Genomic DNA, 113,513 nt, shown 5'->3' on the forward strand with positions numbered 1-113,513 from the left:
AGGAGGAGAAGGTGAGGCTTGTGGCTGGGGTGGTCTCGGCATTGCTCCCATTCTGGCTGGGGGCCTGGCTGCTGTTGGACAGCTGGAAAGACTCCCCTACGAGCAAAGGAGCAAGTGGGTCAGGGTCCCAGGCAAAGAAGAGACGCTTGACTTCTCGCTACTAGGGAGATCCTTCCGAGGTCCAAACCCTGACCGTGACCTTGTACCCGGGTCATGGGCTCAACTCCCATTGTAACTGGATATACTGATCCAAGACTTTCAAGCCACAGCCACTCAAACCCTGATCTCACGTCTCTGTCCCTATCTGGTCCTCCACTCATTTCCCAGTGTCATTTGCACACAATCCCCCTCTGTCCCATCCAGCCTCCATCCTTCTCAGCCCTGCTTTCTGCCCCAGCGGCTGATCTCTCAGGACTACATCACCCAGGTTCCCCTGCGCTCTGGTTTTGACTGCATTCAGTCAACAGAGGCACCGAAGGAGACTGAAGGAATGGAGAAGAGAGAGGTCAGGGTATTGTCTCCTGCCTTGCTCGCTGCCCAGGCCACGTCTGCCCACGGGGCTGTTTTCATGGGCACAACTCCTCTTCCGTGGCTCTAGCTTTTTCAGGGCTTCGGTGACACCATTCCCTCTCTTCACCTGCTGCTTCTGGTGACAGCCAGTCCCTGGGTGCAACACCATCCCTTGCTGGGGTTCTCCTGCCGTCCCCTCCCCTCTGTAAAGTCTCTCTATTAAACCCTTTCTGAGCACCACCTGTTTTTTTCTGGGATCCTGGCTATTATACCCTCAAAATGATGCCCCTTCTTGTCACCTTCACAGAACTGTAGCTGGGAAAGGCAAGAAGGCAGTAGAGGAAAGGAGAACAAAAAGAGACTCTGAACCAGGGCTGAGGAGCAAAGGCACATGGTAAATTCCCTGGAAGACCATCCAAAGCCAAGACCACCATCTACTCTCCACCTCCTCCCATCGTGGGATCAGCTACTTCACTCGCACAGCATTTAAGGAAGCACTTCCATATCTATTATTTGCTCTAACCCTCCCTGCTACCCCATCAGGTAAACAGGTTAGGTAGTAGCCTCATTTGAATTGGGAGAACTGGGATCAAGGGGGTTTTGAAGCTTGCTCAAGGGGACACAGAAATCTACAACAGAGGTGGCCTTGCTCTGGGTGTCTTTAATTCATCCCAGGTTTCAGTGTGTGTTTCTCCAGACGCGTTTGGAAGGGAGCGGCTGAGTGTCCAACCACAGCTCTTCTGGGAAGTCATTAGTTGTGGTGACTCAGGATGTTCTCTTGTAAACTATCCCCCTGCCGTCCCCCCCGGGGACTGTTCTGGGAGATGAAGAGTCTTTGGGGAATCTTCTGTCGCATCCAGAGCTCAGCCATTGGCCTGGGGGCCCGCCAGAGGCTTGGGATCTAGAGGCTGGAGGGACACGGGGGGAGCACAGGCCAATGAGCTGGCACAGTGGGGGCCGCAGAGACCAGCAGGTGTATCGGGGCACTTGGGTGTTGGGCATAGGGCCTGCTGGTGGAGAGGGAGAAGCTGGAAGTCTGGGTGCACAGTGAGAGGAAGACATGATACTCTACTCTTTATGCCCTCCAAGGACATCTAGTAGTACCGAAACATCTTTATCTTAATATGCAAAATGTCAAACATATAGTGACCGTATATAAGAGTATATAGTTTAAGGAGTTCCCATTGTGGCACAGAGGAAACGAATCTGACTAGGAACCGTGCGGTTGCAGGTTCAATCCCTGGCCTCACTCAGTGGTTAAGGATCTGGCATTGCCATGAGCTGTGGTGTGGGTTGCAGACTCAGCTCGGATCTGGCGTTGCTGTGACTGTGGCATAGGCTGGCAGCTGCAGCTCTGCTTCAACCCCTAGCCTGGGAATCACCATATGCTTCAGGTGCAGCCCTAAAAAAAAAAAAAAAAAAAAAAAAAAAAAAAAAAGTATATAGTTTAACAAACCATAACAGGAGAGGGGAAAAAAAAAAAAAACCCTATGTATTTATTTATCATCCACCTTCAATAAATTTATATCCCAAGGCCAATCTTGTTTCATCCATAGCCGCACCTCTCTTTGGATTATTCTGAAGCATAACCACATCACTTCCTTTCATCCATAAATATTTCAGATTGTATCTCTAAAAAATAGGACTAACCCCCCCCAAAAAAAACCCAGTATTATTATCACACCTAACAAAGCCAACAGTTATGTCACAATTTCATCGATTACTCATCATTCAAAATCCATGACTGCTGCAGAATTTTTTTTTTTTTTTTTTTTTGCTATTTCTTTGGGCCGCTCCCGCGGCATATGGAGGTTTCCAGGCTAGGGGTCTAATCGTAGCTGTAGTCTCCGGCCTACGGCAGAGCCACAGCAATGCAGGATCCGAGCCGCATCTGTAACCTACACCACAGCTCACAGCAACACCGGATCGTTAACCCACTGAGCAAGGGCAGGGACCGAACCCACAACCTCATGGTTCCTAGTCGGATTCGTTAACCACTGCGCCACGACGGGAACTCCCTGCTGCAGAATTTTAAAACAATTTGAGTGAGGATCCAAACAAGACCTCTGCTTCTATTATGTATCATTATGTGGCAAATCACCCCCAAATTTAGTGACATGGCACCGAGGGTTAGTCATCTGGGTGATCCTTCTGCAGATCTCTCGGGATCACTCAAGCAGCTGGGCTCCTGATGGCTGGTAGGTCCAAGACGACCTCCCTCACATGCCTGGTGGTTGGTGCTGTGGTGTCTTAATTCTCCACGTGGCCTCTCTTCTCCCAAGAGGCTAGACTGGGCTTCTTCACTGCTGGGCAGTCTCAGGATTCCAAGACAACAGGGAAGAAGCTATAGGTTTCTTGAGATCTAGGCGCCAGAATGTGTAATCATCACTTCTGCCACATTCTGCTGGCCAAGGCAAGCCACAAAGTCGGCCCAGATTCAAACCAAAGGAGAAAGAGTTTCTACCTCTTGATAGAAGGAGTGGCAACATTACATTGCAAAAGGCAGGTGAAATAGGGAACCATGATTCAAGAAGTTCCACTACTATAAAATCTATCACCGTCTCTGCATTGTATTTGGTTGATATGGCTCTTAAGTCTCTCTTAGTTTCCAGGTTTTCTCTGTTTCTTTTCCTTCCTTCCTTCCTTCTTCTCTCCCTCCCTCCCTTCTATCATTCCTTCCTTTCAGCTGTGCCCACAGGATACAGAAGTTCCCAGGCCAGGGATCAAACCTGTGCCACAGTGACCTGAGCCACAGCACTGACAACACTGGATCCTTAACCCGCTGAGTCACCAGAGAACTCCTCTGTTTCTATTTGCCCCCTGCAATTTATTTGTCATAAAAATGTCTGAGTCATTTATCTGTAGAATTTCTCACAGATTGGATTTTGCCCATTGCACCCTCTCCGCGTCATTTTACAGGTTTTATTCTCTGTCCCCTCTATTTCCTGTAAATGATAATTAGAGGCTTGATCTGATTAAATCTGGTGGTCTCTTTTTTCTTGCCAAGCTTGATCCATGGACCTAGGTAACATCAGCCTGATCCCTTCACTGTCAAGTTCCCCATCAGTTTTTCACCAGTGTTTTCAGCAGGAAACACTAACGATTATGGCCTAGACCTCTCACAGCATCTTAAGTACAAGCCAGACTCTTCACTGCATGGTCTGATTCTTGTTGCCATCACTCTGGCCTCACCCCAGGCTGCTCTCCCCTTTGCCCATTGTGCACTGGCTACTTCAAGATGCATCTATGGAGAAAAAAAAAATCTCTATAAGTGGACCAGCGCTGTTCAGACACATATTGTTCAAGGGCCAACTATAATTAAGTCATGAGGGCAAGCTCTCATGAATGGACATGATACCTTGATGAAAGAGACCCCAGAGAGTTCCCTGTCCCTTCCATCAAGGGAGGACACAGGCAAAGATGACTGTATAAACCAGGAAGCAGGTTCTCACCAGACACTGGATCTGCACTTGATCTGGGACCTCCAACCTCTAGAACTGTAAGAAGCAAATTTCTGTTGTCTTTAACCCACCCAGTCTATGGCTTAAAAAACCATATTTTAAAATGTTTTTTAAAAACTTAAAAGCCTATTTTGTTATAGCAGCCCCAGCAGACTGAGACCTCTCCTCATCTGTGTGGGAACTTCTTGCTCTCATCCTTAACATGGAAACACACAGTTCCTGCCTATGACCTTGGGTAGGTCATGTCATCTCTGTGAAAACCCGAGTCCTTACTGGTAAAATGGAGATAGGCACACACTTACTGAAAAGGGGTTGTGGTGGAGAGTCAGGGAGACGATGTGTGAAGAGAACCCGGCTCAGTGAGGGCATATGGCATGCAATGTGTGGTTAGCTTAGCAGCAGCCATACCATGTTAAACTGACAATGGATATGAGGATCATGTTTTTATAATACTCTTGGTGTGGACTCCTCCCTGGAAAGCCTGAAAGATGCCTGAGAGAGAAAACAACACTAAAGTGAAGGTTCTGAGCACAGAATCTGCCTAGGTACTTCCTCGATTTCATAGCTTTCCCACTAATAACTCCACTGTTATCATATCTGCTTGTTTGTCCCAGTACCACATAGGAGCTCAGCCGCAGACCTGGGTTCACTATTCAGGACCTACTTCCCAAGAACCACTGGGAACTCACTGAAGAACACAGCACAACAAGGTACAGATGGCCAAGGAACGCACAGGTCAGAAATTTCATCTGTAATTAAAGAAATGCAATTTTAAAAGAACACCGAGATAAGCTTTTCATCAATCAGATTGGCAGAGGACTTCCCAGCATGGTTTGGCAGTTAACGAACCTGACTAGCATCCATGAGGACACAGGTTTGATCCCCAGCCTCACTCAGTGGGTTAAGGATCCAGCGTTGCCATGAGCTGTGGTGTAGGTCGCAGATGCGGTTCGGATCCAGTATTGCTGTGCCTGTGGTGTAGGCCCGCAGCTACAGCTCAGATTTGATGCCTAGCCTGGGACCCTCCATGTGCCATGGCAACGGCCCTAAAAAGACACACACACACACACACAAAATCAGGTTGGCAGAGAGGAAAAGCACTCAGTGACACCAGAGGGTGGCCGTGCACTGTGGGGGTTGGAGAGATACACAGCAGCTCAGTCTTCACCATGGGGGCACATCCATCCAGTGACCTGACACAAGACCCACACCCTGAGCCAGCCTTTCCACCTCTAGGGACTCACCTAAGGAACAGAATAAATTCTAGTGGTGTCGGGGAACATACTGACCAAGGGTTGTAATGGTCACAAAATAATAACTGCATTATAAATGCATATAAATTATAAAATAAATGCATTATAAATTCAGCATCAAAGCAGGTGTGTGTGCGCGCACATACTTGTGTATGAACAGATGACAAAAAACAAAAGTCAGTGTGAATACACAAGGGGTGTTTTAAGTGACTTTTAGTTTCCTTTTCACTTGCATTTCAAACTTTCTAATCAGAAGGAAGCTCAAATAAATATGATTAAAATACTGTATAAGTGGTTCTCAACTCTGACAGTGCCTCTGGCAGCACCACTGGGAGCGTGGAAGAGCAGAATCCAGCTGGACTTCCAAGAGCTTCGGTGTCCCATATTGGAGGGGGACCAACTAGCTTGCTCCTCCCGCCTCTTCTCTCCAGTGGCCTCCTTCCCCTGCATTGGCCACTTCCACACAGGTCACCCAGCTCCAGCAGTATGGACAGACATCCTCCTGGCCTATGGCCTCCCTCAGTCACGGAGCCCCCAGGTGGGGCAGGCAGCCACGGAGGCTGCCAGGGGCTCTGAGGAAACCACTAGCCTGGGGTTGGGCAGGGAGTGGGGTGGAGAATGCTGCCCTCTGCTGACTTAACTGCACCGCACAGCATGCCACACTGCTGAAGCCGAGGCCCAGTGGGGAAGGTCTGATGGGGACCACTGCCCGGCTGACCCTGGCAACTGTGCAGGAGAGCGGGCACCCTACAGTGTCTGTCTGCAGGCCCTCAGAGATCCTCTGGGCCATATTTTTGGTCCAGCCACCCAAGAACACCTTCTTCTGCCCTCCAGTCAGTAAGCTGGCTAGTCAGTGACCCTTGCTCATTGAGACCTGGTGACACAGCTTCTGGGCCAATGCTTAGAACTCAGTGACAGCTCTTCCTGTTGTTGTCTTACTGTAACTTGTCCCCACCTCTCCCACTTCTGCTCCCTGGAGCCACACAGAACAAGAATGGGCCCCTGTCCCCAAGGTCATTTCTTTCACCTCACCTTTTTCCCACCTTGAACATTTCGGAGCCTCTTCAGCAAATGGGGTTCTAGGCCCATCTCACCATCAATATTTTGATCCCCCCAGAAACTTTCTTCCAGATTGCAAGCCGTGTCGCCCCTATTTGAAATGTAGGAAATGGATTTTTTCTTTTTAGGGTACACTTGCAGCATAGTTCCCAGGCCAGGAGTTGAATTGGAGCTACAGCTGCCGCCTGTGCCATAGTCACAGCAACGTGGGATCGATCTGAGCTGCATCTGTGACCTACACAGCAGCCCAAGGCAACACCGAATCCTTAACCCACTGAGTGAGGTCAGAGATCAAAACCACATCCTCATGGATACTAGGTTAGGTTCTTAACCTGCTGAGCCACAGTGGGAACTCTGCAATTGATTCTTTGGACCTAGATTCAGGACTCTGCATTTTACTTACATTTCATTTTCTTGGCTTCCATCAAGCATTCTAGAATGGTGAGATACCCGTAAATCCTGAATCTGTTGTCATGTAGGTGTTGTGGCTCTTATCTACAGATTTGATGAGCATGCCTTTTATTTTCCCTCTAAATTATTTAATGTCATATCAAGGATGGAGTCTGAGGGGGCTCTAAGCAGCATCCAAGCCTTAATGAAAGCTCCTTGTCAGTCCTCCCCCATTGCACAGCTCTCTGTCAGTTCACAGAGCTCTCATGAGAGACAGAGTCCTGTTGAAATCTCACAATTCATCCCTCTGCCTCTTAGAAACCTAGTCTGAAAGCGGAAATGTGGTAGGTTAAGCCTGATTTGTTCCTAGCCAGCACTAATACTGGCTCCTAAAGCCAACAATATTTTTCTTTTTGAACAATACGTTTCTTTTTGAAAAAAATTCTTTTCATAAAAAAATATGCTCACTATAAAACAGTTTTGAGAATAAGAGAGTTTAAAAAAAATCCCTGAAATTTCACATCCAGAGATGAACCCCATGGCCAACGAACGCATTTGTGATGCTCCCAGCCACATCCCAAAGATTCCGCCTGGTTGGACAGTTTCCTGCCCTTCCAGTGCCCCATCAAGCCTGCGCCAGGGCTCGCTCTCTGTTTTGCTTTCTTTGAAGCCACAAACAGGTACAACCCAGATGTAGGGAAGTGGAGCAACCCTCAACCAGTGGAGAGGAGCAAAGAGCAGTCAGCTCCCCGTCTCATGTGGGGAGATGCATTCTGTGCTTTTCTCAGAAGGCATCCAGAGAGATAGAACAAGCCCCAATGGTTCTGGTTCTTGCCTTTTTTTCCCCTTTCCCTTCTCACTCTCCTAACCTCTGTTTCCTGCCATCAGCTCCATGCCTTAGGGTGTGCTTTTAGAAGCAGGAGCCCTCAAACAGAGATGCTAGTGACCACCTCTGTGCATATACTTTACATGTATATATCCAATAATAAGCCTATGTAATTTCAAATAAAGGAATCATACTACATGTGTTCTAAAACCTATGCCTGTGACATACGAAAGTTCCCGGGCCAGGGTTCGAACCCATGCAACAGTAGCGACCCGAGCCACTACAGTGGCAATGCCAGATCCTTAACCCACTAAACCACAAGGGAAGTCCCCAAACCTACTTAAAAAAAAATTACTCACAGGAGTTCCCTTCATGGCTCAGCAGTAACAAACCTGACTAGTATCCATGAGGATGTAGGTTTGACCCCCGGCCTCACTTAGTGGGTTAAGGTTCTGGTTTTGCCGTGAGCTGTGGTGTAGGTCACAGATGAGGCCTGGATCCCGAGTTGCTGTGGCAGTGGCTTGAAGCTGTAGCTCTGATTTGCCCCCTAGCCTGGGAATCTCCATATGCCCTAAAAAGCAAAAAAAAAAAAAAAAAAAAAAAAAAAAATTCACGGTAGGCAGTAAACCTATTTTCCTGTCATTATGTAAAATCCTAAACACAGTTCCTAATGTCTGTAATAGTATGCTGTTGCAGGTGTTCTCATCATTTATGGACATCTAGATGATTTCCAAGTTTGCACTATGATGAAAATGCTGCGCACATATCTTTGCAAGTACAGGATGGCCTCTTCCGAAAAAATTCTGAGATGTGTGACTGCTTTACTGTCTCCTCAGAGTTCACTATGCGTTTGAATTTTAACAGAAATCAATATTAATTTTAGCAGTATAGAGGGTTTTTTTTTGTTTGTTTTTTAGTCTACTTTTCCTTCCTTTCTGAAAATCAGGACATTTTCCCATCTTCAGTTTTCTGGCACTTCCTTCATTCTCTGTAATTTCCTCTAAGGCAATGATTACATCTGCAAAGGTCTCCAGGTCCCTGGGATGCCATTTGTCTGCATTTGGATTGTTTGTGGCTTGTCCCTTATCCAGTCACCTTTCTTAGGCTTCACTTTCCTCCTTATGCTCTTCATGCCACCATTTGAGGTAAAATTGCCTATGCCCGGCTCTGCCTGCCCTTCCTGTGCTTTCAGATTACATGCAACACACACCCAAGCCCCAAGCAGATTCCTTTTTGCTATCCTTACTTACACTTTGAAAGCTTTTGCTCCTCTTTGCCAATTTTCCTCGGCTTCTGTTCACTTTGGGCTTCAGTGCTTTGCTAACACTGTTCTTGCAAATCCCGCCAATCTTCTAGATTCATCTTGGACTCTGCATCCCTCGTTGCATCTCTAGTTGCATCTTGTGTGGGTACATTTTTTAACGCCTAGATCACTGGAAAGCTATAAATGCAGTTGCACACGATGTTCTGTAAAACTTCTTTTTTGCCAGCTGTGTCTGCAATTACTTACTTGGAATTCCTGGGTTTTATTACCTCCTGCAGCAGCTTTCTTTTACGGGCATGATTTTGTTCAACACATCTTGTCTGTCTTATTTTACCCTCACAGCTACTCTCTGAAGCCAGCTGAAAGTAAGTTTCCCCATTCAAGAGATGGGTAACCAGTGGCACAGAGAGGTTTAGGCAAAACCCTAAAGATGCCCAGCAAGTGGGTAGACCAGCCCTCAGTCCTCCAGTTTCGTATCCTACATATGGTTTCTCTTGCCTACACTGGCTTGGGGGGTGGGGCACAGGGTCTGGACCCCCACCTGGTAAGGTTGGGGCAAGCAGCCTCATGCCTGGGTCCTCTATGGGGGAAAATTCTGCGTGGAGGAGATCTTGTCTAGAATTCCATCTCCCCTCTACTCCCAGCCCTTCCAGCAGGCAAAGTCGGTGACAATTCCTCTAAAGCTAATAGGCAAGCTGTCTTCACCTGGTTTCAAAGGATGCCCTGCCCAGGCAGGAAGGACCACACTGTGCACACAGGGACAGAGGCTTCCAGGTCTTTCCCTGCTCTTTCCTGTCTCTCACACATATTTGCATGCACACACACATGCACACACTACAGAGCCCTCTTAGGTCTTTCTCTCTTCCTCTCTCATTGTGTGTCTGTCACACACACACACACACACATTGTTGGGCCCTGGACAGCCCTCGGTGATCAGACACAGCCCCTTTCCTCGCCGTTTGCTCACTGCTCCTCAGTCAGTACCCACCCACCCCCAGCCGCAGGGTCACTCACCCTCCATGCTGCCCACTCCAGAACAGTCTCCGACAGAAAGAGGCAGCAGGCCCCTCCAAGCTGGCAGGGAACTGGGGTTCTCTGGCTCTAGGTTGCTGGTACACGTCCCTGCCTCTGGGCTTGGTGGTTCGAGTCCCGGGCCTGACGGAAGCGCACAGGCGTCTTGCGCTCGCGGGCCCCAGCCTTGCGCGAGGTATCGCTCCCCTCACTGCCCGGAGGTGGCCAGGCGGCAGCAAGAGCTGAAGCAGCGCTGCTCCGAAGCAGCACTTCTGCCCGCCCGGCTCTGCCGCTCGCTGCCTGCCCCCCGCCCTCCCCGGCCAGAGGGAGGGGGCCGGCGCGGTGCCGTCGCCATGGTACCCGGTGCACCTGTGTCGCCCCGCAGCGCCCCCTGCACGCTGCGCCCGGCTGGACAAGGGCGCCCCCCGCCGCCTGTTTGATTTGGCTACCTCAGCGGGGACCGACCTGCATGTTTACGCTTGGGCAAGTGTCTTACCTGCATCTGATCCTCAGTTCCTGCTTTTGTGAAATGGCTTTGAGGGAAGTAAATGAGATGATGTCAAAGTTTCTACCCAGTACCTTGGAGATGCCCAACAAATGGTCCCTTGAGCAGCATTGGAGGCCACCTCCCTCCCACTTCACCCTGGCCAGGCACCTCCACCCTAGACTTTTTGTCATATGAATGAGGCTCCCAGGTTCCTGGCAGAGGGAAGAGAGTGAATGGCCCATTCCTCCCATTATGGGGGATTAGGGTTTATTCTGGGAAGGCTCTGAGGAAATGGTACCCATCAGGCTTCCTCCTAGTCTCCCTTCTCCCTCTAGCCGCTCCTCTGCCCAGTGTGGCGGACAGAGACTCAGAACTGGAAGGGCCTTAGAGGCTGCTGAGTGTAACCCTGACCTGGGCAGGTGTCCTGATCCTAATGCTCAGCAGTGGGTACTTCTGACTTCAGATCATTCTCTTCTCTGCAGGACAGCCCTTCAGAGAGCTGGGGGGGTCGGGTGAGGGGGGTGCCCTCTCAAATCTGCCCATCTATAGGCAAAACACTGGGCTCTTTGGGCCATATGCTTCCTGTGATATGCTTCAGTTTCACCTCTAAAATGGGGATAATCCTACCCCCTAGAGTTTGTGAAGATGAAAGGAGTTCCTCTAAGTAAAGCTCTTGGCACGGTGCTTGGCACACAGTAAGAGCTCGATAAAAGTTATCATGTCATTACTCCTGAGTCCACCTTCCTGTGGAATTGCTCACAGTTCCTGAAGTTTTCCTGATAGTCAGGACCCAGAACTGTGACAAGTCACATCAAGCCCCCTTGACCAACACAGAGTTCAGGACACAGCTGTAAAATCTGCATAGTCCAGCAGTGCCTTTCATTGCATGTGTGACTTTGGAAAGGCTAGCCTCTTTGGGCCTCAGTTTCCCTTCATCCACAAAATAGTGATAATATTACTACCATATAGTAAAGCACAACAGTTCCTTGTGCGTAGCAGGTGCTCAGTAAATATGAGCTATATTTATGTGGGCACTAGACTATGAATAGTTCAGTCTCATCTCTTTTTGTTGTTCCTTTTCCCTCTCCCCCTTTCTTCTTTCTTTAGCAGCCACCTTTTAATCATTCTTGTGCATTTGCCTTAAGCTTGTAGTCAATGCCCCCCACCTGACATCTTTTTTATTTGAACGGTTCTGGACCACAGAGCCTCTTTTCCTTCCTTCTCCCTCCTCATTTTTTTTTTTTTTTTTTTTGGCTTTTCTAGGGCCACTCCTGTGGCATATGGAGGTTCCCAGGCTAGGGGTCTACTCAGAGCTGTAGCCACAGGCCTTTGCCAGAGCCACAGCAACGTGGGATCCAAGCCACCTCTGTGACCTACACCACAGCTCACGGCAACACTGGATCCTTAACCCACTGAGCAAGGCCAGGGATCGAGCCAGCAACCTCATGGTTCCTAGTCAGATTCATTAACCACTGCGCCACGATGGGAACTCCCTCCCTTCTCTTCTACAGACTTCTTTCTTTCACCATTGGAACTCTGTGCCATGCCCAAGTATGTGTGGCCCTATGCAAAACAAACTCAGCGGTCCAGACTCTGAGGGTCAGGCGGGGTAATGCCGTGGAGAGAAGGAATTGGGTGTGATTTCTGTCTCCACCATTTATTATCTGGTAGCTTCAGGTGAGTCGCTTAAGCCTTTTAACCTCACTTTCACCATCTGTAAAATGGAACTTCTCATCTTCTCAAGACTGTTGTGAGGATGAAAAGTCAAGCGCCACCAACACAGTGTCCTTTCTTATTCCCAAAGTTATGGGTGGAAGCTAAACGGGGAGATTGGGTAAAGGTCTTCCATGCAGATGTAAAAAGTGTCTCCTCTCACCTCCCTACGTACTCCAAAGGGGCTCCCAGGAAACCTGGCTGCCACTGCTCTGTTTCGGATCACGTTCAGGTCAGGTTCATCTGACCTTCCGTCTAGGGTCTTTCCCAGCCCTGGACCCTCCATCAAGCAAAGCACCTTTGTTCCTATTTTACAGGTGAAGCCACTATACCTTACCTAATATTATACAGCTGGGCAGTGGGCGATAGAAGGAGAACGTTCCTCCAGACTCCGAGAGCATTGGCTCTGCTCCCCACCTGCATCCCAGCCCACCCCCAAGATGCTCAGTCCTCTGGAAGCATCTGAGAAACTGGGGGTGAAGTCATCCAGGGCACAGAAGCAAACCCTGTTCATTTGGAGGAGCCCCAGCACTTCCTTGCCCTGCAGGGCTTCCCTCTCTGTCCATTCTGGCCAAGCCCTGGGCCCTGCCCCTCCCTCATCCTTGGGAAGCTGCTCCCCATCCCCCTCCACCCTCAGCTGCTGTGGCAGGGCTCCTGTGCCATCCTAGGAATCTTTTCACAGGAAGCCCCACTTTCCTTGAAACCGATTTCCACCTGAAAACTGGGTGCCAGTTGGGGCAGAGGGCAGTGGGATGGAGAAGGTCCTTGAAGGGAGAAGAGCCTCCTGTGCCGACTGGAATCCCTGTGGACACCTGCTTGGAGAATGGTCTGAAGGGAGGGGAGCGGCGGTAGAGAGTGATCTTAAATCAAGCTTTGAGGGTGGGGGTGGGCACTGAGGGAGGTCAAAGGGACAACAGCATGACTGAAGGACGGCCTTTCCCCTTAGAGAAAGCAATACAGTCCCCGCCACCCAAGGGAGGGATGCTTTAATGGGCTGTGGTGAATTTGGAGGAACTGAGGCATAGCCGAGAAACCTGGCTGAGGTCCAGGCTGGCAGGGTGCCACGTCTTAGGCTGTGATGCTGTGTCTGGGAGTCAGGAGCCTCCAGTTCTAGGGCAACTTCTTTTTTTTTTTTTTTTTTTTTTGTCTTTTGCTATTTCTTGGGCCGCTCCCGCGGCATATGGAGGTTCCCAGGCTAGGGGTCCAATCGGAGCCGCAGCCACTGGCCTACGCCAGAGCCACAGCAACGAGGGATCCAAGCTGCGTCTGCAACCTACACCACAGCTCATGGCAACGCCGGATTGTTAACCCACTGAGCAAGGGCAGGGACTGAACCCGCAACCTCATGGTTCCTAGTCGGATTCGTTAACCACTGCGCCACGACGGGAACTCCTCTAGGGCAACTTCTGCTTCCTGCGTAACCTTGAATGAGTTGGGCATCAACCTCTCTGGGCATCAATGTGAAAAGGGAGGTGGGATTAGAAGCAAGTCATTTGGTGATCACTAACCTGGTCTCGTATTTGCATTTTGAGCTGCCAGTGGACACAAACCTGGAAGTTTCCCCTCTTCCCAAATCAGCTGTCTTCCGTCCCCTGCTGGCTGCTCCTCCTGCTGTGTTGTCCTCCTAGGAAAAAACCCCCATCTGCACAGTCTGAGCATAAACCAAGTGGCAGGTGAGGAGCCTACAAGGGCCAGGCAGGTGAAGCCAATGCACAGATGAGCGTGGCAAGGTATGGCCACTTGGGTACTTCTGCCTGGCTTCTGCCACCAGCTCCAGGAGATCACTGCCGTCAGAATGCAGGCTTGGGGCGGTCAGCTTTTCTGATTTTTCAGAAGCCAAAAACCCAGATCTTTTTGATGAAAAGGTGAGTGGGCAACTCACTCAAAATTAAACATTGTGCAGGCTAAACAAAATACATCTATGAGCTGAATTCAGCTCAGAGCCCTTCTGCAACTTCTTAAATCTCTACAGGCCTGTGGTTCTCAACCTTGGCTCCACGTGAGAATCAGACAAGGAACTTAAAAAAAAAAAAAATCACCAGTGCTGGGACCCTAGTGCAGACCAACTGAATTAGAGTTTCTGGCAACTAGGGCCTAGGCATCAGTACTTTTTCAAAACTTTCCAGTGGAGACCCACTGCTAGCCTTCCTTGGCTTTTCCCCTTCCACCAGGGTCCTGGCCTCACAGAGCTCACCAGCAACTATGAGGAGATTGAATGAATGAATGATCTGAATTCTCCCCATGCCTATGGTCCACCTCCCATACTATCCCTAATGATCTTTTCAAATAATAAATCTAATTTCAACCCTCTTTATTTTTTTTGCTTTTTTTTAGGATCACACCCGCGGCATATGGAGATTCCCGGGCTAGGGGTTGAATCAGAGCTATAGCCACTGGCCTATGCCACAGCCACAGCAATTCAGGATCCAAGCCGCATCTGTGACCTACACCACAGCTCACAGCAACACCAGATCCTTAACCCACTGAGAGAGGCCAGGGATTGAACCCAAAAGCTCATGTTTGCTAGTCGGATTCATTTCCACTGCGCCACAACGGGAACTCCCTAACTGTGACCCTCTGCTTACACTCCCCTGAGGCTTCCAGGTACCACCTAGATAAAACCTAAACTCCTCCATGTGCCATACAAGTCCCTTATGACCTATAGCCTCGAATCCTGCTGTGTCTCCTTTAAGCATCCCCTCTTTTCTCACCTAGCATCTGAGATTCCTTTTTAAGTGCTCCATGCCCTTTTCTGTGCTCTCCCCACTGCCTGGCTATCTCTTGCTGTCCCAATTCTTTTTTTTTTTTTTTTTTTTTTTTTTTTTTTTTTTTGCTGTTTCTTGGGCCGCTCCCCCGGCATATGGAGGTTCCCAGGCTAGGGGTCTAATCGGAGCTGTAGCCGCCGGCCTACGCCACAGCCACAGTGACGCGGGATCCGAGCCACGTCTGCAACCTATACCACAGCTCACGGCAAAGCCAGATCGTTAACCCACTGAGCAAGGGCAGGGACCGAACCTGCAACCTCATGGTTCCTAGTCGGATTTGTTAACCACTGTGCCATGACGGGAACTCCCGCTATCCCAATTCTCATCCCACCTCATCTGCCCATCAGCCTGTCTCTTGTCCCATCCTCTCTGCTCCCACATCTCTAGGCCAGTCTTTAGACCCATATTTCCCTGTTAGTACCACCCAGGGAGATTTTAAGCCCCACCCGCCATACTTAGGCCATGCCTGATACCGATTAAATCACCAGCTTGGTAGTTTTTAAAGATCCCCAGATGATTCTCATGTGCAGCAAAGTTTGAGAACTGCTGTCTTGACACTAAGGTACCATTTCTCTTCTCACACCTGTTTCCCTAACTAGCCTATAACCACTCCCTCCTGCCCCCTGCCACCCAAAGAGCAGGGACCTCACTGACTGCAGCATGCCCCGTTCTACATCCTGCTGTGTGGATGGAAAGCATGAGGCCTTGACTTCTCTCAGGCACTCTCTCTCCTCTGATCAGAGTTGAGATGTGTTCTAGGATGTGTGAGGGAGTTGGTAGGTGTCCAGGAGGAGGGTTGGCATGAAGCCACGGAGCGCCCTGTGGAATACCTCCCAGGTGGTGGGAAAGTCAAGCATCTCCAGTGGGAGACCGGGTCGGTCTCTCTCTTCTTGGCTGGAAGTGCATTCAGACCTTTGGGGAGAGGAAGTCCACTGGCGTTGCCACCTATTTGAAAAGGCTCAGATTCCACAGGGAAGGGAAAGGGGGTCTCAGCCTGGTATCTGAGAAGCAGCTTCCCCATGGCTCCTGGGATGTAGGCTGCTGGCACCCTACCAGCATTTTCAGCATCTGTTTTATGGCAGCGGAGGGACTGTCCTTGTGAAGAGTGAGGGCAGGGCAGCTACAGAGAGGCTGAGGTCTGGGCCAGAGTGGGGTCCCTTCCTGGGAGCCAGAAGGTGCCCCCCCACCCATTAGCCAGCTCAGAGGAGCACTTCCTTCAGACTGCTTTAAAATGCTCCTTAGTGAGCTCTGCCGAAGGAAGAGTTATCTGCATTTATAAATGACAAGTCAGACTTCTAATGGCTGACACATTCCCACAGCTCCGCCAGGGCCAATCAGCCAAAGAAGAAAGACCGGGAGAGCTAAGAAGACCAGCTCAGGACGCAGAAAGGGCCCCAGAAAGAACCCAGGGCTGGAGCCAGGAAGCCTGGACATTCTTCTGGGCCCTGCATATCACTTGCCCCCCTGGAACACCCTCCAGATCTCAGTGTTCCCGTCTATAAAATGGGAGCAGTTTAGGAGTAACTGCCGTGTCCCTGGAGTGCTAGGTGGTCTTTCCTGGCCTATGGCATCTCTCCCAGGGCTCTGGCCAGGCATCCTGGGGCAGCTGCCAATGCTCCCCCTTCCAGGAACTGCTCCCCACACCAGGCACATTTCACATAAAGAAAGGGCAGCTCCAAAGTAAGGCCCTAGGGTCCAGCATTGTATTTTGGGGAGACAGAACCAAAACCCTCTATGTGTGGTGATGGATGTTAACTAGATTTATTGAGATGGTCATTTTGCAGTATAAACCCACATCAAATCATTATATTTACACCTGAAGCTAATATATGTCAGCTATATTCTCAAACAAACCAAACAACCCTCTAGCCCCACAGTTTACTGTTACCATTAATATGCTTTGTATTCCACCATCTTCAACATAACAGTTCTATTCCAGGAATCTCTTGTCCAGCAAGTAAACACCGTAAATTATCATTCATTCTAGGAGACTCCTAAAAGAACCATTTAAAGGAACATCAAATTGCCCAACTCTTCAGTAAATTGCATCAAAAGAGAGCTAACACCTAAGACTCTCTGAACCCCTTGCCTCAAAGTGTCTTTTTTTTTTTTTTTTTTTTTTTGTCTTTTTAGGGCTGCACCTGCAGCATATGGAGGTTCCCAGGCTAGGGGTAGCTGCTGCCCTACACCACAGCCACAGCCACGCAGGATCTGAGCTGCATCTGTGACTTACACCATAGCTCACGGCAACGCCGGATCCTTAACCCACTGAACGAGGCCAGGGATCGAACCTGCGTCTTCATGGATGTTGGATTTGTTTCCACTGAGTCATGATGGGAATTCCAAAACAACGTCTCCTTGTTTTGTCTCCTGATCCTAAACTCCTTACGCATCCTAATCAAGGTTTTCTCCCCCACACTGAAGGCCCCACCTGAAGCCAGACTCTGAAACCTCACTGCTGACTTTGCCCCTGCCCCCAGTGCAGGTAGAAGGAGTTGGAGAGATGTCCCTTACCTTGAGAAGAGTTGGCTCAGCTTTATCTGACAAACAGGTTGATCTGGGATGTCTTTGGTGAGCCAGCATTCAGCAAAAAGAGACGGAGTCAGGTGGGAGTCCTCCGTTTGACGTTTGGGTAGGGGGTGGGCAGCAGCCTGACTTTTCAGGCTAGCCCCCAGGAGGCAGTTATAGCAGAGCCCCCAGAATCAGAGAGATAATGACTATGCGAGTTCTGGAAAGGCCCTTAGGGATGTCCCTTATAGACAGCAAAGGGGGTCCAGAAAGGGCAAAGAGGTTTGTCCAATTCACAGAGCTAGCCGTGGTTGTTAGATGGATTGAGTTAATATCTCTAATGTGCTTAGACTCTGCCTGGTATGCACTAAGCTCTATACAGGATTGTTAAATAAAAATGATGGAGAGTCTGGCCTAAAATTCAAGGCAAACTCTTGTTGACCTCCCAGTCTTGTTTTTTCTCTTGTCTTTTTTAGCACCCGTGGCATATGGAAGTTCTCAGCAAGGGGTTGAAAATTGGAGCTGCAGCTGCCAGCCTACACCACAGCCACAGCCACAGCCACGGCAGGATCTGAGATACGTCTGCGACCTACACCACAGCTCAAGGCAGTGCCAGATCCACAACCCACTAAGGGAGGCCAGGGATCGAAGCCACATCCTTATGGATACTAGTTGGGTTGGTTACATCTCAGCCACAACGGGAACTCTGACTCCCAGCTTTAGAAAACCAAAACTGACTTAAACCTTCAACCCAGGAGCCATATCTAACCTGCATCCAAACACCTGGAGGGCTTGTTAAAAGGCGCTGGGCCCCCACCCTCAGAAGCGTCTGATTCTGCAGATGGGGGTGGAGGGTGAGATTTGCATATCTAACCAGCTCCCTGGCTGCTGCTATTGGTCCAGAGACCACCTCCAAGAGAATCTTGGTCAATGAGAAATGAATTGCTAAGGGTGTAATTTCCTGTATCAGTCAGGGAGAAATGGGGGACCGCAGGCCCCTTCATCCTTCCTCACAGATTCCAGGTCTCCCCCAGGCTGATGTTTAGTGCTCTGTGGCAACACAGCTTTAGCAGGCATCAGTTCTGCATGGCTGTGCCTGTGTCCACTTTGACTACTCCAAGTAACACCCCAGCCTAGCTGCTTTATCTCACTCTTTCAACAAGAGGGGCGGCCCCTGCTCTCCACTGGGGGATGGGATCGACACTGGGGCCGCACAAGATGTGGGCATGAATCAAACTCCAAGGATGCAGATGAAACCAACGCGTTCTTTATTGCAGACTGAAGCTAAGGGCTCACTTACACAGTGGGCTTTGATTGGGAGTTTTTCTGACTGCCCAAGCTTTCCCAGCAGGCAAAGGCAAACTCTCCAAGCAGAGCAGGAAGCAGCTTCCAGAAGCGACCCCTTCAGAGGGCCTGTGGTGAGGACCCGGGGAAGCAGCTGCTTGGCATGCAGAGGTTACCCAGAAAGGCAGGGTTCCAGAAGGCAAATCCAGCCCTCACCTCCTGGTGGCTGTCCCTTCACCGGGAGTGCCACGCAGACTCTGAAAAGATCTAAGAGGTCCAGGGTCTCTGGGGACTGGTTTTAGGAGGGGGAGATGAGCACAGACTCGGACCCCTGACGGTGCAGGGAGGAGCTGAGACCCTTCACCCTCCACTCCAAGGGCACCCCCCAGGGTCACCCTAGGCCCCTGCTTCTCACACAGTAAAGTGCTTGTAGGAATCACCTGGAATCTTTTGAAATGCAGGCTCTGATTCTGCAGATCTGGGGTGGGCCTGGGATTCTGCATTTCTAATGAGCTCCCATGGATCACACTTGAGTCGCAGGGCTCTGGCCATACAATGACTTTGTGCAGATCAGAAAAGTGCCCCAACCCCCACTTTTTGACAAAGAGAAAACCCACTTCAGGACCCAGGCTGGGTGGGGCCAGGCCAGCCTGCACTGGCCTGCAGGCCCACTTGTCCCCAGCATCCATGGCTCATCTCAGAAGCCCTAGAAAATCCCGTTTCAACCTCCCACCCTGAAAACCTTTGTTCCCAGAGCTTCACCAGCCAGGCCTTGGGAGATGAGCAGAGTGAACACCGAGTACTCAGCAATGAGCCGACAGTGGCCCAACCTGTCAGCTTCTTGCTAAGAGACAGAAGGCCTGGGCAGGAGCAGGCCCCAGCTGGGGCCGGGGAATGGGGCTGGAAGCGTTCTGAGAAAGGGTCAGTGCTCTGAGTGGTGGTCTGAGCTCGGAACAGTCTAACCTTAGGAGTAGAAGAGTGGCCACTGGTCTGTGGATGTAGGGCTTGCGTAGCCTGCTTGCTTCCAGTCCTGGGGCCGTGGGTGTCTCCCACAGACCAGGCCAGGTGGGCTTGGGCTGAGTCTGTTTGCTCCACAGATGAGAAGGTGGGAGGTAGATACCAGGGATCAAGGAGTTGGGAGTTTTCCAAACCACAGATGCTGTCAGGAAGCAAGAGCCCCAGGCCACCTCCTGGTAGAGGGACCAGTTGTCCTTGTTTGCCGGGTACTGTCCCGTTGTTAGCACTGAAAGCCCCACGTCCTAGCAAACCCCTCAGTCCAGGTGAACAGATGGTTGGTCATACAATTGCCTGGCCGCACCCTAGACTCCAGGTCAAGGGCCCTGAGATGACTAGGTCATCAGGGCTTTGGGTGGTGGCCTGGGAGCTGGCTGGCCACAAATCCAATGGTCCAAAGTGCCTTCTGCCCCCACAGAGACCAATAACAAGGCAGGCAGACTGCTGCTGGAGGGAAACTGTGTCGATGGTGCCACAGGGGCAAATGGCTTTCTTTCTCTCTGGGCTGCTCCTGCAGCAGAAGCTGATGCCAGGACACCTGGTCCCTCCTGGGGAGGGACGGAGCCTTCAGGACTTCCTACCCCTCCAATTCCCTTCATTCTTTCTTTTTTGGCCACACCTGAGGCATATGAAAGTTCCCAGGCCAGGGGTCAAATCTGAGCTGCAGCCACAGCAATGCCTGATCCTCAACCCACTGTGCCACAGCAGGAACTCCTTTTTGTTTTTTTTTTCTTCTTCCTACTAATTTCTTCATCATGAGGAAAGACAGAGCCAACTTGGTTTGCTCCCCACTTGCTGGCCTGATGGTCCTTGGGCTCCTATACAAATGTTTGCAGCCCCATTGCAGCGCTGGGCCACACACTCTCCTCAGCTTTCCCACGACTCCTGGTTCAGGTTCCTGCCAATCCAGAGGCCCACAGGGCTGAGGATGGAGCACTGGGGAGGGCTCATCCGGGTCGGATCATAGGAAGCAATAAATAGATGGAGGTTGTCTTCTGTCCTTCTCAGGACAGCGACTGGCTCTCTGCACTAGAAACAAGGCCTCCAACCCACAAGGGCCCAGAAGATGCTCAGCGATGCTCATCCATGGGCTCAGGAGATATCGGTGATTTGAAGGTAAGTTGGAGGCATGAGTTCCCCCCAAAGCCTCCACGAAGCCCAAAGGAGGCAAACAACAACAACAACAACAACAACAAAACCCACCACTGCCCCTTTCTTCAAATTAATTACAAGGCTCAGAGATGGTGAGGATTTGCCCAGATTCACCCTGAGTCTGGGCTCCAGCCCATTCTTCGCCGCCTGCCTCCGAGCATTCCAGGGCCCACTACTGCTCTATGCTATCTATCCTGGACGCCGCACCCCTCCCGCCACTCTGTTCAGCCCACCTGCCCCCAGCCCCCCAGGCTTGGCCTCCCACAGGCCAGGCCTCCCTGCCCTCAGGGTGCCAGGCCAGGTGGCCTCTGTCCCTTGCTGGGCGGGCATGAGGAGGGAGGCCTAGGGTGGGGGGGCCCGCGCGCCCTCCGGGGACATAAGCATGTCGAACTTGATGAGCGGCGGGGCGATGACGCGCACCTCGGCGTTCAGCGGGTTGAAGCGCAGGTTGATGCTGCGCAAGGCGGGCATGGCGGCCAGCTTCTCCACGGGCACGTCTGTCGGGGGGAGAGAGGGACAGTTAGGGGCTGAGGCACAACAGAGAAGGACTATGATGAATCACCTGCTGCACACGCGCTCAGGGCCCCTTACCTGGCCCCACATACAAGAAAGAATCCTAAAAAATAAACACAAGATTACTGCTTATCTCAGCAATGCCAGTCCTGAGTGGAACTCAAAAATCACAAACAGGAACTCAAATACTTGTGCACAAGTTTTCATGGCAGCACTATTCACAATAGCTGATGTCCATCAAGGATGAATGGGTAAACAAAAAGTGGTCTGGCCAGACCATGGAATATTATTCAGCCATGAAAAGGAAAGAGGCACTGACACAAACTACAACAGTCATCAACCTAGAAAACATTACGACGAATGAAACAAGTTGGACACAACAGGTCACAGTGTATGGTTCTATTTATATGAAGAGAAATGGGTTCAAATCCCAGCTCTGCCATTCTCTAGCTTTGTGCCCTTGGGCAAATTAAACTTTCTGTGACTCGGTTTCTTCAGTGCAGTTGTATGGATCAGAGGAATTAATACAAAGTACTCAGAATAGGGAGTTCCCGTCGTGGCGCAGCAGAAATTAATCCAAACAGGAACCATGAAGTTGTGGGTTCGTTGCTGTGGCTGTGGCGTAGGCCAGCGGCTACAGCTCTTATGAGACCCCTCATGGATTGGGGAGGAGTGAGTGCAGCTGGAGCCTCTGCCTGGACAGGGTCTGCATCCAGGGCAGCCCAGCCCTGGACCTGTATGTTGTAGCATTGGCTTCTGTTTATCAGTTGCCTTCTGTGTGTCCAGCCGCTATTCTGAGTACCTGGGGTTTTTTGTTTTTTGGGTTTTTTTGTTTTTGTTTTTGTCTTTTTAGGGCTGCACCTACAGCATATGGAGGTTCTCAGGCTAGGGGTCTAATCAGAGCTACAGCTGCCGGCTTAAAGAACATTTATTCCTCAAGGTTCTGGAGACTGGAAGTCTGAGATCAGGGTGCCAACATGGTTGGGTTCTTTTTTTTTTTTTTTTTTTTTTGAGACCTGGTGACACAGCTTCTGGGCCAATGCTCAGAACTCAGTGACAGCTCTTCCTGTTGTTGTCTTACTGTAACTTGTCCCCACCTCTCCCAGTTCTGCTCCCTGGAGCCCAGAGAACAATGGGCCCCTGTCCCCAAGGTCATTTCTTTCACCTCACCTTTTTCCCACCCTGAACATTTCGGAGCCTCTTCAGCAAATGGGGTTCTAGGCCCATCTCACCACCAATATTTTGATCGCCCCAGAAACTTTCTTCCAGATTGCAAGCCGTATCGCCCCTATTTGAAATGTAGGAAATGGATTTTTTCTTTTTAGGGTACACTTGCAGCATAGTTCCCAGGCCAGGAGTTGAATTGGAGCTACAGCTGCCGCCTGTGCCATAGTCACAGCAACGTGGGATCGATCTGAGCTGCATCTGTGACCTACACAGCAGCCCAAGGCAACACCGAATCCTTAACCCACTGAGCGAGGCCAGAGATCAAAACTACATCCTCATGGATACTAGGTTAGGTTCTTAACCTGCTGAGCCACAGTGGGAACTCTGCAATTGATTCTTTGGACCTAGATTCAGGACTCTGCATTTCACTTAATTTCATTTTCTTGGCTTCCATCAAGCATTCTAGAATGGTGAGATACCCGTAAATCTTGAATCTGTTGTCATGTGGGTGTTACGGCTCTTATCCACAGATTTGATGAGCATGCCTTTTATTTTCCCTCTAAATTATTTAATGTCACCACACCACAGCTTGTGGCAATGCCGATCCTTAACCCACTGAGTGAGGCCAAAGATCAAACCACATACTTATGGACACTATGTTGGGTTCTTTTTTTTTTTTTTGTCTTTTTGTCTTTTTAGGGCTGCACTCGAGGCATATGGAGGTTCCCAGGCTAGGGGCCTAATTGGAGCTGTAGCTGCCAGTCTACGCCACAGCCACAGCAACGCCAGATCTGAGCTGCGTCTGGGACCTACACCACAGCTCATGACAATGCCGGATCCTTAACCCCCTGATCGAGGCCAGGGATCGAACCCAAAACCTCATGGTTCCTAGTTGGATTCATTTCTGCTGCGCCATGACAGGAACTCTTATGTTGGGTTCTTAACCCACTGAGCCACAGTGAACCCCTTGGGACATTTCCACCCCCCCACCCAGGACATTTTGAGTATGATTTTTTTGTTATCAATATAGACTCCAGTATATCTAGTGGTCTATAATTCATCCTTGTATTTCATTATTTTGGTGCTCAAATTGTCCCTGACTTGGCCATTGGGAACCCCCTGGATCTGCTTGAAGTCTTTGGACATGCCCACACTTCTTAGATACATTCCTTACTTTCTTGTAAGGCTCAGCTCTGCAATCAGCCATCAGGAAGCCCTGGTTCCTTTAGTCGGGAAGGGCATCGGGGCCCAAGACCAATGGTGCTTGGGACTAAACTATGTTCTACCATCTCCCCATGAGGCTCGATGTCTATCTAATCCATCTGCTTTGGACTGTTGCCTAGAAAAACATGCCAGGCCCCCACCACACCTTACCTCTCTACTCTGCCGGAAGTGGACACCAGGAGGCCTCCATCTGTCCTTAAGGGCCAGTGTGAGAATGTCTTTGGATGTATGCCCGGGAGCAAGGTTGACTGACTTCATCTAATCACTCTCTAGAATTCCTGTTGAGCCTACCAGGAGCTCTAGTCACATCCCAGGGCTTTCAAAAGAGGCCAACTGGACCTGCCTGCCCCTACCCAGGTTGATGGACATCAAGCCCCTGATCTTCAGCGAGGGTCTTGCAGCTCCGCTTCCTTCCCAAGCCTTGGAGCTCTGTGGGGCGGGGGAGAACAGGGGGGAACGCCAGGCAGTGCCGAGAGAGGGCAAGGAGAGCCCACACTGGGTCTGCTCTGCTCCCTTTGGAAAGCACCCCCACTGCTGCATCCCCTGGAGACAGATACTCTCCTCCCCTCTGGGCTTGACAAATGGGCTACAGCCACCTCCTAGCTTTTCTGGGAAGAAGGGAGGAAAGGCCATCAACTCAGGATAGTTCTGCACATGTGTTTGTCACTCAAGTTTATAAAGCACTTTGATCTGTGATGCTCCCATAGCCATGGGGGGAGACCCTATGGGTTCTCCTCTGCCCTCTTTACCTAGGCTCAGAAGAGACTGGGGCTTGGCTATGAAGCAGCAGAGCTGGGCCCTGGTTTTGCTGCCTGTGGTTCACAGCAAGCGCCACAATGTCCATGTCCAGCTGGGTGGGGTGAGCATGTGAGGGAGAAAACAACCCAAAGGCCTGAGACCCGATTCAAGTGACTCAGCACCCATGGGAATTCCCAGGAGCTGCTCCTCCCAGATACTGTTCCTTCCAGGGGCTACTCCTCCCAGGGCTGCTCCTCCCAGAGGCTGTCAGCCCAAGATGACCCCAGCAAGGAGGGAGGTTGCAGGGATTTGGGCCTTTGGGATCTGTGTCTTAGATCAAATTTTGTTGCTGTTGGTAGTTTTTTTCTTTTCCTTCTTTTCTTTTTTTCTTCTTTTCCTTTTTTCTTTTTACAGTCGCACCCGTAGCATATGAACATTCCCAGGCTAGGGATCGAATCAGAGCTGCCACTCCTGGCCTAACACATAGCCACAGCAACGCCAGATCCGAGCCATGTCTGCCACCTACACCACAGCTCCTGGCAACACCGGATCCTTAACCCACTGAGTGAGGCCAGGGATTGAACCTGCAACCGCCTGGACACTATATCGGGCTCTTAACCCTCAGAGCCACAACGGGAACTCTGATGGTAGGTTTTTGTTTAACTAATGTGTGAAGCTCTTTACCTTGAGTTTTTAAATCCTCACAATAGTCCTATGAATTGAGAAGTGTAATCATGCCCATTTTATAGATGAGGAAAACAAAGTGCAGAGAGGTGAGGCAACCCACTCAAGGTCACAAAGCCAGGAAGTACTAGAGCCAGGGTAAGAAGCCAGGCAGTTTGGCTTGAGTCCCTGCTCTCCAGCCTAGTACACCCTTACCCTCGACCCCATCATCTGCGAGACCCCTCTAAGGATGCCTTTAGTATTGGGAGATGGAAAACAGTCTCCCTGAAGAACTCCTGGGACCAGCAGGGGTGTCTGGCTTCCCCTGATGGGGATGCTCATAGCCCTCTGGGCCACCCAGCCAGGAACAGCCCCTTCCACAGCCCAGAGACTCCACCTCCAAGAGAAGCCAGGGGCCCAGGGCAGGAGTCACAGAATCTCTAAGATCCCCGCAGCAGGCATTTCCTTGCTGACCTGCCGTGACAGAAAGGGCTTCCTGGAGAGGTTCTCAGATTGGTTCCAGAATCTTCCATGCCTTGTTGTTCCCCTCTGGGTCACAGACCCAGAACACTTCATGAGAAGTGCATGAGAACACTTCTGAAACTTGTAGCCCAGCACCTTTTTCTGACAAATGCCCCCGATTACTTCATGTGACATTGTCAGAGAGGGGGAGGGGGGTTAAGATGCTGAACAGAGTCTTTAGAATCAAAAAGATGAGACTGACTTTTCCAGTGTTTGTGTTGAATTAGGCTGGATCTCTGAACCTTGGCCTTTTCAGCTGTCAAATGAGGTCCCCCGGCCCTGTGAACAGGTAGCAACCCCCACCCCAGGAGTACATGCTCATCACCTTGGGGTGACCTGGCTCTGAACTCCCTGGGGGCTGGCTCTGTTAGATCAGAGGTCTAGTCCTGGAGGCAGGGGAGACTATTAACCTCCTGAAGGCAGAGTCTTGCCTTTGTCCTTGAATCCCCAGGGCCACACACCACACCTGGCACATATACAGAAGAGATACCAAAAGATGTTCTGGGCAGCTGGCAGAGAGTTACTAGGGTGGGTGGTGGCTTGGGTCCCAAGTAACTAGACTGGCTATAGGGCAGCAAGCAGGGCTCCCTCTGGCAGGCAGGAGCCTACCTGATAGATGAGAGGACAGGAGCAGTAAAGGAGGCGGTAGGGAGGGACCCAGAGTCCAAGGCAAATGTGGAGGCTCAGGAAGGGAAAGAAGCAGAGATAAGGCATTTCCAGAATGCAAGGTTACACTACTCCTGCAAGGGGAAGAAAAGCAAGACCAACTCATACCAGTTCCCAACCATCATCTGTATCCTCTGGAGCTCAAGAGGATGCTAATGTCACATTACACAGCTACTCCTCTCTGTGCCTTACTGGGTGGGGCGGCTGCTGGAGTGGGGGCTGAAGGAAGGGGCTGCCTGTGGCCATCTCTTGACTCTCTTTATGCAAACAGGGCCCCCATTTCCTCTACTAATAAGGGCTGGGAAGAAATGGGCTAATGACTTAGCACATTAACTTTGTTTTTGTTTTTGTTTTTTTTTGTCTTTTTGCCATTTCTTGGGCCGTTCCCAAGGCATATGGAGGTTCCCAGGCTAGGGGTCGAATTGGAGCTGTAGCTGCCAGCCTACACCAGAGCCACAGCAACGTGGGATCCAAGCCGCGTCTGCAACCTACACCACAGCTCACGGCAATGCCAGATCGTTAACCCACTGAGCAAGGGCAGGGATCGAACCCGCAATCTCATGGTTCCTAGTCGGATTCGTTAACCACTGCGCCACGACGGGAACTCCCACATTAACTTTGTAATGGCTACAGTCAACAGCACAGCCAGCAGCTGGGCAGACAGCACAGACAGTATGCCCTGTGTCCCTGATGGCCCAGATAAGAAACTCGTGAGTTCCCATTGTGGCTCAGTAGAAATGAACCTGACCAGTACCCATGAGGTTCGACCCCTGGCTCCGCTCAATGTGTTAAGGCTCCGGCATTGCCGTGAGCTGTGGCATAGGTCGATGATGCAGCTAAGATCTGGCATTGCTGTGGCTGTGGCATAGGCCAGCAGCTGTAGCTCTGATTTGACCCCTAGCCTGGGAACCTCCATATGCCGCAGATGGAGCCCTAGAAAAATAAATTAATTAATTTAAAAAAAAAAAGAAAGAAAATCCTCTTGCTTTGGGCTCTTAAGAAGTCAGGTGACTTCACAGCATATTATAACCTCCATGTGACACAGGAGGAAATCACGGCCCAGAGAGATTAACACGTTCTTAAAATGGGCCCAACAAAAGAGGCTGCTTCTGGGAACTGATATTTGAGGCCCTGTGTTAGATGGGTCTTCACAGGGACCCATTTTGCAGATAAGGAAACTGAGACTCAGATTCTCTGTGTTGAGAAAGATTCTCTAACTCTCTTCTGACTCCCCTGAACTTTTCAACTTTTGTGCTTCTGTGTTCATCTCTTGTCCAATTTTAGCAAGAATTCTAAGTTGGTTTAGCCAGAATCCTCCATCCCTGATACCTCCTCCATCCCCCGTGATGTCTGATCACTACCTTCAAGCAAGAACACCTGTGAGGTCGGTGTAGCCAGAATCCCCTCTCAGCCCTGATGATTCCTCTGTTCAATTTTCCATCCACTGCCCCCTGCCCCCCAGCGCTTCTTGGCTATAACCTCCCACTTGTCCATGCTGTATTTGGAATTGAGCCCTGTTCTACACTGAGGTCTCTTTTCTCCTATTGCAATAGTCCTGGATAAAATCTGTTTTTTTTCTGCTTTAAGTACTGTTCAGCTCTGGTTTTTCTTTGACAGGGCTCAGGATCCAATAGTTATCAATAATGATCCAATTATTATTTGACAGAGCCAATAAGTGGTGAAGGCAGGCCAGTTCCTGGTCCCAAAGCCCATGTGCTTCACTCCACAACACAGAGGGCCAAGACCAAGGCCAGAGCTGGTCACCCTCCACTGACCTCTCACTAAGAGCTGGACCAGAAACTGAGAGCTTCATAACATCAGCTGACAATACAGCCCCACTTCACAGATGGAGGCTAAGGCTCAGAGCTGCTAAGTGACCCCATCTTCCCACCTGCCACTGGAGACCACTGGTTCTGCCTCAGTTTCTCTAGAGAGGGCTGAACCAGGAGTCACTAAGGATTTCTCCCTCTTTGGACTCCATGACTCCTCCATCCCTCAGCCAGGAAGGCCTGTGGGCTACAGAGTGGCCGGTGTTCACGTGATGCCCTTGCTGAGGTTTGCTTTGAGCGGCACAATGACCAGTTACAGCCCAGCCTTGGAGCAAATGCCCCTGACTCCAGACCTAGAGAGAACAGTGCTGCCTGATTTCTCAGCCTGTCATCTCCAAGTACCACCCACTGAGCTGGCCTCTTCTGGGTCTCTGGTGTTCTCCAAACTGCTCTGCTGAAGGACAGTGATAGTGGGGATTAAGTGTACCTCTTGCCCCTGATTTAACTGCTAAAGTCGTTTGAGTAGCATACAGTAAGGAGCCATGGGGCCACTAGACTGTGTCCAAGCTGGCAGAGTTAACAAACCGGAGCAGCCGAGCTAGCAAGAAACAAGCCCAAGAGCCAACTGGCAGTTTCTGCGTAGAGCTTAAAGAAGAACATTTATGCTCAGAGCATCCTGACAAGAGAGGAGGATGTGAAATGACCTGCATTTGTGGATCAGGAGACTGAGGCTTGGAGAGGCTACAGAAGCCTCCCAGGGCCACATGGCTCTTCGCTATCACAGAAGCCAAGTCCCTGGACCTTGGTACACCTGGAGAGGAAGAGGAGCCCCTGCTCTGCCCTCTCCTGTGGGCCATGCCCTCATCCCCATTCACCAATGTCCTGCTGATCCTTATATTCCAGCTCAAAAGCCTCCTCTGTCATTCTCTCTGGTCTCCGTGCAAACTCCCATAACACTTGAAAAGAGACTATCACACGTTACACTCGGGGACTACGTTTGTTCACCCTGTAAGTGCAGTACCTGGCACAGTGCCCATGGGGTTCAAGAGCTATTTGTTGGATGAATGAAAGAACAAATGAATCAATGTTTTACCTCCTAAACTAGATCCTAAGTTCCTTTGGGCTCAGGACCGCCCTGGGCTGGGCACACAGTGGACACATCATCAGCACCACCTGATGAAGCAACTCTGACCTCAGTACATTCAAGAGTCGGGGCCCTTCCCTGAGCCTGACCCATTCTGGGTTCTTCCACCAGTTAGGGCGAGGCCTCTGTGGGCCAAGGTTGTGATGGATTACTGGCCCTTTAGCACCAATAATCCAACTTAGAAAATGGGAAAATATGGATGAGCAAAAATAAAATCATCCATGTTCCACCACCTAGAACCAATTACTCTATGAGGTATAGGGCTTTACCAACTTTTTTACATGCGTGTGTGTGTGTGTGTGTGTGTGTGTGTGTGTGTGTGTGTGTGTGTATGGGCATACACAACTATGTTTCAAAAATGGCCTCCTAGATAGTAAGCCATGACATACTTTTCTTGATTAACCATTATAAACTTTTTTTTTCTTTTTAGGGCCGCACTTGTGACATATGGAAGTTCCCAGGCTAGGGGTCCCATTGGAGCTACAGCCGCCAGCCTATGCCACAGCCACAGCAACGTGGGATCTGAGCTACGTCTGCGACCTACACCACAGCTCATGGCAATGCCAGAGCCTTAACTCACTGAGCGAGGCCAGAGATCAAACTGGCATCTTCATGGATCCTAGTCAGATTCGTTTCTGCTGCGCCACAATGGGAATGCCTATAAACATATTTTCAGGTTACAGGTCGGTGACATTATTATAGCCACCGTGGTCGTCCGTGGAATGGAGAAACCACACTCTGGCTCATGTTCTGCTGTTAGACATTCAGGTTGTTTCCAACTGACACTATTCCAGGCAATGGAATCCAACCTCCTCTCCATTGCACACACAGCCCTCCCAGACTCCTGCCTGTGTGTGTGGAAGCTTAAAATAATCAATTAGCGCAGAATCAGAGGGGGAGTATTTAGAGAAAATACTCCCCCTCTGATTCTCCGAGGTCGGCTTGACCTCTCTTCACTAATCATTGGCACTATTGACTGGCAAACTTGTTTGGTGCCAATGGGACCAGCTAGAGGCAAGATGATAAAAACGATAGTTCAGAGCACTATTCCTCATACATGTGGCAGCCACCGTCTAAAAGGGTGCTGGGAGGAGGAGGGGCCTGGGTCCAGGGAAGTGGTAAGGAGTTCTGAGTGAGCTTCCCAGCACAGAGGTAACCCAGCACAGACCAGTGACTTCTGATTCCCACGTTGGGTGGGGCTGGGCCCCATGATAGCTAAGGTCCCTTCTTGACCTGGGATCAGAGGCTCCCCAGTGTGGTGGCCCAGGGCCCAAGTTCCCCGGTTTCCCTGGCAGCTTAGGAACAGATCATGGCACCCTGATAGTGATCAGGCTTGAGCACACCGGAGAGTTTACACATGACTGGCTGCCTCACTGCTGATGCAAACCATCTCCTTCCAGCCAGAATGCCTGATTTTTTAGGATTTTTCAGCTTCTCTGCCTCAATCCCCGAGGGATCCCAGCTGGTGAATGTGGAGCCTGACACCTCCTTACAAGGGTGCCTGGGGCACTGGCTAAAGATGCAGAGGCAGCGCCCCAGCCTTGGCACCTCCAGCCTGTGGGAAGCACCTGCGAGCCTGCCTTAGTCTCTCCAGGTGGCCGTGGGCACGTTCATGCTCACGAATCCTGACTGGCCCGGCAGCCAGGGCTGTGTCCATACCTCAGCCTTGAAGCAGCTCTTGGTGCCTGGAGACCTCAATAGCTAAGATCAAGGATGCTGAGCTGAGTTCAGCTCAGCTCTTCGGCCCGCTCAAAACACCACAAGACACAAGCAGGCAAACTCTGGTAACCTGGAGGGACAGGGGGTTGTGCCTGTAACAAGGAGGCTCCCGGGCCACACTGGGTCTGTCCCTTTGGAAAGCTTGGAGGGGACATGGTGGGGACAGACCGAGCCTCACTCATCCCACAGAGCCCTGGGCCGGGAGATGAGGTGCAAGAAGAAAGGAGAAGTAGCCCCTGCGCTCAGAAAACACAGAGAACACTGTGTGCCCTTGACAGTCCTGCAGGCTGTCCCTCAGCCCTCGGGGAAGGCGGGGTGGCTCGGGGGTTCTCTGTTCTCTGCTGAGGGAGAGTCCATTTGGGAGAGGTGATGGGAAAGAGACCCAGGCCTTGACCTTGGATCCGCGACCTGGAGTCGTGCAACCTCAGGCAGGCCCCTTAAATCTTTCTGAATTTCAACCTCCTAGCAGTCCTCTGCCTCACCGGGCCACAGGGGCTGCGGGGTCAGGGGACAAAGGGGGTGCAAAGCTTCTGCTGTGATTCCCATTTCCACACTGCAAGCTGGCCAGCAAGGTGGGCTCAAGGGCTTCAAGTGTGGCCACCTGCCAGAGCCGCCACCCCCCCGTCCACCCCGCACCCAGATCGGATGTGCAGTCAGAGCCGGGACGGCTGCTCTAGAGACAGCCAAGTAAGGAACTCAGATTGTCTGGCCCAAGCCTAGTGTTTATCTTCCCGGTCAGATTTCCATCTTTGCTCCTTGTGCCCATCCCCCCTCCACACCAAAGTCCCTACTTTACCTCCACCTCCCCTTGCACTTGGCCACTGGAGGGCCACACCCCCCCAACCCCCGCCCCTCTGCTCCGAGCCTCTTTCAGATCCTCCAGCTGCTTCAGTTCGATGCCCTGAGCAGAGCCTCAGGAAAGAAGGGCAAGTTTGCTGTGACCTCCCATTAAATGCCTGCCGGTCCCTCCTTTGTCACTGGAGGTGCGTGTATCAAACGCTCGCACAGAGGACTAGAGCTGTCTCATCTGCTGTGTGTACACCAGGAGTCTGGACGTGAAGGCCTCCTGGGTGAGGGCGGATGTGTGAATAGCTCCTTTGTAAATCCTCTCCATGCTTGGAAAATAAGATTGCTGCTAACAATTTTACAACTCTTTCTGCTCAGGCTTAAGATCACTGTCAGAAAAATAAGATCTCCTTTACTGTACTTCCTATACACGAAGAAAACCTCCCAAGATAACCACCAGGTGAGAATGAGTTAGGCAGGGCCTCACCAGGAAAACCAGCTTCTAGGAACCAAAATGAGTTGAAGGTGGTGGGGGGGACATGGGGGGGTGAGGTCTGGACACCAACAAAGGAGTGGTGTGCTGGCTCATGTTTAATTTTTTTTTTTTTTGTCTTTTATCCTTTTCAGGCCACACCCGCAGCATATGGAGGTTCCCAGGCTAGGGGTCGAATTGGAGCTGTAGACACCCGCCTACACCAGAGCCACAGCAATGTGGGATCCGAGCCATATCTGCAACCTACACCACAGCTCATGGCAACGCCGGAAACTCAACCCACTGAGCAAGGCCAGGGATGGAACCCATAACCTCATGGTTCCTAGCTGGATTCGTTTCCGCTGCGCCACAAGGGGAACTCCCTGGCTCATGTTTAACAGTCCACCTCCTGGAAGGGAAATCCCTGATTTGGGGCATTTGCTGATTTTGCATGGTGTACATATTCCTACCAGGGCCAGTTTCAAGCTACCAAGGTGAGGTCATTGAACTTGAGTGAGCACCTCCAGTACTGATCAGCCAAGTCGAGTAGCCCACCCAGGCAGGACCACAGGCTCCCCAAGCAAAAGGTGCTGGAGCTCAGGCCAACTCCGGTCCACTTACTCCACAATATTTTGGAATAAACTTGAACTTTGGGAACTGGCCCATTGTTTTGCTGTCTATATATGCTCAGTTGCCTTTGTCTCATTAATAAAGTTACTTCTTCTTTTTTTTTTTTTTTTTTTTTTTTTTGCTTTTTAGGGCCACACATGTGGCATATGGAGGTTCCCAGGCTAGGTGTAAAATCAGAGCTACAGCTGTCAGCCTAAGCCACCGTGTCTGCCACAGCTCACCTCAACGCCAGATCCTTAACCCACTGAGCACAGCCAGGGATCGAACCTGCAACCTTATAGTTCCTAGTTAGATTCATTTCTGCTGTGCCATGATAGGAACACCTAAAGTTACTTCTGAAAATGCCAGGTGAGTGGACCGTATTACAGAGAAAGCAGTGGGGGTTGTGGGGGGAGGTTGTGGGCACTGGGGCAACTCAGGGTCCAGGGCACATTAGGGTCAGTGGCAAAGAGGAGCCCCAAGGGAAAGAAGCATGTCCCCAGAGCTCACCTCTGCCATCCTCCCAGACAACCATCAGCTTCCATGGCCAGGCCAACTGCTCTTCTCATCCTGAGGTAGTCACCATCCAAGCCCCCCAGCCACCTTCCCACACACCAGACACTGAGAGGAAGAGGAAAGGGGGAAGTTATAGCTTCTTTAAAGGATGTGCTTATGGATGGAAGGTTCTGATTTAGCTCAGTGAGTCTCTCTTGCCTGCACATTGGTATCATCTGCAGAGTTTTAAAAATGCATCAAGCCCCACACCCACCTTCAGAGAGTCTGACTTAATTGGCATGGGTATGGCCTGGACACAGGGTTTTTTAAATCTCCCAGATGATGTGAATGTACAGCTAGTTTGAGCACCACCAGTCTTCCCAGTGAGGCTTAATGAGAGAAGCTGGTGAAAATACTCACACAGCACTTCCATCCTAGGACACAGCCCCCCCGCTCCCCCATGTGAGGCAAGAGCTGTGAGGAACGAGGCTGATTGCCTCTGCCCGTGGCTTAGGGAATTCTGCCTCCTTACTTTACACTGTTCTCTTTACCCCAAGAGAGTTTCCCTCCAACTAAAGCTACATGCTTCAGTCATAGCTTTCCTGTGGTTTTCAATCCCCCTCCAGCTATATGCAAAAACTGACTCTCGTTGTGCAAAGCACCGCCCTCAATTATAGGGGTTCTGGAGCAAGACCGTCTGTGTGGGAACCCTGGCTTTTCCAGACAGCATGACCTTGGTCCAGTTATTTAACTTCCCTCTGCCTCAGTTGTCTTACCTGGGGAGAATAATAATACCGGCCTCATAAGGTTGTCATAAGCATTAAATAAGAGCACAATTGAAAATGCTTAGTGAAGAGCCAGATGTGAAGCAAATGGTCAGTAAGTATCAGCTAGTGTAGCTGACCATCCCATGAGCCCCACCCACAAGAACAGGGAGTGGCGTTCCCGTTGTGGCTCAGGGGTAACAAACCTGACTAGTGTCCATGAGGATACGGGTTCGATCCCCGGCCTCACTCAGTGGGTTAAGGATCTGGCGTTGCCATGAGCTGTGGTATAGGTCACAAACACGGCTAGGATCCCACGTTGCTGTGGCTGTGGTGTAGGCAGGCAGCTGCAGCTCCAATTCGATCCCTAGTCTGGAACTTCCATACGCCACAGATGCGGCCCTAAAAAACAAAAATAAACAACTGGTGAGGGAACATTTCCAAGATGCCTAAATCCTTGTTGGTGCCTCTGAGAGCCTCTTACTCCCTTCTAAGGCTGAACTTTGAGCGTCGGAGCATCAGGGCTGCTCTCCAGCCACTCTGGACAGGGACAGGGACAGAGAGTCCCTTAACTGACTTGTCTGAAGGAGCTAGAAGTGTTTTGTCTTGTTTTAAGCAAATGCCAAAGAACTTGTCTTGCTGGTCACCTGTATGCTACCACCCAAGTGCCAAGAGCATCCTGGATAACCGGAAGTTCTGGGTAATCAAGGTTTTACCATGCAGCAGTTGGCAAAAAGAATGCCATTCGGACAGAGACCAAATGTGTGAAAAGTTCTACCCAGAGACCTAGCTTGCTAGTTTCCTCCAGGCAGACATACATGGGCAGGAGATGCAACGGGAGCTTCCCTCCTCTTCGTGTCTCTGGTCCACGTCTAATTTGTACTAATTGCTGTTGAAGCCTGTTTGTTTTCTCCAGGGCCTCTCCCTCGAGTGGCTCCACAGCCAGCAAGCGCTCCTCCACTGTGTCTAGTGATGGCTTTATGATTGATGCCTGCAGAGACTGCTCACTGCCCGTGGGCACAGGTCAGCACTCTGCTGATGCTGGACAAGGGCATAGCGGGCAGTGGGCCTGAGTCTGCTGTGCCACACAGAGAGCTGCCACCTTGGAGGGTGAATCCTTTTCCCCCTGGGCCCTGAGTGTCACAGTGCCTGGGGACTCAGTGCCCAGGGGGCAGGATGAGGCTCAGACTGTTGCCAGATGGTTATGGTGGGGAGTGGGAAATTCGAACCTAAGGCCCAGGGAGGAGAAGCTCCATTTCCCCCCCAACGGGCTTGGAGCCCCGATCCAGGAGCAGAAGAAAAGTGTCAGGGGTTTGATCTTGTCTTCCTGGACCTGCCTAGTCAGATCCTTGTCAGGCTTGAAGGCTGCACATTGCAACCACCCCCTCTTCTCAGCTCTTAAGTGCCTGTCTCAATCCCACAAGTGGGGCTTGGAATGATAAATCAGGCCACTCCAGGCTGTGTGTATGTGGTGGGGGAGGGGAGGGGCGTTCCAAGGTGCCTGGGAGGATATGCCACCAATTCTGCTGGGGGCTGACCACTCAGAATCACTCCAGAAGGATGACTTTGGCAAACATTTCCTGGTCAGTTGAGCCCTGCCCTGGATGCTGTGGCCCCTGGTTAGCTTCTGTCTGACCCTTAAGCAGTGTCCCCTGCCACCGCTGTCCTGGTTCCGGGATAAATGCAGGCTGGAGGGTAAGGAGTAGGGGAAAGTCTGAGAGGGCTGCACACGGTTAGGATTCCGGGTGGGCTGAATGGCTGGAGGACCAGCAGATGGAAGTGAGCACAGTGAACCTGACTGTGACCCCAAAGGGTGGAGCTGTCCTCCCCTGTCTGCAGAGCGGAGGAGATGGAAGCTCGCAGGGGTGAGGTAAGACTCGTGCTAGTGATGCAAGTGGGGCTTCAAAGCCATACCTTTTCTGTTTTTTGTTTTGTTTTGTTTTGTTTTTCACCTTTTGTTTCTTTTTAGGGCCATACCCGCAGCATATGGAGGTTCCCAGGCTAGGGTTCGAATCGGAGCTGTAGCCGCCGGCCTACACCACAGCCACAGTAACGCCAGATCCGAGTTGCATCTTCGACCTACACCACAGCTCATGGCAACACAGGATCCTTAACCCACTGAGTGAGGCCAGGGATCGAACCCGCAACCTCATGGTTCCTAGTTGGATTCGTTTCCGCTGCGCCACGATGGGAACTCCCCCATGCCTTCTCTGTTACAAAACTCTGAGGAGCTGAGGGAAGGGAAGGAGAACGGCAACCATGTCAAGGTTGAGTGGGGTCCAAGTCAGAGGCTCTTTACCTGGGGCAGACCACAGACCATCAGGAGGGGGGTGGCAGGCAGAAGAGGAGTCTGCTCTGACTTTTCATTTGTTATCACCATGGGGTCCCTTTCTGTGCCAGCCAGAGCAAGGACAGCCAGGCAGGCTAGGGATACACTGAGAAGCCTTTCCTGCCCAAGCTTCAAGAGGCCTCTTGGTCCCAGGGGACGTTCAGGGGCAGCTGGTGCTGACAGATCAAAGCAGCCCCCCTGACAAGCTGAGAAGACCTAAAGCCCCCCACTGTGCCAACACCTGTTGATCAGGAGGCAGGCCCTTGTCCAGAGGCATTTGTTTTGGCCAAGATGCCCTACTTCCTGCTTCCCCATCCTATTGAGCACTGGTGGGTCTCCAGAGGGGGCAGCAAGCCTGATTCCCAAAGCCCTTGCGAGGCTTTGGCACAGTCTCCCGTAAGATGAGATCTTCCTGTGAGTGGGCCTCTTCTATAAGACCTGGCATCTTCCACTGACCAGGACCAGGTGCTTGGCTAAGTCCCTCACATGATGCCAAATGGAAAATGATGGAGCTCAAAAGATGCAACCAGCCAGATTTCCTGAGTCACCCTTCTAGTCCTGGGCTATGACAGCAGCTTGGTGGTGCAGGAGGAAACATGTACCAATTGCCAATCCACATTCAGATCAGACCAGCCCCACCCTCAACAGAGCTTGGCAGCCTCATGGGGAAGGGCCAGGGGGGCACAGGGCCAGCTTCTCTGCTTTGATCTATCTTAGTGGCAGGCAGGGTATAGGAAGTGTGCTTGCCAATCACCCCCTTGCAAATACCAGCTAAAAGGCCTTGCAGTGGGACCCCTTGCAGGAAGCACTGCTTTCTCTGCAACCACAGGGCTCATGCCAGGGCTGAGTGAGGCCAGCATGGGAAACTGGCCAATGGCTTACAGGTGCTACCAGACATGCGACACTTGCACCTGCTTCCCAGGTACCACCCCACCCTCCTTTTCCATCACACGAGGACCTGGCAGGCTCTGGAACACCAAAGGCACATGGGCTCTGGAGCGCCAAAGTCCTGCGTTCAAATCCTGACTCCACCATGCCCCTAGGCAGACTGCTTAATTTGTCTGAGCCTCTCTCTTCTTGGCTATCAAGTGGAGATAATGCCCCCTATCCAGAAGAGAGATCTGAGCCGATTCAATGAGATAATTACAGAGGAGCTGTGCCAGGCAGCCAGAGCTATTAGGTTTTGAAAAGTCTGTGCAATTTTATCTTTTCAGATCAAATAAAGCATTATTTCCACTTCTGCTTTTCTAGGGCTCCCTCTGTTTAAAAACTATTTCCTGGGCTCCAGCGAAAGAACCAGTGAGACTCTTCCCGTCCAACCGCGGCACGGAGGGGCTGTTCTGGGGAACTTTGGTTCCAGTCTCGCTCTCTCCTGCTCCTCGGGGAAGCTCTCCCCTGTGCAGCCTCACCACTCCCTGTGCACCACTCACTCCGCACACGGTGCTCAGTGCTTGTGGCTCATCCATCAACCACAGGAAAGTTCTGAGAGCAACCAGAGCCTGCAGAACCTCTCACTAAGGGGTAGCTTGGTGGAGCCCCGAAGTGAAATGAAGCCACGTTCCCTCTGCCCCCCATGACACTGATCAATGTCTTCTGTGAAACAGAGTGGGGCTAGAACAGTGATGTCAATGTCAGGGAAGGCCGATCCTGAGGTCCTAGTGGGCATTTATGCCCCAGGGTAGGGAGGACATCCAGGAGGATCTCTTCTATTAATGGAGACCAGAGAGAAGCTGCGGCTCCCTGGATGGATTTGCCCCTCCCCCGACTGCCCAGAGAAGGGAGAAGCTGCTGTAACAGACGGCCTGGGCCCCCAGTGATGCTCTGGACCATGGCAGGGGTGCAGGTGCCCTTCTTTGGCCAGCTGTGCTCCCTCCGAGTCCCCAAGGTGCCCCCCCACCCCATCCTAATATCACAGGGGACAAGGGTCCTGTATTTTGTGGAAATCTTATGTTTGAGAACTGGTGCTAAGGACCAGAAAAGCTATGATGAAAGACTGGGGACTGGATCGGGGGAATGTGTGTGAAATGTGAAAGGAGGAACCAGTTATAACAGATGACTCAGGAAGTCGGGTGGGCAGGACGAGGCCCTGATTGGATGGATGGGGGGAAAGGAGAGGAAGGTAGCGACATCAATTACAGAGAGTCTCAATCAACACACCGGAGTCTCAATCAACACACCGGGCCCCAATTAGGGCACTTGTCGGAAATGCAGATTCCTGGGCCCCATCCCCAGGAATTCTGATTTGGTAGGTCTGAGAGAAGACCCAGGCACCTTGCTTTTTAATAAGCACCCAGGGGGATCCAAATGTGGGATGGGTGGGGTGTACTCTGAGGAATTCCGCGAGGTTTAAGGAGCAGCTGTGCTGGCGAGGATGCTGGGGCCATAAGCACAGTCAGCTGCCCAGAGACGGCCCCAGGAAAAGGCCCTGCAGTGCATAGACATCATTTGGGGACCTTGCTTAGGTGCAGATTCTGAGTCAAGAGGTTGGAGGTGGAGCCTGGGATTCTGAATTTCTAACCAGCTCCCAGGTGTTGCCCACCCTGCTGCTGGTCTACAGATGACAACTTGAGAAGCCAGAGCTTTGACAGAGGCTCTCAAACTTCAGCATGTACCTGCCTCACAGGGGAGCTTATTAAAACAAACTGCTAACCCCCCCCTCCCAGTTTCTGATTGAGGAGGTCTGGGGAGGGGCCTAAGAATATGTGTTTCTAGCAAGTTCCCAGGTGATGCTGCTGGTCCTGGGACCCCACTTTGAGAAATACTGCCTTGACAGTAAGAAGTGAAACTGTATGAGGGCAGAATTAAGTAAAGGCAGCCCAAAGGAGCCCCATATAATAGAGATACAGATCTCCACCGCTATCTAAAAGTAGAGCATGCCGATGAAAGATTTTGTAAGCAGAAATGAAGTGAAGAAGCAATTCCCTGAGGACATAGGCTGCTAAGGGACACAGTAAAATACATGGAGATAAAGCACAGATGCTCACAGACACAGATCAAAGCTCTGGAGCTTGATGCTGAGATGCCGAGTGTGGTGCTGGGGGAGGAGCTTGGTGGTGCCACTCTCTCAGCTCAGGGTACGAACTTCTGCTACCAACCCTCACTGCAAAACAGATGCTGAATGCTGTTTGCACTTTTCCCATTTTTTTTTTTTTTCCCCATAAAGGTGAAAATCCTCTTTGGAATTCCTTGATTAGTGAAAACAGGTACCAATGCAGGTCTTTCATAAAAGTGACGCAAAGCAAACTTTTGAAAAGCAGGGGATACCTGTACCTTTTCTTTTAAAAGTGCTCTTGCTCTACTTGTTAAATTCTTTTAAAAAGATAAAATGTTAGAAAAGGAGGTACAGTGGGTTAAGGATCCAGTGTTGTCACAACTGCAGTATAGGTCGCAGCTGTGGCTCAGATTTAATCCCTGGCCCAGGAACCATGCCATGGGTGCCACCACAAAAAAAATAAATAAATAAATAATAAAAATTTAAAAATTTAAAAAATAAAAGTGCTATTGCTCTGTTAAATTCTTCTTTTTTTTTTTTTTTTGCTTTTTAGGGCCACACCCACAGCATATGGAGGTTCCCAGGCTAGGGGTCCAATCAGAGCTATATCTGCAGGCCTATGCCACAGCCACAGCAACATTAGACCCAAGTAACGTCTGCAACCTACACCACGGCTCATGGCAACGCCGGATCCTTAACCCACTGAGTAAGCCCAGGGATCGAACCCAAAACCTCTTTGGTCTTAGTCAGATTATTCCCTCTGCACCACCATGGGAACTCCTATTTGTTAAACTCTTAACAAAGTGTTTCCCTGTGATCTCTTTTTCTCTCTGGAACAGTGAGTGCATGGGGTGGTAAAAACAAACAAACAAACAAACGAACACCAGTGGGAGTTCCCATCGTGGCTCTGCGGAAACGTATCTGACTAGCATCCATGAGGACGAAGGTTCGATCCCTGGCCTCGCTCAGTGGGTTAGGATCCATCATTGCCATGGCTCTTGCGTAGGCCAGTCGCCACAGCTCTGTTTGGACCCTTAGCCTGGGAAATTCCACATGCCGCAAGCGTGGCCCTGAAAAAACAAAAACAAAAACAAAAACAAAATTACAGTGAATTGAGGGGTATGGAAAGTTAAATTCTAGCTTAACCAAAACAATATCCTGCCTAGCAAAATGAGGTCTCCTAAATACTTGATTTGCCCTTCAGCCCCACATATTCCAGGAACGTGCTGAATTGCTCTGCAGCATCAAGTACCTGTAAGTGCTTAGGACTGAACACTGCTCCTGCACCCACCTGCAAGTCCTATGCGACCGCTGTGGGGTAAAGAACTGACTCCCTGATGTTCACAGGATGGGTGGCCCATCTTCTCCCCATGCCATCACTTCCAGTCAGACAAAATGCTTCTGCCTCCTCTGAAACCTTCCCAGGGCTCTCTGGGGAGCCCGCTCTCACAAGGACACATGGGTGGCCACCCTCTGCCTGGGAGCCTCCCCCTGCAGACCATGTCTTTTTTTGGGGGGGCAGGGGGAGCGGCGCGCCCGTGGCATATGGAGGTTCCCAGGCTAGGGGTCAAATCAGAGCTGTAGCCACCAGCCTACACCACAGCCACAGCAATGTCAGATCTTTAACCCACTGAGCGAGGCTAGGGAGCGAACCCACATCCTCATGGATACTAGTCGGGTTTGTGAACTGCTGAGCCATGACAGGAACTCCGAGCATGTCTTATCTAGGAGTTAACTCTCTGCTCCCACCCAGACCTCCCCTACAGCCTGTAAGCAGCTTGAGGTCAGACCTGTATCTCATTCATTTCTGTAGCCCCTATCTCTGCAGAGACTATCTCTCCCCAAGCCGTCTTGTTTATACATACTGAGAAGCTTCCATGTACCTCTTTCTGATTTAGAAAATATAGGGACCATCCCACATCCCAGAAACTTGTAATTCACTGTTGTCTAAATAAATACTCCATGTTACACACCCTTTGCTCCTTCTCGGGAGTGCCTGGAAAACAACCATGTCCTGGCAGGCTTGTTCCCAAGCCTCCCAACTGGAGGGGGCCACTGGCTGTGTGGGTGTCAGGGGGCCAGCTGGGGGAGGGAAGAGGCCTGTACCTGCACCACTTCCTGTGCATCTGCACCAGTTCACACCTGCAGACTCGGGGGAGTGGCCACAAGCAGAGAAAATGGTAAGACATGAGGCAGGACTGGGGACTTCAGGACTGAGGGCTTAGGGGGATGAGTGCAGATAAAGAGCGGGATGGGTAGAGAAAAAGAGTCGGGTGGCATTGAACCTGTCATCTGCCTGGGTCCCCACTCGTGTGAGCGGATAGCTCATCCCCTCAGCCGAGGTCTCAGTGCCCAACCTCACACCATGAGCTCCATCACACGCTGGTCTCAACCTGCCAATGTGATTTTGTGACCCATTAGTGGGTCACAGCCGGCAACGCAAAGCAATCTGCCCTCTTGTGTGTCAAGTCATTTCAGAGGGTCTTTGGAACTCCTGCTCTGCACAGTGCCCACTAGACACAGACACCATGCCTGGGCTGTGGGGGCAGGGAGCAGGGTGACTCTGGAGAGGAGGGGACACAGAGACCTCACCACACACCCAGACTAGAGGACTGTCTGTACAAGGTGGCAGTAATGAGGCCACCACATTCTACCCAGATCTGTGACCAGAGGACATTTCACTATGGTGAGTACCAAGGACTGGCACCCTCCCCCTGCCAATGACTAGACCGGAAAGCAGGCAGCAGTGTCCCCGTCCCTCCCAGCCAACAGACCCGCTGAGGTCCCGTGCCCTCTCCTTGGACTGCAGCCCTCACCTGCTTCCCCACATCTTGGCTCAGAGAGTGCTGGCAGACCGGGCAGCGGCATTATTCACAAACAAGGTGATGCTGCTGCCCTGGCAGCTTCCAGGCCTTCCAGGCTGGAGGCAGCTTTGGAGGTGTTCCCTTTGGAGGCGCTCCCTTTGGAGGTGTCTGCGGCTGCACCGGGGGCCTGTTGCAGAGCTGCTTGTGTTCTACTTACTGAAGGAGAGCTTAAAGGCAGCTAGTGCATCTCCAATTTATTTCTCTAAAAAACATTTTTAAAAATCTCCAATACCCTCTTAGGGCTCCATAGGGGAAAAATAAGCCATTCGGAAATTCTGAGCTCCTACTGCAATCATCCCAAGGAGATCCTGCAGGAGATCAGCTACAAGCGGTAACCAGTGCAGAGCTATTTCCATAGCAAAAGACTGTGCAGCCCTTACCTTCCTCGCGAGGACTGCAGCCCTCCTCCCCGCCACTGGGCTGTGAAGGCTGTGGCCTGGCCTTCCGCTGGTCAGGGAGTTAGAAAGCCATCCCTATAACTAGGATGGATCGGGGAACAGGAAGTGAGGAATCTCCTGCAAGGGAACCATAGCTGCCTCCATGTGCCGCTTCTCTCCACCTGGTGAGGGGAGCGCACCCATGGCCTCCCGCAATGGAGCAGACCCTGAGGTCAGCCAAGCACCTCTGGGAGCCTCTGAGTGAACTGGGTCAGCCCCCAGCATCTCCATGTCCCCCAGGCTGGGCAGCATGGGGCTGCATCACAGCCTGAACTGGCTGAGAAGCACAGCCCAGTGGCTGATGTCTCTTTTACCTGGCCAGGTGTGCCAGAGACACTTGACCATGAAGGCTGGGCAGAGTTTTAGTGCCTCAGTTTCTACATCTCTCAAATGGGATGATCACCCTGTTGCCTTGGGCCTGCATGCGAGCTTTCTTGGTAAACCGTAAATGCTTCCATGTGTAGCATTTTACTGTCACTCTTCGGAAAGGCAGAGATATGCACATGAGAGAATAAGTCAAAACAGCCAATCTTTGCTCTAGGAGCTGTTGCTTTCTCTCTCTCCCTTCCTTTCTCTCTCTCTCTTTCTTTCTGTCTCTTCCTTTCTTTTTTTCTTTTTTAGGGTGCACCTGCAGCATATGGAAGTTCCCAGGCTAGGGGGTTGAATCAGAGCTGTAGCTGCCAGCCTATGCCACAGCCACAGCAATGCTGGATCTGAGCCGCATCTGTGGCCTATGCTGCAGCTCACAGCCATGCCAAATCCTTAACCCACTAAGCAAAGCCAGGTATTGAACCCACATCCTCACAGACACTACATCAGGTTTTTAACCTGCTGAACCATGGCAGGAACTCCGAGGAGAGTCACTTCTTGTACTTGCAGCCAGCATAGGCTCGCCCTGTTCTCCTGCTTGGGGAAAAGCCACCTTATAGGATGGGGGATTGAGGAGGGCAGGGAGAACTTCTGTTTGAAAGCTGAGAAGCAGCTGAAGCCCACAGAGGGGATGGGAGTCTTCCAAAGGTAGGAAGCAGGGAAGCCAATGGCCAATACCTGTCCTGACCTGCCGGCCTATAACTACACACCCAGCTCTGGTCTTGGCATCAGCCTGAAGTAGCCCCTCTGGATCAGCCACTGTCCTATCTGGACAAGCAGTGGAAGGAAGTGGAGGCATCAGGAGTGGCCTCCAAGAACAGTAGGCAGGGGAGGAAGGGCCCAGCGAGGAGGGCCTGGCTGAGAATGAAGGGCTCAGGATGAGACCCCCAGAGGGCAGGACATCACAGAAGGAAGAGCCTTGCAGTGCAAAGGCACTTCTGGACGTGCTTCTTCCACTTAAAGACACTACAGGGGCGCAAGTACCAAGGGGACCAACCCAGGGACCAGCCACTCAGGGATCCTGGTCTCAGGAGGGTAAAACTAAACCAGAGCCCAAGGCCAGGCAAGGGAATCCCATTCCTAGCACAGGGGTGAGCTTTAGCCTCATGCATTCTCGTCCTGGCACTTCTGCGGTCTCACTGTGCAACTTGAAGCTCTCTGAGCCTCAGTTTACTCATCTGTAAAAGGATGGACCTCAAAGCTCAGAGGTTAGCTGGTCCCACCTCCCACTCAGCCAGCAGCATTCTTGAGACTTGGGATGCTCATCAGTGCACAAGGCAGGCCGCTCTCCATCAAACAGCTCCAAAACACTAGAGACCTCTTGCTTTTAATCAAATGGCATAATGGCTGTGAGAGTGCTTACAGAAATAAAAGCATCACTGAAGGGGGTTATTACTAACCATCAACATTAGAGGCAACATGAGAGAGGGTGAAATGGGGCTGGAGATGGGTTCCCCAAGCGCACCAGCGCAGCTGTGAGAGGGAACCGAGGAGGGGCGTGGAGGAACCCTGCGGGAACCAGGCTCTCTGGAGACAATAGACAGCAGCTGGAGAGGCTGCTCGGGTCCTGATGAGACTGAGAGCTACGTAACTGCTACAAAAGGAAGAAAGGGACCCAGCTCACTGGTGTCTCCTGTTTGCAGAAGGCACATCTCCAACCCAGAGCAGGAGACCCCCTGGGTCCCTAGGGGGAGTATATTTGTCCTGGAAGGCAGAACACATCTGCCCAGTGGCTCCTACTTCACAGTGGCAAAGAGCTCCCTATGAAGCCAGGGACTTGGGCTGGAGTCCACGTATAGAGGTCCTAGCGGAGGGTCTTGGGGGCAGCCAAGGCTGGCAGATGGAGAGGTGAGAGGGAGAGCTGGTAGTCCAAGGTGGCCCAGCTGGTACAGGGCTTGCTGAGGGGAAAGCCAAGACCTTCTACCTGCCAAGTGGAAGCCAGGGACCCGCTTGGCCCCTGGCAGGTGGCACAGCTCCAAATGGTTACCTTTCCAAGCTCAGTGCCCTGTATTCAGGAATCTCACACCAGAAAGCCCAACCCTGCCCTCTTGTCTTTGGGGCCCAACTCAGAGCCCCATGCCTTCGTGCGCTGTGATCCCCACTCAGGAAGGGGAGCTCAGAGGGAGGATCTGCAGACAGAGGGCGGTGAGGGGCCAGGCAGCCTGGGTGCACTCACCTACAATCTCGTTCTCCTCTAGATTGATGGTCTCCAGCGCAGGCAGGGTGGTGAGCTGCTCGGGGAAGTCGTGGAAGTGATTCCGGGACAGGTCAATGGCCTTGAGGTGCTGAAGGGTGCTGACCTCGTTGGGCAGACGGTGCAGGAAGTTCCCTTCCAGGTGGAGTTCTGCGGGGGGCGGTAGGGTAGAGGGAGAAAGAGAGAGGAGGCGTGAAAGAGAAGCAGCCCAGAGACCACAGTGACCACTAGCCGCCTGGACCCAGAAGGCAGAAAGGAAACCCAGGCGAAATGGAAGTCCCCAGAGGGGCTAATTCCACATTAAGGCAAAAGGAGGGGTAACCCCCAGCATGGCTACCCATCACTCCAGCTGGACCCCTACTTCTGGCTTTGGGATGGAAGGCTCTCTCAACAGATCTGCTGGCTCAACCCCGGGCCTGGAGGGGGCAGGTCAGGATGGGCAGTGCCTGGACTCCCACACGCCACAGCCCATATGAGGGATGCCACTTTCCCCCGCCCTCCTGCTTCGTGAGCCGCTGCAGGCAGCCAAGTTCCTTCTGCCTAACATGAATTTGCACGCCGGCCCAGCCACCACGGGCCAGATGAGCCCGGGTCCCCACTCCTAGAGTGGCTACTGAAAAGGCTGACCAACAGCTTGAGTGGAGGGCTGTGTAAAGAGTAAGCTGGGCTGGTGGGAGTCACTCTGTGGGGAACCTGACCAAGGCAGCACTGGGCGTGGCAGGGACTGAAGCTGAAATGCTGCGATCTATAGAGAGATGTGGGGGGTGCCCCTGGGGCCCCGTGCCAGGAGAAGGGATAGGGACAGACAGCAAGAGTCAACAGGCTCCCTAAGTGCAAACTATTGGGTGTAAGACAGGCTCAAGGATGTGTGGTACAACATGGGGATATAGCCAATATTTTGTAACAACTATAAATGATAAGCAACCTTTAAAAATTGTATAAAAATTAAGGAGTTCCTGTTATGGCTCAGTGGTAACGAGCACGACTAGTATCCGTGAAGATTTGGGTTCAATCCCTGGCCTCGCTCAGTGGGTTAAGGATCCAGTACTGCTGTGGGCTGTCATGTAGGTTGCAGAAGCAGCTCAGATCTGGTGTGGCTGTGGCTGTGACCGTGGCTGGTAGGGGCAGCTTTGATTCCATCCCTAGCCTGGGAACCTCCATTGGCCACAAGTGCAGCCCTAAAAAGAAAAAAAAAAAAGTATAAAATTAAAAATCAATGCAAGGTTCCATCAGCAGAACCAGCACTCATCCTCTACAACCAAGTTCTTAGATAGCCACACCTCCAACCAAACAATGGCCCTGTCCAGATCCCGGGGATCAGGTCAGGCGGTGTTGGAAGGGATGCTGGAGAATATCTACTCCAGTGTCCCCAGCAAGCCTCTGCCAGATGGTGTTTCCACAAACTGAGCACACTACCACCTAGGTCTCTGCACTCACGGCTCCCTCTTTCTAGAATGATCTTTGCCAATACATTTGCAAGACTCCTGCATCACTTTATTTGCGTCTCTACTCAGACGCCGGCCTATCTGAAGTAGGATCCTCTCCCCTCGGTTTCTGTCCCCTTCCCCCGTGGTACTTGCCTTTGTAGCATCCATCATTACCTAACACAACCACGTGCGTGTAGGTGGCCTGCCTCCCGCCCTGTGAACGGATGCTGTAGTAGAAAAGTGCCCACACTGGTGCTCCCATTGTGTCACAGTAAGTTAAGAACTCAGCATAGTGTCTGTGAGGATGTGTATTCAATCTCTGGCTTCGCTCAGTGGGTTGAGGATCTGACATTGCCATGAGCTGAAGCATAGGTAGCAGATGTGGCCTGGATCTGGCTTTGCGGTGGCTGTGGTGTAGGCCTCAGCTGCAGCTCTGATTTGACCCCTAGCCTGGGAACTTGCATATGCTGCAGGTGTGGCCTAAAAAGGAAAAAAATGAAAGAAAGAAAGAAAGAGGAAAAAAGAAAGGAAGGAAGGAAGGGAGAAAGGAAAAAAGAAAGAAAGGAAGGAAGGAAGAAAGAAAGAGGGAGGGAGGAAGGAAGAAAGGAAGGAAGGAAGAAAGAAAGGAAAGAGTGAGTTCCCGTCATGGCTCAGCGGTTAACGAATCTAACATCCACGAGGACACAGGTTTGATCCCTGGCCTTGCTCAGTGGGTTAAGGATCCGGCATTGCCGTGAGCTGGGGTGTAGGTTGGCAGCTATAGATCCAATTTGACTCCTAGCCTGGGAACCTCCACATGCCACAGGTGTGGCCCTAAAAAAAAAAAAGGAAAGAAGAAAGAAAAGTGCCCACATCTGTGCCCAGTACACATCGAGTACTCGGTCTGTGTTTGATGAGTACACAAATGAATAAATGACCAAATATAAGTATCACCCTCTCCAATTCTGCCAAATTTCTCTTCCAACTATACCTTTGTTTTTCCTGAAATTGATTTGTTCTTTTTTACTTATACAAAAATGGGAAAAGTTGTTATTGCTTGCATACAAATAGCCTTATTCAATTCTCACTGGACGCTGTTGCCAGAAGAGTCTGGGCCCCAGGCAGACTTACACCCACGGAGGGGTGAGGGTGAGGGGCGCACTGCAGGCAGGGGGGACCTGGCACAGGGCGGGCAGCCACCTCATCCAGTCTCTTAGCAGCCGCTTCTTGGGTAAGAATGATGTCCAATTTTCCCAGGTGTTCGGTTCCTGTTTGGTATGTTTCTCTAAGCTCTCTTTTCTAGGAATGTGCCTGCCTGCCATGCTGTGTGTGGCCTGGCTACCACGTCACCTTCAAATGCCCCGTTTGAAGCCACTTTACCAGTGGGGCCTGTAACGGGCCACTTCAGGAGGTAGCCAGGCCTCCACGGGGCAGCAGCTGGTCACGGAGGGCATGCTGGAGGGCACAGCTGCTTGCCAAGCTCAGGGGCAGGTGTCACTTTGTGTTACAGACAGGGAGGTGGCCACTGTGCTTAGCTGTCCCAGCTGTCCCCAGGTTTGTTTGCATGTCCATGGTCAGGAATCTGACCACTCTGGGAAGGCTTCCTCACAGCTGCACCCTCCCTCCCAGGAACCTGCCGCATTCCCCTGGGTCATATAGATGAGGGTTGGCAGAGTAGGGGGCTTACGGTGAGAGGCTGTATGCTATGGGCACTACAGAGTCAAAGCTCAAGGGCCTGGGGTCTCCAGGTCTCTGATTTCAGACTTTGCCATTTCCAGGCTGTGTGACCTTGGGCAAATTTTTATCTTTGCTTCTGTTTCTTCATTCATAAGATGAGGACAGTACTAGACCTTCTATAAGACTGTTGCGAATTTATTTATTTATTTATTTATTTATTTATGGCCGTACCTGAGGCATAGGCAAGTTCCTGGGCCAAGGCCACCGCTGCGACCTATGCCACAGCTATAGCAACACCGGATCCTTTAACCCACTGCATGGGGCCAGGGATCAAACTCGCACCTCTGCAGGAACCCAAGTTGCTGCAGTCAGAGTCATTTATTTATTTATTTATTTACTTACTTACTTATTATTTATTTATTTAGTCTTTTCAGGGCTGCACCTGTAGCATATGGAAGTTCTCAGGCTAGAGGTCAAATCAGAGCTGTAACTGCTGGCCTATGCCACAGCCACAGAAATGCCAGATCCGAGCCATGTCTGCGACTTACACTGCAGCTTGCAGCAACACTGGATCCTTTAACCCATGGAGTGAGGCCAGGGATCAAATGCACATCCCCACAGATACTAGTCAGATTCTTAACTCACAGTGCCACAGCGGGAACTCCAGGACTACTGGGAGTTTGAGTGAATTAATACACAAAGAAAAGTTTTCAACACTGTTAAGCACATAGTCAATACGATGCAAGTAGGTGAGATGGACAGAAGGATGGATGGACTACAGGCAGGCAGGTAACATGTGGCAAATCACACAGGGCAGCTAGTGGATCCAGCAACCCAGTTAGTACTGAGTCACCTAGCAGACCTGTATTTCTTTTTCTTTTATTTATTTATTTATTTTTTTTGGTCTTTTTCCCATTTCTTGGGCCACTCCTGCGGCATACGGAGGTTCCCAGGCTAGGGGTTGAATCGGAGCTGTAGCCACTGGCCTACACCAGAGCCACAGCAACACAGGATCCGAGCCATGTCTGCGACCTACACCACAGCTCACGGCAACACTGGATCCTTAACCCCCTGAGCAAGGGCAGGAATCGAACCTGCAACCTCATGGTTCCTAGTTGGATTTGTTAGCCACTGAACCACGACGGGAACTCCCAGACCTGTATTTCTAATTACCCAAACCTGGGCTTAGCAGAGAAGAAAAATGTTCGTTCCTGAAGTTCTGGTGAACACAAGACCATGCTTGGCTGCTTCAGATCGCCCCTGCAGGATCTGGAGGCTTTGGGGAGTGGGGAGCAGATGTCTGGAGAGCCCAGCAGCAGGGAGCTGATAAACAACAGCCACAGCATCACAGCCACATGACACGTGAGCAAGCGGGGGTCTCTCAATGCTGCAGGACTGACTCCCCCAGCTCAGGGGCCACCAGGGAACTGCTGCGGGTGGGGAAGAAAATCCTTCCTCTCTTGGTTTTGTTACACTTGATATTTTTTGGCTGCACCCAAGGCATGTGGAAGTTCCCTGACCAGGGATCAAACCTGTGCCACAGCAGCAACCTGAGCTGCTGCAGTGACCACCACAAGGGAACTCCTACTCTCAATTTTTGACATGTTCAGAATTGCTATAAAAAATTAAGACAGCCTTTTATCAAACCATTTGGGGCCTGAGTCTAACCACAGCCCCAAAATGGCTGAGAGCTGTGAGAAGAATCCAGCCCTAGAGGCAGCTTCTGAGAGCTTTTTGGGAGCTGGCCTCTATGTGCGGCCTGCAAGGACAGGGCCAGGGGACCACAGAAGCTGACAGGAGGGTGCTCCATGGAGGCCTCTCAGGCCTCACCCAGCACCCTGCCGGGCAGCCTGCTTCCACCATTTGGGACCCTGAAGGAATGTCCCTAACTGGCATCAGCCTCACTCGCTCCGCCACCTCTGCTGCTCGGGGCAGGAACATCCTGCCATCAGTCAGCTTGGGGACAGTGGAGACAGGCCATCTAGTGTGAGAAGGCGTGCTGAGAACGCTTTGCCCGGTGCCCTGACGATGAAAGCTGAGGGTCTCGACCAGTCTAGGAAGCCCTCAGTGTCTCCACCCCTGCTCAGCCTCGCGAGTCTGGGTCATGCCTGAGGCTGATTTAGGGACCACAACATCCTTGAACCGAGATGCCCAGAATGACCAGAGAGGCATTCCTCATGGCTGCTCAAACAGGCTTAGCTCTAGATTTTCTTCCCCCTAAACACATCCTTAGGACAGGTGTGGTCCCTCTCACCAGGCGCCTCCCTGGCCTCCTGAGTCCCGTCCCTCTCTAACCAACAACCGCACAGTGGGGCCCATTTAATCTCATGAGCCTGCAGCCCTGAGCTCACGAACCTTCGCTGGTTCCCCGAGGCCACCACCCCAGGCCATCGAGGCCCTTCGTGATCATCCCCCACAGCTCTCTCCTCGTGCGGGTCCAGCACTCACATCTGGGGCTGTGCACCCTAGAATATCTTCTGGGACGATCTCAACCACAGAGACACCTCACAGGAGATGTCACACATCATCCTCTTGCTAGATTCCGCCGTGGTCCGGCACGGGTTTGCATCCCATAAAAAAGTAGTAACAGTAGCTCCCTTTTCCTTTTGTTTAGGGCCTCCTCTGAGTCCCACATCCTGCCAGGAGCTGATGCTAAGTGTCTGCCTTGATCCTCAGAACAGCTCTGCAAGATTTGTCTTATTCTTTCGGCAGAAACAGAGGCTCAGACAGGTCAAGCCATCTGCCCAAGATCACACCACCAGGTGACAGAGAAGCCAGGATTGGGATGACCAGAATGACCCCATGCTGGTCATAAAACATGGGACAGGAGTTCCCCCTGTGGCTCAGCAGGTTAAGGACCCTATGTGGTCTCGTGAGGGTGTGGGTTTGATCCCTGGCCTTGCTCAGTGGGTGGAGGATCTGGTGTTACTGCAAGCTATGGGGTGGGCCTCAGCTATGGTTCCAATTTGACCCTGGCCTCGGAATTTCGATGTGCTGCCAGTTCGGCAGTAAAAAAAAAAAGGGGGGGGGGACAAAGGGGCTTGTGACAAAGAAAACAGAAGAGAGAGATAGGTGTGACTATTTAATGAGTGAACTATGTCCCAGGCAATGTGTTAGTTGTTCATGAGATCTCATATAATCTTCCCCAAAATTTTGATCCCAATTTATGGATGAGAACACTGAGACTTGGAGGTCAAGTAACCTGCCGAGGTCAAACACACCTAGCAGATCCATGCCTGGTAGTCAGAGGCTCCCCATGTTCCTATAGATTCACAGATAAAGGAAGGGGGAAATGGAATGACAGTCCCATTTCCTCGGACGTGGGGTTGGGGAGGGGTCCAGCAGACACCAAGATTAGGGCAGGGCTGGGTCTAACCTTCAGGAAGCAGAGTCTCTGGAGGAGGCTGAAGAGACTTCCACATGAAGCTCAGCTGGCACATCCTCAGGATGGAAGGCCGGTGGTAGCCTTCCTGCTGGGGACACCTGCCTGGGATCAGTCAGGGACATCGCCATAGCCGGGGAGCTGAAAAGCTTTTCCTCTGACTGATATCCTTTTAATAAAGGCTCAGCGTGTCTTGCCAGGTCTCTTTCAATAGATTTTCTCCATGTCGCTATCTTGCCGCATGCATAACTTGAACGCTCTGCATATCTCCCACTCTCGCATACAGCCAGAACAAACTTGATCCCAACCTCTGCGTGCTCACACCCACACCTCTCAGGGCTGGAGGAGAAGCAGGAGGGCAGGGACCCTCTCTGCCCAGAATGCTCAAGACGTGTTCCTGGAAGTGGAGCTACTGAACGGTGGTCACACATTCATTAAATGAAAAGACCTGCCCTAATCATGGAGTTTCCGTTGTGGCTCACTGGTTAACAAATCTGACTGGGAACCATGAGGTTGCAGGTTCAATCCCTGCCTTGTCAAGTGGGTTAAGGATCTGGCATTGCCATGAGCAGTGGTATAGGTGGCAGATGTGGCTTGGATCTGGCGTTGCTGTGGCTGTGGTGTAGGCCTGCGGCTATAGCTCCAATTATACCCCTAGCCTGGGAACCTCCATATGCTGTGGGTGCGGCCCTAGAAAAGACAAAAAAAAAAAAAAAAAAAAAAAAAGACAAAAAAAGAAAAGACCTGCCCTAATCACATGCCCGCTCACCCTGTCATGCTTCTACAGCCTGTTTTTCTTTCTTTCTTTCTTTCTTTCTTTCTTTCTTTCTTTCTTTCTTTCTCTCTCTCTCTCTCTCTCTCTCTCTCTCTCTCTCTCTCTCTCTCTCTCTCTCTCTCTCTCTCTCTCTCTCTCTCTGTCTCTCTGTCTCTCTCTCTCTCTCTCTCTCTCTCTCTCTACCACCGGGGAACTCCTGGGTTTGCTTGACTGTAAAATGATTTATGTCCTGTCTCTTTCCTACTCCTTAGGCAAGGAAGGAAGGTTAAACATTTACTGAGCACCTACTAGGTAGGCAAGTGCTATCTACATATCATCTGTAATTTCACAGCAACTGAGGTAAGTTTTATCATCTCTTTTTTCAGAGCTAAAAAGCTAGAGGCTCAGAGAGGTTAGGTGATTTGTCCAATATTGTAAGGCTAATAAGTGGGGCAGCTGAAATCTGATATTGAATATCTCTGGTCCAGAGACATCATGGACTCTCTCGAAAGGGGTGGGCAAAGGACTTTATTGGCAGAGCTGAATGAGGGAACAATAACCCTGATGTTGAAGGGGCTCAGACAGAGCCTGACAGACCCCTGGGAGGCTTATTACTCTTCCAAGCTTTTCAAGCCAAGGTCAACTGCCTACATTCTGACACTCCATGTGTAAGAAGGTCAAGGCTGCTCCCTCAGCCAGGGTCTTCAATCAAGAAGTCCAAGTCAGGAGTTCCTGTTGTGGCTCAGTGGGTTAAGAACCCAACATAGTGTCCACGAGGATGTGGGTTCGATCCCTGGACTCGCTCAGTGAGTTAAGGATCTGGCGTTGCTGCAAGCTGCAGCATAGGTCACAGATGCAGCTCAGATCCAGCATGGCTGTGGCTGTGGTGTAAGGCTAGCAGCTGCAGCTCCAATGCGACCCCTAACCCTGGAACTTCCATATTCCGCAGGTGCAGCCCAAAAGAGAAAAAAAAGTCCAAATCCAACAAGGCATTCCTGCTCCAGGAATGTCTGCTCAACAACCACTCTGGGAGTTCCTGTCGTGGCGCAGTGGTTAACGAATCCGACTAGGAACCATGAGGTTGTGGGTTCGATCCCTGGCCTTGCTCAGTGGGTTAAGGATCCGGCATTGCTGTGAGCTCTGGCATAAGTCACAGACGCGGCTCGGATCCCACATTGCTGTGGCTCTGGCATAGGCCGGCGGCTACAGCTCTGATTCAACCCCTAGCCTGGGAACCTCCATGTGCTGTGGGAGTGGCCCAAGAAATGGCAAAAAGACAAAAAAAAAAAGAAAAAAGAAATGCCAGAGCTGGGGGTTCTGACTTCAGGCCAGTGTGGCTCCAGGATTTACAGTGTTAGCCACGCCACCAGCTGAGGCCCACCCTGACACACACAGGCGGCTTGGCTAGCTACCACAGAGGCCGCTGGCCACTGGTTTGCCTTAGAGGAGCTTCAGAAAGATACACGGCTTAAAATTAGACGCTATTGCTGAAATTTGTTATCGCCAAGGGAGAGAGCTGCTATCATGGTTTTAATGTTTTCCCCACTCTGTGCATAGACCTCCTGGGCCTTGTTTGTGCTGGAGTTATCTTCTCAAAAATTCATGTCCGGTCCTCTGTCAACACTGAAGGTAGCAGGAGGCCTAGCAACTTAGCTTGTGAACGGTGCCGAAAACCACCCCAGAAAACGAATGTTATTCCAACTGTAAACACAAGATCTGGTTGATTTAAGCCACTGAGAGTTGAAATATATTTGTTCCGAATGCAAAACTGGCTTATCCTGACGTACAGATTGCTTTACTTGATGTGCATTTTTCTGCTTATAAAAGCAACACGTGCTCATTGTAAAAGTAGGGACAGCACAAAAATAGGAACAACGAAAAAACGAAAATCCCATGTTTTTCTATCCCTAGAGAACACCAGTGTTTTTTGGTATTCATCCTTCTACGTTTTTCTGGGTACATGCTAATGGATGGATAGATATGGATAGATGGACAGACGGATAGATGGATAGATAGATAATATGTTTTTGGTTTTGGTTTTGGGTTTGTTTGGTTTTTTTTTAGGGCCGCACCCATAGCATATGGAAGTTCTCAGGCTGGGGGTCGAATCAGAGCTGTAGCTGCCAGCCTATGCCACAGCCACAGAAAGTTGGAATCCATGCCACATCTATGACCTACACCACAGCTCACAGCAACACTGGATCCTTAACCCTGAGTAAGGCCAGGGATTGAACCCGTGTCCTCATGGATACTAATCAGGTTCGTTACCACTAAGCCACAACAGGAACTCCCCAGGTTTTGTTTTAAAAAATAGGAGAGGAGTTCCTGTCGTGGCTCAGTGGAAACAAATATGACTAAGAACTATGAGGTTGTGGGCTCAATCCCTGGCCTGGCTCAGTGGGTTAAGGATCCCGCGTTGTGGTGCGCTGTGGTGTAAGTCGCAGACGCGACTTGGATCTGACATTGCTGTGGCTGTGGTGTAGGCTGGCGGCTACAGCTCTGATTAGACCCCTAGCCTGGGAACCTCCACACGCCGCAGGTGTGGCCCTAAAAAGACAAAAGCAAAAAAAAAATAAAAAAAATAAAAATAAAAAACAGGGTTCCCTGGCAGCCTAGCTGTTAAGGATCCAGCATTGTCAATACTGTGGCTCAGGTCACTGCTGTGGTACATGTTCCATCCCTGGCCAGGAACTTTCCCATGCCATGGGCATGGCCAAAAAACAATAAAACAAAACAAAACAAATGGAATTAGAGCCTACATACACTTTTGAGAACTTCTTTTTTCACTCGAAAAAACTCAGGCAGGAGTTCCCCTTGTGGCTCAGCGGTAATGAACCCAACTAGGATCCATGAGGATGCAGGTTCAATCCCTGGCCTCACTCCAGCATTGCCATGAGCTGTAGTGTAGGTCACAGATGTGGCTTGGATCCCGTGTCACTGTGGCTGTGGCATAGGCTGGCAGCTGCACCTCTGATTTGACCCCTAGCCTGGGAACTCCCATATGCCACCCAAGGTCCTAAAAAGTAAAAAAAAAAAAAAAAAAAAAAAAAAAGTTCAGGCAGCTTCCAGGGAGTCACTGCTTGGTGCATCCTTCTCTGGTACTGCCCTAGACTGCCCTAGACCACGGCCCTGCCCCGGCTTCACCTTTTCCAGGGAAGGCTGCTCTCTGAAGTCCAGCCTTTTTTCAGTAGCAGGCTCCAAGGAAAGGGCCAGCTGCAAGGAGGAGGAGCTGGATCCATCTGAATGCCGAAAGCCACCTCTCCCACAGCTCAGAAGCTTTTCAGAAGAGGGAGGAGCGGCTGGGCAGGCAGTGCTCGTGCCCTTGACATTCAGTTCCTTTGTCACATTAGAGTAATCAAAGGGGCTGCCTTGAAATTGGAAAGGAAGGGGACGCTTGCCATTACCTAGGTTCAAAGCGAGCCCAGATATGCTTTGGAAAGACAGTGTCCATTTCCTCCAGTTCATCAGCCTCCTGCTGCTTTAAGAAATGGGTGAAGTGCTAGGACTGAGTGAGGGAGGGTTTTCAGGAAAGAGCTCTTGTGCCAGATACCCAGCCCTGATGGGTCTGAGGTTTATAATAACAAGTAATGATGAAGGCTCACATCTGTTAAGTGCTACTACATTCCAGGTACTGGTTCTCTCAGGTTCAGAGGCGATCATTGGGTTAATTGTACTATAACCCACTACCCCCAACTTACAGAGAGATGAAGCAACTTGTCCAGGGTCACACAAACTCCAACCTCTCCCCTGGTTAATCTGACTTTCCTCTCCCAACCCCCAAACTAGGACGTGAACACCAGCCAGCCTCCACAAGAGTAGTGGGCCATTCTGGCCACCTGCTTTTCCCAGTTTTGCATCCCTAATCCCTGCAGCACCTGTAGACACTCGGCAAATCCCTGCTTTTTTAATTTTTTTTTTTTTAAGGGCCGCACCTGCGGCATATGGAGGTTCCCAGGCTAGGGGTGGAATGGGAGCTACAGCTTCCAGCCTATGCCACAGCCACAGGTCACTGCAATGTCAGATCCCTAACCCACTGAGTGAGGCCAGGGATCGAATCTGCATCCTCATGGATACTGGTTGGATTTATCTCCACTGCACCACAATAGGAACTCCCAATCCCTGCTTATTTAGTAGTGAATGAATGAATGAGGGGGAAGAACCAGGAGGATCTGGTTTTGGTCTAACTCATCGTGTGTCCTTGGGCCCGTCCTCCCTCTGGACGGCCTCCATGAGAAGGTCCTTCCTGCCCATTCACAGTAAGGCTGTTAGAGTGAATTGAGAGTATTGCAAACAGCAGGGCATGCTGCACAAGAGAGGTATTTATTAAGCACTGCCTATACACTCAGCCCTGTGTTTGAACATGAATCCTTGAAAAGTGAAAGAATTCAACAAATGGAACTGCTTCTATTAGGGGGTACAAGATCCATGAGACAATTATTGGATGACAGAGCTTTTTGTGGAAATAAAATTGAAAGCTAACATTAAAGGTAGGAATCAACAGCAAAATAAAAGAGAAGGAGGACCTAGCTGAGACACATGACCCACAGAAAAGTCAATCAGTCAGGGATACCAAAACAGCCTCCACTCACCCACTCAACACATATATAACTCGGCATCTCCATGCGGCAGGCACTGCGTGACTGAGGGGAGATAAGGGTGGATAGCTGCATCCTCATGGATATTAGTCGGATTTGTTTCTGCTGAGCCACGATGGGAACTCCTTCTTTAGCCTTTTGAAATGATGGATTATACAGATTGATTTTCAAATGTTGAAGCAGCCTGGCATATCTATTGATAAATCCTATTTGATCATGGCATATAATTCTTTACGTATTCTTGGATTTGACTGCTAATATTTTGCTAGGAATTTTTGCGTTTTAGTTCATGAGAGATATTAGTTTTCTTTTCTTTTATACTATCTTTTATACCATCCTTATCCAGATTTGAAATCAGAGTAATACTGGCTTCATAAGAGGGGCTGGAAAGTGTGTACCTCTTCTATTTTCTGGAAGAGACTATGTAAAATTGATGTTAATTCGTGTTTAAAAGTTTGATAGAATTCTCCAGTGAGATCATATTGGCCTGGAGACTTCTTTGGGGGATCTTTTTATTTATAAATTCAATTTCCTTAATGGTTAGAGGACTACATAGATTGTCCATTTCACCTTGGTTGTATGTTGGTAGTTTGTGGTTTTCAAGAAACTAGACCATTTCTCCTAAGTGGTCAAATTTAAGAGAGCAAAGCTGTTCACAACAGATCCAATAGGGGCTTTGTTTGTTTGTTTGCTTTTTAGGGCCACAACTGCAGCATATGGAGGTTCCCAGGCTAGGGGTCAAATCAGAGCTACAGCTGCCAGCCTACACCACAGCTCACAGCAACACTGGATCCTTAACCCACTGAGTGAGGCCAGGGATTGAACCTGCATCCTCATGGATGCCAGTGAGATTCATTCCCACTAAGCCACACTGGGAACTCCGGATTTTTTTTTTGGTCGTCTCTGTGGCATATGGAGTTCCCAGGCCAAGGATCAGATCCAAGCCAAGATGCAACCTACAGTGCAGCTGTGGCAACGATGGATCCTTAACCCAGTGTGCCAGGCCAGGGAATGAACCTATGTCCCAGCACTCCAGAGACACCACTGATCCTGTTGTGCCCCATAATATCCCTGGGATATTATGTCACCACAACCTGAGCATTTGAGGTTTTCCCTGTGGCTTCCACTTTAAAGGAAGAACGTAAGTGTGGCTATAGGGGTTCCTTGGTGGCTCAGCATGTTAAGGATCTGGCCCTGTCACTGTTGTGACTCTGGTTCTGCCGTGGCAGAGGTTCAGTCCCTGGCCCTAGAACATCCACATGCTGTGGGCATGGCCCAAAAAAAAAAAAAAGGTGTGGCTATAGCCCAGCCACTTGATTGGCTGGTGTACTGAGCCTACAACTATGTCCAGCTCTACTTCTCACCCGCTCAGGACACATTCTTTCTCATTGCTGGGGTCACAATTATGCAGGCTTTCACTGCCCTCTGGCCTCAGGAGGCTGTACTAGGGGAGATCCAGATAGTTCTTCCTGCTCTCTTAAGCCAGGATTCAGAGTCAAACAACCTGGGCTCCCAGGGTGGACAGGGGCTCTGGGAGAAGGCCTTACTCCATCTCACTCCCAAGACCGCCCCCAGCCTGAGCGCAGCCAGGCATGACATTCCCTTATTCACTGTCACTTCTGAACTGTGGTTTCCGGTGTCTGCTAAATGGATCTCTCTTTTCCCAAGTTCCTCTTATTACTTCTGCATCACTCTTATCTTGGACAACTGTCAAGGCTGACTCGGAGGCCTCAGACTGACCCCAGTGGAGAGACGAGGTCTGCTGATTCCATTAAGGGACAGATAAGACTGGCCTGCAGTAATTACACAGCCAGGTGGTAAAGGAATTTCCAAAATACCTACCCACTGAAGATCAATCAGTGCCTTGGCTGTGACCCTACATCAAGGAGCAATTACTTTCCTGCTTGCAAGAGCCCTCCTGCAGGGCAGAGTCAGCGGGTTGGGTGGGACAATCATTGTCCTTCAAATGGCCCATGCTCAGCACTGAGGAAGCTTCACCCAGTGACAGTTGCAGCCCATGGGGGACAGGAGGGACAGAGCAGAAAGGAGTGCAGTTTCTGAAAGCCACATCCACTCCTTGGTGACAGAGGAACTGTCCTTGGGTGAGAAAACTCTGCTGATCTGGGAGGGTCTGGGACAGACTACAATGAAGTGTTAACCATTCTGTCCCATAAAAAGGAGAAGGTGGCTCTCATACCAACACACACCACTTTCCAAATATATTGCTAAGTAAAAAAGGGAAATTGAAAAACCATGCATACACTCTACCCCCACTGGTCATGTATAAAGGGGCTCTGGATCTGGACTCGCAGACCTCACCCCATTCCTTCTCGCTGTGTGACCTCAGGCAAGTTACTTAAGCTCTCTGTGCTTCAGTTTCTTCATATACAACAAAGATAATAAGAGTCCTGACCTCACAGAGTTATAAAGACGTAAATAATGTTATCCTTTTTTTTTTGTCTTTTGTCTTTTGAGGGCCGCACCCACAGCATATGGAGATTCCCAGGCTAGGGGTCAAAACAGAGCTATAGCTGCCAGCCTACACCATAGCCACGCAGAATCCGAGCTGTGCCTATAACCTACACCATAGCTCATAGCAACGGTGGATCTTTAACCCACTGAGCAAGGCCAGGGATCGAACCCTCATTCTCATGGATACTAGCCAGGTTGTTAACCACTGAGCCACGACAGGAACTCCAACAATGTTATACTTGCTAAGTGTTCAAAACAGTGCCTGCCTGTGATGGCCTACTGTAAACACTACTAACATTGACTACATTTATATCCACACTGGCATAAAATCTCTCTAGAACTGGGTAATGTGGCAGCCTCTGGACAGGGCAACTGGATACCTAGGACAGGAGTAAGGGGGAGACATAATATTGCAAACTTTAGAATACTGTATATACCTATTATCTATTTAAAAACAAATAATAAGAATTCATTTCAAATGAAGCCTTATAGCTAGTGTCAGGCAACCAAACCTGGCTGTACCCGCAGCATCCCTGGCAGCTGCTCCCTTCCTACCCCCCACCCCGAACCCAAGGCTCTCCTGGTCAGGGGAGTTACCTGCCCTATAGAGGGTCCTATGACTTCACTTGGGAGCTGGATAAAGATACAGCTGGGGACTTGGTATGTGAGGTCTTGCCGACATGGGCCCAGCCCCCGAAATGCTTTCTGCCCCAGTTACCATGCCTCCTCCCAGACCTTGGCAGCCTCGGGCCTTAACTCACGTCACTTCCCTGCCTAGGATGCCTTTCTCTCCCCTTTCCCCAGGCCAATCCATCCCACCCTCCCAGAATCCCTCCCCGATGCTTGTGTTGTACAGATGGTTCTCTTAGGCCGGTCCCCAATGACACACTATGTCCCTCTGCTCTGTAAAATGTTCAGTCTTGTACCATTTGTACACACCTCTCCTCTTTCTGAAAGGCCTCAGGAATTCCCCTGATCCATCTGGTAAACGCCTCCTCATCTGTCAAATGCTTTTTTTTTTTTTTTTTTTTTTTTCGCCTTTTCTAGGGCCACACCCGTGACATAGGAGGTTCCCAGGCTAGGGGTTCAATCAGGCTACAGCTGCCAGCCTACACCACAGCCACAGCAACGTGGGATCCTAGCTTGTTTGTGACCCACACCACAGCTCACGGCAACGCCGGATCCTTAACCCACTGAGCAAGGCCAGGGATCGAACCCAAAACTTCATGGTTCCTAGTCGGGCTCGTTGACCACTGAGCCACAACGGGAACTCCTCAAATGCTATTTGTAAGCCATTTCCTCTGGAGGTTTTCTGATTCTCTACTGTTAGGAGACCCCACGCCCAGAGTTGCATGGTGGAGCCCTAACCCCTAGTACCTCACGGTTTGACTGTATTTGGGGTTAAGTTTTTTTAAGAATGACCAAGGGAGATTCCCATTGTGGCTCAGCAGTAATGAGCCCGACTAGTATCCATGAGGATGTGGGTTTGATCCCTGGCCTTGCTCAGTTGGTTAAGGATCCCGTGTTGCCATGAGCTGTGGTGTAGGTTGCAGACATGGTTCAGATCCCGAGTTGCGGTGGCTGTGGTGTAGGCTGGAAGCTGTAGCTCTGGTTCAACCCCTAGCCTGGGAACTTCCATATGCTGCAGGTGCAGCCCTAAAAAGCAAAAAAAAAAAAAAAAAAAAGAAGTGATCAAGTTAAAATGAGGCAGTCAGAGGTGGGCCCTAATCTGATCTGACGGCTGTCCTTATAACAGGAAGAAGAAATGAGGACATACAAAGAGACATCAGGGATCCTACATAGAGAAATGGTCTTGAGATGACACAGGGAGAAGAGGGCCATCTGCAAGCCAAGGGAAACCAAACCTGCTGGCTTCTGACGCTTGACGTCCAGCCTCCTGAGAAATAACTGTTGTTTCAGCCACCCAGTCTGCACTGCTGTGTCACGGCAGCCCTCTCAACTAACACACCCACCCACCCAAAACAGAACTGGCTCCTCGGCACACCCACCAGACATTGAGTAAATATTCCTTTGCATTATAAAGTGGACGTCTGCTTATCTGCGTGCCTCCCTGAGAGACTGGGAGCTCCTCGAGGCCCAGGTCTAGATCTTGGTTCTATTATTCTTCCCAGACGTCAGTGCCCTGGGAATTAAATAAGATGATGCACGTAAAACACTCGGCGTGGAGCTGGAAGGGCTCAGCGCCCAGTGAATCTGGGCTTCTGTGTTATTTCTCACTTGTTCGTGCCCACACTGGCCCCAGAACAGGTGCCCAGGAGGAAACAATGAATTGAGCTGAAAGGCAGGCTGTGAGAGACTAAATACATACATAGACAATGGCCAGACCAAGTATGATAAGAGAACTGGGACCTACACCCTGAGGCAACCTGCCCAGGGAACCAATCCACTAGCAAAGCAGCCAGCCTAGGAAGCCAGTCTTCCTGTAAGTCAGGCTTGTAGAAACAGAGACTACTATCTCCATCCACAATCCAGGGAAACCAAATAATACCCCCTGTAACCACTGGCCCCAAATGGCCAGGACTTGATTGCTAACAGGTTCCCTAATTTTTGTCCCTACATCCCACTCAAGATCAACCAGAGCGAGACTGATATGCATCATTACCAATCGCATAGGGCGCCCTGCGGCTGGCCTGCCTCCAGCTTCCCTAGGCCAAAGGCCTCCCAACAGGCAGAACCACTGCTGCAGCCTTCTCCCTTTTATCCACCAGAAAGCTTTCCCACTCCTCTGCCTGTGTTGGAGTTCCTGCCAAATGCAAGTGACAGTGGCTGACTCTGATGCTAGGGCGAGCTTTGAATGAACAGCCTCTGCTGGTTCTCATTTGGGTGCCCTCTCTCGGTCTATTCCCGCAGGTGCATCTCTCACACCTCTGGCCTGGCAGGTCCAGAACATACTCAGTAAAAAGGGCCAGGAGTTCCTCTCGTGGTGCAACGGAAACGAATCTGACTAGGAACCACGAGGTTGCAGGTTTGATCCCTGGCCTCACTCAGTGGGTCAAGGATCCAGTGTTGCCGTGAGCTGTGGTGTAGGTCACAGACACAGCTCGGATCTGGCATTGCTGTGGCTGTGGCGTAGGCCAGCAGCTACAGCTCTGATTAGACCCCTAGTCTGGGAACCTCCATGTGCCGCAGGTGCAGCCCTAAAAAGAAAAAAATAAAATAAAATAAAAAGGGCCAAATGACTGGCATCAGGAGGAAGTGGGGAGATAGGGACACAGGAGGAGAGGGGTCGGAAGAGCCACAGCCAGACATGGGGACCCACTCTCTTCAGGGTCCACTTGCCCTTTGGACAGATTCTATTTGTGCCACTGTCCTCTCCAGGTCTCGCTTTTTCTCGCCATAAGATCGGTGAAGGAAGTCAAGGGGATGTAATCATTTAAAGGTGACCCAACTCTGGGCATTCCCATCGTGGCTCAGTGGTTAATGAACCCAACTAGCATCCATGAGGACTCAGGTTCGAAGCCTGGCCTCGCTCAGTGGGTTAAAGATCTGGCATTGCCGTGAGCTGTGGTGTAGGTCGCAGACATGGCTCAGATCCTGCATTGCTGTGGCTGTGGCATTGGCCAGCGGCTATAGCTCCAATTGGACCCCTAGCCTGGGAACTTCCATATGCCACGGGGGTAGCCCTAAAAAGACAAAAAAAAAAAAAAAAAGATAAAGGTGACCCAACTCTGAAGTGGCCATGACCCTAGCAAAGGAAAGTCCCTAGGGTCCCCACAGATGACAACTTAGCAGACAGGGAGCAAGCAGGTAGCTCTCTCCCCAGCACCAAGGCAGCCTACCTCCTCTGTCAGGAACCCAGAAGAGGATGCTAGCAGGTGGTATGGACCCCAGCAAAGCCTATGCAAGCCTCCCCCTCACACATAAAAGGAAAGGTTTTTCTCTTTGAAAGAGAAACCACGGCAAAGGCTGGGGCCCAGAGCCACCTCTGTGGGAACCAGGCGGGTCCACAGCTCCAGCCCATCCCTGCCTTTTCGCCACCCCTCAGTCCACTGCTGCCTCTGTGAAATCCAATTACTGGGCACACCACGGCCTTTCCTTGGTTATCCCAAGCAGCATGAGGAAGGTAGGAGCCACCAGAACACAGGAGAGAGCTCAAACAGCACCCTTCATCAGATTCGGATGAAAGAGAGCTATGGTAAATATTTCCACAGCTGAGGCAAGAATACGGGGCCCCAAGCACATTTCTCCAGCACTGGCTGCCACGCCCCCTGGAGTGGGCCCACTTATTCATCCCACAAGGTGCTGCTGAAGGTCAAGTCCTCTCTCGGGGGTCCTTGAGCTAATATAGGTGGCCTGGAAAGACAGCCCTGGCTGGGAAGTGGGCAACCTGGGTGTATGGCTCTCAGACCCTGGACCAGTCCCTCCTCTTCCTGACCTTCCTCCTCCACCCATCAAATGAGACAGCGGAGGCAGCTCTACCACGCTATGGGAGACTCTCCCAACTTGGCCCATAAGCTAAATCTAACTTGCAAAATGTGCTTTATTGGCTGCCAGATTATATAAAAATTGATAAAATTCATGAAAGCATCCCTATTTGCAGATTCAATTTAATAACACAATCAGAACAATCCCAGGGCACATCTAGCAAAGGCGGAGCAGGGCACCGATCAGTTGGCCCCAGTCCCCACCAGCCTCACTTGTCACAGGCCCAATCAGAGTCACCCATTACTTACCTGCTAGTCTCTTGGGCATTTGTGTTTATAACTCCTGAACTATGGTCTCCACCTTGGCTGCCAGCCCTTCAGAATGACCGAAAACAGGTTTTAACCGATGCCTACGCCCAGACCCACATCCAGACATTGTGATTCAATGGGTCTTGGGGTGAAGGCAAGGCTATGGTATCTGGAGAAAAGCTCGTCAGGTGATTCTGACTTTAGCCAGGCTGAGAGCTGCTGCTCTGAAGGCCCTGCTGGCTGGGAGGACCCATCTCACCCGGGTAAGAAAGCAGCAGCAGGAGAGTGGGCATTGCAGTGGCTACTGCATCCTGCTCGTCCACCCGCAGGCGCCTTTTCAAACGAATCTACAAGGCGGACCTGCTGGCCTCCCACCCACCTCCCTGCTGAGCATCCGTGGCTGCTTGCTCTGTGTGTGCACAGCAGAGGAGACAACATCCCTGGCATCTGTCACTCCTGAACTGAGAAAGCTGGAAAGATGGGAAAAGTGGGCCTGGTCAAAAGTGCCCACAGGTCCCCATGGGGAAACAAGGCCCAGGGATCCACCCCCATCCCCTAACCCCCATCCCATCCCCATCATAAGCACCTTACCTTTTTTCTCTTTTCCTTTTTATTTTACAGCTATACCTGCGGCATATGGAAGTTGTCCTTTGGTGGCAGATCTAGCCGAGGGCAGGCTGGTTTCCTTCCCCATTAGCATCTACAAGGTCCTGCAGACCTTGTCAAATCAGAGCTGCAGCTGCTGGTCTACACCACAGCCACAGCAACGCAGGATCCAAGCCTTGTCTGTGACCTATGCTGCAGCTCACAGTAACGGTGGATCCTTAACTCACTGAACGAGGCCAGGGATCGAACCTGCACCCTCATGGACACTATGCTGGGTTCTTAGCCTGCTGAGCCACAATGGGAACACCAGCACTGTAGCTTTAAAGGCACAAATGCAATGAGCTTTGTGAGCTTCAGTCAGAGACGACTTAGACCAATCCCTCCTCTGTCCAAGTCCTGCCTGCAACTCCCTCCTGAACCACTGTCCAGGCTGCATCCTGTCCCTGGACCAGGTTTGCCAATTCGTACCTCCCTGTCCCCTCTGGGCTCCAGCAGTGCTCACATCTCCTCTAGGAAGCTGCATGAGATGGGCCTGCTCAAGTCCTTCCGGTTCCATCAGCATTTTATGTGTTAGATTCTCTAAATAGGCTCTTAGCTGCCCCTATCAGCTAGAGACCTCCAAAAGGCAGGCATCCCCTCTCCTGTGCCCCCTGTGCCCTCCCCCATTCTCCCACCCCACCATTTCGCAAACACACACCAAGCGCCCAGGCTACAGCCTCATCCATGGGTCACTGAGCAGCAGGGACCTCTTGCAGAAGGATGGAGGGACTGCTCCGTGGACATGGAAGCGGGCACTGCAGTGGCTACTGCATCCTGCTCGTCCACCCGCAGGCACCCTTTCAAACGAATCTACAAGGCGGAACTGCTGGCCTCCCACCCACCTCCCTGCTGAGCACACAGGCTGCTTGCTCTGTGTGTGCACAGCAGAGGAGACAACATCCCTGGCATCTGTCACTCCTGAACCGAAAAAGCAATGTGCGAGAACAAAGCAGACTGGGGGAGTCAGAAGGGCACTCATTCAAGTCTACCGAGAAATATTTATTCCTGAGCTGCAGGACGCCAAATACCCCACTGGTCTGCTTAGAACAAGAGAATCACTCCAGGATCCGCCCCCTTGGCCATTAGTCAGTCTGATTCACAGGCTGCTGGAGGCATGAGTGATACTTAGAAACGTCCAGCTGCAGGGAAGGCATAGGTCCAGCCTTAAAGTCTCCCCTGGGAGTGGTTTTCTGAGTCTAGCTGACCCTGGTGACACTGTCAGACAGGGCTGGAGCTGGAAGACGAGGGCCAGCTTGCCCTCCTGGCCTGAGCTGACCAGGACCTACCTCGGAGCTGAGAGAAAGTCGTCATGAACTTGCTGGTGAGGGACTTGAGCTCATTGTTGGCCAGCGTGATGAGGTGGATCTGGTCGGTGACATTCCGCAGGACCTTGTAGATGCCGATGGGGAAGGAAACCAGCTTGCACTCGGCCAGATCTGCAGCCAAAGGACATAGGTCAGCGTTAGCAGTCACAGCTGCCCATGGACCTACCCCAAACTCCAAACGCCCAACACCCTCTTTCTCCTCCCAGTCTCCTTTCCCTCCCCCGTCTTCCCTGTTCCCGGCTTGAGAGCCCCACCCCTCCTCCAAGAGCCTTCATCACTATATGTCACCCGTTCTTTTTTTGTGTGTTTTGTCCTTTTAGAGCCGCACCAGCGGCATATGGAGGTTCCCAGGCTAGGGGTCTAATCAGAGCTGTAGCCACCGGCCTACACCACAGCCATAGCAACACCAGATCCCAGCCTCGTCTGCGACCTACACCATGGCTCACGGCAACGCCGGATCCTTAACCCACTGAGCAAGGCCAGGGATTGAACCCGAAACCTATATGGTTCCTAGTCGGATTCGTTTCCACTGTACCACGATGGGAACTCCGTGTCACCCAGTCTTGAACCCTGAACCTTAGAGTTTATTCTAGCACCTTCTCTAAGAGCACAGTCTGCTAGCTAGAACGCAGAAGGCACCCGATGACCAGCACTCATAGCCGTGAGCTTGAGGCCTCACAGGATCCACAACTTTCTCTGGGATCATCAGACTCGACGGTGAAGCTGTAGTCTTAAGGATATTTATAATAGTCTGCTGCTTTGAAAACAGGCAATTCGCACAGACTCTGTGGTTTGACTTTCTTCCCTGTCCTGTGACTCTGAAGACAAGCCTGTCCAAGAGGTGGCAGGGAAACCTCTGTGGAGAAGAGCCTGGCAGTTCCTCAAATGGTTAAACCTAAAGTTACTGTATGACCCATCAATTCCACTCCTGGGTATATCAATAATATTCCTATATGCCGGCAATAACTATAGTTTTTAAGAATTCTATTCCAAACCACGATATAATATAAAATAGAGGAGTTCCTGCTGTGGCATAGCGGAAATGAATCCGACTAATAACCATGAAGTCGCGGGTTTGATCCCTGGCCTTGCTCAGTGGGTTAAGGATTCGGCATTGCCATGAGCTGTAGTGTAGATTTCAGACATGGCTTGGATCCTGTGTTGCTGTGGCTGTGGTGTAGGCCAGCAGCTGCAGCTCTAATTCGACCCCTAGCTTGGGAACCTCCATATGCCATGGGTGCGGCCCTAAAAAGCAAAAAAAATTTTTTTTCAATAAAGATAAAATAATATAAAATAGAGAAAATCATAATGGAAAATGTATGTGACCAATATCAAGAAAGGTAGAAAAGTTCACAAAGATATTTTTAAATTAGATTTATACATGAACATATATAACATTCAGGGACATGTCAAAATATTGAACTGAAGGTGATTTTTTTTTTTTTTTTGGGCCATATCCACAGCAAGAAATTAGATCCTGGGCCAGGGATTGAACCTGTGCCACAGTAGTGACCTAAGCCACAGCAGGGGCAATGCCGGATCCTTAACCACCAGTCCATCAGGGAACTCCCGATGGTGATTTTTTAAAAAAATTTACAAATTGTTTAATGGAATTCCTGCTCAAATCCCCAAAGTTTGTTTGTTTGTTTGTTTGTTTGTTTTTTAAACTGGATGAAATAGTTTTTCTCTTTCTTTCTTTCTTTTTAGGGCCACACCTGTGGCATATGGAAGTTCCCAGGCTAGGGGTCAAAACGGAACTGCAGCTGCCAGGTTACACCACAGCCACAGCAACGCCAGATATGAGCCACATCTGTGACCTACATCACAGCTTTTGGCAATGCCAGATCCTTAATCCACTGGGCGAGGCCAGGGATTGAACCCACATCCTCATGGATACTAGTTGGGGTACTCCCACTGAGCCACAATGGGAACTCCTTGATGAAATAGTTTTAAAGTTCAACTGAGGAATAAGCAAGCAAGATTCTCTAAAAGACAAGATGGAGTGATAACAAATTTTATAAGGCTATAGTAATTAAAATAGAGGATAACAGGAAAAAATAGATCATAATCTCAGCAGAAAATAATCTGACTAGTATCCACGAGGATGCAGATTCGATACCTGGCCTCACTCAGTGGGTTAAGGATCCGGCTTTGCCATGAGCTGTGTAGGTTGCAGATGTGGCTGGGATCCTGTGTTGCTGTAGCTGTGGCATAGGCCACAGCTACAGCTCCAATTCGACCCCTAGCCTGGGAACCTCCGTGTGCCATGGGTGCAGCCCTAAAAAGACAAAAAAAAAAAGATCATAGAAAGAAAATGCACAGTCCAGAAAGTACAGTCTTAAATAACATGTCTTAATTTAATAAATTTAATAAATGCTAAAGGAGGATTCACAAATAAATTTGGGAAGGGAAGGAATAATAACTGACGTCAGAATAACAAATCAGTAATTTTGGGAACCCAAACAAGAGAAAGACTCTAAGTTAACCAAAGAATCAAAACAAAACTCGAGATAGAATTCTATTTTACTTCTTTTTTTTTTTTTTTTTTTTTTTTTGGCTGCACCTGTTCCTGGGCCAAGGGTCTGAGCTACTGCAGTGACAGCACCAGATCATTAACCTGCTAAAGCCACAAGGGAACTCCCTAGAATTATATTTTAAATAGTTTTTGAAATTAAACAAAGTCCGAAGTAAACATAATTTAACATTCATACAACCTCCTAATAGAGGATGACTTTCTAAACCTCGAAGCCATAAAGGAATCACAAAGGGAGTTCCCATCATGGCTCAGCAGAAATGAATCCAACCAATGAGGTTGCAGGTTCTATCCCTGGCCTCGCTCAGTGGGTTAAGGATCTGGCATTGCTGTGAGCTGTGGTGTAGGTCGCAGATGCAGCTCAGATCTGGCATTGCTGTGGCTGTGGTGCAGACCAGCAGCTGAAGCTTCAATTCCACCCCTAGCCTGGGAACTAAAGCTGCAGGTATGGCCCTAAAAAGACTAAATAAATAAATACATAAATTTTAAAAATAGAAAAAATAAAGGTATCATAAAAAGAGCTTTTATTGGAAAAAATAACCTGGCCAATTCAAGGATAAAGTGGGTCAGCTCCCTGTGAAAGTGAGAAACAGAGAAGGAAGATCTGTGAAAGAAAGACAGTCGATCTCTGTCTTGAAATGGAGCAGAAGCTAGGAAATGGAACTTTCAGGACTCAGACATCACTGAAGAATCATACAATGCACTCCTGCTCCCTGCTCATGATGAAGGCAGAAGAGACAGAAAGCCACCAAGCTGTTCAAGCTATTTCCAAGGGTCCTCAAAGCAGGTGTCTTATTGAGATCAGCCCAGAAACGTCCAGCCCTCAGCCTCGTTCCTCCCACCTGGGCTTGCCACAAGCCATCCCAACCACCCTACGCTCCCAGTCCCTGGTGCAAGCAACACACAGCCTTGCCTCATTTGGCCACTGACATAGTCACAGGAGCACATGGCCCCACACCTAGAGGCTTCTGAGGGCCCAGAATGCATCCACACTTGCTGCTTTCATTTGCCTTCTACAGAGAGCTATCAAGGCCCTACTGTGTGCCAGGCACCATTCTGCACTGTGCCCTGTGGCTTCCCTATGTTTTTTGGCGGTGGTGTGGCACCTAGGGCATATGGAAGTTCCTAGGCTAGGGGTTGAATCAGAGCTGCAGCTGCCAGCCACAGTAACACCAGATCCGAGTCACCTCTTCAACCTACACCATAACTTGCAGCAATGTCAGATCCTTAATCCAATGAGAGAGGCCAGGGATTAAACCTGCATCCCCGTGGATATTAGTTGGGTTCATTACCGCTGAGCCACAACGGGGAACTCCCATCCTGTTTTTTGTTTTGGTTTGGTTCTTGGCAGTTCCATCCGTTTCCTCCATCCTTTGGTGCACAGGAAGGAAGGTGCGCCATGAAACACCTGCTCAAAACAGTCTTGCTGGGATGTGATGCCAACACCCTCCAGCCAGGCCATGTCACCAGCCACTAACCCAGCCGGTGAACTCCCCATGCTGGGAGGAGAAGTCCATCATCTCGGGGAACAGTGCTTCATGTCCCTGGGACAAGATATGGAGATCCAGGTACCCAGACAGGAAGGAACAAACCTCAACTTGGCCCAGTCAACTTCCCATCTGAGCAGAAGGAGCAAAAAAATTCTCAGCCATTCCCTGGGGGATGAGGATAATAGTAACTGTAAACAGTACCAGTCACTATTTCTTTCTTCTTTTTTTTTTTGTCTTTTTCTCCTTTTAGGGCCACACCCACGGGCATATGGAGGTTCCCAGGCTAGGGGTCTAATAGAAGCTGGAGCTGCAACTGCCGGCCTACGCCACAGCCAAAGCAACGACAGATCCGAGCCACATCTGCAACCTACACCACAGCTCACGGCAATGCCGGCTCCTCAAGCCACTGAGCAAGGCCAGGGATTAAACCTGAAAACCTCATGGTTCCTAGTCAGATTCATTTCCACTGTGCCACGACGGGAACTCCCCCAGTCACTATTTCATATGAGCTAGCTTGTAACCCTTCTGTACATATAAGGACATTGCAAGTGACTTGCCCAAAGTCCCTCAGCTGAAAGTAGGGAAGTAAGATTTGGATGCAAATTAGGCTGATCAGGCAGCTGGGGGTCCTAATCATTGTGCTATCCCACCACCTTGAGTCAAGCAAGTGCAGGGGACCTGCCTCTGGGCCAGAGAAGGAGGAGTCCCTGCTGAGCAGGGGTTTGGCTACAAACTCTTGTCGGCCTTTCCAGCTCAGCACCCATGATCTGGGGACAGAGGCCCTGCGGCCTTCTTCATGAGACTTTTGTCCTCAGAAAATTCTTCTCCAGGTCTAATTCAAAGGATGGGTATCTTCTACACCTGCTATAACTGTCCGTGGCAGAGAAAAGCCCCCAGAGCTCAGCCAAGTTCAAGGCTGGGCCCTGGGGCTTACGGGGGCAGACAACACCACTTCTGGGGGACACAACTAGGATGCAGTCAGGGGTCAGGTCCCACGAAGGGAGACCTGCCCAGGGAAGAGGAGACCCAGGCTGGAGACAGGTGAGTGGTCCTCAAGGATCCATGGGATGTCACCAAGAAAAGAGTCCCATCCTCTCTGGGTCCTCAGAGCCAAGAGCATAGGGGCTGGTTCACCAGCCATAGGAAAAGGCCACACATGAAGAAGGGATATTACATCTTGGGTGATCAGGCAGGGTCACCAGAGAGGACCCCTGCACCAGATGGAGGCCGAGTGGCCTCAAAGGTCTCAGTCCACTCAAAAGAACAAGCAAAGCTAATGTCACAAGTACTATGTGCCAGGAGTAGGTGCTTTTTATGTATTAACTCATTAAATTCCCATAACAACCAGGAGTGACCCTCTCAGGAGGACAATGAGGCCTCTGCTGATAATTGTCCAAGGTCATTTGGGGAGAGGTGATGGAGTTGCAAAGAACTGGAGCACAAAGATTTCAGGAGGGTGATCAACTTGTCCCAGTTTGCCCAAGATGTTTCCGATTTTAGCACCCCAAGTCCTGCATCCTGGTGGACTCCTCCTTGGTCCCAGACAACTCAGAACAATTGGTGGCCCTAGATTCCAGCTGCGCACTGATGAGAGATTATTAGAATCAGACAAGAAGGGAAGGCAAGGGCCATGGCGTGAGCGAAAGCCCTCTGGGGCGCCACCTTTGAGCCCTGCCTCCTCCTGCAATTTCCTGGAGCCTCACCAGAAAGGAAGGCTCCAGCCCCATAATCGTTTCAAGCTCCCTGGTGGTGCATACATGCCCACAGACTCCACCAGGGACTCGGGGATACTAACCATAGGGGCCTCCATCAACAGCTGGATGGCAGCTGGATTCATTTGAGTGTGCCTTTCCCCGGTGCCCCACCCCACGCGCCCCCACCAACACCTGAGCTATAGCAGAGACCAGAGACCCTTGGGGGGAAGGCACTGTAATAAACACAAGGCATAATTATCCTCATAATTATTATTGCCAGAAGGCCAAATTGCACATCCCCAAACCTCTAATTTAGAATAGTACTTTGTGTTAATAAAGAAGCTTTTTAATTCAAAATGCATGGGTCCTTCATTAAAGGTTATCTCATCAAGTCTAATGAATGCCTGATGAAAAGTAACTCGTGGGCAAAACCAACAAAATCCAAGCAGTAAACAGAACGTTCTGCGGGAAGTCGGGGGCAGGGGGTCGGGGGGTGGGGGGGTGTGAAGCTTGTGTTGTTCCTTAAAAATACGGAACTCTGATCCCTGCTTAGTCCCGGCTCAGAGGTGGGCCCGGTGGAAGGACCCTGCGGGGGAGCAGCGAGAGTCCCAGAGCCCCTGGCAACAGAGTCACAGAGCCCAAGGAGAAAGTGTCGGGGACACAGGCTGGCAGGTGCCTGGGCATCATGGCCTGACCAAGGCTGTAGGAGGAAATATGCCACCAGTGTGACCCGCTCCCACCCAGAACGTCTTCTTTTTCACAAAATGTCTCTTTTCACAAATGACTTTTTCAGGGAATCTCAGGATTAGAAGAAGGTTGAAAGTCATTTAGCCCAACTTTCCCAAACTTTCCAGTAAGAATCAGCTGGAGAGCTGATTCCTAGGCCCCTACCCCCTCAGTGGGTCTGGAATGGGACCAGGGAATTTGTGGCGGGTTTGTTTTTGTTGTTTTGCTCTGTAGGGCCACACCCATGGCATATGGAAGTTCTCAGGCTAGGAGAGCTGCAGCTGCCATCCTACACCACAGCTGCAGCAACTCAGGATCTGAGCCGTATCTGCGACCTACACTACAGCTCATGGCAACACCGGATCCTTAATCCACTGAGTGAGGCCAGGGATCAAACCCACATCCTCGTGGATACTAGTTGGATTCGTTTCCACTGTGCCAAAGGGGGAATTCCCGAGAATTTGTGTTTTTAACAAGTATTCCCAGGTGATTTTTATCAATAAGCAAGCTTGAGAACACTGAGTAATGCAGCCTCCAAGCTCAGACCTAAAATTCTTACAATGTCTCCATCAGAGCGCACAGAGTTCTTATTGAACACTTCTGCTGATGGGGGGCTCACCTCCCTCCCACAGAATGGTTTTAACTGTTAGAGAGTTCTTTCATCAACTATATGATAACTGCTACCCTGCTACTACCTAATGTTCCTTCTGCCCTTTTGGCTTACATATAGATATTTTCCCCTGCATGAAAATGCTTTACATGCATGAGGATGAAGGACACTATAAGCTTTACTCCAGGCAAAACATGCCAGAAACCTCAATCCCCATGACTCTTTTTGGCTGTGCCCGCAGCATGCAAACGTTCCCGGACCAGGGATCGAACCCGAGCCACAGCAGTGACAACATTGAATCCTTAACTGCTAGGACACTAGGGAACTCCAATCCCCATGACTTTAGATGCTTCCTTCAGAGAATTGGGACCAGCCCAACCCAGACTCTGGCCCATCCAGAACTGACTCCTGTGCAGGCTCTCAGTCTGTCCTGAATGACCACAGCTACCATTCACTGACATCAGCTGTGTGTCTGAAACTGCTCAGAACCTTAGACCTACAATCTCATCTACTCCTTGCGACTACTCTGTAGGGGCAGCTCTATACTTACCCTCCTTGAACAGAGGAGGAAACTGAGTCACAGAGAAGTTAAAGACTGGATTGCTCAAGGTCACATGATTTATCCTAGGTCACCCATGTTAATGAAATAATAACATTTATAAAGTGCTTTCTACATGCAAGTCAGTGATCTCAGCTTTAATTTTTAAATTTATTTTTCTTTATTTATTGAGGTACAGTTGATGTACAATATTATATAAGTTTCAAGTGCACAATCGTGATTCCCAATTTTTAAAGGTTATACTCCATTTATAGTTTAAAAATATTGGCTATATTCCCTATGCTGTACAATATAGCCTTGTAGTTTATTTATACATAATAGTTTGTACCTCTTACTCCCCTACCCCTATTTTGCCCTCTGCCCCTTCCCTCTTCCCACTGGTAACCATTAGTCTATTCTCTGTATCTGTGAGTCTGTTTTTTTTTTTTTTTTTTGTCTTTTGTCTTTTTGTCTCTTTTGTTGTTGTTGTTGTTGCTATTTCTTGGGCCGCTCCCGCGGCATATGGAGGTTCCCAGGCTAGGGGTTGAATCGGAGCTGTAGCCACCGGCCTACGCCAGAGGCACAGCAACGCAGGATCCGAGCCGCGTCTGCGACCTACACCACAGCTCACGGCAACGCCGGATCGTTAACCCACTGAGCAAGGGCAGGGACCGAACCCGCAACCTCATGGTTCCTAGTCGGATTCGTTAACCACTGCGCCACGACGGGAACTCCGTGTTTCTTTTTTGTTATAGTCAATAGTTTGTTTGTTTTCAGACTCCACATATAAGTGGTGTCAATAGTGTTTGTCTTTCTCTGGCTTGTTTCACAAAGCAGAAAACCCTCCCAGTCCATCCATGTGGTTGCAGATGGCCAAATTTCATCCTCTTCTATGGCCGAGTAGTAGGATATTAACTCTTAATCCTCACTATGGCTTTGTGAGGTGGAAACTATTTATTATCCCCATCTTTGTTTCTAGAGGAAGAATCTGAGACACAGAGCTCCAGGCTTGGTTAGTAAGTGGCAGGGCTGGCCCGGAGCTCACAGTCCCAGCTGCTATGTACACAGCCTCCCTTCAATATGCAGTTCTCACTTGGGATGATCAGCTGCTCTGAAAGAAAACAGTGAGTTCCAGGGAACACACAGGTCTTTCAAGATTTACAGTGGATTCCTGTGGCCACTGGTATATTGCAGTTACCATGGAGCTATATTAAGGGGACTTAGAGTTGAAAGAGCTGGTGAAAGAGTTATCCAGAGCCTAGATATATCATTTATTGGCTGTGGACCTCAAGCAGGACCCTTTGGCTCCTACACCCTTGGTCTGCATCTCAGGTAAATGCCAAGGTTAGAGCTGATCACCAGTGAGACCACTCGCAGCTGCCATTGCAGATTCCAGCTGGTGGTTCTCAGACTTGGCCCCACCCTGGGCCAACCTCCTGAGGAGCTTTACAGACTCTTGATACCTAAGCCTCATTCCCAGAGATTCCAACTTAATTACTAAGAACTGGGGCTTGGGAATCAGGGGTTCTCAAGCTCCCCATGTCATCCTAGCATGCAGCCAGGGAAGAGAACTCTGCACTATGCCATCACCTCTCAAACCACAGCGTGTCAACAGATTACCTGGGGATCCTGCAAAGACAGGTTTCTGATGCTGCAGGCCTGGACCTGTATTTCTGTCAGGCAGGTCCAAGGACCACTCTCAGTAGCAAGAACTACTCAACAGAGTGGATCTCAAAGTGGAGTCCCCAGACCTACAGCATCAGCCTCTCCCCAGACCCTGTTAGAAATGCACATTCTCAGGCCCTACACCAGCCCTACAGAAGCAGAAGCTCTGGGGGTGGGGTCGGGCCACCTATGCTTTAACAAGCCCTCCAACTCGAGTTTGAGAGTCACTAGCTTTGAGGGACTGCGCCTCCACCAGCTGCGGCGACTTGGACGGATGGTGACATGACAGCACCTCACATTAACTCAGTGCTGGCTGGTCTATGCCTCTGCAGGCACCTCTGAATTTGCTCACTCATGGAAAGCTATTTGCCCTAAGTGCCTGCCCCCCTCCCTCAGACCAGGTTATTTCAAGACAGAGCCACTGTCTCTTCATTCTTCTCTCCTGCTTATACATGTTTCTGGCTCTGAAAGAGGCACAGGCGGCCCTCGGTGTGGAAGCATCTGGAGCCCCTCTGCTCTCAGCTGTGGGGTCTCACGAAAATGACTTCTCCAGGGGCTTATCTCCTCTTGTGTAAAAGTGGGTATGGACCATGGATGTGGGTCTCAGGCAGACTGGATATTCTGTGACTCCATGATTCTACGGAGCAAAGATCTTTGACAGTGCTCCCACAAGCTGCAGCCAAGCATTTCTGAATTGTCTGTCCTTAGAACATGCTAGAACATGCGCTGTAATGAGGGGATCTGAGGTTCAGCGAAGTTGCTCACCCAGGCCCACACGTGAAGAGCTGGGATTTGAACCCAGAGTGGTCCAACTCCAAAGCCCGTGCTCTTTCCACAACCCTACATTAGTCTACACCACTCTATACTCATTCTTAGCACGCTCAGAGGAGAGTCCTAACAAAAAGGTCATATAACAATAGCTCATCTTCGCAAGGAGATCCTGCTGTGTAGCACTGGGGACTGCATCTAGTCACTTATGATGGAGCATGATAATGTGAGAAAAAGAATGTATATATGTATGTGTGTGACAGGGTCACCTTGCTGTACAGCAGAAAATTGACAGAACACTGTAAACCAGCTATAATGGAAAAAATTAAAATCTTAAAAAAAAATAGCTTATCTTTATATGGCACTTCCTACGTGCCTGAGATTTTTCTAAGTATTTGACACAATTTTTCTTTTCCTTCTTTTTCTTTTTTGGCCACCCTGTGGCATATGGAGTTCCTAGGCCAGGGATCAATTCCAAGCCAGAGTCGAAACCTATGTCACAGCTGCAGCAATGCCAGATCACTAACCCACTGCTCTGGGCCGGGATTGAACCTGCATCCCTGCCATGGCAGAGACACCGTCAATCCTGTTGCATCACAATAGGAACCTCTGACACAATTTTTCTAACTAGTCTTCACAACACTCCCATAAAATGGGAATATTATGTTCATCCTTGGTTTAGGGATTTTTTTTTGGTCATGCCTGCAGCATGCAAAAGTTCCCAGGGCAGGGATCAAACTTGTGCCACAGCAGTGACAACACCAGATCCTTCATCTGCTGTGCCACAAGGGAACTCCTGTTCGCTCCTGTAGAAACCAAGGCCTAGTAGGTAAACAGAAGAGTTGCAACGAGAACCCAGGCAGTCTGGCTCCCCTACCCTCAGAAAGCTCAGTTTAGCAGAATAAGACATGGGGTTGTGTGAGGCCATTGGAATAGAGGGCCTGGGCTGGGGTGGGAGGGTTGAGACTCTCATTCGGGAGGTTGGGTTAGAGAAAATCAATTTTTCTGGAACATGAAAATGAAAACTTAGATGTGGGCCTGCTGGGAAGAGCCAGCAGCCCTCCTGGAGGATCAAACCTCTAGCACCTTCATGTATATTCAAGGGCAAGGGGCTGGGAGATGGCATCCTGACATAAGAAGCAAAACTGTAAAGAGCTGGGACTCTGAGATTGGACTACCAGTCTCTGAACTGCTGTTTAATCTCCAGAACCAGGAGGTGCAGGGTGCAGAGAGCAAGCAAAACAACAATCTTAAAGGACTGGCGTCAATGCACCACTGCACACAATTAGGCTGGATTTTTGTTGGTGGTGGTGGTGTTGCTGTTTTATTTTATTGCCTTTTGTCTTTGTAGGCCCAGACCTGCGGCATGTGGAAGTTCCCAGGCTAGGGGTCGAATTGAAGCTACAGCTGCCGGCCTACGCCAGAGTCACGGCAACGCCGGATCCCTAACCCACTGAGCAAGGTCAGGGATCAAACCTGCATCCTCATGGATACTAGTTGGATTCGTTAACCACTGAGCCACAACGGGAACTCCTCCCTGGATTCTAATTGCTATTTGTACACAGTGTTTACACAGCAAACTAGGTCTGGAAAGTTTAAGGCCAAAAAAGGCCCTGGTCCCACTGCCTCCTGGCAAATCCCCTGCCCTAGAACTTTAGGGATTTTGCTGGTGTTTAATTCCCAATCTCTAGAGAAGACCTTTCTGGCCTTTTCCCATCTCTGTCATGCTGCCTGGAAAGGAAAGGTCACTGGAGGGGGAGTTCACCAAGCATGAGAGAAGTCCGGAAAGTTCTACCACAGCAGCAGTTATACAGGGCCCTGGCAGGGAGGAGTTAGAGAGAGAAGGGCAGAAAGGCACTCAGGAAAGGCGAAATGTGCATAGCATCTTCTAAGAACATGGGGAGACCACTGAATTTGAACATGGCCGTGGCCCTGGCGGCGAGTGGGGGGGCGCTGATTCTTTTTTCTTTTGTTTTCCTTTATGGGGCTGCACCAGCGGCATATGGAAATTCCCAGGCTAAGGGTCGAATTGGAGCTATAGCTGCCGGCCTACACACAGCCACTGAAACGCCGGATCTGAGCCTCGTCCGCAACTAATGCCACAGCTTGCAGCAAGGCTGGGTCCTTAACCCACTGAGCGAGGCCAGGGACCAAACCCACATCCTCATGGACACTATGTCGTATTCTTAAGCCACTGAGCGACAACAGGAACTCCAGGGGTGTTGATTTTTTCACCACCTACTTTATAGATCTCTGTATCCTATAACATCTTTACAGTAAGCACTTATTACTTCTTACAGATATCCTCAATTTAAAGAAAGTCATGGAGTTCCTGTGGTGGCTCAGTGGTTAGCAAACACGACTAGCATGTTCGATCCCTGGCCTCACTCAGTGGGTTAAGGATCCGGCATTGCTGTGAGCTGTGGTGTAGGTTGCAGAAGAGGCTCGGACCCCACGTTGCTGTGACTCTGGTGTAGGCCGGCGGCTACAGCTCTGATTAGACCCTTAGCCTGGGAACTTCCATATGCTGCGGGTGCAGCCCTAGAAAAGACAAAGAAAATAAGTTAATTAAAATAAAACAAAAATAAAGTCACATCCCTAACATTCAGCTATGCATGGAGAATGTGTTAAGAAGGCTGGCTTAGGTGAGATTAGTCCTGATAGGGATGTGGGAAACAGGGTAAAATCCCGTGGATGCCATGCTCAGAGGGGCTACTGCAGGGGGCAGCTGACGAAACTGCACACATGAGCATCTGGACTCTCAGAGGTCTTTCTCCCTGACCTGCTGCAGAAGCCCCAGCCTCTCCACTAAATGATGGGACTGCAGAGTGTCTGCCTTCAAAGCAAAGCTGAGCTTCTGGCCCCTGGCCATCTCCTGACACTCAACAGTCAGGAGATGCTCTAACCACACAAGAACGGCCAGAGACCTTAAAGGGAAGAGGTGCCTACTGCGTGGGCCAGAGCTCTCGATTCCTCCAGCTCCAAATGAAGGCTTTTCTTGGGCCGGGTCTCTCTTGCTGTGGGGTCTCAGGCAAGTTACTTAACCCCAGCCTCAGTTTCCCCTTCAACAAAATGAGAACAAGATTTCATGCAACACCTCTACAAGCATGTTCACAGCGGCACTGTTTACAACAGCCAGAAAGCAGAAAGAGCTCAAATGTGCATCAACTAAGGAATGGAAAAGCAAAACACTGGAGTTGGAGCATGACTTGGCCATAAAAAGGAACAAAGCACTGTTACAACATAGATGAACTTCAAAAACATTATGCTAAGTGATGGGAGTTTCCTTGTGACACAGTGGGTTAAGGATCTGGCATTGTTGCTGCTGGGGCTCTGGTTACAGCTGTGAAGCAGACTTGATCCCTGGCCCAGGAACTTCCACAGGCCTCGGGTGAGGCCAAAAGAAAAAAAAAAAAATGCTAAGTGAAAGAAGTCAGTCACAAGAGGCCACATACTAGATGGTTCCCTTTACACAAAATGTCTAGAGAAAGCAAATCCAGAGATACAAAAGGAGATCCATGGTTGCCAGGGGCTGGGGGAGATGGGAGAAATCAGGAATGACTGCTTACAGGGTTTATTTGTAGGCGATGAAAATATTCTAAAATCGATCATGGTATTCCTTATACAACCTTGTGAATATACTAAAATCAGAGAATGTTACACTTTAAAATAGTGAATTCTGTGGTTTGTGAATTATCCCTTAACTTGAAAAAAAAAAAATGAGGGCAAAAATGATCCAACCACCTAACAGAGTTGTTCTAAGCATGAAATAAAATGTCCACAAGAGGCAGAAACGAGGATGGCAGTAAACAGGAGATGCTGTGATGAGGATACAAAGACATTGTTTTGACATGAGAATTCATTACGAGAATGTGCTTCAGCTCTGCTGCTCCCAGAAGGAGGGAGAGGATCCCTGGAAGTCCCTTATTCCAATAACCTCGCAAGAAAGAGACAACCGTGTGTGTGTGTGTGTGTGTGAGAGAGAGAGAGAGAGAGAGAGAGAGAGAGAGAGAGAGAGAGAGAGGGAGGGAGAAAGAGAGGGAGGGAGGGAGAGGGGGAGGGAGAGAGAGAGAGAGAGAGAGAGAGAGAGAGAGAGCGGGATTGTAGAATCTGGGACATGCTAAGCCACTCCCTGCTTCTTCGTGACAATCCAGGCAACCACCTTTAAAAAACCTGTATTTGATTAAAATCCAAGTTAATCCTATGCAGCATACAACCAAGTGAGGCACAGTCACTGATTTGAGATATTAAATTATTAAATTCAATTGATGACTCATTGGTAACACATACAACACAGGGAATAGAAACAGCAACCACAATGATACTGACAGCATGTCCACCAACAGCTCTGAGGCAATCCCAGCCGGTCTGGGTGGAGGCCACATCCTGAGCCAGACCTTAGAGAGGCCTAGGCAGGCCCTGAGGTCTTCTAGAAGGACAGCAGCAGCCAACACTGCTGTTGACTGAGGATCATCTCGTTTAATCCTGACAACCTCCGAGGAATGGCATTATTTGCGGAAAAGAAAACTAAGGCCCAGAGAGGTTAAGAATGTGTTCAAAAGTCACACAGGAAGTAAAGATGACGTGGAGCTTGGCTTCCTCTCAAGGATGCTATCCTGTAGTGAGTCTGGAGAATCGGATTCTGATCTACTGCTGCCCTTAACTCACCAAGTGACTCTGGGCAGGTCACTCTTGGACCTTACTCTCCTCATGCATAAAATAGAGAATGAACTCAGCCCATCTTTCTCCAAGGGTGGAATGTGCAAATCTAGCAATGACAGGCCAGACTTCTCAAACTGTAATGTGCCCACGAGTCACCTGGAGATCTTATTAGGATGCAGGTTCTGATTCAGCAGGTTTGGGGTGGGGCCTAGGAATCTGCATTTTTAACAAGCTTTCCGGTTGATGCTGGTGCTACAGGTCCTTGGACCACACTGAGGACTTGGTGATCTCTATACAAATGACAGTCAGCCACGTGAGAAAGTCCCATTTCAGATTCTCAGTCCACAGTTGGTCATGACCCTTCAACTCTTTGGTTTGCCCCTCTTTAATGGGGGAGCAGATTCAAGCCCAACATGGATACCTAAGACTTTATAATGGTGTTCTGTTTTCATATTTATTTTTATGGCTATCAATTATTAATGAAAATTATGTTGCTTTTCCATTTACGGTAATGATATAAAGTTCTTTTTAAATTGTATCCAGGAGTTCCCAATGTGGCTCAGCAGGTTAAGAACCCAACACAGCGTCCGTGAGAATATTGGTTTGACCCCTGGCATCACTCAGAAAGTTAAAGGATCTGACATTGCCACAAGCTGTGGCTCAGATCCCGAGTTGCTGCGGCTGTGGCTGTGGCTGGCAGCTGCAGCTCTGATTCGACCCCTAGCCTGGGAACTTCCATATGCTGTGGGTGCGGCCATAAAAAAAAAAAGAAAAAAGAAAGAAATTGTATTTAAGCTAAATTTATTTAAAGGAAAATGTTAAGTAGCAATAATCACAGTGGATGATTTTATTATATGGCACTGAGCATGCTGGCCACCATTCTAAACATTTAGGGGCATTCCATAATTTTCACCCTCACAACTCTAGAAAGTAAGGACCTTTTTATTTTATTTTATTTTTTTAATGATTTTTATTTTTTCCATTATAGCTGGTTTACAGCGTGCTGTCAATTTTCTAGAGTACAGCAGAGAGAAAGGACCTTTTTAGAGATGAGAAAATTGTGACTCAGATCAGACTCAACTTGATCAGAGAGATGAAGTAACTTGCCCAAGTTCACACGGCTTACGAGTGGTCGAGCCAGACTTCGAATCAGGGCAGCCTGACTTCAGAGTTGATCATGATACTCCACCCATGACTGGGAGTACTCTCTGACATGGCAAAAACTGTGAACGTCACATGCACATGGCCAAAGGGAGGCAAACACCTGTTCCTTGCAGCAGGAACAGTGCCCTTTCACCTCCCATCCTCCCCAACGCCCCAGGGTCAAGCACAATGCCCATTCCACAGGAGGCGACAATGTATATCCTGGAGCACGTTTCCCTGGCCTGACTTGCTGGGCAGAGGAGGCCTGATGGTACTGTGCTATAGCCAAGGCCACTGGCCACAGGGCAGGAGCCAACATGGGGGGGGGGGTGCATCTCCATGGGTGATGAGATGACTGACGACTCAGTTAGCCTGGAGCCCGCTTCTGCACAGGATGGAAGGCCAGAGGCCACACTGACAGCTGGGGAGACTGCCCTTCCCCAACAAAGCCCTGGGCACAACAGAGCTGCAGTCATTGACTGATAGGATTTTGTGTGTGTGTGTGTCTTTTTAGGGCTGCACCCTTGGCATATAGAAGTTCCCAGGCTAGGGGTCGAATCAGAGCTGCAGCTACTGGCCTGTACCACAGCCACAGCAACACGGGATCCAAGCCACGTCTGTGACCTACACCACAGCTCACGGCAACACCGGATCCTTAACCCACTGAGCGAGGCCAGGGATCAAACTTGCATCCTTATGGATACTAGTCAGGTTTGTTACCACTGAAAGCCATGACAGAAACTCCAACTGATTGGATTTTTACCACACCTTTTCTCCTCAGTTGCTCAGTCTTGAAAGAATAAAGAATCCTGCCCTGTAAGGAATGCTTTCTCAGAGCAGTAATTAGGCTTCCTGAGGTCCCAGGTGCACAAATGCACGGACCAAGGAAGCAGAAGCAAAGGCCTCCAAGTACCACCTTGGGTTCAGCATCTGACCCAGCCCAACACTGGGGCTGGGCCGCCAGCTGCACACCCCTCCACGTCCACCTGTCACTCCTCTACCTCTCTCATCGCCCAGATTTCGCTCACACCATGCCCACAGCCTAGAAGGCCCTTCCCTCCCCCCTCTGCCCCCACAGATCCTCCTGCCAGCCCAGCCCCACCTCCTCCAGGGAGGGTGCCCCAACCACCTCGCCTCCAACCCCAGGACACCTGCCTTAGTGCTTGTGCTGGACCACCTTGTCTGAACATGTAGATATCTGCAGATACTTGCCTCCAGGATCCAGGGGCAGTGAACTTGACTGGAAGGGCATATGTTCTGCTGACTCTCCCTTAAGCCTAGCACAGAGCTGGGCCAACACTTCTGAACTTAACTATACCCCTCACTGCTGGCAAGCTTTGGCTTTGGTTCCCCTTTATAAAATGAAGCTTCAAATGCCCTCTAGGGGAACGAAGCAAAGAATGAGCTAATATCTGTCTAGGGTTTGAGCTCATGGCAAGAACCTGAACAAAAATGTAACTATTCTAATATGGTTTTACTGTTACCTGAAAGGAACCAGCTTCACAATCCTGATCTCCACCTTGACACTGACCATGGCTGCTTCTCCACTGAGGGCTCCCTCTCCCTGGCCTCCACCCTCCCCTTCCCATCACCTGAACACCTCCCCCCATTCAAGAACCTGCAGGACTCCCCATGGCACACTGGATGAACCCACCTGCTGCAGCCCAGCAGTCTAGCCAAGGGATCTGGGGCCAACCTCCCTTTTCAGACATCCTGCTCCCATGCTCTGGCCGAGCCAGACTACTCACTGATCCCTGCAAATGCCCTTTATTTTCCCACCTCTGTATCTTTGCTAGTCCTGTTCCCATTAAGTAGCATGTCCTCCCTTATCCTCAAAATCCTTCTCACCTGACAATACCATGTTACAAGGTCTTGTTTAAATGCCACCTCTCCAGAAGCCTTTGTCCTCAATGATGCAACTGCTCCCGTCCTGAAGCTCCCATTGGGTGTCAGGGCGCCTAGCCTATGTGGCACACGTGAGAATGACTAATGTGTTTGTTTCACTCTTCCTGGCTGGGCAGAGAGCTCCTTGAAGGCAAGGGTTAGGTCCCACTGAGACAGGTGGCATGTTCCAGAAGGCCCAGGAGGCCAACAGACTCGAGTTCAAATTCCAGCACAAGATTCGCTGGCTTAAGAGTCCAGGCAGACCACTGCAGCTCGCCAAGCCTCACTCTCCCCTTCTTTTTTTTTTTTTGTATGTTTTTGTTTTTGTTCTTTTATCTATTTATTTATTTATTCTTTTTTTTATGGCATATGGAAGTTCCCAGGCTGGGGCCAAATCAGAGCTACAGTTGCCGGCCTACCCCACAGCCACAGCAACACAGGATCCAAGCCATGCCTACGACCTACACCACAGCTCGAAGCATCACTGGATCCTTAACCCACTGAGTGAGGCCAGGGATCAAACCTGCAACCTCAAGGTTCCTAGTCAGATTCGTTTCCACTGCGCCACAGTAGGAACTCCCCTCACTCTTCCTTTCTATGAGTGACATGAAAACACCATCCATCCAGAACCACTGAGATAATCAGATGCCATCATTCATATGACCTCCTGAGTATCCAGGACACTGTCCAAGGATACAGAATCCCTGGCCTGGCCTTGAGGAGCCTGCACTCTAGCATGGGAAGAAGAGAAGTAAACACAAAGGCAGGTAACGGCATCAACAGCAACCTGCGCTAGAATAGTCTGGGAGGGCTTCTTGGAGGAAGTAGCATTTATAGCTGAGATGTGAATAAACAGGAGGGGGGCATGCAAAGATCTGGGCAAAGTACCATCTGGCAGAAACACCAGCAAATGCCCGGCCCAATGAGACACCTATCAGAGCTCAGGAATCAGCTCCCTCCTCTTCCTCTCAGCTTCCCATCCTCTGCAGAGTGTTACACAGACAGACACAGCACAGCAAATGTGCATTTGCCAAAATGAACTTGACAGAGTCAGGAATCCCAGGGATAAATGGGAGCAGGATGAAAACACACGTCTTAGCAAAACACAGTCAACAAAGGCAGGGCAGATGGTTAAGCAGCTCTTAATTCAACCTCGTCTTTTGATGCTGGCGACATTTTGTGGCATCTGTCTCAGATTAAATAAGAATTTCCTAACGTCTAAAGGAAAGGCAGGGATCACTCATTTTAGCCTGTGTCACCACACCTGCAGCAGGGGGCTTGTCGGGGCTCCATCCCAGGGTGGCTGGTTTGCCAGGCCCATGTATCACATACTTGTCAGCCAGAGCCACGTTTGCATTTCTGGCTGTGTTTGATTTTAATAAACTCCTCAGCCTTGCTAAATCACCTCCCCCAGGCTAACACACTCGTACTTAAGCAGTGCAAGCTTTTGATGCCACAAAGTTACCTATTTGATTATCACTCAGAGGCAGAACATTTTCATTTTCCTACCAACATTCATTTTTCAAAGCTGCCTAATTATCCATGTGGTTTCAAAGACTATTTCTCTTCATCTTCAAAAATGTTTCTTCAACTGCCAGAGACCCAGGGCAGCCAGGAAGCCTGGCAGGAGCTATTTAACCACCTGCTTCTTGGGGTACCTGCTGGACTGTGCTGGTGGGAGGGTGAAGGATACACTGGGGCTGTCAGGGACCCCAGAATTCGGGCCCTCTGGGACAGAGGCACTTTTGTAGAAATTTCATTTCTACCTGGTTCCGCTCACACTTCCCACTGCGTGCTTCTTCAGGGGTGTCCCTTGGGGACCCCGACTCATCAGAATCCCCTTATTCACATAAACGTCCCAGGCTTCCCTTTTTCTGTTACATCAAGACCAGGTTTCAGGGTTCCCATTAGGGCTCAGTGGTTAACGAATCCAACTAGGGACCATGAAGTTGCAGGTTCGATCCCTGGCCTTGGGTTAAGGATCCAGCATTGCCATGAGCTGGGGTATACGTCGCAGATGAAGCTTGGATCCCGCATTGCTGTGGCTCTGGCGTAGTTCAGCGGCTACAGCTCCAATTAGACCTCTAGCCTGGGAACCTCCATATGCTGCAGGAACGGCCCTAGAAAAGTAAAAAAAAAAAAAAAAAAAGACCAGGTTTCAAATTGTTCACCCCCACAACCAAGTGGCTGCCCAGCCCCGTCCACACTCTGACTTCCTTGCATCTTCCTCCCACCGACCTCACTTAGGACAAAGCCACACCAGCACAGGCCTGGCACAGGGAGGGGCCCTTTCCTGGTACCCTTTCCATGGTCTCATCTCCATCCTAAACCCAGGGGTGCTCCTCTGAAACCTGGCCCGATCACATCACTCCCTGCTCAGAGCCAGCTGCGGCCCCCACTGCTGCCCAGATCAGGAAGAGCAGAGGCAGCTCGTTGAACCTACTGAACTCAGATGCTGACTGTGACCTGGGTATTTGAAGGTACCTGTTCCTACAACCTGTGCACTCCACAGGCCAGCACACTCACATGGTCCCCAACCATCAACACGGTGTGTCCGGGGGCTGCTAGCTCACATGGGGGTGAGAACCTGGACTCGGTAGTCAGGGCACCTATGTGCAAATCCTCCCCTACCTTGGGGACATTGCTTAGCCTTTCTGTGCCCTTGGTTTTCTCTTCTGTGAAATGGGGACACTAACAGTAGCTAGCTACCTCCCAAGGCTGCGTCACCATTAAATCACAGGATCATTTGAGGGCTGAATGAGCCATGGGCAGGAAACAAGTGTGAGCTCATTGTAATTCTTCATGGCTCATCCTGACTCTCGGCAACCTTCACTTTTCACGCTACCTTTAGGACTGAACCCCCAGGGTAAGACAGAACATCACTGCAGAAACTACCTCAGGTGACACTCGAGGCCCTCTGGGATCCGAGCCAACCCTTACCTCCCCTCCGGCTTCAGCTGCCTTTGCCACCCCCTCCTCCCTGCCCCCAGTTGCAGCCTTGCTGTTCCCTTCTGTCTGCTCAGATCCCACACCTACACCCCAAAACCTGCTCTGTTCTTTAAGGTTCAGCTGGAAGGTCACCTCGTCCGTGCAAACTCCCTCACTATAGCACTGGCTCCTGGGCTCTGGGCCAGGAACTATGGGCCAAAGGCCCCGCCTAGGGCCAAGAAAGACAGTGGCCAGGCCTGTCCCTGGCTGCCCCCTGCCCCTTGGGACATGTGTGTGAGAATATGTGTGTGTCTGCCTCCCCCTCCTGACTGGGCACTCCTTGGGCATTGGCTCCTCCAGGGAAGGTGCACAGAGTACGTGCTCAATGTGTGCCTGATGACAAAGGGGCAGTGGACGTGTCTAGAGGGAAGGTGTTAGGCAGGGCCTCCGACACCACTTGAGGTCCTGACACCTCAGCACCCTTGCTCGAGAAAGGGGCTGCAAAATCCCGTTCCCGTGACGTCACCTGGGAATGCAGACACAGGATGTGGGCTGGCCTGGGTGTGGAAGCCCTTGTCAGGACCTGGGTGCTCACATCCAACCAAGATCCTGGTCTAGGCACCGGGCTCAGGCGCCTGTCACCAGGTTGGCCAGTGACAGGGCTCCATCTGCTGGTGAGTATGGGAGAAAGGTGGCCAAAGTGTGGGCGAGCCTGGGGGCCGGGGGCAGGAGGGGAAGGGGAAAGAGGGGAACACAGCCCTTCTCCCACTAGCCTGGGTCTCCCCACTTGGTTATCTCACACCTCCCAGCCTAGCCACTCACTTCCCTGGGGATGGATCAAGACCATGTTCATATTTATTCTCTCTCTCTCACACACAGATGCACATGCGCGCACACACACACACACACACACACCACTCAGTGCCCTGGGGATCGATCAAGTTCATGTTCGTATTTACTTTCTCTCTCTCTCTCTCTCTCTCTCTCACACACACACACACACACACACACACACACACACACACACACACAGATGTCCAGAGTTCTGCCCAGACAACAACCCCCTGCCCAGTCCCCAGAGCCAGAACCCATCAGGAGAAGAAAGTTTCAGACTATAAATAGTAAGCCAGTGGTTCCCAAAAAACTCAAGGCAGGAAGAATCATACAGGGGTCATGTTAACGCACAGGTCACTATGTCCACCCACTACGATTCCACTCTGAAAGCTCTAGAGTGGGGTCCAGAGTCTTCATATAAGCAGAAACAGCTCACTAGGGCGGCCTGTACCTTCACTTTAGCATGGGAGGCATCTTAAATGACCAGGCACATATTAGCCTCTGATTTTTTTCCCTACTTTCAGCAGACAAGGTAGCTGACGGTGGTTTCAAATCTGTGTGAAAGGAAGGAGTTCCCGTCATGGCTCAGCAGTTAATGAATCTGACTAGAACCCATGAGGACGCAGGTTTGATCCCTGGCCTCATTCAGTGGGTTAAGGATCCAGCATTGCTGTGACATGTGATGTAGGTCAAAGATGTGGCTCAGATCCCGAGTTGCTGTGGCTGTGGCGTAGGCTGGTGGGTGTAGCTCCAATTCGATCCCTAGCCTGGGAACCTCCATATGCTGTGGGTGTGGCCTTAAAAAGCAAAAAGCAAAAAAAAAAAAAAAAAAAAAAAAAAAAACTGTATGAAAGGACAGGCAGCCTTTGTTGGTTGCTTAGGACTCCAAGTTTTCCTCTCAGGTCACTGTGGAGGCATGGGATCAATCCTCAGCCCAGCACAGTTGGTAAAGGATCTGGCAGTGCTGCAGCTATAGCTCGGATTCAATCCCTGGCCCAGGAACTTCCATATGCCAAGGGTGTGGCCTTAAAAAAAAGAATAAATTAGTATTCCCTTAAGTCAGATTTTTTAGTAGGAGGTAAAAGATTTATTGGATTTAGCTGGCAGCTGCAGCTCCAATTTGACCCCTAGCCTGGGAACTTCCACGTGCTACCACTACGGCCCTAAAACGACCAAAAAAAAAAAAAAAAAAAAAAAGATTTATTGGATCTAAAGAAAAGTTTCACTATATTAAATAAGATTTTTTAAAGAAATACAGCTTTGGAGTTCCCGTTGTGGCTCAGTGGTTAACAAATCTGACTAGGTGGGGAAAAAAACGTAATTGTAATGTATACATGTAAGGATAACTTGATCCCCTTGCTGTACAGTGGGAAAATAAAAGAAAAATAAATAAGTTCCAAAAAGTAAGCATCAAATATAGATCAGCAGAAAACAAACCACCCTTAATCAAAGGAATTTCTGCAATCTTGTGGATATTATTCAACTAAAAATAGATTTCTTAGAAGAAAAAAGCAAAATATATAGAAACCACAATGAGTTATTTCAGTTTCCATCAGTGCTTAATGGTAGTGGCCATATTGCATTGTAACCTAATTTAATTTAATAAACATGTAGTTGTAAACTAAAAAAAAAAAAAATCCGACTAGGAACCATGAGGTTGTGGGTTCGATCCCTGGCCCCGCTCAGTGGGTTAAGGATCCGGTGTTGCCGTGAGCTGTGGTGTAGATCGCAGACGCAGCTCGGATGCCGTGTTGCTGTGGCTGTGGTGTAGGCTGGCAGCTACAGCTCCAATTAGACCCCTAGCCTGAGAACCTCCATATGCCATGGGTGTGGCCCTAAAAGGACAAAAAGAAAAAGGAAAAAGAAATACAGCCTTAAAAATTAAACTCAGTGGACGGGTTCAAGAGTAGATTGAACACACATGAAGAAGCAAATGGTGAAATGGAAGGCAGATCTGAGGAAATTTCTCAGAAGGTTGCATAGAAATAAAAGAGAAAGAAAACACACGGGAGCAATGAAGGCACAGAATGGAGGGACCAAAACAAATTCCAGGCAAAATAGACTCGAGGGAGGGGGGAGAGCAACACGCCAAGAGCTAATGACTCAGAATTTTCTTTTCTTTTTTTTTGTTTTTTGTTTTTTTTTGTTTTTTTTAGGGCCACTCCCACGGCGTATGGAAGTTCCCAGGCTAGGGGTCCAATCAGAGCTGTAGCCGCTGGTCTACGCCAGAGCCACAGCAACACAGGATCCGAGCCACATCTGCGACCTATACCACAGCCCATGGCAATGCCAGGATCCTCAACCCACTGAGCGAGGCCAGGGATCGAACCTGCAACCTCATGTTTCCTAGTCAGATTTGTTAACCACTGCGCTACAACGGGAACTCCTAATGACTCAGAATCTTCTTGAAGTGAGAAAGAGTATAGAAAGGATGAAAAGAGACATCAAACATCTGCCCCCAGCATTGAAGTCTGAGACAGAGCAGGGCCCAGAAATGATAGCTCCTCTCCCCCGCCCCCTGGCTCACCATGGTCTTTCCCTCTTCCCATTTTGCCAGTGCCTCGATCCCAGCCAGGCAAGCCCTCCCTTCCCTCCCTCTCCTAAGCCGTTCCAAATCCTGCTCTTCTGCAGTAACTGTCAGTTTGTAAAGCCATCCTCCCAAATCTGGAAGCCTCCCCCTTGGAGAGGAATGAGGTGCAGAGTGGCCTAGCCTACAGGTCCACTGGCTGCATGTGCTGTCACGTGAAGCCAGCAAGGTCAGACAGAGGCCACGCAGGGGTACAAGGACCCAGGGAAGTCCAGGTGGGCATGAGGCCTTTACAAAGAGGAAGAACTAACTTGGGAGACAAGGGGTGGATGGAGAGGGAAGCGTGGTTCAGGGGAGGGGAGTCTGAGTTCAGTGCTGAGTTTCTAACTCTTTGCAAGCTTATTTGAAAAATTTAGAAAGTTGGAGTTCCCATCGTGGCACTGTGGAAACGGATCTCACTAGGAACCATGAGGTTGCGGGTTCCATCCCTGGCCTCGCTCAGTGGGTTAAGGATCCGGCGTTGCCCTGGCTGTGGCATAGGCCAGAGGCCACAGCTTGGATTGGACTCCTAGCCTGGGAACCTCCATATGCCGCAGGTGCGGCCCTAAAAAGACGAAAAGACGAAAAAAAAAAGGAAAAGAAAAATTTAGAAGATGCTGCTGAGGAGTGAGGGGCTGAAGGAAAGTGGCCTCCACTCAAACCAAGGGACACACCAGGAACCAGGTAGAAAGGAGCTCACCTTTTAGGGGTCAAGAGGCCTGGAGTGAGGCAACAAGGGCTAGGAACCAAAGCTCAGGCTGCAGGAGGAGCAATCTTGGTTCCAGAGAGAACCCACAAATGCCTGAGGGGGCGCAAGTGAGGGTGACCATGGTAACCTACCTGAGTGAGGTGAGGGTGGCCGGTAAGGGGGCTCTCCCCAGCCCAGTCTCTACAGGGAGTTCCCGCTATGCAGCCAAATGTCTGGGGCTTTAGAGCAGCCATCCCATGAGGCCTGTACCCCTAGTCTGTGCCCAGAGAGACAAGGTGGGGAACTCAGCAGAAGGAAAGCCCATTCCACACCCAGGGGCAGGGCTGAGACCTGAACTTGCTTCTTACTCTACTGTGCTGTTGGGAAGTGGGTTTTACTTTCACTCTCTAGAGTGGCAGGTGGTCCTTTCCCTAAAACCTATTTTTCTCTCTGTTTAAGAATAATAGAAGTTCCCGGCATGGCACAGTGGAAACGAATCCAATTAGGAACCGTGAGATTGCGGGTTCGATCCCCAGCCTTGCTCAGTGGGTTAAGGATCCGGTGTTGCCATGAGCTGTGGTATAGGTCACAGATGTGGCTCAGATCTGGCATTGCTGTGGCTCTGGCGTAGGCCAGCAACTGTAGCTCCAATTAGACCCCTAGCCTGGGAACCTCCATGTGCTGTGGGTGCAGCCCTACAAAAGAAAAGAAAAAAAAAAAAGAAGAAGAAGACTATGTTCATCATTGAACATTTGGGAATTTCAGAGTAGTATTTTCTTTCTTCTTTTTCTTTTTCTTTTTTTTTTTAAGGCCACATCCTTGGCATATGGAAGTTTCCAGGCTAGGGGTCGAATCGGAGTTGCAACTGCCAGCCTACACACAACCATGGCAACACCAGATCCAAGCCAAATCTGCGACCCAGGCCACACCTTAACCCACTGAGTGAGGCCAGGGATTGAACCTGCATCCACACAGACACTATGTCGAGTTCTTAACCCACCAAGCCACAACGGGAACTCCAGTATTTTCTAACATCCATCTTCGTCCTAGTGCTTTCCAATTTTTATCTATGTATATATACATGCTTAACATAATTGGCATCTTGCTGTCTATACAGCTTGGGATCCTTGTTCTTTTCCAGTTCACATTATACATGAGAATTCGCTAATCTTCATTTGAGCACATAATGAAATTTACATGCCGTGGTTAATACCTACATAAATTGCATTATGTAGCTGTAACAAAAGCTATTTAAGCCATGTTCCGGTGCTAGTTTTTTAGGCTGCTTTAGATTGTTTGCTATTTTATGTGAGAGCCGTATTGGGTTACTTCACCTATCTTTCAAGACCCATGCCAATTCCCACCTCCTCCAGAAAGGCTCCCGGATTCCTTCAACCCCCAGCAACATCTCCCACCTCTGAATTATGACCACCTGTGATCCCTCTGACACAGCTCAGCACGGAGCCTGTGTGTCACTCATTGCACGCACAGTCCCAGGTCCAGAACCCCATTGCATTTATCCCTGGGAGTCCCCTAGCACTTTGCTCACAGCAGGCGCTCAATACGTGCTTAATGCCCAGCCCCCTCAAACTGCACAAACCTGATGAGCTCCACTTGCCAGAGAGTCAGGACTACAGGCACCCACAGTGGCCCGTTCTGTCATCCTGCTTTTTCGCTGGAGAGTGAGGAGGTAAAAAGGGCCCCTCTCACTCAGCCCTGACTTTACAGAGCCACCCAGCCACCTCCACGTGAAGGTCTCCAGCTTTCACCAAGACCGCCAAGACCAAAGTATTAACTCCTCTCCCAAGTTGGCAAACTGGCAAATCTCAAATCCCAAATTGGCAAATCTCACAAGCCTAGCGATCCACAACCATCTGTCCCACCCCCACCCCAGGACACCGTGGTGGGGAGAGGGCCCAGACACTGGTGACAGCCAGTCAGGGTTCCAATCTCAGGCCAGGCAGGGCGGCCAGAGGCCTGACTTGGGTTTTGCAGTGGGCATGTCCTGAGCAGGGAGAGGAGCTGGTGGCAGGGTGCCCTACCTTACATACCCTGAGCACTTCCCCCCAGGCAGGGCGTCCACTCCTCAGCTCACAGAAATCACCCCCCTCCCTGGCCCACGGTGGTAACTGAAAGTGCAATCTCTGATCCCCAGACCTTGAGGTCTAGACTCAACACGCACAGCCCTCCAAGCTCTCTGGCGCTTTCTCTCTTCACCTCCCCAGTGTCCCTGCCGCCACTCTGCAGCAACCCCACTCGGGTGCAGCCCTCCCTGTGCCTGGGCCATCGGCCTCCTCACTGCTGTCCCCTGAAATCCTCCCTCAAACAGCACTTCCTCCACGAGGTCAGAATCCTGCTCTCCTTCCTCTGCAGCCCCTCCACCGGGCCCCCTTCTCGCGTCTGGAGGAAAATGAGGTGCAGTCTCTATCCCGGTGACATTTTAAGGTAAGGGTAGGTTATTCACTGCAGAGATCTGTCAATTTGTGATTTGCGCTGAACTCCCCATCCCAAGGCAATGTGAAGACACCGAGCCAGGAGGCTGGCTGACACCTGGAGTAGGTAGTAGGTGTGTCTGTGGTGGGGGAAGGGAAGGGACTTAGGCCCCACTCCAGCCCTTGAAGATGAGAAAAAATTAAAAATCATGGCTGGGGAGTTCCCACCGTGGTGCAGTGGGTTAATGATCTGGTTTGTCTCTGTGGAGATGCTGGTTTGATCCCCAGCCCAGCACAATGGGTTATGGGTTTGGCATTGTGGCAGCTGTGGCATAGGTTGCAGCTCCAGCTTAGATTTGATCCCAGGCCTGGGAATTCCCATATGTCACAGGTGCAGCCAAAAGAGAAAAAAAAAAATCATAGCTGCTGGAGTTCCTACGTAACTAAAATGCTATGACCAATTCAACAATACATGACACAATTCAATTAAAACTGTGGTGTGAAAAGGGACCTCCTGGCTTGATAATCTGAAAAAAAGGCCCATTTTGCCTTCGATCCTCCTCATTTGAAGACCGTGGCTAGTCATGCCTGGTGGGTACCATCCATTATGGGGAGGTTGTGAAGCTTCACTAAGGCCACACTTGTGAGGCACCTGCACAGGGCCTGGTTCAAGGGGCTACTCGGCAGGGCCAGCTATTGTCCTCTGGTCCAAGGGTACATTCACACACTTGGAGTCATGTGCAGACTGAGGGCAGGGAGATGGGCTCCGAGTGGATGGAACTCTTCCCTCAGTGTTTTTCAAACTTCTATGACCATGACCCATGGTAAGAGATGCGTCTTACGCTGGAATTCCATATACACAATCTAAACAGAACTGCAGGAAAAATCCATGGAACACTGCTCCTCCTGCCAAGGGTACATGCTGACACTGTCTCCTTAACCTTCTCTTTCTATCTCAACTCTAACCTAAGCCCACCAACCACCTGCAGCTTGAAGAGCCATGCACTCACTCACCCAGGGTGTCGGAACCACTCTCCACCGTCTCATTGACCTTCCTCGCAACTCTGGCCACGGCCTCACCCATCTTCCTCAGCATGCAGACGCAGGTGTCCTGATGCCAGCCACCGGGCTGGTCTGCTGCTTATAAGGGGACCTGTGCCTGGGGAAGACACAGGGCTGTGAAGCACCTGCCCACCAGCTGGGGACCCACCTCCTGAATCCACCTTCCCCGGGAGGCTGGCCCACAGGGAGGGCCCCAGGCCACTCACCTCCTCTTGAGTATCCTAGAGCCCGGGCTACAATCAGCTCAGCCTCTGCCCATCAGAAGGGGGGATAGCCCTGCCCTGCTGGCTTCCTGGGAGGATCAACACGTGCGACCTCGCCAGGGCCTGAGCCAGTGGCCAGCAGGATGTGAGGATGCAGGTGTGCACTGGCCTGTGACTCACTTAACAGGTGGAGCAGTGGGAGGAGGGGAGGGGGGGCATGCAGCCAAGTGCAAGGGAGAGACACCTGGCCCTCCATCCCATAGCCCTGTACACAGGACAGGTCCTTCAGCTCTTGATTCATCTTACCTCTGCCAGGATCCTCCCACCAGAAGTGGGGACACAAAGGTGAATGAGAAGGAGCCCTGTTGGGTCAGAGCTCACAGTCTCACAGGGAGATGGTCTCTAAGAATTCCCTTCCCTTGCAGAAATATGGAGGGAAGATTACAGTTTTAGCCAACGAGCTGTTTATCAGCCTGATGCTGAGTTTACCAGCAAGAGCCCAAGGGAAAAGGTATGGGGGGGGTAGGGAAATGACAGAAGGGAGACTGGATCACTGGGGAGAAAAGTCTTAAAAAAGGGTGAGGATGGAAGTTCCTGTGGTGGTGCAGAGGAAACAAATTCATCTAGGAACCATGAGGTTGTGGGTTTGATCTCTGGCCTCGCTCAGTGGGTTAAGGATCCAGCGTTGCCATGAGCTGTGGTGTAGGTCGCAGATGCAGCTCAGATCTGGCATTGCTGTAGCTGTGGTGTAGGCTGGCAGCCGCAGCTCCAATTCGACCCCTAGCCTGGGAATCTCCATATGCCGTGGGTGCGGCCCTAAAAAGACAAAAGACAACAGAAAAGAAAAAAAAAAAAAGAAAGAAAGAAAAAAAAAGAAGGGTGAGGACACCATCAAAATGATTAGGTGCTGAAGACCTAAAGGACTCTGGAAATGTCACCAACTCCTTTTTATTACAGAGAAGGAAGGCAGAGAGAGGGACTAAATGGCCTGGCCAAGGTCAAAGTAAATGGCAATAATCCAGCCCAGTTCCATACCCAGTGCTCACTTCTTTACAGAAGTCACCTACAGCCCCTGGCAGCAGTGCCCCATGGAGAGAATGAACTTGAGACCAAGGTCAGTGCCCTTTTTTGCTCCTGGATCCCAATCCCAGCATCACAGATAGCTCAAGGCATTCAAATGAACATATCAGAGGGTCAAAGGCAGAAGAATATAAAGGGCAGAGAAAAGGGGGTGACAGTAGTATTCACGGCTGTAAACAGATACCAAAAAAAGTTCCCATGTGCTCAAGTGGACAGATTGGCACAGCCAAGCCCACCCAGATGCTTAGGGAGAGTCAGTGATGACTTCAGTGTGTGTGTGTGTGAGTGCCAATTGCCGAGGAGGAAGACAGGCCTGGTGCCCACTCCTGCCACTTATTAGCTGAGAAGCCTTTGGCAAGATTCCTAACTACTCTGAGCCCCAGTTTCTTTATCTGAGTAGATCTAGTAAGACCTACCTCACTGGGTTCATATGAGGATTGAAAAAACATATACACCTTTCTAGCCTAGGGCCCAAGACTCATAAGTTACTTAATAAATGCTAGCTGCAATGATGAAACAGTACACGTGCAGACATGACAGGAGCATCTAATCCCAGCTACATACCCATATGACTCTGAACAAACAAGTCATAGGAACACATCTTTAAGGAATGAGTAGAAATTCCATCTCTCCACCTCCAGGAAGTCTTCCTAGATTGCCCCAGCCCTCAGTATTCTCTCCTCCTTGAGCTTCAGTAGCACTTAATGCCTTAGCACAAGCCACCTGGGTTATTTACAAGCTTTTAAAAATATACATACTTGTCTCCCCAATTATCCTAAGGGCAGCTGAGGGCAGGGAGCAGATTTATACTGTGTTTCCCCCTGCCCCCTTGCACTTTATTTTTAACTATTTTATTTTATTTTGGGGGCACACCCGCGGCATGTGGAAGTTCCCAGGCCAGGAGTTGAACCTGCAACAGCAGCGACCCAAGCTGCTGCAGTGACAACGCCAGATCCTTAACCTACCACACCACAAGGGAACTTCCTTCCCCCGGCACTTTACACCATACACTGAAAATAGATGCTCAGTTAGTACCTCTCATTGACGATAATCAATGGCCATTATTTGGGTTTCAAATCTAAATATAAGTCATCAATTGACTCTTACAACAAATCTAAGGCACGGTGTAAATGAGAAGGGTCATAAGTTCAAATTCCTAACAATGCCAGGTAGGCGATGTGCATAAGGTAGGCCAGGGTAGCACATTAGGGAATAGTGAGGACTATGGCAAACTAGATCTAACACCTTCATCATGCTACCTTTAAAACCATCCCCCTAAGCCTGAGTCACAGCAATGTTGCTGGACTCTTGGTGATTCAGTGTGATGCCTTTATAAATGAGAACACTGAGGACACAAGAAGAGAGGTAAATCAGCTGGACAGAAAGACAAAATCTAGGTCTCCTAATTCCCAGCCTAGAATTCTTCCTACATACCATCTCCCTCCTTTTCCCATTCAGCATCAAAAGCCACAAACATGTACTGAGCATAAGGTATAGGGTGTAACAATGAAGTGAGAGGAAGGAAATACAGGAAATAGCTCTGACTTACTATTCTGATGAGGAAGACCTTTCTAAGGAACATCACTGAGGCAATCCGAGCCTCATAACAGAATGGAAAGAGAAGATAAATCTCCAAGCTGCCCAGGGTCTGTGCTAACCCTGGTGGGATTGTCTAGGCTGACTGCTTTCTTTTTCAGTTGTTTTTTCTTTTGTCTTTTTAGGGCCGCACCTGCAGCACACAGAAGCGCCTAGGCTAAGGGCAGAATCAGAGCTGCAGCTGCGGGCCTATGCCACAGCAACATGAGACTGAGCCACGTCTGCGACCTACACCACAGCTCACGGTGGCCAGATCCTTAACCACTGAGCGAGTCCAGGGATCAAACCCACATCCTCATGGATACTAGTCAGGTACTTAAACCACCAAGCCACGAGGGGAACTCCTAGGCTGACTACTTTCAATCAGGCATTGTGCTTGCAATTCTACTAGCTGCCACCAGGTGGGAGAAGTGGTGCCTTAGGCCATAGAGCCCTTTGATGAAAACCAACCAGATTAAAGACCTTACCCCTGGTGACAAGCTCAGACACCCTACAGTGTGGCTCAGAGACTGGACATCGAAGCAGGAATAGGAACAGCCCTAAAGTATGGGTGTCAGAGAAAGTCACTAGGAAAAGGGGCCCCTTACATTCCAGAGGATGCTCTGGGTACAGCACAGATGTGTTCTAGACTCCAGAGGTTCCTACTGCCTAAAATCACCACCCCCACTAATGGGTGAGGAAACCACCCTCCCTTCACCCAAAACTACCCATCCCCCCAGGGAGAATTCCTTCTAAAGTCCAGCTGACAGTCCCTCTCCCAGGCCACATGACCAAGGCCTGTCACTCTTTGGCACCAGCAGGGCTATGGGAAAAGAGGGTGGCTGGGCCACATGTGGTATAAAGCCCAAGATGGGGTAAGAGGGCCCCAGCGCTGAAGGAAGAACAAACTTGAGATGACAAGAATCTGGAGTGGGTCCCCATAAGGGCTCCTACAAGGTTGTCCAAATTCCCTGACTGGTCCTTTCTGCCCCAACCCAACACTGGACCTCTTTGACCTAAAAACAGCAAGAATATATCATGGAGTTCCCGTCGTGGCGCAGTGGTTAACGAATCCGACTAGGAACCATGAGGTTGCAGGTTTGGTCCCTGCCCTTGCTCAGTGGGTTAACGATCCAGCGTTGCCGTGAGCTGTGGTGTAGGTTGCAGACGCGGCTCAGATCCCGAGTTGCTGTGGCTCTGGCGTAGGCTGGCGGCTACAGCTCTGATTTGACCCCTAGCCTGGGAACCTCCATATGCCGCGGGAGCGGCCCAAAGAAATAGCAAAAAGCCAAAAAAAAAAAAAAAAAAGAATATATCTAGCATGTAACAGGAGTCCAGAAAGAAGGGGGTGGGAGTGAGGCATAAAGAAAGTTGTTCTTCCTCTGTTTTGAACTGTTTTGAAGAAAATCAGAGAATTGCCTGAGTCACATAAAAGTGATGGAGAGAGGTATAGACCCACTTCCTCAATGAGTGCAAAGCCCCCTAGGCAGGGCCACCTGAGGATGCGAGGGGCCCTGTCTATGCAAACAATTTGAGTCAACAAAAATCAGTGTGTCAGCACCATTCTGGCTGCCCAGTGTCATGCAGTTCCATGAAAGAAAGATCATGCCAGCCAGTGACAGCCATCAGTATACAAGGAAGCCCTCAGGGAACCAGACCCCAACCACAGGGCCCCAACTTCATAGGCCCAAGTTCTTGGCTCCTTAAGGCATCTGGTCAACCCCACAGGCAGAAGTAGTGAGAGCAGATCAGAGAGGGTCCTAAAGAGAAACAAGAACTGCCAGCCCACATTGGTCTGTTCTGGGGTTGGGGTCCCAGACATTGGAGGGCAGCCTTAGAAAATTTCAAGGAAAGTGCTCCAAATCCTGGAGACCCTTCAGCATAGGGTCCAAACTCGCACTCACACAGCTGCTGTCCCAGGAAGACATCCCTCTCCACAAAGTCCCAGCTCCTCTTTCCTCAGAGTGTGCACCACTGTTCTAAGGAATGTCTAAATCCAGCAAACATGTTCTATAAGGCCCACACTGAGGGAGTATAGGTACATAGACAGGGGATGAGCCAGAATGAGCTTTCCATCAGGTAAGAGAGACTAAGTGACAAGAAAGCAGAATAAGCCAGAAGCCACAACACCAGGCCTTAGGAGCATGTGTGCCCTCTGCCATGAAGGCACATGCTATGGCTGGGAAGAGGAGACAGAGCCAGGGGCTAAGCAGAGGCACCCAAAATGATGAGAGAAAGAGGGAGACAGACAGCCAGTCTGCCCCCAGATTAGTGGGGAAAGGCTGGAGGCCATCCTATCAATCTATTCTGTTTCTCTGCAAGGAACTAGGAAAGTCTTTTGAGGAGAGCAGCCTAATCCAACCAGTTTTCCCACACTAAGGCATTACTAATATGTGATTAAACCGGTACAGATGGTAAGTTAGGATCTAAAAGATGAAATGCCAGCAAAGAAGTTGCCCTGCTCTGTGAGAGCTGGTAATTCGGCCCTCCTGCATCTATAATCTGGTTTCACCTGGATACAAGGTTTGGGAAGGGTTGGTTTTTGCTTAAATACTGACTGCAGCCTCTGCTAGGGTTCCCACCCTCTTCAGTGAGAACTCTACCTTATCTGAAGCCCGGAGATCCGTGCAAAAGAGCTGCTGCGACACCACGCCTGCACCAGCTGCCCCTATATTTAGTTACTGGCGTGGTCACTTGGGAACTTTAGAGCCTGGTAGCCGCTCTGAAGGGCAACTCGAGCCTCTTGAGCCATGTGTGCAAGCTCCCCCTCACCAATGGCTCCAGCGGGGTTCTCTGGACCATGGCAAGGGACGGAGCTGCTGGGGAAGTGAGAAGCAGTCTTCTGGATCGGACCCAAGCAGCCCCGAAGGCCCACTCGAGGCCAGGCAGAGTTGACCCAATTTTCCTCCCAAAGAAAAGAAGCCCGCTGGGGCGTGAGCGGGACGGGCTGGCGTCTTGTTTTTGAGCCATGGGGTTCTCAGAGCCCCGCGCATGGCTCTCTACGAGCATCTAAGCATCCTCCGGCTGCGCCTCCCAGGATTGAGGGCGGTGGCCACTCCGGGGTCCCCACGCCTCGCGCTGGGGGCCTGCCTCACCGTCTTCCCCACCCCCCTGGTTCCCGCAGCCAATGGCTCCTCGTTGCCGGCCCTCCGCTCGCCGGGCAGGCGGGGACTGGGGAGAATAAAGCAGGCAGAGGGGGGAACGCTGGTGATCGCGGAGGCCCAGAGGCACGCCCTGGGACAGGCGTATGCAGCCCCCCAGAGAGAAAGCAAACCCCGAAAATGTGGCTTCAGGGACGAAATTTACGAGAGCCTCTCCCAACCGGGGCGCCTCCCGCGGGGAACGGAGATCCTCTCGCCTCCCCAGGCTCCCTATTCCCCGGTACCGCTGCGCCCGCTCCCCGAGCCAGCCGGGGTCTAGCTGCAGTCGGCAAGCCAGAGCGGTCGCGGCGCCGGGCCCCTGGGCACCGAAGAAACCTCAGCTGGTGCACCGCTTCTCCTTCCACCCGGTGACTTGGGGGAGGGGAGGGCACGCTGCAGAATTGGGGACACTTCTCTCTCTCCCCCAGCCCCTTGGGCGCTTAGCCTCAGACTCCGTTTACTTTGCGGGGCACGAAGGTGGGGCCCAGTTCCTGGCTGCTCTCTGCTCCACTTACGGCGACAATGCCTCCTAGCGCCCTGCGCAGCGCAGTCACGCTCCCTCGGCCGCCGGCGGCGCCCCATGCAACAGCAGCTCGCGGGAGCCGGCCGGGAGGGGCGCGAAGGGCTGCGGGTTCTGAGCGCGCTGCTGCGGGGCCAGTCGCTGGGCTAGGAACGGCGCGGGGGCGGGAGCATGCCGCCGAGTGCAGCCAATCAGCGCGCGGGTCCCCACGCCGCTCCCGGGAAAGGCGCGCCCGGAAAAGCTGCCCGCGCGCTCTCGTCCGCAGGGTGGATCCGCTTTGTATTCGACTTCTGGAGGGAAAAAGCTTAGCGGGGCGGGAGTGTAGACGGGAATGTGCAACAGATCCAGGATCAATAGGATTGAGCCTCCAGGTTTGTTTTTCTCAAGGTAGGGGAGTTGAATTAGCCAGATCAGGGGGACTTTGGGAAGCGTGAAGGTGGGGACTAGAGAGCTTTTCCCGTGATGCCTTCAAGGCGGCCGTTCTGTTTTCAGAGGCAATAATTCTGGTGACACGAAATTACTCTACGTCTCCAAATCCCAGTGTTGTTTCCTATTAAGATAGGGGTTAAATGTATAAATACCTACTTCACGGGGTCATTGTGAGGATTGCTACATGGAAAGTTACGTGCAGTGCCCAGCATGACGGGTCAGGGGAGGGGAGCTGCTTCTCAGGCCTAAATTTTCAGAGGATTCCCCATAGACTTTTTTTGGTCCTTCAAATTAGTGAAGTTTTTTCAGTTTTATTGAGGTATAGTTGATTTACAATGTTGCATTTAATTTCTGCTCTACAGCAGAGTGACTCAGTAATACACAATATATATTCTTTTTCATATTCTTTCCCATTATGGTTTAATGGACCATATTGAATATAGTTCCCTGTACTATACAGTAGGGCCTTGTTGTTTTTCCTCCCTGTAGACTCTTTACTAGGCTCTGTGAGGAACAGGAAAGAGATGAGGCCCCCACTCAACCAGCAATGACAGTCAGTGAGTCAAGTGTTCTGATAAACAGAAGCATGTATTAAGTATGTGTGAGTCCTAAAGAAAGAACATTTAATTCCACCCCTGGGGATTGGAGCAGTCAGAGAAGAAACCCACATTTGCCTGGGTCTTGATGGATGTTATGGGTTAATTTATGTCTCTCCCTTCCACCAAAAAAAAAAAAAAAAAAGGTATGTTAAAGACTTAACCCCCATACACATCCCCAGAAAATGATCTTATTTGGAAACAAGTTCATTGCAGATATAATTAGTTAAGATGAAGTCATACTGGCATAGGATGTGACTGGTGTTCTTGTAAGAAGAGAAGAGTTACACAGGCACACGGGGAAAGTCCATATGAAGATGGAGGCGGAGTCTGCAAACCAAGAAAACCCGGGGATTGTGAGCGAGGATGAGAAACAAAGAAGAGGCGTGAAACAGATTCTCCCTCAGAGCCTCCAAAAAGGAACCAACTCCTAGTCTCCAAAAACTGAGGAGAGAATAAGTGTCTCTTGTTTTAAGCTATCCAGTTTGTGGCAATTTGTTTCAGCAGCCCTGGGAAAATACAGAGGGTGAGTAGAAATAAAGGGAAGGGAATGAGAAACATCTCCAAGGAAGTCTTTCAGACCTGAATCCCTAGGGTATGCAAGGCCCTTAGAATCGGGTACAGACTCTGCCCTCAAGAGAGATGACCACTTGGGGCAGGGAGGGGAGAAGCCATGTTTTCTGACTCCTTGTGCTTCTCAGGAAGGTTATGAAAGTCTCTCCACAGTCTCATCATCACCCCATCCCTGGCATACATACCCAGGTACCAGATATAAATACATAGATCAAGGCCCATTCTGCCCAAGCCAAGATCCTTAGTATTTTAGACAAAGCAGATTCTGCTATTTCTGTTTCATTTAAAACCAGCCTTACATTTCTGGCCAACTTCTACATGTGACCATCTTCTCTCCCCTGCTAGGCCTTATGCAGACCTGGGATGGCCTGTACAGTGCTTCAACACACAAGGTAAGCAAGCACTCAGTAAATACCACTGATGGCTCCAGCCTGAGACCTCTCGTGTTCGTGCCTAACATCACTTAGCCTCCACTCCCAGAAATTTCATCCTGAACCCTCCTCCTCCACATGACTCCTCCCCAGCTCAAAGGCCACTTCTTCTCTTCCTGGTGTGTTTTCTCTCCAGAGCACTTGCTGCATCATTCCCATTAATATGGCACTTCTGCACAGGTCTTTTCTCCCAAGACTGCCTGATATGAAATTATCCTGAGCCAGAGCCTGGCATGTGCTAAGTGCTTGTATCAGTCAGGACATTTTTTTTTTTTCCTGCATAGTAGAACACCCCCAAACGTAGAGGTGGCTTAAAAATTATTTCGTTCATGGTTTTGTGGGTCATGATGTTAGGTTGGACTCCACTGGACAGTTCTCTCTCAGCTGGACCCCCTCGTGTTTCTGGGGTGGCTCCTAGGCAGCCAGAGGCTTTGCTTCTTGGGGGTGGCTAGCTGTCGACTCAGATAACTTGGCCACATGTTGCTCGTGCACCAGCATGAGCAGGCTCACGTGGAGCTGCGGGGTTCCAAGAGCAGGAGTATAATCATGAAGGTCTCTCAAGGCCTAGGCTCCAAATTGGCATGTGTCATTTCCATAGTTGTGTTGATTAAACCAAGTCACAATGCCTCCCAGATTCAAGGGTGGGGAAATAGTCTCCATCTCCTGATGGCAGGAGCAGCAAAGTCACATTGCGAGGAGCATGGATACAGGGATGAGATGGAGAATTGGGGCTAGTTTTGCAATCCCCTGCAGTACTCAATAAATATTCCCACACTGTCTAGTATATAGTGGATGCTGCTCAGTAAATATTTATTATCAGTGCTAAGATTTTCAATGGCAATGTTTACAGACTTCACTCAACACAAATAATTGGCAATTTTTTTTTTTTTTTTGTCTTTTTGCTATTTCTTTGGGCCGCTCCCGCGGCATATGGAGGTTCCCAGGTTAGGGGTCTAATCAGAGCTGTAGCCACTGGCCTACGCCAGAGCCACAGCAACGCGGGATCCGAGCCGCGTCTGCAACCTACACCACAGCTCACGGCAACGCCGGATCCTTAAGCCACTGAGCAAGGGCAGGGACCGAACCCGCAACCTCATGGTTCCTAGTCGGATTCGTTAACCACTGTGCCACGATGGGAACTCCAGTAATTGGCAAAATTTTATCCCTAACTCATAGGATATCTATTACCAGCTTCAGGTTCAGAGTAGTACATGAGGGAATTCCCACTGTGGCTCAGCAGGTTAAGAACCTGACATAGTGTCCATGAGGATGCAGGTTCAAAATCTGGCCTCGCTCAGTGGATTAAGGATCCCGCCTTGCCACAAGCTGTGGTGTAGGTTGCAGACGCAGCTCGGATCTGGCATTGCTGTGGTTATGGTGTAGGCTGGCAGCTGCAGCGCCAATTTGACCACTATCCTGGGAACTTCCATATGCAATATGTGTGGCTGTAAAAAGAAAAAAAAAGGAATAGCACATGATGGGATCAGAAAGACAGATCTGTGCAAGGGGAAATATCGCCGAGGCTTCTGAGTGGAGAATTGCAGCTGGCCCCAAACAGCCTCCTCTGAGGGGATCCTGAGCATCTTTAGAGAACTAGGTCTCTGGTCACCCGGTTGAAAGCCATACATCTTTACTTATGAACGAGGAGAGACATAGATGTTAGCCAAGACTTGAATACAGCCCCTGTTCAGCCTGATAGCCTTGCAAGCTGCCTGCCAGATAGGAAACAATGATGACAAATTTAGTATCTGGCTGTTTCCTGGAGGGTCTACCCCTCAGCTATGCAGGATAAATTCTCAGGGCACTTGTGAAAGGGATATATCCTGTGGACAGAGCCAACAGCTCAACTCCTATGACAGAGCCCTTATGGGAGCACTTCCCATCAGAGAATTATTAGAATCGATCTCCAGGCCTGGTGTGGTTTGAATTGTGTCTTACCCAAAAGATGTATTGGAATCTTAACTCCCTAGTGCCTCAGATTGTACTTATTTTGAGATAGGGTCTTTGCAGAGGTAATCAAATTAACATGAGGCCAAAGGGTAGATCCTCACCCACTATGACTGATATTCTTGTAGAAAGAGAAAATCTGGACACATACAGACGCATATAAAGGGAAGACTGTGAAGGGACACAGGGAGAAGGGGCCCTCCACATGCCAAGGATGGAGACCTTGAACAGATCCTTTCCTCACAGCTGTCCCCTTGATTTGTCAACCCTGCTGACATGTGGTTTCAGACTTCTAGTCTCCAGAACAGTGAGGCAGTGAACTTCTGTGGCCAAGCCACCCTGTATGTGGCGCTCTATTACAAAACTAATCCAAGGCCTTCAGTCTCGCCTTTTCCATTCTGTTCTCCTCATCGTGCTCCTTATCATACACCCTTTGAGGGAAGAGTACATTTGAGTAGAGTCTCAGTGGCATGGGTGAGCCAGACCCCATGCATCATCCTTTTCCTCCCTCAGTCCTCCCTGGGGCCACACCTCTGCCTAGAACTAGGTTACCAATAGCCAGGGGCTCCAGGTCACTCCATGTCACTGTCATCCTGAACAGAAAAGTGATTCACCTCAGTCCCTCTTCCAGAAAGTTCAGCCTGGTGAGAGGTACCCACTGTGAGCTCCCCTCCAGGTACTGCACGGTTTGCAGAGATGATCAAGAAGCATTCATTACTCTCAAGACACATGCATTTTGCTGTGGAGAATAAGAGTTATATAAAAAGTGACCATAATAAAGCTTTTCTCAGACTTCAGCCATTGTTGGACCACCTTCCAGATATTTGCTATATCTGAGCCCCACTGAGTGGTGAGCTTGAGTCATTTGTATGGACACACGGATTGTATCCTGCACATCTTTTCCTAACTCTGCCTTCAGTGGCATCATGTAGGTTTTTGGAAATAGGCATGATGAGAAAATTTACAGTGTAAAAATCACACACTCCGTGACTTTTTTTTTTCTGGGAGAGAGAGTTTACTTACCTTTTTCTTTAATTTGACTCAGTTTTTAACTTAAAATGATTATTTTGTAGCCAAGACATGGAAGCAACATATGTGTCCATTGACATATGAATGGATGAAGGAGATGTGGTACATATATACAATGGAATATTACTCAGCCAGAAAGAAAGAATGAAATATGACACTTGCAGAAACATGGATGGACCTAGAGGTTCTCATATTGAGTGAAGTAAGTCAGATATTGTTATCATATGATATCACTTATATGTGGAATCCAAAAAAATGATACAAATGAACTTATTTACAAAATAGAAACAGACCCATAGGCATAAAAAAAAAACTTATGGTTACCAAAGGTGGATAGTGATGGATAAATTAGGAGTTTGGGATTAACAGATACACACTACTATATATAAAATAGATAAATGACAAGGACCTACTGTATAGGACAGGGAACTATATTCAGTATCCTATATTGGATATCCTGTAATTGAAAATAATCTAAAAAATAGGAGTTCCCTTCGTGGCGCAGTGGTTAACGAATCCGACTAGGAACCATTAGGCTGCGGGTTCGGTCCCTGCCCTTGCTCAGTGGGTTAACCTTCCGGCGTTGCCGTGAGCTGTGGTGTAGGCTGCAGATGCGGCTCGGATCCCGCGTTGCTGTGGCTCTGGCATAGGCCAATGGCTACAGCTCCGATTCGACCCCTGGCCTGGGAACCTCCATATGCTGCAGGAGCGGCCCAAGAAATGGCAAAAAGACAAAAAATAAATAAATTAATTAATTAAAAATAACATATTCATATGTATGTAACAGAATCTCTTTGCTGTGCACCTGAAACTAACACAACATTGTAAATCAACTATACTTTAGGTTTTTTAAATATTTATTTTAAAAGGAAACTTTGTATCATTACTGATCATGAAAACTAGTATAATTTGCCATAGATAGAAAGTAACCTTAAAAATAAACAGTAAGGAGTTCGTGTCCTGGCTCAACAGAAATGAATCTGACTAGCATCCATGGGACGCAGGTTCGATTCCTGGCCCCACTCAGTGGGTTAAAAATCCAGTGTTGTCATGAGCTGTGGTGTAGGTCACGGACACAGCTCAGATCTGGCGTTGATGTGTTTGGGGAACACTCTGGGAGGAAGGAACAGAGCATGGGATGATTCAAAATAATCACAGTGGTGGTTTATACCCTAAAATGTCACTTTTACTGCCAAGCACTCTATTCATTCTTTACACACACACACACACACACGTATTAGTCACCCTATTTTAAAGATGAGGAAACCAAGGCATGGAAAAAATTAAAGAGCTTGTCAAAGTTCACATAGCTGCTAAGTGGTAGAATTAGAACTCAATCAGGTAGCCTAACTCCGTATCCTGCACATATAACCACTACACTATGGAAGGACCTGTGCAACAACGCTTTTGGGGGTCTTTGTGACGAAGACAAGGGCCAGCTTTAAGGTAGTTATAGAGGATGCAGAAAAGGGACAGATTCAAGAGATACTTCGGAGGAGTTTCTGACGTGGTACAGAGGAAACGAATCCAACTAGGAACCATGAGGTTGCAGGTTCAATCCCTGGCCTTGCTCAGTGGGTTAAGGATCTGGCATTGCTGTGAGCTGTGGTATAGGTCACAGATGCAGCTCAGATCCTTCATTGTTGTGGCTGTGGTGTACGTAGGCTGGCAGCTGTAGCTCCAATTAGACCCCTAGCCTGGGAATTTCCATATGCCTCAGGAGTGGCCCTTAAAAAAAATAAATAAATAAAAGAGAGAGAGAGAGCTACTTCAGAGATAGACTCTGCAGCACTTGGAAATTGATGTGGGGATGGAGCTGAAAAAAATGAATGTGAATGGTGACAAGTGTTGGGGACTAGACAGGATTAAGGTACCAGGAGGACTTGCTGGTCTCGGGGAATAAAGAAGAGGAGGATTTAGGATATGTTGGGAATGATGTTAAGGAGACGTCCATTTGCAGCTGTCCAACCAAGTCTTGGAAGTAGGGGTCAGGAGATCCAGAGAGAGACCAGGGCTGAAGGTCAAGGCTGCAGTCTTGTAGGTCAGAAGCCCTGATTGAAAGCATGAGCGAGAAGGATCCTCAGAGAGAAGAAAGGGGAGGGTGCAGTGAGAGGTGGCAAGATCTGAGGATGGCGACTAGAGGAATCTCAAGATGGGCACTGGGGATGAGAGAGAAGTCAGCTGGGCAGAGGGCAGGGCAGGCTCCCAGAAGGCGTGGGTCTGGAGAGCTTCCATGGAGACTCGAGCAACAGAGCTACAGGGATGTGAGGAGGGGAAGGTTGGAGAAAAGCTGCTGGGTTTGGTCATTGGAAAGTTATTGATGAGCAGCTAGGGGCAGGACCCAACAACAATAACGAAACCAGGGGAATAACAACAATACTAGCACTTAGTAGGCATCAGGCACTGCTCTAAGCATTTGACACATACTGACTCATTTACTCCTTACAACAGCCCTTGTCGTCCTTCCCCCCACCTGACCCCCCACCACTCCCAGCCTTCCGAGTAATTCTCAGGCTCTAACCACAGTGGAAGATGTGGTTTGTGGCTGGTATGATCCTTCCCCCAAGTAGAGTTCTTCACTGGGCACCTCCTCTCTCTTCCAAGCCTTTCTGGGTGTGGAAATCCCTTTGGATGCTCCCTGTAAGGACTCCCCAACCAATCTCTGTGCTTCTCACAGCGGTCCGTCTCAGCCTGGACAAAGCTCTCATTTTCTTCTGCTGTCTTTGAACTCTGCCCTAGAAATACACACATCCTACTAAGTTTTGAGATTCCCCCCAAAACACTAAAAGCCCTTTGAAGGCAATGACCAGGTCTTATTCATCCTCGAATCTGTTTTGAGGCCCAGCACAGGACTTGCATCTAGAACTAGATCAATGTTTTTCAGTTTACAGGTCATTACTCATCAGCAGGTTGAGAAATCAATTGACTCAATTTGTTGTCTATGGCTGCATAACAAATTTCCCAAAACTTAGTGGCTAAAACATTTATTGTATTGTGGTTTCTATGGGTCAAGAATCTGGGAGTTCCTGTTGTGGCTTAGCAGGTTAAGAACCGACATAGTGTCCATCAGGATGTGGGTTTGATTCCTGGCCTTGCTCGGTGGGTTAAAGATCAGGTGTTGCTGCAAGCTGTGGTGTAGGTCACAGATATGGCTCAGATCTGGTGTTACTGTGGCTGTTGCATAAGCCTTGGGTGCAACTCTGATTAACCCCTGGCCCGGGAACCTCCATATGCCACAAGTGTGGCTGTAAAAAGAAAAAAAATTAAAATTGAAAAAAAGAATCGGGGAATGGCTTAGCTGGGTCCTCTGGCTCTGAGTCTGTCACTCTCAAGGCTTGAGAGGGAAGAATCTTCTCAGTTCACTGACACCGTCACTGGCAGGAACCAGTTTCCATGAGCTGTTGGTCTAAGACCTCAAGTCATTACCAGTTGTTAGGAAGAAACTCCCTTGGTTCTTTGCCATTTGGGTCTTTTCATGGAGCATCCCTCACCATGGCACCTTGCTTTATCTGAGCAAGCAGATAAGAGGGCAAGAGGGAGTGTCAGCAAGAGAGAGTGCTAGCAAGACAGAGGTCATACTCTTCTGTCACCTAGTCCTGCAAGTGACATTTCCTCGTTTTGCTGTATTCTAATCATTTAGACATAGGTCCATAGATCTAGCCAAAGGGAGGGATTACATAGGGTACAAATATCAGGAGACTAGAATCACTGGGAGCCATTTTATTTTATTTATTATTATTATTATCATCATCATCATCATTTGCTTTTTTAGAGCCGCACTCGTGGCATACGGAAGTTCCCAGGCTAGGGGTTGAATTGGAGCTACAGCTGCTGGCCTACACCACAGCCACAGCAACTCAGGATCCGAGCTGAATCTGCAACCTATACAACAGCTCACAGCAACGCCGGATCCTTAATCAACTGAGTAAGGCCAGGGATTGGACCTGCATCCTCATGGATATTAATCAGATATGTTAACCACTGAGCCACGGCAGGAACTCCACTGGGAGCCATTTTAGAAGCTGCCAATTATAGTGGGTAATACCAACATTTCTTATGAATAGAATAGAAAATAATAGGGAACAATAAGGAGATTCACACGTGTGAATAAGGGTAGTATTTAACAAAACTTTTGTTTCAGTTTTATACAAATATATGAATGTACTGGGTCATGATATCAGTGTTGGATTTTTTAGCTATAGATCAATATCAAAAGTACTTGCAAACTACTATACTACATGATATCTCAGTTCTTCCAGCATTTTTTTCTATTGAAGTAGAGTTGATTTACAATGTTGTGTTAGTTTCAGGTATATAGCAAAGTGATTTACATATATATAAATACAGCCAAAGAATATACAAATCCATCTCTCTCTCTCTCTCTTTTTGGCTGCACCTGAGACATGTAGAAGTTCTGGGCTAGGGACTGAATTTGCAGCACAACAGCAACCCAAGCCACTGCAGTGACAACACCAGATCCTTAACCCACTGAGCCACTGGGAAACTCCTACAAATCCATCTTGATCATGATAGCTTGTTAAGGAAAGTACAGGGAAAGGGAGTAACAGGAGGGCTTGATTTAGGCTGGGTGTTAGGAGGGGCCTTTTTGTGGAAATCATGTTTAGGCTGGGGCTTGAAGAATGAGTACAGGTGAGAAAGACAGGGATAAGACAAGGAGAAGGGTGTCCCAGGCAGAGAACACAGCATGTGCCAAGCCTCTGAAGGAGCAAAGAGCTTATATTTTCAGGGAACCAACATAGGGTCTATGAGGTTGGCCTGCATTGGGAGAGAAGGCATAGGATGAGAGTGGTAGAGTGAGCAGGGAATCAAACCGTGCTGGTCTTGGTAAATTTATTCCAAGCTTAAATGCAATTGGAAGTCATAAAGGGTTTTTTTGGGGTTTTGGGTTTTTTTTTTTGTTTTGTTTTGTTTTTTGGCTTTTTTTTTCTTTTTAGGGCCATAGGTGCAGCATGTGGAAGTTCCCAGACTAAGGGGTCGAATCAGAGCTGCAGCTGCCAGTCTACACCACAGCCACAGCAACACCAGATCCAAGCCACATCTACGACCTATGCTGCAGCTTGTGGCAATACTGGATCCTTAACCCATTGATTGAGGCCAGGGATTGAACCTGCATCCTCCTGGATACTAGTTGGGTTTTTAACCCACTGAGCCACCACAGGAATTCCTCAAAAAGGGTTTTGAGGGAGTTCCCGTGGTGGCGAAGTGGTTGACGAATCCGACTAGGAACCATGAGGTTGCGGGTTCGATCCCTGCCCTTGCTCAGTGGGTTAAAGATCCGGCGTTGCTGAGAGCTGTGGTGTAGGTCACAGACGCAGCTCGGATCCCGCGTTGCTGTGGCTCTGGCGTAGGCTGGTGGCCACAGCTCTGATTAGACCCCTAACCTGGGAACCTCCATATGCCGTGGGAGCGGCCCAAGAAATGGCAAAAAGACCAAAAAAAAAAGGGTTTTGAATAGGAGAGTGACATGACAAGATCTGATTTGTACTTTAAGATTCCTCTGGCTGCAATGTAGAGGATTGGAAGGGACCAAGAGTGGGCATGGGAAGAACAATTAGAAGGCTCACTCCGTCTTCCAGGGGAGAGATCATGGCAATGGGAGACTGCAGGATGTAAGATAATTAGAAGGCAGAACCTGGAGTTCCCGTCGTGGTGCAGAGGAAATGAATCTGACTAGGATCTGTGAGGATGCAGGTTTAATCCCTGGCCTCACTCACTGGGTTAAGTATCCAGCGTTGCCATGAGCTGTGGTGTGGGTCGTAGGTGCAGCTCGGACCTGGCATGACTGTGGCTGTGGCGTAGGCAGGTGGCTACGGCTCCAATTCATCCCCTAGCCTGGGAACCCCCATATGCCTCGGGTGTGGCCCTAAAAGAAAAAAAAAGGCAGAACCATCAGGACTTGGAGGTGAATTGTATCTGGAGACTGAAAGAGAGGTCTTAAGGATGATATCCTGGCTTCTGGCTTGAGCCTTTACTGGGTGGTGCCATGAGCCAGGCCTGCAGAGGAAGGAGGCTGATCAAAAGTTTAGCAGATCCAATATTATGTTTCTGATGAGGGAGACACACCCACCCACCAGGGTGTCAGTAACAATGTCAGCACCTACCTCTTGTTGAGTCACCTAATGCCAAGCTAAGATCCCCACTTCACATGCATTTTCTTCCTGGCTCCAGAAGACCACCCTGAGTGGTAGCTACTAGTGTTAGCTCCATTTTGGGGATGGCATCATTGAGCACAGAGACTGGATGACACGCCCAGAGTCACATGGCTTGTACCTGGCAGAGTCAGTGTTAAAATCCCATCCATCAGACTCCATCCACAAGGTCTCAGGTCCCTGAGCTAACCTGGGAATAAGTCAGGAGAGGAAGTAGAGATTTGGGGTGGGGGCAGTTCTTTGCAGCACTACAAAGGGCCTTTAAGCCATCAGCTTCCCTCCCATAGTGACCTCAGAGAAGACAGCACCACCAACAGGCTTGTCCCAGCCCTAGGACTCTTGGGACTGTCTGTCTGAGAGGTTTGTAGTATGAGACTGTGGTGCTCTTTGCAGAAGGGCTTAGAAAGCCTCATGGGAAACTGTTCCCCCGAAGGGAGGAGGACAGGAAGGTGCTTCACCCAGGCACAGTGGGTCACTTTTGGAAAAGAGGGAGTTAAAAACATTGTAAATAGTGGGGTTTTTTTTTTTTTCTCAACTGTAAAAATATTACTGGCAGAGTACAGAAAATTTGCAAAACAAAATAAATTATGGGGAAAAAAAGCACCTATTATAGTTTCCTGGTGACCTAGCAGTTAAGGATCCAGCATTGTCACTGCTGTGGCAGGGGTCCAATACCTGGCCCAGCAATTTCCATATGGCATGGGCATGGCCATGATCAGAAAAGAAAAAAATAGAAGAAAAAAAAAAACAGCAAAAAAAACTACCTATAACCTTATCTCCCAAATGTAACTTCTGTCATCATTTAGATGCATATCCTTCCAGTCTTATATTTACATAGGAACTTTTTCAAGAAAGTGATCATTTTGTACATGTGGTTTAGAAACCTGTTTATTTATTTCCATAATAAGAATTCCTAGCATTGAATTCCTAGCAATTAGGACAAAAAGCAAGCATATATTTAACGTTTTTTGTTTGTTTTTTTAATGAAAATGCTATCACTTCTGCCAGAGTTGAAACTAGGGAGAGTACCAGAGGCTCCCAAGGTACAAAATTTAAGAAGGCATTTGTAACAGAGCTAAGGGACCACAGAAAGCCAAATGTTTGACAGTGGGTGTTTGTGGTAAAATAAGGGTTTATTTGCAGGGCACCAAGCAAGGGAGTGGGAGACAAGTTCCAGATCCACTCCATTTAGTTGTTTTGTTTTGTTTTCTTTTTACGGCCATACCTGCGACACATGGAAGTTCCCAGGCCAGGAGTTGAATTAGAGCTGCAGCTGAGGCGTACACCACGGTCACAGCGGCACAACATCTGAGCTGCATCTGTGAACTACCCCACAGCTCACCACAAGGCTGGAGACTTAACCCACTGAGTGAGGCCAGGGATAGAACCTGCATCTTCGCAGAGACTTCGTCAGGTCCTTAACCCACTGAGCTACAAGAGGAACTCTTCCATTTAGTCTTTGATTTGTTTTAATTTTTATTTATTTATTTATTTATTTTGTCTTTTTTCCTTTT

The 113,513-nt window shown here is 49.9% G+C and overlaps 3 protein-coding genes and 1 long non-coding RNA gene across 5 annotated transcripts in view; 2 read left to right on the forward strand and 2 right to left on the reverse strand.

Annotated features, from left to right (window-relative positions):
• NPFFR1 (neuropeptide FF receptor 1) overlaps positions 1 to 96 on the reverse strand; it is a gene marked incomplete at its 5' end in the record, with an annotated part of 12,220 nt that extends 12,124 nt beyond the window's left edge. Inside the window, 1 exon segment of the mRNA NM_001206457.1 lies at positions 1 to 96. This exon segment is cut by the window's left edge and continues 219 nt beyond it. Within this exon segment, the coding sequence (NP_001193386.1) occupies positions 1 to 96 (96 nt within the window).
• LOC110256738 lies at positions 15,024 to 16,140 on the forward strand. Its single transcript, XR_002338654.1, has 2 exons — positions 15,024 to 15,515; positions 16,059 to 16,140. It is a non-coding gene; the product is annotated as an uncharacterized LOC110256738 (long non-coding RNA).
• LRRC20 (leucine rich repeat containing 20) lies at positions 18,493 to 100,952 on the reverse strand. 2 transcript variants are annotated; one of them, XM_001925274.5, is made up of 5 exons: positions 100,820 to 100,952; positions 94,259 to 94,403; positions 66,045 to 66,194; positions 45,116 to 45,283; positions 18,493 to 21,194 (listed from the first exon to the last, which is right to left on the reverse strand). In XM_001925274.5, exons 2-5 carry the CDS (start codon positions 94,338 to 94,340, stop codon positions 21,040 to 21,042), a joined length of 555 nt encoding a protein of 184 aa, XP_001925309.2. In that variant the 5' UTR covers positions 94,341 to 94,403; positions 100,820 to 100,952; the 3' UTR covers positions 18,493 to 21,039. The 2 variants fall into 2 exon arrangements, with proteins under 2 accessions (XP_001925309.2, XP_005657461.1); XM_005657404.3 differs by lacking the exon at positions 100,820 to 100,952 and adding an exon at positions 99,768 to 99,899.
• LOC110256844 lies at positions 100,067 to 102,186 on the forward strand. Its single transcript, XM_021073886.1, has one exon. The coding sequence runs from the start codon at positions 100,156 to 100,158 to the stop codon at positions 100,582 to 100,584; it is 429 nt and encodes a 142-aa protein (XP_020929545.1). The 5' UTR covers positions 100,067 to 100,155; the 3' UTR covers positions 100,585 to 102,186.

This window comes from Sus scrofa, chromosome 14 (assembly GCF_000003025.6).
Source record: "Sus scrofa isolate TJ Tabasco breed Duroc chromosome 14, Sscrofa11.1, whole genome shotgun sequence".
Lineage (NCBI taxonomy): Eukaryota > Metazoa > Chordata > Mammalia > Artiodactyla > Suidae > Sus > Sus scrofa.

Excerpts from the sequence above, each read along its gene's own strand:
- LRRC20 (XM_001925274.5), bottom strand. The coding sequence starts at position 94,340 with ATGCTGAGGAAGATGGGTGAGGCCGTGGCCAGAGTTGCGAGGAAGGTC. Across the intron at positions 66,195-94,258 it reads GAGTGGTTCCGACACCCTGG|ATCTGGCCGAGTGCAAGCTG; the intron begins GTGAGTGAGTGC and ends CTTTGGCTGCAG. Across the intron at positions 45,284-66,044 it reads GACTTTCTCTCAGCTCCGAG|AACTCCACCTGGAAGGGAAC; the intron begins GTAGGTCCTGGT and ends CGCCCCCCGCAG.
- LOC110256844 (XM_021073886.1), top strand. The coding sequence starts at position 100,156 with ATGGCTCTCTACGAGCATCTAAGCATCCTCCGGCTGCGCCTCCCAGGA.